This window comes from Helobdella robusta (genome assembly GCF_000326865.2).
Source record: "Helobdella robusta unplaced genomic scaffold HELROscaffold_39, whole genome shotgun sequence".
Lineage (NCBI taxonomy): Eukaryota > Metazoa > Annelida > Clitellata > Rhynchobdellida > Glossiphoniidae > Helobdella > Helobdella robusta.
In genome coordinates, this window is record NW_008704865.1 from 1,396,860 (window position 1) to 1,499,359 (window position 102,500).

At 33.5% G+C, this 102,500-nt stretch overlaps 10 protein-coding genes across 10 annotated transcripts; 7 read left to right on the plus strand and 3 right to left on the minus strand.

Annotated features, from left to right (window-relative positions):
• Positions 1-5,803: 5,803 nt before the first annotated feature.
• On the plus strand, positions 5,804-7,306 carry HELRODRAFT_123209 (hypothetical protein; the record flags this gene model as incomplete). The annotated part of the gene is made up of 2 exons (XM_009024129.1): positions 5,804-6,122; positions 7,062-7,306. Coding segments are annotated over 2 exons (564 nt in total), but the record flags the coding sequence as incomplete, so codon positions are not given.
• Positions 7,307-11,932: 4,626 nt separating this feature from the next.
• Positions 11,933-20,192, minus strand: HELRODRAFT_176791 (hypothetical protein; the record flags this gene model as incomplete). Its single annotated transcript, XM_009024130.1, has 12 exons — positions 11,933-12,045; positions 13,866-14,121; positions 14,450-14,531; positions 15,067-15,200; positions 15,470-15,622; positions 15,978-16,052; positions 16,293-16,688; positions 17,414-17,491; positions 17,821-17,982; positions 18,409-18,913; positions 19,569-19,920; positions 20,003-20,192. The coding sequence occupies 12 exons, from the start codon at positions 20,190-20,192 to the stop codon at positions 11,933-11,935; spliced, it is 2,496 nt and encodes an 831-aa protein (XP_009022378.1).
• A 151-nt stretch (positions 20,193-20,343) lies between these two features.
• On the minus strand, positions 20,344-24,001 carry HELRODRAFT_176792 (hypothetical protein; the record flags this gene model as incomplete). Its single annotated transcript, XM_009024131.1, has 10 exons — positions 20,344-21,194; positions 21,604-21,822; positions 21,905-22,033; positions 22,186-22,230; positions 22,414-22,614; positions 22,868-22,999; positions 23,115-23,159; positions 23,355-23,516; positions 23,703-23,825; positions 23,977-24,001. 10 exons carry the CDS (start codon positions 23,999-24,001, stop codon positions 20,344-20,346), a joined length of 1,932 nt encoding a protein of 643 aa, XP_009022379.1.
• A 2,553-nt stretch (positions 24,002-26,554) lies between these two features.
• HELRODRAFT_192879 (hypothetical protein) lies at positions 26,555-38,129 on the plus strand (the record flags this gene model as incomplete). The annotated part of the gene is made up of 14 exons (XM_009024132.1): positions 26,555-27,477; positions 27,697-27,817; positions 27,996-28,198; positions 28,547-28,755; positions 29,563-29,827; positions 29,995-30,149; positions 30,262-30,407; positions 30,669-32,145; positions 32,386-32,503; positions 32,741-33,384; positions 33,584-36,257; positions 36,509-36,703; positions 36,995-37,098; positions 37,936-38,129. The coding sequence occupies 14 exons, from the start codon at positions 26,555-26,557 to the stop codon at positions 38,127-38,129; spliced, it is 7,428 nt and encodes a 2,475-aa protein (XP_009022380.1).
• A 1,022-nt stretch (positions 38,130-39,151) lies between these two features.
• On the minus strand, positions 39,152-43,567 carry HELRODRAFT_185820 (hypothetical protein). Its single transcript, XM_009024133.1, has 9 exons — positions 43,423-43,567; positions 42,603-42,796; positions 41,685-41,788; positions 41,407-41,528; positions 40,826-41,031; positions 40,238-40,510; positions 39,839-40,053; positions 39,305-39,789; positions 39,152-39,282 (listed from the first exon to the last, which is right to left on the minus strand). The coding sequence occupies exons 2-8, from the start codon at positions 42,773-42,775 to the stop codon at positions 39,758-39,760; spliced, it is 1,125 nt and encodes a 374-aa protein (XP_009022381.1). The 5' UTR covers positions 42,776-42,796; positions 43,423-43,567; the 3' UTR covers positions 39,152-39,282; positions 39,305-39,757.
• Positions 43,568-44,010: 443 nt separating this feature from the next.
• HELRODRAFT_113705 (hypothetical protein) lies at positions 44,011-48,685 on the plus strand (the record flags this gene model as incomplete). The annotated part of the gene is made up of 10 exons (XM_009024134.1): positions 44,011-44,139; positions 44,276-44,474; positions 44,844-45,052; positions 45,192-45,275; positions 45,493-45,611; positions 45,772-45,948; positions 46,298-46,370; positions 46,685-46,847; positions 47,208-47,947; positions 48,124-48,685. 9 exons carry the CDS (start codon positions 44,011-44,013, stop codon positions 47,309-47,311), a joined length of 1,257 nt encoding a protein of 418 aa, XP_009022382.1. The 3' UTR covers positions 47,312-47,947; positions 48,124-48,685.
• A 4,728-nt stretch (positions 48,686-53,413) lies between these two features.
• On the plus strand, positions 53,414-60,175 carry HELRODRAFT_84308 (hypothetical protein; the record flags this gene model as incomplete). The annotated part of the gene is made up of 13 exons (XM_009024026.1): positions 53,414-53,523; positions 54,458-54,532; positions 54,823-55,059; positions 55,348-55,418; positions 55,686-55,792; positions 56,047-56,208; positions 56,583-56,699; positions 57,009-57,067; positions 57,308-57,443; positions 57,709-57,936; positions 58,190-58,315; positions 59,458-59,711; positions 60,001-60,175. Coding segments are annotated over 13 exons (1,857 nt in total), but the record flags the coding sequence as incomplete, so codon positions are not given.
• Positions 60,176-69,275: 9,100 nt separating this feature from the next.
• Positions 69,276-70,650, plus strand: HELRODRAFT_176798 (hypothetical protein; the record flags this gene model as incomplete). Its single annotated transcript, XM_009024135.1, has 3 exons — positions 69,276-69,508; positions 69,723-70,551; positions 70,606-70,650. The coding sequence occupies 3 exons, from the start codon at positions 69,276-69,278 to the stop codon at positions 70,648-70,650; spliced, it is 1,107 nt and encodes a 368-aa protein (XP_009022383.1).
• A 395-nt stretch (positions 70,651-71,045) lies between these two features.
• HELRODRAFT_176799 (hypothetical protein) lies at positions 71,046-81,910 on the plus strand (the record flags this gene model as incomplete). The annotated part of the gene is made up of 23 exons (XM_009024136.1): positions 71,046-71,156; positions 71,457-71,948; positions 72,335-73,144; positions 74,476-74,612; positions 74,752-74,845; positions 75,318-75,432; positions 75,514-75,572; positions 75,912-76,057; positions 76,318-76,343; positions 76,658-76,695; positions 77,004-77,076; positions 77,588-77,825; positions 78,024-78,223; positions 78,544-78,638; positions 78,962-79,039; positions 79,352-79,448; positions 79,791-80,026; positions 80,201-80,265; positions 80,404-80,543; positions 80,827-80,876; positions 81,215-81,298; positions 81,513-81,647; positions 81,770-81,910. The coding sequence occupies 23 exons, from the start codon at positions 71,046-71,048 to the stop codon at positions 81,908-81,910; spliced, it is 3,660 nt and encodes a 1,219-aa protein (XP_009022384.1).
• A 3,153-nt stretch (positions 81,911-85,063) lies between these two features.
• On the plus strand, positions 85,064-96,962 carry HELRODRAFT_113708 (hypothetical protein; the record flags this gene model as incomplete). Its single annotated transcript, XM_009024137.1, has 19 exons — positions 85,064-85,210; positions 85,420-85,489; positions 86,082-86,212; positions 86,353-86,547; positions 86,728-86,862; positions 86,966-87,082; positions 87,414-87,492; positions 87,874-88,019; positions 88,355-88,450; positions 88,724-88,855; positions 88,966-89,163; positions 89,459-89,614; positions 89,933-90,096; positions 90,494-90,587; positions 90,791-90,861; positions 91,300-91,348; positions 91,758-91,843; positions 92,004-92,126; positions 96,830-96,962. The coding sequence occupies 19 exons, from the start codon at positions 85,064-85,066 to the stop codon at positions 96,960-96,962; spliced, it is 2,322 nt and encodes a 773-aa protein (XP_009022385.1).
• Between the last annotated feature and the right edge of the window lie 5,538 nt (positions 96,963-102,500).

A 102,500-nucleotide genomic window follows, 5' to 3' on the forward strand; every position in this document is an offset into this window, starting at 1 on the left:
TACATACATAAATACCAACAAAAAACAAACCAGCAAAGAGACATACAAACAACCCAGATAACAATGTACCATCTAAAAACTCAACTAAACACAAGTTGCTCAACTAGTGAATACAATGCATCTATCACCACTCTGATAAATTATCGGTTGCTAAAAATATTCATTTTTTCATTTCATTCATTTGCTTTTTTGTTCAATCAATCAATCACTTATTCATCAATTATATTGCTTCAATTCGTTCGTTCTTTCATTATTTTATTAGTTTGATAAATCTTTAATTCTTTTGTTGTAGGTTTGTTTGTTAATTTATGTGTTGATTTATTTCTCAAGAACTCCTTCATTTTGTTTTTATTCAATTAATTATTTATTCAATCATTCATTTATTTCTTTATTTAACAACTAATTAACTCTTTCAATCAGTTTTTCATCCATTCCTAACCCTTCCTTCATAATTCTTCACATACATACACAATACGTTCATTCATTTATTAATTTGTTCATCCATTCATTCATTTGTTTATCCATCTGTCAATTCATTCGGTCATTCATTAATTTTTTTGATTCATTTATTTATCCATCCATCAATCTTTTCATTTATCAATTCATTTATTTATTCATCCATCAATCTTTCCATTCATCAATTTATTCATTTATTCCTTCATTCATTCATTTATTCATTTATTCATCCATTCATTCTTTCATCCTTTGTTCCTGCCTTTCTTTGTTCTCATGCATCAGTTTATTTTTATTTATGGCGACTGTTAAGTTATGATGATCGTTCCGGAGGTGATGATAGTGATCCAGATGGTGATGATTGTAGTTGGGGTAGTGATAATAATTGCGAGGATGATGATGGTGGCGGTGATGAAGATGGTGATAATGATAAGTATGGTTGTGATGATGAAGATGATAGTGATGATGATGAGTATGGTGGTGATGATGAAGATGATAGTGATGATGATGAGTATGGTGGTGATGATGAAGATGATAGTGATGATGATGAGTATGGTGGTGATGATGAAGATGATGACGGTGATGATGATGATTATGAAGAAGATGGTGGCAATTACTTATTGGAAAGTCTTTTATTATTTCAACTACTTTAACTCTCACCGAGAGCACGACAGTTATTGAAATCGGAAACAGTTAACGAGTTTTTTATTGTCCTTAAAATCCAAAAATCCAAAAATTACTTCACACTTCGAATGCTGGTCCAACCAATGTGGGCGGACCTTTCTGTATAAACACCAGGACAGTACCTTCACCCCCTAACCTGCCTTAAATCCCACCCTGTAAAAAACAATTTAAAAAGATAATATTATAATAATATTATAATAATAATATTAATAATAAATAATAATAATAAATGATAATAATATAAACAAGTTGGCACGTAGAACAAAATTGAGGAAGAATCTGGTGCAGACGTGTTCCTAATAAACTCCCAACTTTAAAATTATTACCCGAACGACTTGCATTATTATATTTTTCTCTCTCTCTTCTCTTCCAGTTATTGGAAATTTTGGACAAATTTATTTTGAAAAATTTCGCTACAGCTATCTATCGTTCGTATAATTTAGTTTATTATTAATAAAATATGGTCAAACGTTGTTTATATTTAAATAATTTTCAATTAAGTTGAAATGGTACAAGCACTTTATCAGATATATTTATGAATGTATCACGAATCTATTTGATTACTATCTTCTTGTGCCGTGCTTTAAAATTCAAGTTGCAGTAGAAACACTCTCGTTTAGATATATAAATTTTTTTTAGGTTTTATTAGGTTTTTTCCAGCCGATGTATTTTATTTCTATGTTTTGTGTATTGTCAGAAGTGTGTTTAGAAAATATTAATTGAAAAATTGATAGAAAATCGTGTGTGTGTGTGTGTGTGTGCGCGCGTGCGTGTGTGCGTGTGGGTGTGCGTGGGTGGGTGATGAATTGTATATGTGAGTATACAACGAAGAATTTTTAAAACTCTATTTTTGGGGTGACAAAAATGTATTACACAATAAATCTTTTGTAGTTTCTTCTCTAACAATAAAAAACTTTAACTATAAAATGTTAATTTTTTTCCTGGAAATTGTGGGTTGAGAAAATAAAAAGTTGCCACTTTGACAACTTCTTTTCAACATAAATCACTCGTTATTCAGAAGTGCATGAATGGACGAATGTTTCCATGATGTATGTGTTTAGTTTATGTAGGTACGTGAGCTAACTACTCAAATTTGCATATTATCATCATTTCAAAATGTAAACATACATCGGGTGAATTGTAGATAATGTAAATAATAATGCTGAATCGTTTGATGTCCTATGCATGTTTTGTCTTTGATGTTCTTGCTAGCATTTTCTTAATTCTTATTAAAAATTAATCTGAATTTGTAAAAATTGATCAGTCTTGTTTTTATTGACTTTTTTGTACATTTTGTTGTTGTATATAGTGCGAAAACGCAAATTTTGATGCGACGACAAACATCTAGAAATATTTTAAAACGCCAACTGAACAAGTTTCACTCTGTTTGTGGATTTTATTTAATATCACATTGACTGCCTGCGACTACAAAGAAATTTTCTTGGTATGTTTGAAAGCTACTGCCTAAAAAATTTTACCTTTAATTATTATTTTATCAACTCTGACATGTGTAGTAGTGAACACTATTTAAAATGTTTGTAGTTTGAAAATAAACGAAATAAAATTGTTATAATTTTGTGAGAGATTCGAGGTTTAAAAATCTGAAATACAACCTTTATACAAATTTTTGACAAAATTATTAGCACATGAAGCATAACCATTTCTTCATAACCATGAAAAAGAAAAAATTGCGATTAATTTATTTGTAATATTTGGAAAGCAATTATCAAAAACAACAGAGTAATGGCCCATGCTTCTGAGTTGTTTGTAGATAATGAAATTGATTCTGTCCTTGCTAGAAATATTCGCAGTCACTAGTTGGAATTCTTAAAAAATGCTTAACAACTGACGCAAAAAATGTTAATGGAAGTTTTTTCAAATACTTTTTTAGTATATTTAAATACGTATATATAAATAAATAAATATATATATATAATATATTTATAATAAAATAAAATAAATTAAAATAAAAATAAAACTCCATCCAGAATAAATTATCTCCATAAAAACATAAAGCTCACAATGAAGCCCAGCAAAAAGTCATTCATTCATATGAAGTGTGCCATTTATAAAAATTGGAACTCTCTCTCTCTCTCTGTCTCTCTGTGTGTGTCTCTCTCTCTCGCATACACATACACACACGCACACATACACATACACACACACATACACGTACATATTGAGCAGGTTAATTAGGAGAATCAATACGAAGCGTGTCATAGATTTTCATATGTTTGACATCACTTTGATGTTGATTTTAATGCAAATAACAGTAACTCATACATCGCAATAACATCACATTACAATAGCATTACTCATCCTACATTACATTAAATGTACATTGTAAAGATTATTTAGTGAAACAAAACGGTACGAACGCATTAATAAATAAATACAACACCTGCACACACACACACACACACACACACACAAACACAAACAAACACATACCCACACACATGCATATATAAATATACAATAAAATATTATAACCATTACAAAAATATCATCAAAGTCCCCGTATAATTGGACCAAATTACGTAACTTATCTTCAGAGCAATATGCGTATAAAAAATGTATGAAACTAATTAATCAACCAATCAACCAACCAATTATCCATTCAATCAACCAACCAACCAATCAACGAAATAATGATTTAATTAACCCATCAACAAATTGATTAAATTAAAAATCAGACAATCAACAATCAATTAAACAATGATTATTAATAAACATACAAACAAATAAATATAAACGAGCATAAAGACACACACAACAAACAAACACACAATCAAACACACATTCACAAACAAACACACAATCAAACACACATACACCAGTAAAATAATTTATATATAGCACGACCAAATAACTAGGAATATAAATTGCACGAAAATTGATTTAGTATTCAATATAAATTAATTGAGCGAGGTATTACGTAACCTGGGGTATGCTACGGTATTGTACCAACACAAATGCCCGCTTGTATACACATATATGTACACATATATGTACACATATATGCACGCATACTTAGATACACGCACGCACATGCACACGCACAAATACACACGCATACTTAACACAATTGATAACAATTCACGTAGGTGTGTACTGTACGCATAAAATAGGTGTTTCACCACATCAAATGATACCATCATCATCGTCATTATCTTCATCATCATCGTAATCATCATCTCCATTGTGATTGTCATCTCTATAAAAAAAATGCAGCAACTAACTCAATCGGTAACCATGGGAACAAAAACACGCCAACCAATTAGAAAACAGCATTTGAAATGACGTAAGCTTTTTTAATTCTAAGAAACTTCCATAAAATCAAACATGCGATCATGCAAGCCTTACTAAACCATTATGAATGTATCTCAGCACCCTCTGACGTGTCTCAATATTTTTGTACTTTTCAGACTATCAGGGCGATAGTAGTGATGATAACACGTGTGTGTGTGTGTGTGCGTGCGCGCGTGTGTGACGTTGCATGGTGCATGCGTGTGTGGCGCAAGAGTGAGCGGGAATTGAAATGTGTTTCCAATTCCTTCCCATTTTTTCCCGATCCCGATTCCCTCCAGAATTCCCATTTACGACAACGTTCCCGAAAATTCTCAATCCCTATTTTTTTAACTAGAGAGAAAGAGAGAGAGAAAGAGAGAGAGAAAGAGAGAGAGAGAAAGAGAGAGAGAAAGAGAGAGAGGAGAGAAAAAGAAAAAAAGCAGATATCGGAAACTATAACGAAATGCTATTAAGAATATTTAAAAAACCGAAAGCACTTTGATTTATAGATGTATTTAAAAAAAATGGGTGAATGAAGAGAAAGTGAGAAAGAGAGTTAAAAAAACAAAGACAGGGAGAGACAGACAGACAAAGAGAAAAAGAGAGAGAGAGAGAGAGAGAGAGAGAGAGAGAGTGGAATATGAAGCACCGTCACATAATCCAAAGCTTTATGATAGCAACTTCAATTAAATCGTTCGCAACTATAAATGAATATCGACCATTGTATTAATGTGCCTTATCTGCAACAGGAAAAATAATAAAAATAATAATTATGACAGCAAAAAAATAATAAAAAATAATAATTATGACGACAGTAATTACCATTATAATAACAATTATAATAACAATAATAATAAAGGTGCAAGCAATAATAACGGCTTTTAAATAAATAATAATAATAAAAATAAAATTCGATTGAAGTATTAATAATATTGTCGTCTCATCAAAGTGTCATAGACTGTTGCCAAGAGCCAATAATAATAATAACATTAAAATAATAATAATAATAATAATAATAAGATGATGATAGTGAGGAGGGTGTTTGTGGTTTCGCATTCATAGTCACTGCAGATTGGTGTCTTCAGGTGCGTAGCTGCCCTGAACGATTGAATGCGTAATAAATTTATCATGGAATTCCGCATGACCATTCGACCTTTATTTTTATAACTTATAACTAAATTAATATTTTTCTTCCTCTCTCACCTCCTCTTTTCATTCTTTCTCTCTGCCTCTCTCTGTCTCTCTGTCTCTCTCTGTCTCTCTGTCTCTCTCTCTCTCTCTCTATTTGTCTGTCTCTCTCTTCTCTCGTCATTTCAGCCATTGTTTACACCATGCTTAATTGCACATAAAGTTTTATTTAAATAATAATCTTCCAGGTTACGGCTATAGCACTCCGAAGACAGCTGGCGGGAAGGTGTTTTGCATGTTCTACGCCATGGTCGGCATCCCGCTGAACCTCATCATGTTCCAAAGCATTGGTGAGAGACTGAACATTTTTGTAACCTTCCTACTTCGTCACTTCAAACGCTGCTTCAGATTCCGCTCCTCAGACGTTTCGCAGACCAACTTGATCTTCGTCTGCATGAACATGTCCAGTCTGGTGGTCGCTGGGGGGGCCTACGCCTTCTCCCGCATTGAGGGCTGGTCCTACCTGGACGCCTTCTACTACTGCATCATTACGCTGACGACCATCGGTTGGTTGTTGTTGTTTTGGTTGCTGTTGTTATGATTGTTGTTGTTTTGGTTGTTGTTGTTGTTTTGGTTGTTGTTGTTGTTTTGGTTGGTTTTTTTATGTCCTTAGTGTTGTTGTTGTCAGCTATCGTTGCATTTTAGCCACAAATCTACAGACACACCCTTCACTTTTGTATGCGCACGCAAGCACCGCAGCGTAAACCGAAAGCGTATGATGGTCTTGTGCAACCATTATTAAAACCAGATCGACGAAACATGACAGCGTATTTTTTCGCGTAACTATAAGTTGGTTTTGTAGGGTAAGTTAGTTTTATTGTTGTATTGCAGTTGGATTCGTTCATCATCTTGTTATAATGTTACTGGTGTGATAAACTGTAACGCCGACCTTTTTATAGTGTTTTTCTGATGTTGTTCCAATGCTAACAGTAGCGCTGATGTAATAATGATAATGGGACTATGACAAACGAGATGATGATGACGAAATGGTAAGACGCAATGGTTTATTCGATACTTTTACGCTTCTCACTCAAGAAGCATCGTTGTTGTTGTTGGGTGGCGTTAAAATCAGGAGATGTACATATTTGTTATTTTAAACCGGTTGCAATATTTATAGAAGAAGTTATGAAGGAGGAACGAAAATAGAATGATGTTTGAGGTGGAATGCAATGCAATCGACCCAAGATCCCACATTTGTACAAACAAACAACCGAGCAAAACGATTCTAAAAAAAAATCCATACATACTTTCTTGCATATATTCTGCTTGCGTGATAATATATTTTAATCCTTTTCTTGCTCTCTCACTCTCTCTATCTTTCTTTCTCTTTTTTCTTATTTTCTCTCTTTTTAAACTTTTGTCCGATGCGATATTATTTCCACACACACAAACACATACAAACACACACATATACACACTCAACATACACACATTCATTCATTCAGGATTCGGAGATTACGTGGTGTTACAGAGGAACGAGGAACTGCAAAAAAATTCTGGCTACTTCGTCTTCAGTCTCCTCTTTATCTTATTCGGTCTGGCGGTCCTCTCAGCCGCCATGAACCTCCTCGTTCTCAGGTTCCTAACTCTGAACACCGAGGACGAACGGAAAGATGAACTGGAAGCACTGGCCGCCATCAGATCCGCTGTGCGACTTGAAGGTGACGTCATAACGGCCAACAACAGCATTGGCGTCATCAGCGGCAGCAGTGCAAGCGGTGGCGGCTACGTTACGTCCAACAACCAGCAACCAACCTTCCAGCAACAAGTCGTTCCTCTCAACGGTCGATATTACACGGCAGTTGCCAGTGGTTATTATTCCCCTACCATTCAAGGTAATTACTACCACCAACATCAACCACACTGCAGTGGCCACAACTACCACCAACAACGAACACTCTTGTCCAACGTCGACGACGACAACGATCAGCAGCAGCAGCACAGTCAACATCTAGCTCAAACATCACCCGACCAGCCACACAACAGCACAGAATACTACGAAAGAGCCTCGGTCTGCAGTTGCACCTGCTACAACATCCGCAGCAACTTCTTCAAGAGGCGGTCCAGCAAGCAGCAAACGAGTTTCTTCAACGGCTCGAACAGGAGCAGGAGGAAGCGGGAAAGTTCCGGTGCGGCCAACAGCATCATTGCTCAGCTTCTGCAGCCGGTGAGAGTTCTCCAAGCCATGACGCAAGTGCACGCCAGCAAGAGGAATGATGACTGGCTTTTGCAGAATACTGTCTTCGGGCAGAGAAGAAATTCCGTTTGATTGTGATGATGACGATGCTGAATATAATGACGATTATGAAGTTAGTTACTGTGATGATGAAACAGTTACGATGATAATGATGATGATGAAGATGATGATAACATTGATGATGATGATGGTGATGATGATAACACTGATGATGATGATGATGATGATGGTGATAGTGATGAATCTGAAGAGTCGATACTGTTGGAAATAATGTGGAAACGAAACTCTTGCTCTCGTGATCAGCATCATCCTCTTCCTCATCATCTTCTCATCATTAATCATGTGAATTTAACAGCATTTGTAATGTTCATTATCCTTCTTGCTATAAATTTTTCTTATAAAAACATGTAAATATTCAACTCATTTTAACTTGAAACAGTTACAAACACAAATATTCCCATAAATTTTTGAAGCAACTTCCTCTCTCGCGATGTCCACCGTCTTTAACTTTTCCATGTAAATGTTCTACTTTTTTTGGCCAACACATGTGCATGCAAAAACACACACACACGCACACACACACACACACACACACACACACACACACACACACACACGCCCACATACATACTCATACTTATATATATATATAATTATACATATAATATTATTATGAATTTGTACACGCACCACACACTAACATAATTTATTAAATTATTTATAATATACAAACTGAATTTAACATACATTAACATGCTTTGAATAAAATTCATCCCGTTGTGTTTGCTTTGCAGTTCAGGTGTCGCCGTGACTTCATAACTCATAATTTATGACTACTTGACTGAGCACTATGGATGGAAAGACACGGACGAATGAGAGAGAGAGAGAGAGAGAGAGAGAGAGAGAGAAAAGAGAGAGAGAGAGAGAAAGAAAGAGAAAAATAAAGAGAGAGAGAGAGAGAGAGAGAAAATTTTCGCAGTTTGACAATAATTTTATTAATGATTTTAAGGATTTATAATGAAAACTATTAATCATAAATTTTAAAAACAATGAAGCAATTCGAAAGTGTAAGTGTGTATGTGTGTGTGCATGTGAGTGCGAGCGCGCGCGTGTGTGTTTTTTTTCCACTCATTTGTTTGTTCAAAATCTTTCCCTTGTATTTATGCAGTTGTCTGTTCATTTGTTTTGTTCATTTCGTTCTGACGTTGAAACGAACAAACTTCGTTGTTGTTGTACTTTCCTCTCCTCTTTCATTTCAAACTTTTTTTATTCATTCATTCATTCTTTTATTTATAACTTTAACTCATTTTATGTTCACTCGTTCATTAAGTCTATATTTTTTTTGTTGGTTCATTCATTTGTTTGTTCATTCTTTTGTAAAGTTATGTTCACTCTCATTTTATGTTCACTCGTTCATTAAGTCTTAATTTTTTTCGTTGGTTCATCCATTTGTTTGTTCATTCTTTTGTTAACAGCATCGACGATATCATCATCATCATCATCATCATCATCATCATCATCATCATCATCATCATCGTCATCGTATACACAGCACTATTATCAAACACATAATCAGCACCTCGTCGTCATGACAACGTTCCTCACAAAATACATATATCATCATTATCATCGTCATCCTCATCATTATCATCGTCATCATCATCGTCTTCATTATAGTCATCGAATGATATCAACCCACCATCAGATCCTGAACAAGCTTATTTCAAGCACATTATTGTTATTGTTGTTGTTAATATTTGTTATTGTTGTTGCTCAGTTTGTGCCTTTTAAATCTGTTTCATTATTAAACATTTAAATTTTTATTAGTATTTTATTGTTGTTATTCTTATTGTCATTATTACTGAAAGGTTGAAATGTTAAAGGTCATTTTACCACATTACACATCATATTGCATGTGATGGGCTTGAAAGTTTCCATACAATTGAGCCAGGACGCTTCAGAACAGAACCATCCTTTAACTACTATCAATGATGATGATGATGACGACGATGACGATGTCTATGACGATAATACTCAATTAAAATTGACAAGTTGTTACAGTCAAAATGCTAATAATAATCAATAAAATGTCTGAGCCAGTTTGATGGAGAGAACTCCAATTTTTTTGTCATTTTTCGAGATGCACTCAGCTGCTTCGATCGAATGCATAATTAATCCTACTAAAAATTTGTCTCACGCACACGCGTACACACGCACGCACAAGCACACATACACACGCACACATACATACAGAGAGGGAGATTGAAAGAAAGAGAGACGGACACACACACACACACACACATACAACAAACGTATGCACACAAACATAGAAAAATAATTTTGAACGTTAAAGATTAAATTCTTGTAGAAGCAATGAAATGAGATGGGGTCTATGGGAAAGTTGCAGCTCCAATGTTTAATTCTCTATTGAATTTTTTACTCATGGCTCGTTTCATAAATACAAAAAGTAAACATGAGATAAAAATTTACCTTAATAGCATTTATTTAACTCTGTTGTTATCCATGCTAGTTGTGTTTTTTTTCATTTCTATTCGTAGTACGCATGTCAAACATATTTGAAGTGGCGGGAACGTGACGTCACGCTGCTTAAAATAACTTCAAGCATGAATGACGAGAGGAAGGGATTCGTGCCGCTTTGTTGTTTTTTTTGCTGCTGCTGTTGTTGTTGATGCTGTTATTGTTGATGCCGTTGTTGTTTTTTTGTTGCTGTTGTTGCTGCTGCTGTTGTTATTCTAAAATGATGTGTGTACATCCACACCATGCGCACACTTTGTATGGCGGTCTTTGAGTTTCGAAAAGATAGTTATCGAACTCTGTCAAGTCGCAATAGCCACTCATTACATGGAGCTTCTATCGTTTCAGCTAACTCATCAATGCTGTTGTTTAAATTGCCGTGTGTGTTGCTTTGATAATTACGGTTAACTTCTGTCCCAAGTGTAGTTGTTATAGCGTTTAAGAGTTTGTTTATTCATTTGATTTTACCATTTTATTACTTATGTTTTGTTGCTTATATTTATTGTTGTGCGTGTGTGTGTCTTTCGCTGTTTTAGACAACTGAACGAAACGGAGCCAAAAGAAACAAAACGATTTCGCGTTTTTGTAAACTTTTCTGTAAATGTTGCTGCCGATGTAGTAGTAGTTGTTGTTCTTATTTTTATTGTTGTGGACGATGACGTCATTGTGAACGACCTTAGATAGGTATCACAGTACACGTGCTCCGACGCTGACGGGAAAATTGTTTTTATGGCAAGGGAGGATATTGTTTGGGACTTTATGTGGTTCCTTTCTTGTCGATAATGAAGATATGTCTGCCTTGCGATACTTTTTTTATTTTCTCTTTCTTTCTTTCTCTCTCTCTCTCTTTCTCTCTCTATCTCCTCTCTTTCTCTTTTTCTCTTGTTGTTTGCAAAGCCTTAGTTTATTTGTCTTCTAGGTTTGTTGATATTTTTTAAACTGTTTTCGTACCGATATTTATAAAAGTGATTTTGTTTGTGGAAGAAAGAAAAATCAATATGTGTGTGTTTGTTTGTGTGTGTGATCGCCTATTTTTAATGTTTGGTTGTATGTGTGTGTGTGTGTGGTGTGTGTGCGTGCGTGTTTGTGTGTGCATGCTGCGGTGTATGTGTGTTGTTCTATAAAAACATGTTGTTTTTATCGTTTATCGACGTTGTTTCTAATGTTTCTCGTGTTATTTAATCCAAGTATGTGCGTTAAATATGTTGGCATTTGTTGATTGTTTGGTATTGTTTACTTGTTTAAGAGTTTAAAATATTTTTTAGTGTTACATTGATGTTGTTGTTTGTATGTAAAATTTGTATCAGATAATGTTGTTGACGTTTTTATGTGTAATTTATATTAGATATTGTTGTTGTTGCTTGTATAAACTGTCTGTTGTTGTTGTTTAAATGTATAATTTGTTTCAGATATTGTTGTTGACGTTTGTATGTGTAATTTGTATTAGATATTGTTGTTGTTGCTTGTATAAACTGTCTGTTGTTGTCTTGTTTAAATGTTGTTGCTTATTATTCATTGTTGTCTGGTTCGACCGTACCAAATGTCATACAGTACAGCTCTTTATTCTGCACGTCGCATACATCATCATGGTTTGTGTATGCACCAACAGCCTAAGTGGGGTAAGCATTGAGATTTCCAATGTCCATTTTGAGTGTTTTTGTTGTTGTTGTAATTGGTATTGTAGTTGTAGTGGTATGCTGTTGTTGTTAGTAGTGGTGAATAAGATGAAATAAGATCTTAATCCTATCAAATGTATTTATAAAATTTTTGTTAAACTCTTGCAACGACAATTCTTTCACTAACTAACTAGCCAGCCAGACAACAATTCAACCAACCAATCAACCAACTAACCATTCAATCAATCAACCAACCAATCTGTCCTTCAATCAAACAATCAGCCTGCCAATCAAACATTTAACTCTGTCTACAACAGACAAAAAACGTTAGAACAAAATCATGAAGAGAGATTAAGTAGGCAGAAAAATAGTGAACGATGATGATGAATGTGATGATGAGAATGATGATACTGACGATGATAATGGCTTCGATGATTAAAAAATTATTATTTTTATGATTAAATAATGATGACAAATATAATTAAATGATAGTGATGATGAAGAAAAAGAAGAGAACATTCTAACATCTACTGTAATTATGATTAATACGTCAAATTTTGACTATGTCAGATGACGGATGTGTGCTAGTACGTGATGGCCGCTTAAAAATGGCAACATCATATGCGCTATTTTAGCTGTAGTTGATGTCATTATCATTATTATTGTTGTTGTTTTTACTGTTGTTGTTGTCATTAATGCTATTGTTGTTGCTACTAACGTTTTTAATGTAATCTTCATCATTTGAGATTTATTTTTCCTTGTAAAACACCTTCCCATACATTCTATCTTTCGGTTTTTTGTCTTTTGCAAGTGAAAGCTAAATTTTCATGCAATAAATAATTTATTTTCCAAAACTACACTTATAACATACAATTACTAACAGATTTTAAAACCGTAAATAAAATAACATATATTCATTAATCAGCTAGACGACCATTACCATCGTCATCATCTCGTATTCATTGCGATTATTATCATTCTCACATTAATAAAAGTCTCAATATCACATTCTCACATTTATATACTGCAACACACACATACATATACATACACACACACACACACACACACACACACACACACAAACACACACACACACACACACATACACAATAATATCTTCACGTATTAGTTCTCGAAAACCAATAAAAGGAAACGTCTGTAATATTTAACTACATATTTGGCACCGATGATAATAACAATAACAAAGATATTTAACATAATAACAAACATAGATTCGCAAAAATTCGCAAAAAATAATTAAAATAATTAATGTTACAATCGTTTACAAATTACACTAGTTACATATTACTAATTAGTTTCAATAAATGTAAGATATTGCAAATAGCGCAATGGTAAAATACTTTGGATCAGTATAAGACTGTAATTTACTAAAGTACTCTTAGCAGTATAGAACCTATAAAAATGTAACGTAATGTAACGTAATGTAATGTAATGTAAAGTAATGTAATGTAATGTGTGTAATGTTCTGTAATCATGGATTTCCTTTCAATAACAAATCGTTTAAAGCAGAGAGTTAAACTGAAATATTATGAACTGTAATTATTTGAAAATCATTCAAAAAGCTGTTTGATTAAATTCTAAGAACAAAGTTAAAAGTTGAATTTTATAAGCTAGTCAAACTGCAATTAATCAATCAAAGATCAGCCAATCACAAACCAACTTTGCACTTAACCAGCCAATTAATGAAAAAATTAACGAACGTATCAACTATCGATTAATCAAATCTACAATCCTACAACATTCAACCAACAGCCAACCAATCAACCAGCCAGCCAACCAAACAGCCAACCAAACAGCCGACCAATCAGCCGACCAATCGGCCAGCCAGCCAACCAATCAATCGTCGCAGGTTTTAATCATATATTTCTTTAAACAACATTCCCTATCGAGAACGTGTCGATTGGTGGTACGACACTTGCCACCGCAATCGAGAGTAGCGGCCACAGCGTCTGATGAGGAGACGCCGGCAGCTATTGAAGCCTTCGTCCGATGATGGTGTGTGTGGTAGTGACGTGGTTTTTCTTTATTCTCGCTCGAGTGGGCCCTCCTGCTGTTTCTCAGAAATTTTTCTTCCTGCTGATACATCTGGCATTCGACGTCCCGTCGTAACTCTTGCTTCATTTCTCGGAGTAGCTGGTTGGAGCGAGGAGACGAGAGAAAAAAATTAATTGACACAATTAATTAATTAAATTAATTAATACACAAACGTATGCAAGTACCCAAGCCAACACAAAAAACGAGTTATAGACATATAAACAAAAAATCTCAAATATGAACCAAACAAACATTTAAAAAAATTTTTCATAATACAGCTCTGTGTAAATTTATACTCATTTAAGTTTCGTACATAAACAAACATACACAAACAGGTACAAAAAATATCATATCAGCGTACATGCAAAAACAAACATTTGGACGCACGTACATGCAAAAACACACATTCGTTCGGACTTATCAGTACCTTGTCTTGTTGGATTTTGTTGGAAGGTGAGTTCTTCCTCTTGTCCATCTCCTCCAACAGTATGGCGTATTGATTTCTGTAGCTAGTTGGTGCATTGATTCACTCATGCATTCATTCATTCATTCATCAGTGTCTTCATTCATTTAACATCCATACGTCAGTCCATTCTTTGATCGGATACTTATTTAATTACTAATTGACCAATTCATTCATTATTGACTAATCAAGTTATTCATTCATTCATTCATTCATTCATTCATTCATTCATTCATTCATTCATTCATTCATTCATTCATTCATTCATTCATTTATTCATCATTCATTCATTCACTCATTCATTCACTCATTCATTGATTTACTGGTTGAATAGTAAATACCCTAAACTAAAACACACTTGAATAAATTCAGTAACCAACGAAATGAACAACACATGCATTAATTAGAATATCAACTCGGTAATTCAGTTTGTCGCTAGGTCAAGAATGTACGAACGAGCAACAAATGAAGGAATGAAAAAAAAGTGAAAAAGTGAACAAACGAATGAACGATCGAACGAACGAACAAATAAACAAATGATAGAATGAAAGAACGCAAAAAAGGAATGAATGAAGACCCACTAGTTCTCGATGCACTCAATCTGATCAGCTTGTTTCTTGGCTTGTGCCGTCTTCATCTCTTTCCTCTTCATTCGTTCATCTTTCTCTCTCTCTTTTCTATCCATCTCTGCACTTCTGCACAAATCCACCATGCGCTGATAATTGAAAAGATGATGACGAAGATGATGACGAAGATGATAACGAAGATGGTGATGCTAGTGACAAAGATGATTGGTTACAAATGATGATGACGACGATGAAACATGACAAAGACATATTAAGGAATGTCTTCATTATCATTACCATCTTCATAATGAAACCGTCTGCCAATCATTCCAACATCATTAACAGCATCTTTTTTTTCATCTGCCTAACAACCATCTTCATCACCACCACCATCATTCTTATCATCATTTTCCCTCACTCTCTCTTCTCTCGATCTCTCCTTAACAGCTGCTGCCAGCTGATGACGACGCAACTGATTCAGACGTCTGTCCTTCCGTATTTTGTTAATCTTCTCGTCTCGCTCCATCTCCCGCCAATGCAACTGATCTTGCTTGCTGGCGCGCATTGCTTTCTTTTATTGAGTGATTGAATGTGCATGAAAGAATGAATAAATGAATAAATGAATGAATGAATGAATGAATGAATGAATGAATGAATGAATGAATGAATGCATGAATGAATGAATGAATGAATGCATGCATGAATGAATGAATGAATGAATGAAATAATGCATGAATGAATGCATGAATGAATGCATGAATGAATGCATGAATGAATAAATAAAAAGGTGGATGGATGAATAGATAATAAGTGGATAAAATTATGAACGGATAGATGAACCGTTAAATCAATCTCGTTAGAAGGGCTACACACATTCATGAACAGAAATAAAAAAAACCTCACAAAGTTTAAAATTCTCAACTAACTATTTCGGTGTCCTTCTTGATGTCTTTCAACTTGATGTCAATCTTCTTTTGATGTTTGCAATAGTTGTCAAGGACCTGACATCAATATTGGTGACATTAAAAAATCCTACTATTTCACATTACATTATTATTCATGTCAGCAATCATATTAACGTCAGCTAATCAAAGCAACAGCACAGATGAATTTGTAACAAAATAACAACTAATGCATATGTGCATAACAACTATGATAAATAATGATAAATAACAACAACACAACAATAGTACAACGAGAACAAAGATAACCAAACAAAACAAAGAACAACAACGACAAACTTTTTTGTCTGGCAAACAAATTTTCGGGCGGTGATTTAAGCAATTAAATTTTTGCATCCGGCTTTGCTGTTTTCGTTGCTTTGGTCGTGGGTGCTGTAGTTGGCGAGGTTGTGGTTGTTTTGAGAATTGGGAAAGATACTGGAAAGGTTGTGGTTTGGTCAGCATTCGACACTTCCTTGAGACCTCATACATGGTTGGCTGTCGCCCCGCCGCGCCACAACATGTCGACGAATCATTTCTTATGAGAGGATCTGTCATGTTTCGTTCATCGCCGTCATCATCATCGTCGTCATCATCATTCACGATATCAGCATCTATAATGACACAGCGGCAAGCAAGCATGCCAACCGTGAAGTTAAACTTGAGAGAAACATCATACACGTATATGAGATATTTCTGGAAGGAATTGATATTTCAAAAATTTTTAATTAACCTCCAACCATCCTCCTCATCTTCTTCTTCTTCTTCATTCCTTTGCAAAACGATGAAGATAATGATGACGAACACGAAGGAAATGATGATGATGATGCCGACGACGATGATGATAATGATGTGGCGCAACAACTGCAGCGACGAGCAGCAAGCGTTTTTGACAATGATTTCTTAGAACAAAGCGATGATAAGGATGACGTTGCTGAAAAAAAGTTAAATTATTTTTAAAACATTTAACTGCTAAATCATGTACATTACTACAATAAAATAACAATATAAACACACACAGACACACACACATACACGCACGCACGTACACATGCACGGAATAGATATACAACAATGAAAACAAACTATGAAACAAAATGTCTACAACGAAATTTCTTTGTCTTTCTAGTGAGTCCGTGCTTCTTCAATATACATTTGCAGTACTCCATCTCCTGAAGATATTAATTTTGAAGGAAAAATTCGTTCTATAAATAACATAATAATATAATATACAAACGAATATAAAGTGCGGTAATAATTTTATATATAAATAACCAAAAAATTGATTCAGAAACAATATTAGCTAATGTAACAACAGTTAACAAATTATTGGTAGCAACAACACTAACAATAACGTACAAACAAAAACTAAAGAGAAACGCTCAGTAAGGAGTTGAAATAAACCATGGTAATCAAAAAACCTGCAATCTCTTCATTAACTCTGGTGTCGGTGCACCAACAGATGTTTCAACCGAGTTCGCCAGCAGATCATTCACTTTCTTAAATATTTTAAATAGTTAATTTTTCATTTAAATTTGAATATATCAGTTTCAAATATTTAAAAAAAAAATTTTGAAAAAATTCTCAAAGATACATCCTCAAAATCCAGCACTTGGAAACTCGAACATAAAATGAAATGGTTATCCGGCTTGTAAAATTCATTTAAGCACACTTGAAAAATGATCATGATGGCAGAATGATGATGAAACATGATCATGCTGAAGATGCCAAGTGAATTGTTTTTTCCAATTTAAAAATTTTTTAAAAATGTTAAAGAAATATTTCGTAGCATTACTACTACTCACTATCACCATAATTTAGAACTAACACCGGCATAATCATCGTTGAAGCATTCACTCATCTTCATCATCATCAACTTCTTCTTCTTCATCCTCATCTTCATCATCATCAACTTCTTCTTCTTCATCCTCATCTTCATCATCATCAACTTCTTCTTCTTCATCCTCATTTTCATCATCATCAACTTCTTCTTTATCATCATCATCATCATCTCATTAAATAAAAATTATACTTAAAGGTTATTCTCTCTCTCTCTCTCTCTCTCTCTCTCTCTCTCTCTCTCTCTCTTCCAAAGTGGATATTGTGTAGTGTATATATAATGCGTTCATTGTTGGTTTTGACTAATACATAATTATACACAACACATACACACACAGACACACACACACACACACACACACACACACACACACACACACACACACACACAGATACAAAAGCAAACAAAAATTTTACATGTGAGTATCATTCATAAAACATCACCTGCAATCGCATAGTCATCATTGCCATTTAACATCATCTCGTCATTACTACAAGTGTGAGTGTCGTCGTCGTCGTCAACATTACGATGACGTCATCATCTCATCGCCATCACGAACATCGTACGGTGACCTACTTTAATGTTTGACCTGGTTCTGCAGACTTGATCATCAACGACTCCATCGAGGTCATTATTTTTGGGTAAGGCCATCTCGTGTCTGCATGATTCATCTTGCAATAACTTTTTTAATTTTTCTTTCAGTAAAATTTCACAAATTTTTTTGTCGTCAAGTTTGTTTTGGTTGTGTTTATAAGGTTGTTGCTGATGTTGCTGATGACCATGATGTCGATGACGATGTTTCTGTGGAAGTGGTTGTGATTCTTTATTTTGTGGTTGTTGTGGCGGTTCAATTTCTTGCTGCTCCTGAGGTTGTTGTTGCGGTGTTTGCTGCAACTGATCTTGTGGTAGTTGCTGCTGCTGTTCCTGTATAAGTGGTGGTGGCTCTTGTTGCTGTTGCTGTCTGGCGTCGTTGTAGATGCAGCATTTTTGCGACTTTTTATGTTGTTGACGTTGTTGCGGCTGCAGTTGTTGTGTTTTAGTGTCGTTGAGGTTGGAGTTCTTTTGCGACATTTTGACAGCGCTGTTGAATTTAAAATGATCGAAAAAAACGTTTAGAGATAATAAAAGAGACATAAAAGAGGCAGTTTGGGATTTGGAAGGAGTGGAGCATCAACTGAACGAACACAATTCCTCGTAGACTACACCGACGAAACGAAATTAAATTAAAATTATTGCCACCGACAACAATGAATTGTAACAAAATATTTGCACCTGGTACTATCAAAAATAAGAAACAAAAACATTAGCAACAATCACAACAACAACAACTACTACTACTACTACTGCTACTACTACTACTATTACTACTTCTAAAACATAAAACCAATAATAATAATAATAATAATAATAAAAAGAAAATTTCCGCTAAAATTTTATGACATTAGTTTCGTTATGGGCGAAAAATGACCCGTCAGTTATGTAAGCTCAATTTCATTTTAAATTAATTCATCTGTGTTGAGTTTGACTTTTTTCTTCTTCCCTTCATTTTCATGTTTATTTTTGATCGCATTTTTCAACTAATTAAATGGAATAGATCGAATAAAGTTCAACAATTGATTTTATCATCAGCGTTTACCAGCAATATATACCTTATACGGTGAGATAAAAACAACAAGAACAACATCTGCAAACAAACCAGTGTCAACAACAGTAGCAACAACAACCACAAAACGAACTGTGGGCGACTCATCTGATCATCTTTAGAGTTGGAGTGAGAAGTCTTGCAAGGTGGAGCCATTACTCCAGATGCTTTCGGTAGTGGCAACGATGATGACGACGATGAAGATGACGTACAATTCCCCTTTCTATCACTTCCATCTGAGCTTTTGCAAGCGGCCACACAATCCACATCATCAGTGTCGGCAGCAGCAGCAGCCACACCAGCAGCATCATCGACATCAGCAGCAGCAGTAGTAGCAGCAGCGTAATAATAATTGTTGTCGCTTCGGTTGCTGTGATCGTTCTTGGCGTACTCGTTGAACATTTTCATGCATTCGCGCAACTTACACTTGGCCACTTTCGTGCTTACTGAAATGTGTCAAGTTTAGTTCGTGCCGGTTGTCATCATCGTTATATTAATAATCAATTTTTTACAACATTTAAAGCGTACCATCTTTCTCATCATTGGCAAGTTTGACAAGTATCATGAGACAATCTGGACACGTGGCACCATTTTTATTCGCTGTCGTTGCTGCCGCCACTACGTCTGCTGCTGTTGCTGCAACTGCAGTCTTTGTTGATGCTGAAGATGCCTTGGTTCTCGAAAGCCGGGCGTTTGATGATGTTACTTTCTGCTTCATTTTCGATGCTTCCTGCCGTACACGAAACAGTTTTCAATTTGTTTTTTGAAATGGCATGGCAAATAAACAAATTACACCAATTTTAATAATTATGGTAATCTGATTATTACAAACTTAGGAAGGAAATTTTATTTTATAAAAAAAAAATAAATTAGAAGCCAACTTTGAAATGTCGCTTGCAGATTCTACAAACGTCGTCGTTGCTACCACCACCATCGTCGCACAGTGCCTGGATGGCTGCCAGCTTCTTCTCACAGTTTGCAACGATATCATCATCACCATCATCATTTTCATCATCTTCATCATCGTCGTCTTTCTTATCATCGACCATCACCAGATTGTTTGGACCGCGCTTCTTGTGGCCACTCAACATTTCAACTTTTAACGAATCATGCCGTTGTGGTGATGACGCTGGATGGCCAACCTTTCTAGAACGATCATCTAACGTATCGTGTTTCATCTTCTCACTCTTTTGCGACTGAATAAATTTTTTTGAAGACTTCTCCCTGCCAACTGAGATGTTTTTAAATCGTTTGCTGTTGGGCGACAACTTTCCAGTTGGAACGTTCGAATAACGACACGGTGTTGACGCTTTTAATGATGCCTTAAGGTTTAGCAAGTCTTTTGCCACTGTTGATTTCTTCTCTGATTTCGCCTGATTGCAGCCAAAATAATTCTTCAGCATTGTAGCCATGGGAAATTTTTTTGACTGTTTGTTGACAATCATACTTTTAGAACTGTTTTCTTTGATGGGACCATTACCTCGCCTATCAAAATCATCTTCGTCTCTTGTCTCTATCTTCTCACCAAAGCTACAGCCATCATCATCTCCGTCATCTTCACATTCATCTTCATAAGTCTCGGCTGCTCGAAGATAAGCACCCCCATCATTTTGCTTGCCATCATAATCACCATCGCCATTAAAAACGCCTAGCTTGTCGATGTACTCATGTATGACGCTCTTATCATCGTCCGCCCCGTCACACTTCTCTCCATTCGCCACTGCAATAAATTTAACAAAAATTCAGAATTGGCGAGCGTTAAAAACTCGCCTGTCGGTCAAATTCGTAACTTTTTTTTATAAGTGGAAGCGTTTTTACCGCAAGATTTTAATGATTGTGTGTATATTTAATGTTTGCAAGAAATTTTTGTATGTTTGTCGTTTAAATATGTTGTTTCAATCTATAACTCAGCACCTGTTGCCTACAATGATACATCTACATATACAGAATATTCTACACACAAATTTCAAGTTTAAAATCACTTTGGTGTCTCATTACAATAAAGATTTTATCAAAATTGAATTCAATGTGTCAAATGGTTACGACACATCGCACATACTTATAAACGGATAAACACGCCAATTCATCACAAATGCACAAACACGCACAAAAACAAGGAATGAACCAACTACGTTCAATATTCTCCTCGACAATTTTATCATTGAAGCATGTTATCAATTCGTAAAATATCTCAAGAAGATTCCTGATAGACATCCGGTTTCCGTCAATGACGTCACAACCAGTGATGTGCGATAGCGACGTGCAGACGACGTCATTCGATAATACATCGATGACTATCTGAACGTTTCTAGATTTTTCCTCCGTTGTATCAGCATTCCTGTTAACATCTATAACGAGATAGAATTTAGTGATAGTGATTGAACTGAACGACAGGTAACGATAGTAATTAAAATAATCTCAAAAAGAGACCTTGTAAAACTTGTTTGGTGAAAATTTCAAAGATAGCCACAAATATTCTATCACTGATATGGGATACTTTCTTTACTCTATACGTTAGTCCGCATGTTTTTAATAAATAGTTCGTCGTGTCTACAAGCTCTGAGTATGTTTGTTTGTTCATTTTTTATTTTATTAATTCGTTCGCTTATTCATTCATTCGTTCGCTTATTCATTCATTCATTCATTCATTCATTCATTCATTCATTCATTCATTCATTCATTCATTCATTCACCAACATCCAAAAAGAAACCTTGATCTATTTTGGACAACTTATCATTATTGGCCAGGAAAATACCTGATATTTAAAGCATTAATAACATTATAATCATTATTATATAATATAAATCTCAGCATGGAACTATAACTAAAGTTTGGCCTAATTACTTAATAATAAATAAATTAATTAATTAATAATTAAATAAATTAATTAAATAATTAATAGATTAATAATTAAATAAATAAGTATGATAAACACCACCTTCCATCATACCCACAATAACTTCAATAAGTTTAGTGATAGAGTGGCAGTCATGTGATACCAGCATATCTGGTTTTATATGATCTAATGGTGTGTCAATTGCGTAGGATAGAGTTTTCAAAAGCTGCCTGTAGGCAATTAGCTCTTTTTCTTCTTCTTCATCATCGTCATCGTTATCTTCGATCGGTGCACCAGTTGGTACTGTTGTTTGTTTTAAAAAATATTATTTATTTTATTTGAAAAAAAAACGATTTCTCAAAAAAAAAAAATAGTTTTTATATCATGTATTTGTTACATCACGATTCCTTATTTGTTAATTTCACAATAAAATTCTCACAACTATTAACAGAATGAAGGTTATTAGTAGAAAAAAATTGATAAAGCAGATTTTATTATTATTATTGTTGTTGTTGTTGTTGCTGTTGTTATAATTATTACAAGAGGGCAAGTTAACCCTGATCGAAATAGGTAGGGCAGACAGAGTGGAATATTGTATAGAATAGTGAGGAGTTGATTTGTCTGATAGATTTTACAATTTTCTTCATTTTCAGAGTTGAGAGTAAGTGATTCAACAGGACCAGGGTTTCTGTCGGTGGAATCAATTAACTGATCAAAATTAATATTATATTTAATTAAAATTAAATTGAAGAAATTATGAGGTGTAATCATTGAACAATGATAACAGATATCGTCATAGTGACCTGAATCATTGCATTCATCTTCTTTCCCCTGTTCCTTTTTCTGTACTGAAAAATTATTAAAAAAAAAGATTAACCAAATATAATGAATAAACGTTTTTCAATTTCAAAACTAGTTAACCGATATTATAAGAATGACTAGACTGAATCTGTTACTTAATTCTATACAGTTTTTTTTATTTACTACCTAGTTAATTTGATAGTTTATTACTATTTCACTAATTAATAGAAAAGAATATTTACATAAAATAGTTTCGTGAAACAATTCGAATAAATTTTTAATAGCAAGTTTGTCGTGGTTCAACAGGGCGTCAGGGGTGATGTGGCAGAGGCTGAGGTCTAGGAAGCTGGAGAAGTTATCCAACACATGTTCCACTAGTGATTTTCCACTCTGCTTTTCTGAATCTGCCAAAAAATAAAAGTTATTGAATCTAAAAAAAATAATGAAACTATGTTTAAAATACTTTTGCATTTAACTTTAAATTACAATTTAATTCGAAATTTAAAAGGCAAATTAAGTAAAGTATTGACTTATTTATGAAAAGTATTAAAAATTAAAGTAAAAAAAAATTTAAAGATGAAGATTTCTACCTTTTTTTAAATCACAAAGTCTTGAGAAGCAAGTGTAAATTAATTTGGCATCAACTTCTTCTAATTCTGCTGGCTTTATATTCAACTTTAAATCCTCACAAACGGTTTTTACAAGCTGCAAAACTGTAAGTTGATGAAAAAATTATAAAATGCTATTATAGCATTATAAAATAAATAAGGATTTTATTTTTTATAAAAAATGAATTTTAAAAAAAGTTGTTTTTTTCTAATTTTTTAAAAATAAAAATGAATTCAGAAAATGTTTTGAAGTAACCTGTCTTGTCAGACAAGGCAGTCATTTTATTTTATTTTAAAAATTATTTAATATTAATCAAAATATAATAAATAATTTTTTATAAGTAAACATATGATGTTTTGTTTATAGTTTCATGGTTGATAAGCAAGCCGAAGATATTGAATAACGTTAAGATCTTTTGGAGAATGCTTTTTATTTTCAAACCAAACTCATACATTTAGAAAAACTAACTGTTAGAATTGAGAGTATTTTCAATATTCAATCATTTATCACATTCACTTCTTTCTCTCTAGATATCTTTCTATATATATATATATATATATATATATATATATATATATATATATATATATATATACACGGCTAGTACGAACTTAGCAAACTAGAAGAAACATTTGTACAATTCGTTTGTCAAAAGCATATATATATATATATATATATATATATATATATATATATATATATATGTATATATATATATATATATATATATACATTAGTTAATACAAGTTCATTAATTCATTAATCAAAAATATTCACACAGTATACGGAAAATGATATAGCAAAATAAAATTAAAATTAAACCAATCCTTTTATACAAAATAATAATCAGTCAATATGAAGTTGCCTAGGCCTTTGATTAACCAGATCAATGAAAGAGTTCAGTACAGCCACACCTCTGTTCGTGTTGAAGAGTTTTATTAAAGCCACCAGCAAGACAAATGTCCAACCAAGCCATTCATAATAATTTGCCCGAACTAGTACAGACGATACAGGTCCCAGCATGTCCCTAGCCTCCACTGTTACACTCATGTTTGGTTCTAATCCTTGAGTTTGAATTAGGTGAAAACAATTTTGAATTTCTAAAAGAATGAAATAGAATAATTGTAATGTTTGTTTTTAAAAGTTATGAAAATTAAGTTTTAAATAAGAAATATGAGAAAGGCAAACCAGTGTTATTAGATAAGTAAGCCATCAGGGATGCCAGTGACCTATTTGAGTCAGTGAATCTCGAAAAAGATTTTCCACTATGGTAGACCAAAACTGTGGGCACAGCATATATTCCAAATCTGGAGTTGAAACTTTTTAAAAAAAACAAGCAATCAATTTTATGAGCAAACATTAAGTAAAGAAATAGAAAAATAAAATACAGAGACTGATAAAAATGTTATGTCACTATGCAGAAAGATGAAAATGAGAAAAAGTGAGAAAGTGAAAGAGAAAGAAAATATTTAATTATACAAACTTGCTGAAACTGTAGGCCTCAATGGCAACTACATCAAGATCTGGAAAAGCTCTAGCTAAGGCATTGTAGTGAGGGGCAATCAAAGCACTGAAGAAACACCATCGAGCATAATAAAGGACAACAACACAATGGTGTGATTTGCCATGTTCGGAATTTATGTGAAACAACAATTGAGAAATGTTTAAAATCTGTACTTTTGGTTCAACTTCATTCTTTCGTCTGATTGGAACGCAAGTTACCTTTGCATTTTCTTTTGATTCATTTGAGGAACTGTTTTGTTCAAATGATGAAAGAAGTTTTCAAATTTAAATGATGAAATAAAAAAAGTTTGTAAACTTAATTTACCTTAAATGAAAACTTGAATAATCACATCTGTAATTATTTATTACATCAAAAAAATTCATAGGAGGGCAAATTGTGAATGAAGTGTGTCCTTCACAGAATGCAAAGCATTGACCTTGACTAGAAACTGTGGGATGGACATTATGAATCTGAGGTGTGGTGCTAGTCTGTGAAAATGGTTGAAATGTGAACATCCTATCAAAGATAGAACTTTCTGAAATGTTGCCATTTGTCTCTTCTCCTATGCTGTTGCCAAACACTAAATAAAAAAAGAATAAAAATTTTATATTATAAAATAAGTAAAATAAATGTAAATAATAAATAAATATTGTTATTGTTAGATATTTATTTTTTATATTCATATATTATATATATATTATTTTATTATGATAATAATATATCATTTGTCATCTTGTGGCCAGCAGTCGCGTTTCAAACTGGGCTACGGTTGGTTAGGGATAAAATAAGTGTGTTCAGGTCCACAGAACACAACAACCACACAACAACACAGATTAAAAAAAATTTAATTAAAAAATAAAATGAAGCTTTTACCTATAACTATAAGACTAAAGCAATACAAATTGAGCTTCAGGAGCATTGTCGGTAACGACACAATAACTAACAACCAAAATTTTAATCAAAATTCACGACATAATGAAACAAAATTAAATTAAAATTATTTTAAAAAACTTATTTAGCGATTATCAAAGGCTAACACCTAATTCTAAAAGTTAATTTTCAACAAATTTTATTAACATTAAGATATAATTGAATTATTTTAAAAATTTATTACAAATAAATATTAAATTTAAATTAAAGTTAAATGCATTTATAAAATTTGTTTAATTTTTTTAATTGCATAGAAGGTATAACCTTATCAAGACAATTCGATGTTTTGATTAATTAATTTGTCATTGTGTTTATTAATTATCGCTTCATTAAGGATTGTTGTGGTTTTGTAGACTCTTTGATTTTTATTTTTTGATTTAATCAAACTTTCTGCTGGAAATGAGAAAAAAGCCAAAATTGGAAGACTGCGCGTACGACAATCGATCCAGCGAAAAATCGCTCAACACGGACAGGCAACTAAGACCCAATAGGTCTTACTGCTACAACTACTACAAAACTAATAAAAGTAGCAGACACAAACAGGTAACTTTCAACAAAGTACCCGCTAGCAGCAAGCAGGCCACCAACCACAATTCAAACGAAGATGACACCGATGATTATTGTGACAATGATTATGAAAATTTTTGGCAGGAGTCGGATGATGAATCCATCAAGTCTGAATATTCTGAGAAACTTTCTTCTGTAGCAGAAGAGTATGACCACCAAAAGAGAAAAAGCAACCTGAGAAAAACTCACATCTATGTGTTCGAAGAACGATCAAATAATTCTAAGTTGAAACTGCCCCCAAGTTCCACTGATTTGGTTCTGGACAAGAGATACATAATGCAGGCATTAGGAATATATGAGGTGCTGAATCAGTATTCAGTTATATTACGTCTGACTATTTTCACCTTTGAAAATTTTTCTGCTGCTTTGCTTGAAAATGATAACTCAAAGTTGCTATGTGAATGCCACATAAATCTGCTAAAATGCATTTTGAGAGTAGATGAGGCAAACACATTATACTCCTATAAGGACAGCAAAGATAGTGTCTCGATATCATATTGTTGTATGGATGAACTAACGTGGTTTGAAGCAGTTGGTATGTATTTTCAAAGCATTGCTCGTAATTTATCATCAGAGGTTGTTAACAGATTGAATGGCATGTTTGCCAAACAGCTGTATACTAATCTAGTTGTAGAAGATCGCCTGTTTCTGTTGATTCAGTTAGTTGAATTATTTCTGATGACAAATGTGGCCAGGGATGTGCTGTTCAAGGAAGAGGAAGTCAAACATGAAGAACATTGTAGATATTGTCACAAGTTAGTCTCCTTTATTGACTGTTATCCCAAATTATATACATGTATTATGTTGTATCATCTTGGGTTGATGATTGCTAACTACATTGCATTCAACGATGCTGTTTTACTGAAACAACATTATCTTTTTGTCATTCACTATTGTTTTTCATCTTTGCATTTGCTGTCGTTTATTATTCAAAATTTTTTTTTGATAACTAGCTAATTTTTATAATGAATTAGGCGTGGAAATTTGTTGTGCTGTGAGTCGTGTCCGGCGATGTACCACCTGACCTGTATTGATCCACCACTGGATAACGCCCCATCTGGTGACTGGTTCTGTGTGGCATGCTCCAAAACCAAGGTGCATATTTGCAGTACTGTGCTTATTTGTCGTTCTGTGCCACTATGAATACATCTTACTCGGAATATTATGAATTATTCAATTTATTTGATTTATGGCATTGGCGAAGGAAATTGTTAAAATAGAGTACAACAGTATATATATAAATAATTTAATTTACTTTTCAAAAATACCAAAGATCATAGAAGCAGAAATGATGAATTCTTCTTCAGTTACAGCAGCAGCAACGACAACATTTTCATTACCTGCTACAACCTCCACAACGACGACACCATTTACTTCATCACCTGCTACTCCAACAAGCAGCAAGTCCAGCATCAATTGTTTGAGTTTGGGGAGGAGAGAGCCACTTGGGCATGATAGGCATGGCAGGATGTACTGGTTTCTGGCTAGGAGAATTTTTGTGTATGTCGTTGTGGCCTTGTTGTGTTTGTTGTTTCATTTTATGTTTTGCATTTTTTGTTTAGTTGTGGAGGTTTTTTGTTCTGGTTTTGTGTTGCATTCTCAAATACTTGCTTGTTTTCTATATAAACATGTGTTGTGCATATATATTTTTCAAATATTTTACTCTGTGTTTCATTAAATTCAATTTAAATGTTTTATATTTTAGTTTGTTTTTGTAACTTCTACTTTTATTCAATTCAGTTTTTTCTTTAAAAAAAGCATGTAAACAGCATTTAAAATATGAAATCCTACCAACCAACCAACCTACCTACCCACCACACACAGCTCAGATGAGACATCACTAGTGGCATACTACTCAACAGAGCCACAACTCGAGGAATTGTTGATGTGCCTGGATGGCAAAAGATGGGAATACAATCTTGTTAATGCAATCAAAGACATTAAAAGTGATATCATTAATGACATGAATATAATTCTTGCATTAACTTCCAAGTACAGGAGTGGACAGAAATCTTCCATATCGTATGATCGTGGTTAGATGGGTTATGTTTGTAAATTAAATTTGTGGCACATGTTTTTTTTTATTAAAACGAATTTGTACTTTTTTAATTTGTTAATTTTTTTAAGATCATCTGTTATCATTGAATATATATTTTTCTGGTTACTCTTTGCAGATATAATTTTCTGCTCATGTTTGTATATTAATTCATATTTATTTTCATCATCCAGAAAGGACAGAGCTGAGAATGAATGAACTTCAAATTCGTAAAAACCATAAGAAGTGTAGAAATAAAAACATCAACAGCACCAGTAACAACAACAGCAACGACAACGTTGTAGATAGCAATACTAACATTGTAAACCAACACATAACCTGTGAAAGCAGCATCAAGAATGATGATGATGATGATGACGACGACGATAGTGATGATAGTAGTGATGACATTAATGATAGTAGTGATGATGATGAGGAGGACGACGACGATGATAATTTTCATTGTTCTCAAGATTTTTTCAAATTAGGTTCCTTGTCTACTCACTTTTTTGATAACTTGTGCTAACTAACTTTCATAATCGTCGTTGTTATCATAATTGTTGCATATTGTATTGTATTGTGCTGTGTTGAAGATTTATAAATAATCATCATCTTCACCATCGTCTTCACCATTCTCTTCACCATTGTCTTTACCATCGTTTTCACCATTCTCTTCACCATCGTCTTCACCATCGTCTTCACCATCCTCTTCACCATCGTCTTCACCATCGTCTTCACCATTCTCTTCGCCATCCTCTTCACCATCCTCCTCACCATCGTCTTCACCATCGTCTTCACATGACAGGACAGGAAGGTAGCTACAAATCCTATGTAAATGTTTACACTGATGAAATCCTTGCTCTCAGCAAGCAGCAGCAAGTGGAAGAACGAGAGAAGAGACGACATCTCTCCTACAAATTCTCACTGACCACTGTAGCTGAGTTTACATGGGTGGATTCCAAACATTCATCATCTAGTGATGTCAAGCCAGGCAGAGTCTATGGAACTGTTTCAGACATAGTTGACATATTGAGGAGGACTATCATACATTTGGAAGACATCATACCAAAGTTTGTTCTGCCTGTGTTGTGTTGTGGTGAGTAGGCAGATGTGTTGCTATTTTGTGCTGTGATGAGTAGTATACGCTGTAGTGGCTCCTGTTGTGATGAGGAAGATGAAGATCAAAGTTTCAACTAATTTTCTGGTATATCTCATTAATATTTTTTACTGGACACAGATGTTTTCTACATAGCAACTGGTACTTACACAGAGATCGCTGGTTGAAGGCCATGAACATGTGTCAGACGACGAGGGAGTTCAGTCTGGCACTGATGATCCTGGAGGCATGCATCAAGCCAATGCTCTTTAACTCTGTGTGGAGCAAGGCTCAAGGTTTAGTCTCTTTTTGCATTTTAAATATAACTTTATTGGAACTTTGATTAAACTGTTTTTGAGTAAAAGTTGTTACCAGGTGAAAACATTTTGCAATCCTCTCATCAATCAGGTCACACGTGTCTCTTTAGGACGACGCAACAAGAGAGAGATGATGAGAAGAAGAGAGAGCTTGATGTGAGAGTGAGTTTGAAGGAGGAAATGAATTATTGTCTGGCCATGAAAGTTGTCAAGTATTCACTGGGACTTAACCATCAGGTCAATTCATTTGACATTCGATGTTATTGCTACCATTGTTGTTTCTTTGCCATTCTTGGGGTTATTGTCGTTACCATCAATGTCTTGTTGTTGTTGTTGCTAATGGATATTGCTTTTTGAATGGAGAATTGTTACTGACCATTAACAAGAACATCATCAACAATAACTGAACAACAGCATCAATCAACAATAAGACCAACATCATCGACAATGATATCAAACAATGATAAACATCTCTTGAAAAACAATTTAAACATTCAGGTCTGGAAGCAGAAGGGTGAAGAGTACAGGATAACAGGCAAACAAGCTTGGATGTGGGTTGCACCTACCAGACTGACAAAAAGACCCCTGCTGAAAAAACGATCAACATTGCTGACAGATGGCAGCACCCAAAAAATTAACGTTAATGATGTTGATATTACACAAACAGTTATAGTTCCAATGGAGACACCATCCTACTTCTCATCATCTCCAGCGACGACATCGTCTGATGATGGCGTTTTTGATGTTTCTCAATGGCTCAACACCAGGTCTTCATCATCGTTGTTGTCGTCAACATCGTCATCTTCGTCGTTATCGTCATCCTCTCGAAAGCCTCTATCTTTTTTACATAGCCTCCTAAATGAAAGAATAAAATTTGATGAACGACTGAATGAATTAAAGGAGAAAGTTGCATTAAAATTGAAAGAGCATCAGAGAGATGATGAGAATGATACTGCTGGTCATCTTGATGATGATAACGGAGGGAATGGTGGGAAGGAAAAAGTGAAACACGTGAATGAATTCTTCAAAAAATTTGAACAATTTATGAAGTTGTGTGACAAAGTTAATTGCAATCAATCAAAATCCACCTCACTTAACGTTCATCCAACAGCAGCCACGGCCACCACATCAACCACAACAGCAGCTACAACCACTACATCAACCACCACAACAGCAGCTGCAGTTATTTCCGCATTTGAATCTCAGAGAGAAGTGTGTAGAAAAATTTTGAAGCAGCTTAATACAACATCAGATTTCACTCCCCTTGTCATAAACCTTAAAAAATTATCAAACAGCATCTGCTTCACTCGACTGAAATCAAGTTTAAATGGTGGCCTGCCAAAAGCTCACAACTTTGAGATAGTCAGACGCAAAAATGCATTAAGTTTATATGTTATTGAACTTCCTAAGCTCAAAAAGTTGTCAAGAAAGGCAGGTTTCGTTGAAACCCCTGGCTACATTTACAACGGTTATGGAAATTTTTGCTCGTACACATCCCAGTTCTCCAACAATCAAAGTAATTCATATCAACTGAACAGCTGCCCTCGACCTTGTTTCCAGACTGCGTGGAGGTACAGAACTCGAACGGCCAAGAACCTTTCAACAATTTGCTTGCAGCTGAAAATATTGTGGGTTTGCATTAAGTGGGACGACCTCTACTCAACTTATCCAACTAACGGCCTACTCGTTTACGATGAGACCAACGAAAATGGCTTGAGTGACGTCACGGTGACGTGCGAAATGATCAAAAGAAGAATTTTAACCTCAAAATTTGATCCTGTAAATTATAAGATCGAGTATCTCGTGCAGAAGACGGTAACTCCGAAAGATTCACCTGTATCAGCCGCTCCTACGTTGCCTGCTTCAACACCAGGCAAGCTTTTGTTCCTTTTTGAATCATCATATCTATCCACTATATACCATATCATGCCATCTCATATTAAAATGTTATTTGTCACTTCTTTGTTGCCATGCAGTATAATGATTTTATAATTGCATTATTAATTTTAAGAAAACGCTACAACAATAGCACACCACCATCATCACACACGTTGCTCTAATAACTATGCAATAACTAGCTTCCAGAAAAACCTCGCTGATTTGAATAGCAGCATATTTAGAGATCTGCTGCCTTTGAAAATAACAGCAGCAACAATATCATAACAACACTAATGATGGCGTTACACAACAACACTTTTAACAAAACAATCAACAGAAAGATCAACTCAGAGGACAGGCCTGAGAGAGCGCAAGGTTCTGGAGGCAGTGACCAGTAAGAAGTGGGTGGAAGAGGATCAGCTGGAACTCTGGCAGATCAGATACTTCAATGAGATGTAAGTCTCTTTTTTTCTCTCTCTCTCTTCCTCTCCTCTCTTTCCTCTTTCTCTCTGTTCCCCCTAGATGTTTTTGTCCTATGCATCGTATAATGTGTTGTATGCTGTTGTATATCTAGTAAAATGTATAGTGCTTGTATATGATGAAAGCATTCAGTTACATTTCTAAGCAGATGTTGTCTTAATTTTCTTTTCGTGTTAATCATCGTCATCCACAAATATTAAAAATTTTTTCAGGTGGGACAGGCAGCTGAAGTCCCAGGCGGCTGGTGGTGGTGGTGATAAAAAGATGTCTAAAGTTCCACTTGCATCATCACCGTCGTCGTCGTCGTTTCCATCGCCATATCGCACGCCATCGTCTACTTTGAGAGTTCAAAAGGCTTTAAAATTGTTAACTTCCAGCGTTTCAACTGAAACAAAATCTCCCGCCATTTCTTCCACCACCTTCAACACCATCAACAACAAAAACGACAGCCGCAACCTCAACCGTCTCCCAACGACGTCAAAAGGAAACAGTATTAATGCCAGTAAGGACGACAAAGGTAAGAGGAACAATGGTCCTCTGTGTAGTAACATTGAAGATGAGTTACTGAGAAAGAGGGTGGAGATGCAACAACGACGGCTTAACACCAACGTTAACAAGGTCCAAAGCAGTTCATTAAACGAGGTAAACGCTAGCAGCAGCAGCAATAGCAGTAGCGACAACAGCAGCAGCACCAGCAACGACAACAGCAATACTAGCCACAACATCATAAAACCAAATTTAGTTATAAAGAATAACAACATCAACATTCCGGAATTTTCACTGAGTGATCTCATCAAAAACATTAACATCATAAAAAATCCTGATGGCAAGATTGATCTCGTTGGCTTGCAAGAGGGTCTCGTTTTGTTGTTGATGCTTTTTTTTTGTGTGTGTTGTCGTGTATTGCTGTCGTGTTGTTGTTTTTTGGTGGTTTAGATAGTGTTGTTGTTGTCGTTGTTATTATCTGGATAATTATTGCTGTATATGACTTCTGATTGAAGATACGTGTGTGTGTCTTCATAGCTTCTGATCGTACACTCACTTGCATTAAACAGGTCAGGAAATAATTCGCATGCCAGATGGGAAGATAAAGGTCAAGTTCACTCAATCCTTTCCCATCCTCACACATCACGCTGCGGGTAGTCACAACAACAACAACACTTGCAACACTAATGTAGATAGCAATAAAACAAATCCATTTAATGACGTTCACAATTCGAACTGCAGTACCAACGGTAAACTATGTGATCAGTCTGCTGTCAACACTAACACTAACAACACCATGAAAGATTTAGGTTCATTACAAAACGCTGAGAACATATCAACTGACAAACAACAATATCAGCAACAGTCTTGTGATTTAAAATCTTCTGATAAAACCAACACATCATTGAAATCATCACCATCAAAAGCATCATCACCCCTATGTGGCTCGCAATCGTCTGCTAACAACAACACAGCAAGAACTACTACTTCTTCGCTGGAAGTGACAACAGTAGCAGTAGTTGCTACAGCCTCTGTTGCTACTGTTGCTAGCAGCGGTGTGGTGGGTTGTGAAACTGCTGCCAATGAGTCTAAGCGATCTATCAAGAAAAGAAAATTTTTCAAGTCTAATTACAACCAGTCTGGTGATACTACTACTACTACTACCGTTGCTGTTACTACTATTACTACTACTACCAATAATAATAATATGGGCGTTAAAAATGCCCTTTACACAAATACTAACACTACTACAGCTGCGACTACTGATGCTACTACCTTTACTGCTATTACTACATCGGCTAGTTTTAGCGCTACTACTACTACTACTAATAATAATAACAACGTAAATTCCATGAATGATGGAAATAATAATAATAATAATAATAGCATTATTGCAGACAACACTATTTCTCGTTCGAAAGTTGGACCGAATAGCATGGATGAAATGGTGAAGTTCAAAAATCAGAAATCGTCCAAAAATAATAATAATAATAATAATAATTTAAATAATAATAATAATAATACTTTTAAAGGCAATGATAATGCTAATATCAATAATGATTATAGTAGCAACAGTAGAATTAGTGGTGATAATGATATTAATATTTGTAATTATTCATTTGATAGTGATGACAATAATAATAATAATAATAATAATAATAGTATTGATTGTAGAAATGATATTAATCATCATCATCATAATCGTCATGATCCTGATAATAATAACAACTTCAATAGTAGTAGTAGTAATAATAATAATAATAATAATAATAATAGAGATGATGATAATGATGATCAGAGGAGTAAACAGGCCTCGAAGATTCTGACGGGCTTGAAGAATATTTTTAAAAATAATAAAATACGAATCAACAGCAACAACAACAATAGTATTAATAATAATGATAATATTAATGTTAATAGTACTATGACTACTACTACTACTAATAATAATAATAATAATAATAATAATAATAATAGTGGTAGTAATGATGATGATGATGGTAATGATAATTCCGACCACCTACTAAATCATAGCAATGGTGAATATGAAAATATAATTAACGATAAAGATTATGATGGTGATGATAATAGTAATAATAATAATAATAATGAAGATATTAATAATAATAATGATAATAATGATTGTGAATTAGGTAACAGTCGAGAGGACGATTTTGTATGTAAGCCACTAAATCAAAATCTGTCGACGTCACCTTTTCATAATAATAATAATAATAATAATAATAATAATAATAATAATAATAATAATAATGATAACAATAATATTAATAATAACAATAATAACAATAATAACAGTAATAACAATAATAAGATAAATAACAATAATGCCTGTATTAGTAATGAAATCCTTTACAATGCGAACGGTGATCTTCAAAATGATTGCAACAATTGTCCTCCTAGCGGTGCGGCTTGTTGCTGCAATGTCAACAACGATGATAATGACGTCATTAATAATAGTAATAATAATGATGGTGGTTATAGCAATAATGGTAATAATAATAATAATAATGATCATTTGTCACCATTATCATCATCGCCAGCTACAAAGACAGCGGCAGCACAGCTTATTCCAGTGGGCGAGTTTTCTAATGAGAAAATAGTTGCCAAAGAACTGTTCAGAACTTATAATAATGAGGATGATGATGATGATGATGATGATGATGATGATGATGACGACGATAATGAGGATGATGATGATGATGGTAGTGATAAAAAAGGTGATAAAAAAGGTGATGGTGATGAAGAGGAGGAAGATGCACGAAAGTTGCTTTTTGATGGCAAGCACATTTCTGGACAGGCTGGCATCAATATCAACAACATCAGCAACGATAACAATCGCAACGATTTCATCAACAACAAAATCAATGATGACAACAATGAAGTTGATGACAACAATAAAGTTGATGACGTCAGTGTCTCTAAAGACGCCATTACCAAAGATCCTAAATGTAGAAAACGTAAGTCTTCGAGATTGCAGTTGATGGGAGAAAGTACTGATAAAAGAAGAAAGGCTAATGATAAAGTTGCTAATGATAATAATTCACCATCCAACAATGCTAGCCCTCGTGCTAGACATGGTATGAAAAATAGTAACAACAACAACAACAATAATAATAATAATAATGACGTCATAAATTTTGTTGATAATGTAAATGACATCGTTGCTGCTGATGGTGATGTAGAGCTGCATTGCGTTTGCAGGACACCGTATGATCCTACTCAGTAAGTTCGATTGCTATTTCGATTTCAATACTTGCTCTTTTTTTATTCTTTGCCTTGCTATGATTAACTTTCTTGTTGTGTTTTTATTGTTGCTTATAGAAAGCTTTTTTATTCATTTAAAGTGAAAAATTGAGATACGTATTTGAGATCGTGTGTAGAATTAAGAATTTATTTATCAGTAATAGTGAAGGCTTTTTTGTAATAGTTTCATCTGAGTTGGATTGAATCATAAAAATTTGATGTCACTGTAGATTCTACGTTGGATGCAACCATTGCGCCGGCTGGTTCCACGGGACTTGTGTGTCCCTGACAGTTGAGGATGCTTCGAGAATTGAATGCTTCATCTGCCAGAACTGCCAGTCATCAAGCAACAACAGCTGCAGTAGCAACCAGTCAGATAGTGAACAACTTCACTGTCTGTGTAGAACTCCTTATGATGAAACCAGGTCGGTAGGTTGGCTGGTTTGTTGGTTGGTTGGTTGTTTGTAGTCGTGTGATTTCAATATTTTATTATTTCAATATTGATTTTTTGACCAATTCTGAACATGGGTTTTAGTTAATTTACATTGATTTTTTGATTATACAACTAGTTAAATTGACCAGATAACTAGATGAATTTGCGAATATTTAACCGAAATTACTAATTTGATCCAATTGTCGCACATTAATTAAACACACTGTCAAATGTACAGCCTCCACTTGTTATTATTAACATACAATTATTGACATCAACATAGATTCTATATAGGTTGTGATGTTTGTCTTGGATGGTTCCATGTGGAGTGTGTGGGGCTGCCAGCATTAGAAGCTACCAAGTTAAATTCATTTAAATGTCCCTCCTGTAAGTTGTCCCCCCTCCAAAACAAACAAATGGTATCGACCTTATCTCCAGGGCAGAAGGCCAAGTTGTTTAATCTTATAAATGCCCTTAAGGTGCTTATCTATGCTTATCATATAGTTGTTTCTAATCTATTCACTAATACGTTGACCCTTAGTGATATGATTTTTTCACTGTAATCACCATAGTCTTCATAGCTTGTTGATTAGAGTAGCAAAATGATTGGAGTAAATATGTTTAGTGATAACATAATTTGTATGTAATAATTTGTAATAATTATTAATTTAATAAATTTTAATAATAATTATTTTAACAAAATATTTTATGAAATCGCTGTAGTCTTCACCGCTGTCTACGCTGTTCTTAGACGAGACATTGACAAAAAATAGAAGAGGTAGTCTGTGTTCTACTTTTTCAGATTCTGAAAATTCTCTCATTCATTTTTTCTTCTTAGATAACTAATAAATGTCAAGGGTATGGCTATTTTTAGTTTCATTACGTAATATAAAATATATATATACATATATGTGGATCCACTTTATAATGATGGCGATTTTATAATTCAGTGAAGTCAAAGGATAACTTATATTTTTGTAAAATTCCTTTGAACTTTTTTAATCTGTGAGCAGCTTTAGAACTTTACTTGAAGTGTTTTATTCTTGATCTTATCAACGAAGTATATTAGCCATTTCTAATTGCACTTAGAATTTTTTATCATCATTTTCATCTTCGTTATCGTTGTCATCATCATCATCGTTATAAATGCTACTATCGTTTTCACCATCCGTATAACCATCATCACTATCGCCATCATCGCGGCCACCATCGTCCTATCACAAGGTTTCAAGTACATAGAGAGCAAATTGCTGATTGATGGATACAGAAATGTTGAAGAGTTCGAAGATGACTTTAACCTCTTTTTCGGTGATTTGCGTTACCAGAGCCTGAGGCAGTCGCAAGAGTACAAAGATGCCAGCAGATTGGAGAGTCTCTTCCATTATAAGATGCAGAAGATCGTCAAGAAATGTTTCTGAAGGACTGTTAATCTTTCTTTTTTAGTTTTCATGTTTAGTTCTTTTGTTAATTTACTGTTTTATTCAATTTTTCTTTTATAATAATTTTAAGTTTTTATTATAATTCCACCAGTGTAACAGCGCTAATTTTATGCATATATTAATTTTTAAAACCAGAAAGTTGGTTTCGTTCATGTCCATTTTAATTCTCTTATTTTATATAACATTGATTTCTGAGTCATTGAAATGTTTAACGCGTTGAAATTTAATATTTATTTGCATGTTCAAATGGATCTCCGTTTTTTTTTTAATTTTTATAAACATTAAAACGTGAGTAGAGATAATAAAAGGTGATCAGGATTCAGTGCGCCAGTCAGGTCAGGCTGACGATTTCGGAACATTTGACATCATAACCACTTTTTTGTCTATTATCATCGTGCTGATCTTTCATATATCGTAATGTATGTACATAATTTATTGTATCATAATAATGACGTCATAATAATGACGTGTGCTGTTGTTCACTTCTATGTCTGAACGTTTCGCTAGTTAATTTTTTTTATTTAATTTGTAATTTTTTTTAAAGAGTATATTTAATTTTTTTTTTATGAATTTCTGTGTTTTGCTGGCTAATGAAGGACAGATGGGAATCAATGGCCTCGATAATGAAGACTTAGTGTTGAACCGCGTTGTAATGCCATTTAGACCACCGATCAAATGTTTATTATTAAATATTTATAAACAGTAATTTGTAGTAATTTTTTCATTTTATAAAAAATTAGTAAAATGTAACAGTAAATTAGGATATGCGTAACTTTAACAACAATAATTAGCGAGGAAACGTTTTACTTGAATGTTTGTGTAAAGAAAAACTTTCTCATAGGAAAATAATGTTTAGTTAAATCAGAAAATGTTCAGTGAAAACAGAATGCTAGTAGGGTTTATTTATTCATGGAGTACCTAACTTTGGTCATGAAATTTCAAGTTCTACCACACCCTTCTCTGTTTACTTCGTTTCTATTTAAAAATAAATAAACTCCAGATTTGAATTCGGTAATGTATATTATAAAATTAAAAAATATTTATATAAAATTAATATAGAGCGATCGACTGTATGTACGTATGTAACAATACAACTGTATGCATATGTATGTAACAATTTAACTGAATATATGTAACAATTTGACTGAATATATGTAACAATTTGACTGAATATATGTAACAATTGGATGTCTGTATTTAACAATTCGACTGTATGTATGTATCTAACAGTTCGAGATAATCGGATTTAGAACAAATATTATTTGAGGTTATAAATATCGTGTCTCTATCATTTTATAATAAGATTTATAAGGTTAAAACTACAAGTTATGCATGTGTATATATATATATATATATATATATTTGTATATACGCATGTGTCGAACAATACATAAATGTATGCATACGTCAATTATTGGTTAAAACAAAGTTAAAACAAGTTCCTTCAATAAAACGGAAGTAACAATAGCAAGCGGTCGTCAGTCAGTCTCATTGACTTGAATCACTAGCGTTCAAAATAGAAATATGATTGAGAAGATGTTCGAGAAATGACGATTTTTATATCTTATAAATAATAAAAATGTACGTAGATGTGTGTCTACGTCATCTTAATCAAATAAATTAACGATTGTAAAAAGAACGACACTAGCATACTGCAAAATTGTTAATAAACAGTGAAGGTCAAAAAATTTCGTTCCCTTCATCAATGCTAGTCTCGCTGCTGCAAGCTTTGTTGATTTTCTCGCTTTCAACAACTTTCTTCTCGTCATCTGGAAATTGCACCGAAAGAGGAACCAGGCCGAGCAGAACCATGTGACGCTGGTAGGCCTTTGAAGCTCTGAAGTACTTGTCTGTCCCGTGCAGACGATCCAACACACCCAACATCCCAAAATTATCTACGAACCTTGTTGACAGGTAAACAAATTTGAAATTAATGAAAAAGGGCTTTTGAGAGGCTATCAATTTATCTAATTTAAAATAAAAAACAGTAAGTTTTTTTATTTTTTTCATACATACTGTTCATAGGAGTGAACTGTTTAAATAGAATTGAAAAATAAACTGTAAAAAAAACAAAAAATGAGGCCGACTTGAGATGATGGAAGTCATGAGCCTCGGGTGAGAAGAGGAAGGGTAGGTGATAGCCGCAATGAGAAATGGAGGTTGAAGCCAGTCCAATCGTGCACCACATAATGGCCGTGGCTATGTGTGACTTCATAACGATGGGCCCCATGATGATTGGCAGCATGTTGGCGAAGATGTGCTCGATGGGATGTGCGTAGATGGAAGTCACGCCGACGGGGGAGACCCACTCGTGGTGGATTTTGTGGATCCGACGGTAGAAAAATGGAGCGTGGAAAAGTCTGAAAATGTCATTAAGCTGGCGTTAACTATGATTAAATATGGTTACTAATCGTTATTAATCATTTAACAAATATATAAGTTGAGTGGGTATAACTTGACATCTCCATTTCGGCAGATTTTAAATAAGGAAGCATACCTTAATTTAATAAAATTACCAAATTTATCACCATACCTGAAAAATTCCAAAGTGAATTGAACAAAATGCATTAAAGCCGCTTGTGTGCTCAGTCAAGAAGCTCAACAAGCAAGTAAGAACAATCAATGCAGATTCAAGATATACATAAACAAAACATGCACACACAGATATCTCCTACCTATGACTGTAATAGAACATGATCTCCTCGACAATAGTGAAGACAACTAGCTCGGCAGCCACCCAGTGAAACGTTGGCAGCTCCCTACCAAAACTGCACCCCCTACAAATCATCACCTTGAACATGACGTACATGAAGGGTCCGCCCACCACAACTTGATTGAAAGCCACCTGCTTCACTGCTTTCATCAACTTACCGACATCAACCTGCCACGAGGGATTCATTCAACGAGGAGGTCGAAAATTTCAATATGAACTGCATCCATAATGCTGTTAACATCAACGAGCCAAAACTTGATATCATGAGTTAAATTTGCATTTGAAAATTTGCCTATCGTTTAGTTAGCTACATTAGTTCTTAAACAACAAATACTACAAATAAAAAACTCATAAACAGCAGATGAAAAATTTGAGTGAGCAGCACAAACTGCGCTGACAAATCCTACAGAGAACAAAAAATTCCTGAAATAGCAGTGCATTGAAAAAATGGGCTGAGGAATAAATTGTGAGAAAAACAACTGCAAAGGGTAAATTAATGAAAGATTTTAAATAGATTGAAATTTTGCTCTCCATGCTCCTCACAGGTTTATTTTTATCCTGTTGAATTTTGTACTTGAGTAGGAAGGATGGGTGGCCAGTGATGTCCAGGTAGGCAAAGAAGGAGTTGATGATGCAAAACACCCCATTCGCTACAAGGAACAAACCTGTTGGTTTATATTTGCACTTTTATCATATTTTAATCAAGAATATTGACGAAAAGAAGTTTAGTTATGGCCATGAAAACATGATAAATTATTACACTTTCAATTTTTTTTGTTATTGCAAAAATAAACATTTTAGGTGTGAACACAGTTTGAAACCTGTAAATCCGAGGAGCATATCATTTCCACCAAAGAAGTCATGTATGACCTCCCACTTGCTCTGCCAGTAACTCCCTGAGGCACCCCAAAACTGCTGCAAATACCTTTAAAAATTATTACAAAAATTAAATTGGGCAAGTTTACAGCAATGATCCAAAAGATGTTCAGCTCAGTTCAATGAACAAAGTTGTGTACCTACCTACATATTAAACAAAAAAGTTCCATTTAAAATTCTAATCAGCAAAAATACGATTGGACATGCTACAATACATGATGCATGCTTTTATAGCTAAATAAAAGCTATAAAAATAATGGCAAGTAAAAGCAAAAGTAAATTTTTTTAACAGGGGTAAAACTTTCATCAGCAGCAGAAAAATTTAACTTCTAAATAGAAGAAATAAAATTTAAAAAAATCACGGACTAAGAAATATTATATTCCTATTTAAAATTTCATAAAATGAAAACAAACCATTCGAATATATTTACTGTTAAAAAAAATTGTTGCAGAATACTTTGTAGTAAAAAATTTAAATTGTAATAATAATAACATAAATGCGCATATTACATAATTTCAGAAAACAATGAAATACTTTCACAATAGCATATGAACAATGCAATGCAGACAAGACCTATGAAGTACAACCTATAAATAAATAAATTCAACCATAGTCCCACCAATAACTTTCTGACAGTCATATGTAAAGAACTAATCGACTAAAAGTTATTATTTATCAACATGACAGAGTTCTAAAAAATTTTCTAGCTCTAGCATTAACTGATTAACAAAAACAACACCAGAAAAACAATGTGAAATTTTGCGGTAAATTGCTTAAATAAATTGAAGAATGGTTCAAAATTGGTAAAGTTAGAAAATGTTGCATAAAAAAGGAAGTGATAAGAAGAGGCAAGTTCGCTGACCATGTAACTGAATTCCTAGCAGCAATAAATACGACTAGGGCCGTCCCTATGACAAAAACACTCAATCTGATCAACTCCCATAGCTGCTTGATTTTCTCAAAAAGCGTTTTTTTAATTTGGACTTTATCAAGTTTCTCATTTTTTGTAGGATTTGTCGTCTCCGCCATCATCATGCTACCCTCTACTGATCAAATCTGAAAAGAAAGATTTTGAAATTTTTAAACGATTGCATTGTGATTTGTAAAGTCAGTCTGGTGACAATAAAATGGAAACAAAAGTTAAAGTAAAATATTTATTTAATTTTACTACATTTTGTTTTGATTAATTTATTTTTATTGTTATTCAATTATCTATTATAATTATATTATTAACACTTATGATTATGAATATGACTAGTAAATTACTATGTGTAGCTGTGTTAATTTATATTTTAAAAATTTTTATTGATGAAAACTTTTAAAATTTTAACTATAAATTAAAAAAACAAACATTAAAATTTATTTTACATTTACATTTTTACAACAAACAACAAATGAACAAAACAACAACAAACAATAAAAGTTTGAAAAGTTATTTTTTTCGAAATTCAATAAATAATTGAATAAGAATTGATTGTCAAACTAGCAATTTTTAACACAATTTAATATTTTAATTTATATAAAAATAATAATTAAAATCAAGTTAAATAATTATTAAATTATATCAACCATCAAATAAACAAAGACTGGCCTGTCTTACTGGATGAACAAATGAAGTTTTTTAGAGTCTATTGCTAGTTTCGTTATTTATTGATACAAAACAAAGTAGTGAAAGTACAAACTACAAACAAGTGAAGAATCATAACAATTCATGGGCACAGTGGCGAATGTTTACCACAACTTATGACTAGAAAATTATAAATCTAGGTTATTTTTATGAAGGATTTACCCGAAAAAGTGATAAAAATATAGATAAGAGCGTAACAATTATTAACCTTAGTAAACAAAAAACGTAGAATGAATTTTAGGTTATGTATTAATAGTTAATAATAACAATAACAATAAAAACAATTAAAATGATGAAAACAATAAAAATAAAAACGACCTCTTCACTGCTGATCTACTAAAAGTTGGTTTACAGTTTAAAACGTCCATCAAATAATGTTAACGCCTCTATTCACTTACCGATTATTCGATTATTAAACTTACTAATCTAGTTTTACCGAATTTTTTTATTAATTAATAATGTTAAAATTGAACACAATTTAATTTATTTTTAATGATTAATTTTATTTCAGACTTTAATAATATGGGAAAATTTTTTGTAAAAGTACCGAAAAAATTGTTATCGGTTTATTGTCGGTTACAAATTTAAAGTAATCCATCTCCAGTTTAAAAATTTTTCAACAAGTTCCGTAAAAACAAAAAACATGGCAACCAAGTCTGTAGCGGTGGCCAAATCTGATTTTCCCCTCTACTGCATTCAGATGATTGGGGACAGCCATTTTGTGGTGGCTGGGGGAGGGGGGTCTGCCCGTACGGGCGTTCCTAATGCAATGGTTGGTCAACTTTTAATGTTTTTTTAACATTTTTCACTTTTCAAGTTTTCATCATCTCGTATTGTCCTAAGTAAAGTAAATTAAATAAAAATATTTATTTTTAGCCATTCTATTGCTATTTATTAATTTGCTTCAGGATATATACGAGATTAAGTTTGAGAACAAAACCCTGTGCGTCAACAAAGTGAATCATTTTGAGACAAAGTCAAGAGCAGTGATGAATTGTGCTGTTGCCAGGCAGGACAAACAGTTTTATCTGGCAGCTGGACTTGACAACAGTTGCCAACTTCACACACTCAGATACAAAACCATGGTCCCCAAGAATGAAAATGAAGGTTTAAATTGGTTATTGAATACAAAATTTTAATGAATGTCATTTATGCTAGTTTTTTAAAATGTATTTATTTGCGACTTGAAGCTGTGCTGCTCTGCTATTACCAGTTAATAGTGTATGAAATGAACTAACTACATTTAAACTTATATTCATCTTTGTAATTATTTATTTAGATTTTTAGTTTAGACTTTTGAAATACTGGATACAAATAGATTGAACTAAATAATTTGGCATTGACTGATTTATACTAGGTAGAATTATTATTAGGATTATTTGAATTTTTCACCATATATTATAAATTTAAAACATGAAGTAAAAATATCACTTTATAATGACTAATAGACTAATGTTATGATAAAATTTAAAACAGTTTTAGAAGGAGTACGCAAGAGGAAGAACAACCTAACAAATTCAGCCAACCACAACACTGCAGTCAAGGTCATAGGATTTGATTTAGAGCCGGGAGATGAGATAATCACCGATCGTTCTAAGGATGGCTTCCAGAAAGTCGTTCGATTCACCCACGATATCAAATATTTGCTAACAGCTGGTGCTGATGGGTATTTAAGATGCTGGGAAGTTAGTGTTGTTACTCCATGTGCATCTTTTTTTTTATTTTATTTTATTTTATTTAAATTATATTTTTATTTATTTTATTCTATTTTACTTTTAAATCTTTTATGGAAATAATTTTTTACCTACCTTCTGTCTGACACAGTTTCCATCTTTGAAGTTATTCAGAGAAGTTCATTGCCACACAAATGAGATTGACGATATGGACTGCAGTTTTGACAACAAGCACGTTAGTCTGCCTCTTCTCAATTTGTATTTTTAAATTTATTGATCTGTCTATCCATTAATTAATCGATATATTTTGTTTTTGGATTTATTTTTTTATTTTATTTTTTACCATCTACTTATTTAATTACCTGTTTAGTCAATTAATAATGAAGATATTAATAATAATAATGATAATAATGTCAATTAATCACATACATTTATTTGCTGATAAATAATAGGTCGTGACGGTGTCGAAAGACAATACAACATGCCTGTGGTCTCTGAAGAGTGGTTCCAAGGAGTCGACATTACAGTGGAAAAGTGAATTTAATTCCACGCATCGAGTCAGAAATTGCAGGTTTCACTTTTTTCTTGTCTTGTATTTATTATTAAGTTTAACAATTAATTACTTAATTTGTAATTAGAGTAGTTTTTTTCTGCAAATTTTTTTACCAGTTTATAATTATTTTTTTTAATTAAAAATAACCTTCCACTCTAATACTAACTAAATATTAAAGGTTCGGCTTTATAAAGGACAAGTCAAATGCCTACAACCTCTACACAACACACATCCCGATAACTAGAAACAAAGGAAAAAATTCGTCGTGCTTCATCGTCAAGTGGGAGACGAACAACTTCACCCACGTTAAGCAGACATGCACTGGGAATGAAATATTATCAGCCATTGCAATCAGGTTTGGTTCTGTTTGTTGTTTGTTATTGTTGTGTGGATGTTAAAATGTGTGTGCGGATGTTAAAATGTGTGTGTGTGTGTGTGTGTGTGTGTGTGTGTGTGTGTGTGTGTGTGTGGTTGTTTTTGTTGTGTGGTGGTTGTGTGTCGCTGTATAAGTATGTTGTCTTGTAATTTGTGGTAGCTCATTATCTGATAACATTACAGCTTCAAAGCTTTCTTGAATGATTCATATTAATAAGCGTATTAATTAGTTAGTTAAAAGTTAATTAGCAATCATTTAAAAATTGTTTTCACTCATTTACTTTCGCATAAATTTTCAATTATTTTATTTTTTTAATTAAACCGACCAGTGAAGATGGCATATTCCTAGGAGTGGGTACTATATCTGGTAGTGTATCCGTGTACATATCGTTCAGTCTTCAAGTTTGTACATCTTTTTAGTCCATCTTTTCGTTTTTTATCTAATTGAATAATTAGTTAATTAATTAATTAAGTAAGTAAGTAGTTTTAATGGTTAGTTGTTTAGAGATTTATTATTCTTGTTTAACTGTTGATAATGTAAATTGCTTAATATTGTATCAGAATTGAGTTTATTGAAAAGTTGCTAAGAATGATAATTTATATTATATTATACTATATTATGTTATATTAAATTAAATTATATTATGTTATGTTCAATTGTTCAATGCAATGCTTGCTGATTTAAAAAAACCAAAAACTTACTGATCCAATGGCAGCGTTTGTACCATGTGGCATCTGCCCACAACATATTCGTAACTGGTCTCGAGTTTGCACCCCATGCAACCAGCAACAGGTCTGGCAGTGGTGTGGAAAATGAATTTACATTGTTCAGCATATCTGCAGACAATCACATCAAGCTGCACCAGCAGGCTTATGAATGTTGGATTTGTTTTTCTGATCTGTCTTCTTCATATTTTCCATTGTTTTAAATTCTCATATACACTTTTTTGCTTTATGTTCGTCTAGTTATTTGTCGTAAACTCAGCAGTCGATCGTTAATTCATCTATTCATTATTACATTCGTTTATTCATTCTTTTTTTCATTCACATTCCATCACTCTACCATCTCATTTGTCTGTGCAGTCATCATTTCATTCATCTATCCGTTCATTTAATCAGCCTATTTATAGATAAACTAAAATCTATCTATCGTTTCATCCATCTTTCCATTCATCCATTTTTCCATTCATTCATACAATTCATCCATCAATTCATCCATTAATTCATCCAACTATCCAGCATCCTACAGTGCCTGCTGGGTCTTCGTTGGTTTCTGCATCATCGTCCTCTTCATCCTCTGGACACTACGCTACCTACACGATGCCGGCTGGCATGTGTTATAATATTCATCATAATTTATGATAATTTATGCTAATTTTGTTTCAATTTATTCCTATGTTATCTTAACTATTTCAAATTTTGAATGGTTGTCGGCTTTAAATGGTTAATGATGTTTATTTGTTATCATAAATAATTTTTGTTAGCTGCTAATTTGTTCGTCTGTCTATCAAGATTTAATTAATCAATATTTAATTGCTATGTTAGTAAATGCAATTTAATTAACTTAATTGGACACTCATCATTCTCGTCCTCCGTGTACAACCAGACTTTCACCATTACATATTTCTCATCTATATTACATTACCCACTGTTTCATTTAGTCAATAATTTTCAAGACCATATGCTTGCGTGCGTAAGTGCGTGTATTGTTTGTTACATTTGTATTGTACTATATTCTTGATTGTGTGTCTCACATGAGTATGTGTGTGCGTGTGTATGTGAGTGAGTAAATGAGAGAGAGGAGAGAGAGAGAGAGAGAGAGAAGAATGAATAAATATTTCTTTTTTTCATTTTTATGCTTGATTGTACATTATACATTCCTCCATAAGTTGTGTGGAGAGGATTGACAATGTTATAGATGAAACATGTATATCTGTATATATATATATATATATATATATATATATATATATATATATATATATATATATATATATTATGGTTTTCCAGCATGTATAAATATATATATATATACATGCTTGGGACTATATATATATATATATATATATATATATATATATATATATATATATGTATATATATATTCAAATGCTTGAATGGTTTTGCTTTTTCTGTTTTTCTTTTTTTTTCTTCTTTTTCTGACTTACTTTTTCTGGCCCCAAAAAATCTTGTTACATGTTCAAGAAATTTTTCAGTTGTTGGGCCATCTGTATGGAATAGCCTGCCTTTGGAACTGCGTGCTTCGGGGCATTCAATTTTATCCTTCAGGAGGGAACTAAAAACGTTTCTCTTTCTTTGGTTGTTGTTTCCTTGTGATTTGTTTTAGCGCCTTTGAGATTTAATGAAAGGGCGCTATATAAATCTACCTAATAATAATAATAATATATATATATCTTATCTTATATATAAACATATATCCTATATATGTAATTGTACATATCTTTGATAGTAAATTTTAATGGTCCATTTCATATAGCTTATTCCATTTCCGAATTTAGTTTTGTTGACTGTTTTTTCTTTATTCATTCTTCCTTATTTTCGTCTACTCATTCGTCCATTTATTTATTCATTCATTCGTTAATTTATCCATTCATTTATTCATTTGATTCATTTAGTTCCGGTTAATAATAACTACCATCATCCCGCCCTCATTAGCATAGCATTTCAGTCGGTAAATAATAAAAATGTGAAATTTATTTGTTTAACGTCTCAAATATTTTTAATTAGTTTGAAATGGCTCGGCAAATTTTGAAAAAGTATAAAATTTACAGTGATTTTCAGTTAGCGAGTTTGTTAGTTCTATCATTCCAATCAATGTTTAACGCGATATATTCGAATGAGTAACATTTGGTTGAACGATAGATTTTATTTAAAGAGACAACGCTCCAAGTCCTACCTCGGGGAACTGGGTCTCTTGACGCTAAACGAAGATAGATAGATATAGATAATAATATGTTTTTAATGTGTAAGGAGCAAACGTTCGTCAGCGAAGACGCCATATTTCAGACTAGCAATCAGAAAAAATTGCGAAAATCATAATAAGAAGTGGGGATGAATAATAAAAACTTGAAAAATACGAGCAAAACTAGGAAGTAGAAACAGTTGGCATCAGCGGGACGAATCAAAAAAGCAAGCAGAACGACATGAACCAGCGGTAGCTAACCGCATAAAACATGTAATGTAGCAAGAAACAAGACAACAGCCGTAACAATAGCTGATAGATAACAATGTGTTTCCTTATGACTCAGATCATATTTCTACCTGGCTAACTTTTTTTTAATCCGAACTCATTTATTTCAATTTTGTCATAAAAGTTACAGTTTAATTAAAAAATAATTTTTAAATTATCTTCTTAGAGATAATACGCATACCATTATCAAGTTTACGCATACCATTATCACTTTATACGAGTAGGAATAAAATGATAGCTTCTATAGCTCTTGTCTTTATCCAAAGGCTCGCACGTCTTTGTCAAAATAAATCCACATTTGCGTACGCTTATACCATTCCTTCGACTATTTCCTTAGGCAGATGCCGAATTTCTAATTGATTTTATTTCTTCCTTTGCTTCATACATCGACATCGGCTTGACTGGATTTTCCCATAAATATTTCTTTATTGTTTTTTTTTATTAATAATTATTTGTAATAATAGGAGCAATAATAAAATAATAATAATAATAAATGTTACATGATTTATCTTATATAATTCCAATTTAACATAGCTTATATTGAATTTGCATTTTTCTGGTTTATTTATCAAAAATTATCGAAAAACAGAGGGAAATTTTTGTCAATAAATAATAACTTCAATCGTGTCTATGTGTAACGATTGTCTTCGAAATTTGTCACGTCATTCGTCTTATTGTAAACGCTATTATTATTTTCATCATTATTGTTACAGTTATTATTATCGTCGTTGTTGTTTTTGTTAGTCTTATTGTTATTGCTGTAGTTGTTGTTGTTTTTTTTGTTGTCGTCGTCGTTGTTGTTATTAATGTAGTTGTTGGTGCTGTTAGGAATTTTATTGTTATGCTATACGTTTTTATAATTTTGTTATTATTTTCAAATCTATTTTTTTTCTTTGGTTTGTTGAATTTTTGTTACACATATATATAAATATATATATATATATATATATATATATATATATATATATCTGTGTGTGTGTGTGTGTGTGTGTGTGTGTGTGTGTGTGTGTGTGTGTGTGTGTGTGTGTGTGTGTGTGTGTGTGTGTGTGATCCTGCACTTCTCATTCTCCGTCGCTTACGAAACACGGCAGAGCTATCTATCGTAGTGGCTCTTCACTGGCTTGAAATACACATAATGTGCTTAGTTAGAATACTTGGAAACACATTTAAATTGTGAGCCTGGTATGACTTAACCGTTGATCGTTTTCTCCAATAGAGATATTTTTCACTCTTAAAACATGAACATTTGCTAATTATGATTTGTAATTTGATGAGATTTTCATCTCTGTTACCAATGAAACTTTACAATGTAGAAGATTTAACCGGTCAATCAAATTTTTATCATAATTATATAAACAAAAGCCCACAATATCCATATTTATTTTCATACAGTGTCATAGTTTCCATAATTGGCTTGTCCAGCTGTTTTATTCTTACGTAGAATCCCTCCAACGATCCGTATCCTATCCCACCCCTTCCTATCCCGTACTATTCCCGATTGCCATTCCCAATCTCTCCCTGGTACCTCCATCTTTTGGTCATTCCGCCATTTTAAAATTTATTTTACGCAAGGAGACGGATTAATAATTAAGGTAGAAAATCTGCCGTTAAACTTAGTGCTTTTGCTTCCGTTTATAATAATAATAATAATAATAATAATAATAATAATAATAATAATAATAATAATATCATAAATATAAAACTATAAATAGTAACAACAATAACATTATTAATAATAACAACAATAATAATCTAAATAATACTAATAAAAAAAGTAGGCGATTATGGTGATAGTGTCGAAAGAATACGCTGCTATTGTCGTTCCATTTAAATGCTGCTCTCAATACCTCTTCTCTTTATATATATATATATATATATATATATAGAGAGAGAGAGAGAGAGAGAGAGAGACATATGTGTGTGTGTATGTGTGTAAATATTTCGGTACATTTACAAATATTAGTAATATACTGTCGTTACATTATGAACGAATGGCTATGACAGTGAGTGTGATGTTATATTAGAATTGTCATGCTGTGTAAAGGAATTATAAGATTGATATTATCTTCAAGTCTATTTGATTTTTAAAGTAATTAAAAATACTTATACAGTTAATTAATTAATTAAATTTATTTATTTATTTATTTGTAATTAAGTTAACCTACGTTAGGTAGAATATATTACGCTTCATAGGCAGATGTTTCACGCATTGTAAAATTTAGTTAGAGTAGTAGATCATTAGGCCATTTATGAATTAAGACAAATGTTTTTCCACTAGTGAATAAATATTAAATAATAATAATAGTAACATAATTAGATATATTAAATAATAATTAAAATACAAATTTGAAATCTGCATTTTGATTGGTGGATATGAAAGTTGAACTGTCCAATGAGAGGCTGGGTGATGGGAACGAAGATATGATGATCAACTATGAGGATATGATACATATGCCGTAAGTCACGTGATGATGACGATGATAATGATGATGATAATGATGATGACCATGGTAAGGATGATAATAATAATGATTTTATTGATTCTGACACATTTATTATAATGATTTTTAATTTTTAGCGTTCTTGCAACAATCAATCAGTAAATTAGTTTATAAAGCGCTATTTCCGCGATGTTCAACAGCGCCCTTCAATGAATTTTGAAAACAGATGGGTCTTGAGATCTGCTCTGAACTTCGTAAGTGATGGAGAAGTAGTCAGAGAAGAAGGTAGAGAGTTCCAGAGAGAAGGGTCAAAAAAAGCAAATGCAGATTTAGCAAAAGAGTGTTTAACACGAGTTAAGAAGAAGTGGGAACAAGAAGACGATCGTAAACCGGGGCGTTTAGGTTCAATTAACATATCTGATAAGTAATTAGGAAATAATTTCGATTGAGACCTATACATAAATGTACAAATTTTAAAAATTATTCTATATTTTATAGGTAGCCAGTGCAAGAAAACAAGAAATGGAGATATATGAGAAAAGAAAGGGGCACGAGCAACTAGACGAGCAGTTGTGTTAAAAGCTATACTTAAAAGATAGAGTGTAGAATCAGGAAGACCATAGTGGAGCGAGTTACAATAATCCATCCTAGATAAGAGACCAACGAAGTTACAAGAAGGAGAAGAGTAGGATCGTCAAGAAAAGGCAAAAAGTTTACTATTCTACGTAGATGAAAGTAAAAACTTCTAGCAACACTATTAATCCGAGAAGAAAGAGACGTGCCAGAATCAAAGATAAAGCCTAGACTACGAAACTTATGAGAGACATCAAGAGTTTTAGAATCAGGTAAGATAATAGATGGAATAGTAATAGAGCGTTTTAATTTTTTAAAACAAATTAATTAAAATTTAGAAGGATTAAGTTTAAGACACCAAGAGTTAGACCAAGCAATAATTGAAGGACAAATTAGGAAATTTTTCCTCACATTTTAGTTAAAAATCGTTTTCTACAAAGCTTACCATCATCAACATATATTTTGCGAAATTTTCAATATTTAAACCAGAAACATCACTTTAAGACATTACTAATTAAACAAATAGATAAATATAAATAAAATAATAAAATTTTAAATAAATAAAAGACGTGGAAACGAAACTTTTTTTATTTTTGACAGTCGCCTGGATGAACAGTGCATGGTAGAAAACCTACGTGCTAGATATAAGGGTTACATGATCTATGTTAGTTCATTTTTTTTCCATAAATTATTTCATCATTTTTACAGAACCAATAAAGTTAACTAGATATTACAAAATATACGTAGTAAAATATTAAAGAAATATTATGAAATAACAAAAATATTAATAAAATACTATAGCATTTAATGTAGTATAAGGCAAGGTTCCACTGAATTTATAAATGGGTGATGGGTTAGATAAAAAATGAAAGGAAATTAAGATAGAAGTGTGTGTGTGTGTGTGCGTGTGCGTGTGTGTGTGTGTGTGTGTGTGTGTGTGTGTGTGGTGTGTACGTGTGATAATAAAAGCAGTCAGTCACTAAATTAATTTGTATGAATGTATGTGATTGTAATTTTACGAAATAGAATAACCATTAATAATATTAACAGGCAGCATAACAAATGAATGTAAAATATACATTACTAATATGAAATATTGAAAAATACATTGAGTTTTCTTATCTTTTACACGTATATATTCATTTTAAATCGGTAGAAATCTTTATTTTCCTATACGTAAATTCATAAAAAAAAGATGTTTCTTACACCCAAACAAACAGACATACATCGGAAACATATTGATAGCAGTCAACCCGTACAAGATGATAGACATCTACGGCTTGGACGTTGTGGAGAAATACGAAGGAGCATTGTTTGGATCGCAACCTCCGTTCGTTATTTATTTAATTAACTTATTTATTTTTAATTAATTAATTTATTTATTTATTTATTCATTCGTTCGTTCGTACGTTCGTTTATTTATTCATTCATTTACTCAGCACCTACTTCCGAGTGCTTGGCGTGTTTATACAAACGCCTCTCATAAATATTTGTCACTCTCTCATTTATTTACTTAATAGTTCATTCATTCATTCATTTAGGTATCTTTGTAGATAGGTATCGTTGTATCTAGGTATCCTTGTATATTGGTATCTTTGTTTATAGGTATCTTTGTATATAGATATCTTTGTTTATAGGTATCTTTGTTTATAGGTATCTTTGTTTATAGGTACCTTTGTATAATGATATCTTGGATAGAGGTATTTTTGTATGCCGGTACTAAATGTACGAGAAAGTATTTTTGAAATGGTGTTGCGTGCTATTGTGAAGATGTTCTTGTTGTAAGTTTTACACTCATCGCCTGCTCAGTTTTACACCCCATACAATTTACGGAAACTATGAATAGATTGTTTTTTCTTATTATGGCTGTTGTTGTAATTATTGTTGTTGTCGTTATTCTTATTATTATTGTTGTTGTTATCAGGTCCGTTATATATTAAGAATTATTTCGATTTATTAATGTCGTTATTGTTTCTTTCATTTTAATTCTCCTTATGATATTGTATTTTTTTCTTTTATTTCTTTTTTTATTGTTCTTATTATTCAAGAAAGTTCTCATCGTCACTTTTGTCGGTTTAATTTAACTTTAATTTCTCATAATCTGTTTAATAACTCAATCAAAAAATACTATAAATTGTTTTACAAAATTGTTTATCCAATCAAACAATTAATCAACCAACCAACCAATTATTCAACTGACCAGCCAAACAATCAATCAATCCAACAAACCAATCAATCAACCACATTCACACGGAACCTACCAGACACTTGTTTGCGATTGGCAATGCATCGTTCAACAGTTTAAAAGATACCAACGAAGACCAAGTTGTTATAATAAGGTTTGGTGTTAAATGTTTGCTTTGCTGCAACTGCTACTGTAGTCGCTACTGCTACTGCTACTGTTGTCTGCTGTTGTGTTGTTGTTGCTATTGGTTTTGATATTATTGTTATGACTATTTTTCGTAGTTTATTATTTCTTGTGACGTATTTCGAAACTTGTAAATTGTGTAAACATAAGAAACTCCGAGCCATAATTATGCAAAAATGTAAACACAAAATAACTCTGACGACAACAACAACAACGACAACAACAACAAATTACGACAACAACGACAACGACAAACCACAGTGGTGAAAGTGGAGCCGGAAAGACGGAGAGCACGAAGTTACTGATGCACTATCTGGCGATGACGTCAACGTCAGCAACAACTTCCCTATCTCCATCAACCAATCAGAATCGATCGAGTCACGTGACGGAGAAAATTATCGAAGCGTCGCCATTGTTGGAGTCGTTTGGGAACGCGAAAACCATAAGAAACGATAACTCCAGTCGGTTTGGGAAGTACGTCGAACTCTTCTTCCAAGGGTAGCCATTCTCATTTTTTCTTTTTATTATTATTATTACTCTTTTTTATTTATTTTTATTACAATTATTTTAGGAATAATTGTTGATTTTTAAAAATAGTTAATCGTTTTTTAAGCCAATCGTTAAATCATAAATCGTCATTTCATCACTGATCAAATTATTCACATTCCTTATAATTATTGTCATTTTTTTTGTAATTCATTGCTAAATTACTTTTTTTAAAATTACCTTTAAAATTAATTATTTCATAAATTATTTTACACTAACCACCAACCAACCGACTTTCAGAGGCGGGCTGGTTGGCGCACAGACGACAGAGTATTTGCTAGAAAGATCGAGAATCGTCAAGCAGGTCGGATGTTCATTTTTACTGATGAAAAATAATTCTAAAGTACCAAAATAACGTAAAATTTTTTAACTCCACACACACACACGCACGCACGCACGCACACACACACACACATGTACAACATACATTATTTAGTTGAATTATTCATCTTCCTTCTATAAAAATAAATACCATCCAGTATTTATATCTAATTAACTGCAGTACCAAGAAACAAACTTAAAAATGCAAAATCTGAAAAATAGTATAAAAATTCAAAAATAAATTCCTCAGTTGCCAGGCGAGCGTAACTACCACATATTCTACGAGATGATGAAGGGACTGGCGGACGACAGGAAGGCTTGTCTTCATCTTTCAAGTGTTGATGAGTTCTCTTACCTCAACAGGGTTAGTTTTTTGGAGTATGTTGGAGTATGTATGTGTATGTGTGTGCGTGTGTGCGTGTATGTGTGTTCGGGCGTGTGTGTGAGTGTGTGTTGTGTTGTTTTATGAGATCTAATATATTATTTTAATTTTGGCTTTGCGACAAAAGTTTTGAATGCAAATATTTACAGTAATTCATAAATCGTTATCACATCCACCATTATCATCATCATCGTTATCACGTTCACCGTTATCATTATTATCATTATCATAACAAGGGTGAGGCCAGTAATCTGGAGTCACGTGACGACGCTGAGAACTTCCGGTCAGTTGAGATGGCCTTCAGCATGCATCAGTTCGCCAAGGAGGAAAAAGATTCCATCTTCAAGATACTCGCCTCCATTCTTCACCTCGGAAACATCAACTTCAAAAAAGCGGAAGTCGGTTGTGATGACGTAGTATTAAACATTATTATATTGCGCTAAACTTTTTTCATAAATTGAATTCACAAAAATGTGAATACCAATCAAAATAAATTAGCAAGCAAACAAATAAAAACAAACGGACAAAAACAGCAGCAAAAGTAAACAAATCGACAACAACAACAAAACATACCAACAACAGCAAAACATACAAACAACAACAAAACATATCAACAACAGCAAAACATACAAACAACAACAACAACAAAACATACCAACAACAGCAAAACATACAAATAACAACAACAACAAAACATGCCAACAACAGCAAAACATACAAATAATAACAACAACAGCAAAACATACAAACAACAACAACCACCCACTCACAGAACGTTCATCGCATGGACGGCGTTAAAATGGAATCCGACGCATCTAGCAGGATCGTGTGTCTGTTGCTTCAACTGGATAGGGAGGGCCTGGATAAGGTCCTTACCACAAGAGTCACGGTGAGTTCTGTTTGTTGATGACTCAATTGTTAATGTCACTGATGTTATTTGACTCATTTTCTGCTGGCATCCTTGATTATATGGCCGCACGTAAAATTCTAAACTAACAGTCTATCTATCTTTTTTCATTATCGTCTTTGAATTTCATTTCTTTGTAAGTTTTTCGTTGATTCATCGGCATTTTATTATTTCGCTTTTTCAATTTTTGCGTTCGTTTTGAAGTGAATAATTTCGCTTTATTAAAATTTAAAAAAAAACATTTTTTCGTATAATTTTAAATTCATTAATTTTTAATTTAACCCACAAAAGCTGGCAAGAAATGAGAAACTAGTAACACCCCTAACTGAAGAACAAGCGTTAGACGTAAGGTGAGTCACGTGATGTGAAGTGGTGACGCGATGACGATGATGACGTCATATTTCGTTGCATGTAGCAAAAGTCATGTGATTGTTTGTGGCACTTACTTAATGTGCGGTTTAATATGTAATGTGATATGAGTAATGTATATACGTGCAACATAAACACAGGCCCACACACACACACACACACACACACACACACACAAACACACACAAACACACACCAAACAACCAAACAAACGTGCACAGAGATAGTATATCAAAAGCTTTGTACCATCACCTCTTCAAGTGGCTGGTTGAGAAGATCAACCGGAATATGAAATGCTGCCTCGAGAAGAGAGAGGCCATCAACTCTATCGCCATCCTCGACATTTTCGGTTTTGAAGTTTGTGATGATTGGCCGTTTTTGATGATGATGATAGTGGTGGTGGTGGTGGGGATGGTGACATCATAAGCAGTGGAAGTGATGATAACGATCGCTGTAGCTGTAACGGTGATTATAATTGCACTGGCGTACAAGAATGCATAAACACACATACACACAACAAACAAACACACACACACAACAAACAAACAAACACACACATACACACACACAACAAACAAACACACACATACACAAACAAACAAACACACAAACACGCACGCAGGATCTACGGCACAACAGCTTCGAGCAGCTATGCATCAACTACGCCAATGAAGCCCTGCAGCACCACTTCATCGCCCACATCTTCCGGATCGAGCAGGATGAGTACAGCAGGGAGGGCGTCCAGTGGTGCAACATCGAATTCCTCGATAACATCCAGGTCGTCGACCTCATCGGCAAGAAACCAAGTGGAATCTTTTGTCTACTAGATGAAGAGAGCAACTTTCCTAATGTGAGTTGTACGGCTGGCTGGCTGGCTGGTTGTTGGCCGGTTGGTCGGTCGGTTATTTGGTTGGTCGGTCTGGTGATTTCTAAGTGGTTTCGGTCTTGATTGTTGAACAAGTTGGTAGGTCAGAAAATTATGGAAGCCAGTTAATAACTTTGAATATTTTATTTTCACGATTATTAACATTTCTGACTCCGACGCTCTGGTTAACATTCACCAAACAAACTCAATGAACGCCACAACACACCACACCACACAGGGAACAGATCAATCGTTCCTGGAAAAGTGCCACCACCGCCACAACAGCCACATGTCGTACGTGAAGCCGAGAATGAGAGAGCCGTCCTTTTCCATCAATCATTATGCTGGCACCGTTACTTACAATGTAAGTTTTGACGTATTGTGATGTAATTAGTGTTACATCTTTACATGTAATGTAATATACATGTAGTCTACAGGTAATGATGTAATTGATGTAACGTCTTTATGTGTTAATGAAGCGTTGATAAATTGTGATGTAATCAATGTAACGTTACTACGTGTAATGAAATTAAATAATAAAATGATTAGGGCTAAAATAATGATGATGATGATGATGATGATGAATTTATTGACGATATTCTGAACATTCTGTGTGATGAAATTGGTAACAAATATAATAAAATCCTAGCTCCTGGTCTAACATAGTCCATTGTGATTTTGAAATATTTTTCTGCCTTTGTTTGAAAAAGTTATTCAAACTTAAACAATGATATACAGGACTTCTTCAGCTTATTACTTAGTTACTGAATAGTATTCTCATTCATATGACTCAATACGTCCGCTAGTAAACTACAGCTGCGTATATTACTAACTAAAATACTACCACAATACCAGCTATAAACTACAACACTAAATAACTACTGCATTACTAAATGCATTACTAACTTCTTGTACGTCAATCGTTTGGGCCCACAACAAAACAATGAACACTTATCTACATGTAAGATCCATAACACGAGCTGACAATAAGTTATAAAGATAGCAATGTAATGTTAGCAAGGTAATGTTAGCAATGTACGTTAGTAATGTAACGTTAACAATAACATTAAATTTAAAACGACAAATTCAAAATGATAGATTCAATATAATGTCCAATATTATTCTCTCTGATACACATACGTATGAATATTGAAATTGAATGTTAACCATAGATCATAAGTATCATACATTTATAAAAATCGACACTTAAAAAGAGAAGAACTTTGTTCTAAAGTAATCAATAGATATGATGTTTGTGTCTTTGTATGCGTGATTGTTGTGTCTTATTACGCGTGCGTGAGCGTATGTGTGTAGGTGTGTGTGTGCATGTTTGTGTGCGTGTGGGTATGTGTGTGTGTTCGTTCGGATTGTCCTAAACTGGCCACTGACCAAGAAAGAAGAAGACGGCATTTCGTTTTCAACGTTGACTTTTTTTTGTTTAACCTTAGAGAAGGCTTTTTAAGAAACTTATGTTTATAAAGAACGCTATATAAATCAACATCTCAGGTTGCCGAATTCCTCAACAAAAACCGCGACACCCTCAAATACGAAGTGTTGAACCTTGTCTCAAGGAGCAGCAACGCATTCGTCGCCAACATGTTTTTAGACGTTCTCAACATGGATGGTGGCGAGAAGAGAACGGCCACCACAACGATGATAAAGGCGGCCACTAACGTCAGCAGCAACAAGTCGACTAAGGCGGTCAGCGTGTCCGCAATGTTTAATGAGTCTCTCAGGTCTCTGGTTGAAACCATGACTAAGTAGGTGTCCGTGTGTTTGTGTGTCTCTACTTGCGACAATAAATGCAATGTTTGATATGTTGTCTCGGCTAGTCTAGTTTACATCTATCACGTTGATTTTTTTAGTTGAAAATATTTTGTTTTTGACACAATCATTTTATGATACCAACGTTACATAAAAACAAACGTAGAATGATAAATAAATAAACACATAACTGAACATGAATAAGAATAAAAAACTGAATATAACAAAAAGTAACATCCACCCACACACACACACACACACACACACACACACAAACACACACAGATGCAACCCATGGTTCATAAGATGCATCAAGCCCAACACCGACAAGACAGCCATGCAGTTTGTCGACGAAGTTGTCATGGATCAGTTGAAGGCAACTGGCATGCTGGAAACTGTTAAGATTCGCAAACTGGGATTCCCTGTCAGACAGAACTTTGCGTTGTTCTGTAAAAGGTAGGAGTGTCGTAAATGTAAACATATGGTGATGATATCCTAATTGCAATGATGATGACGCTGGTGATGAATGTTATAGGATTGTTATAGAATTGCGATGACGTTTTCAATGTAATCTAAACAAAATTATGGTAGTAATTATAATGATGATGTCCTTAATGATGGATTTTTTTAGGATTATTAATGGATATCGGTAAAGTTTTTCATATAATCTCATGCGAAAAAAACGAATCAATCCCAAAAAAAGTATTAGCCATAAGTTAATTAGTTTCCATTAGCCGAATCCTAACATAAAGTCATAAAATAAATTTTTAGCAACAACGCAAAAACAAAATATGACGTCATCTTCAGGTTCAAATGCCTACTGCCCCTAAAAAACACCGACCTTCTTAAAAACCTTGACCTCCACGGCAAACAGGCCTGCACGCTAATACTGCAGTCTCTCAACAACCAATGGGATCAGAGCTGGCAAGTTGGAAATTCCAAGGTGGCTATTTTTAGATTAGACGTATTTAAAAATAAATTAATTAATTAAAATAAAAATGACGTCTATTGACGCCATTGTAGATGTTGACGTCATCAGCATAGCGATTTTAAGATAGCATACATCGTTAGAATCACATCCGGCATAATCATCATTTAGAACGAACATCTTCCTCATCATTTTACAACAATCATAACCATCACTACCTTAATTTCCATCACCAAACAAAGGTCTTCATGAAGGAGAACCTGTTAGAACACCTCTCAATGGAAGTGAAAGGGAAACTTGGGGGTGCCGTACTGGCCCTGCAAAAATATTTCAAGGGTTTGTTGGCCCGCAAGAGGTACCAGAACAATTTGAAGGGGGTCCTTAAGTTTCAAGCTTTCTATAGAGCTTGGAATGCTAGGTCGGTTTGATTGATTGGTTGATTAGTTGATCGATCGATCGATCGATCGATCGATCGATCGATCGATCGACTGACTGACTGACTGACTGACTGACTGACTGACTGACTGACTGACTGACTGACTGACTGACTGACTGACTGACTGACTGACTGACTGACTGACTGACTGACTGACTGACTGACTGACTGACTGACTGACTGACTGACTGACTGACTGACTGATCGATCGATCGATCGATCGATCGATCGATCGATCGATCGATTGATTGATTAGGGTTCGAGCTAGTAAACGTTTCATTAAATGATTGAATGAATTGCTGGCTGGTTGACTGGCTGGTTGATTAGATTGAATGTTTAAAAAACGAGCTGAATGATTGATATGTTAAAAAAACATGATTAGCTCTGTGGATGAGTTAATTCATTTAAATTCATAAAAATTCTTAATTTAGAAATTATTTTTTGGCCGACCTCATAGAAAGCAGTACAAGGAATTATTGAAGAGATATACAACAGCCCAAGCCTATGTTAGAGGTTTCCTGGCTCGGAAAAGTTACAAGACGGTTGGTGAAATAATAGTTTGACGAAGGATTCTGCTCTTTTTAATAATAAATTAAAAATTATATATTTTATTATGAATATTATCAAATACTGATGATGATTGCTGGTTTTTTATACAGTCTTTCATACTTCTCATATTTCATTACTAAAACAACAGCACACACACACACACACACACACACACACACACACACACACACACACACATATATATATATATATATATATATATTTATGTATATACAAAGGGAATTTAACAAATTTTTTTAGCAGGTAATTACACTATTTGTCTGTAATGTGTATTGTCTAGGTATGGGTGCAGGTGTAAATTTGTATGAATGTGTGTGTGTTTGTGTGCGTGTCAGCGTGTGTGTGTGTGTGTGTGAGCATGTGTGTGTATCTACGTATTGTTTTCGTAAGTTTAGAGATTTACACCTAAGTGCATTTATTTGGCTGTCTGGTTTGTATGTCTTTTTTGTTTGCTAAGTGTTTGTATAATTTTTGTGTGACATTTTATACATGTTTATGTACGTTTACCTTTGTTTACATGCTTATTTTTTGTTTCATTGTTCGAAAATCAATGTTTGATACTGCTGCTTACCTTATTTATTCATGTTAAGTTGAAATAAATAATAATTTTAAAAGTCTAACTAATGTAGGATATACCGATCGGTGAATATTGTCTTTCGTTTATATCTGTTTGTCTGTTAATAGATCTGTTTGTATGTTTAAGTAATAGTATATTTTATGACTCAATCAATCAGCATTCAACCAAAAAACCAAGCAATTACCAATCAAGCAGCAACCAATCAACCAGACAACCAGCCAATCCACCAACCAGCCAAATAATCAATCATTCAGTCAAAAAACCAAAATGAAAGAAGCAAACGACAATACGAGGAAGAGCACCGGAAGAAGATGGAGCAAGAGAAGAAGGCGCGGAAGTCGAGGATTATCGAAGACATCAAAATCAATAAACGCCTGTCACCCGTTCCCTTTAAGGTCAACATGAAATCGTTTTATTTATTTATTTTTTTAATTTATAAAATTTATTTATTTCATAAAATTTATTTATTTTATAAAATGCTTTTATTCTTAAGCGTTTATAGCCATACGCATCTTATTTATTGTTATTTTAAAACATATATGTTAACGTTGTATATTTATTTTACGTTTACACGGCTGTTTCGCACATCCAAATTTCATTAGCTTTGAAGCATGGCCATTAAAATATAACTGCAGCATGAAACAGAAGGGAGCGATAAAAGGAGAACTACTTGAGAATAGAATTTAAACAATGGCCATGCAAACATCTTCGGAACGGAACTTTCTTAATCAAAAGGACAAATTTTACAAATTTTTTTCTCTTGCGTGCAACCGCCATACTATTACAAAAATGGGCTGAAGTTATTAGAGTGCAAACATAGATAGGTAGGCAGGTAGGTAGGTAGGTAGGTTGGTAGGTAGGTAGGTCCATAAAATTTGAAAAATCGGTTACTAATTCTTACATCGTATTATAGCATTTGTTTCAACATTAAGCAGTGACGAATCTTGAGGCGTTTAAAGTGAACGTCTAAGTGGATGTCAAATACTGTCTGTCTGAAACTTAAAAACCATCATACGCGTATGTGTATGTGCGTCATGTGGTGTGGATAGTACAGCCTTTGTGGCACGATGGTTCAATTATGATTACAGATACAGACTAACATGTAAGTAGCTCTGCGTTTCACAGAGCTGCATTATATAGAATTAAAAAATGTCAAACTACCAAACCGAAAACTAAAATGTTGATATAACGGAGTTTTAAACTAATATCAATTAATGAAAAAAGAACATGCAAGAGAACGTCGTCGTCGTCAATTTTCTGGAATCAACCCTTACTGAAAAATTCTGGATTCGCCACTGCATGTGTGTCTGTACAACACATAATATAATTAACACATGAGTTAAAACATGTGCACAATAAAACATATGTTTTGTATGATAAAAAGTTTCTTCTATCCATCCATCGATCGGTATATAATTTATTCGCAAACTGACATTTCGTATCTCGATCAATTTTTCCTAATCGATAACATCTTTATATGTTTGTATATATATATATATATATATAATATATGTGTATGTATATATATATATATATATATATATATATATATATATATAGAGAGAGAGAGAGAGAGAGAGAGAGAGGTCTTAGATGATGGGGGCGAGTGTATTCTCATCATCACAACACGTGTTTCAAAGCGGAATTGTATAGCATACGTGCGTTGTTAATGATTTATTGCTTTACTACATGTTTCATAGAATTATTTACAAAAATACTGTTAAATATTGTTTCGGTCTGTGTGATATGTATCATCATAGGATAAATGAAGCATTGATATGTATCATACATATCATATGCGTTCTATATATCATATAAGTATCATCTACACTACGCATAACATGTCCAATTGTAATTTAACGACTTAAGTTCACATTTAAACAAAAATTGTTTAGTAACCGTGACAACCAAACATGTAATGCAGTGCACACACATGTTCATGTTTTTTCGATGTATATTTTTTCTTTTAAAAACCATTTAAGATAATTAAAAAATATTTATTAAAATATATTTATTTATTTTATATATATTATATATAATATAGTAATTAATATCTGCTTGAACAACAACATATCGTCTTAAAATTCAATAAGGTGTAAAAAGTAAAAATAAAAAAAAGTAAAAAAACTGACTATTTTGTTTTCAGTTTTAGAACTTATCTAATCGAAGTTAAAATAAATAAAATTATTATACAAATGAAAAAAATTGTTTAAAAAGTTCATTAAAATCAAAATGGTCGTTTTTATTTTTGTTAAAAAAAGGATTAAACAAAACCTATTAAAATTTAAAGTTTAAAATTTTAAATTATGTATTCATTTAATAATAAATTCCTTTTATTGTTTATTTTTATTTAATTTAAATTAAAAAGATTGTATTATTAATAACAATGAATAAATTAAAAATACGCCAATCAATGATAATGTGGAAGATAATAAAATGAATGTAGGACCAAAACAGCAAAATAAAATATTTTCACTAAGAAGTATTCCTAACATAGGAAACAGAACTTCCGTTTTTCTCTTTTATAAAAACCAGGTAGAGGCTTGCTTGTTAAATATTTTTCAAGTTTTATTTATTATAACAATTTTTGCTATGTATGCTTAATTGCATTTAAATATTATTTATTGTATTTAACTATCATTATATATTAATCAATTAGCCTAAATTTAAAAGAAAAGCATTTAAAAGAGGTTGAATATGTGAGAAATTTGTTGATAATAACTACTTTTTAAACTTGTTTTTAATTTAACAAGCAAGATAATTATTATTAGCTTGTGAGTTTTATTATTGCAAGATTATGATTACTCTAATTGTTTTTTAGTATTATCATAATTTAATATATATATTAATCATTAAACATTACAATTATTATATATATAAATATATATATATAAGCATAATTTTGTTAAATTTTCAGGGAAAACACCAAAAAATCAATATAAATGGCATCGAAATTCCAGCCAAGTTAGCTCAAGCCATTTACAAGCCAGAAGGTACATACTAATAGATGCATATAATAGAAATAACTAAATAAATTTTTTTTTAAATAAATGAGATTACTCCATTATTATTATATTTTAATTCATTTATTTAGCAACTTTAACTAATTTGAATCAAATTTGGATTGCTATATTTTATATTAAAAATTGAAAAGTTTTAAATGAATGAAATGTTTTGAAATTATAATGACAAAAAAAAATTATTTTATAAACTCTGACGTTTCAGGCCTAACGCAATTCATATCAACCAATTACTTTAAAGACGTGGCAAACCTCCAACAACCACAACTCCAACTCTTGCAACAATCCGGTCAACAACAACAACAACCACAATTTAAGAAACAACTACAACTACCAGATGACATTGATTCATTTGTGCTTGCAAAATATGCGGACGTGTACTGCAAGGTTTCTTCAGCAATAATAACTTTTTCACATTATTTCCAATTTTTCAAAATATATACATGAAGGATGTTTATATTGCGTTTTGAATTTTTGATTTATTTTATTATTATCTAACAGTTTTTTTTGTTTTTATAGATATAAATCCGCCGATTAATTCTAATAAATATTTGTCCAATTAAGTATTTCAATATTTATTTGAGGATGAAATCGTTCACACATTCCTGTGGTTTGAAATAAATCATCAATCAGTCATCACCACCTTACAACAATAAGCTCTTATAGATTCTATGCAAATATTTTAATAAACTCCAGATTGACACGTATAAATTAATATATGCAAACATAGATTCCAATCATACAATCACACATATCACCAATTATTCAACCAGTCAAATGTACAACACGTACAATCAGCTTGTATACAAAAGTACACTCAAACATACTTTAATTTTGTACACAAACACGCATACAAAAATGTGAGTTTATGTTCACATATGTTTGCGAAGCGTCAGGTGTGAACTACGTTGTACAGTGCACTGCATAAACACATCGCTTACCATAGGCAGACGTAGAAACACATGTGCGTTCATGTGCTTACTTATATGTACTACACATACATGCACACTTATACATGCGCAAAAAACGAATACATAAAATCATACATATGAAAATAAGCATACACTTATTCACGCTCACTCATGTAAAAAAAAACTAATTTAATTCTTTATTCTATTTGTTTTAATCTAATCTAATGTAATAGAGATGATACACACACATACACACGCGCGCGTTCACGCACGCACACACTTGAAAATATCAATTTGAAAAATTTGTACGCTCACACACGCACACCTACGTAAAAACACGCACACGTTGTTAGCGTAACCCATCCTTCCCACCAGGAAACATTACCAATCGTGTTCAGATCCTTCCAGGAAACTCCCATCCTTGCAAAGAACACCGACAAAAAGATTACAGAATCAATCGACCTTTCAAAACTGGTATGTATGCGTATGTTTGTAAATTTGTATTATGCAATGTGTGTGTGTGAGCATGTATGTGAGTATGTATGTGTGTGTGAGTGAGTGAGTGAGTGAGTGAGTGAGTGAGTGAGTGAGTGAGTGAGTGAGTGAGTGAGTGAGTGAGTGAGTGAGTGAGTGAGTGTGTGTGGGATCATTTTAAAGTTTCGTTTGAGATCGTGCATGTATGTTGTTTATGACTAAATACTTTCACGGTATATGTTTTAGTTATTTGGTGTGCAATTGTGCATACACACGCGTATCGCCGGTATGTTATTTACACTGTTTCATGTATGTGTGTATGCATGTGCATGTGCTTCTTCGGAGCATTGTTTGTTTTTTTGTTAGTTCCATCGACTTGTATGCACCTGAACAGTTGTGCAATCATCGGCATCGACAAACATTGCCTATCTAATGTTTCCACAAACCCAGATAACGACAAATTTTAATTAAATGTAAACAGATCCTTAAAAACCCTTTGCACGCACACACACAAACAAACGCACACATCCACACAAACAAACACATTCACACAAACAAACAAACACATACATTCAAACAAACAAACACACATACAACTTCCACAGATTCTACGCTTTTTGCATAGCCACCGAGACCCAGAACTAAACGATCGACTGACCGTTCACTACATCGTATCCAGATGCCTCAGGAAGAACTATCTGAAAGACGAAGTACTCTTGCAGATTTGTAACAAAACATTTCTTGAGAAGGATGAGGTGGTTCTTGAAAGAGCCTGGCTGCTCATCACTTGCTGTCTGGCTTCATTCAAACCTTCCAATGTCCTCACTAATTATATTCTCAAGTGAGTAAATCTGGCGAAGCGATGGCGTAATGGTTGAGATGCCTGGCAGTGATGTTGCGGTCATTAGGTTTGAATGCGAGAGATCTCTTCGCCTATCACACGCCACATGTGTATGTGTGGTGCAATGATTCACGTGTGTGCCTTAGATGCTGACGCCTCTGAGAATACTAAATAAATTTTGTAAAAAAAATTATTTTCTCTTCTTTAAAACATGTCCTCGTTATGTTATCACGAGTCTTTGGGTGAAAGTTGTGAACTTCAATTGAATTTCTAAAAAATCACTTATCAATAAATAAACGAGCAGTTAACCAGTCGTGTTTCATACCGTATGCAATCCATTTTTAGATACGCTTCGGACTGGTGCATTCCAGGACTGGCACCCATTTGCCAGAAAAATATTTTAAGGGGCCAGATGGTAGACACTAACGTGGGCAGGGGCCATCCGCCCACGTACCTTGAGTTTCATGCTATCAAACAAAAATCACTGATGGCTCTTACTGGAGTCTTCCACGATGGTTGGTGGAATTTTTGTTTCGTTAGAATAAATTTTAAGGTGGCATATTAGATTTCCTTAACGCATTGAATAAGTTGTGGTGGAAATGTTGATCATACTCCAGCTGGCACTTCTATCAAATCAAGCGGAACATTTTGAAATTTTCACCAAAACGAAGATCAACTATATCGTCTCTTTTGTGCTTCTCAGGGAGACGTGTGTCAATCATTTCATTTATATAGCGCAATTTTCAATAAACAATTGTTTTTGTATATATTACCTTTTAAATTTCTCAAAATTATTAGAATTTTTTCGGGAATAATAGTTTTATTCGAAAATAAAAGTTCCTTAGTAAAATGTGTTAGCGTTAACAACTAACTTTTTTGAGAAGTAGTGTATATATGTTTAAGAAATTTGCACACAGCACATACACTCACTCTCTCTCTCTCTCTCTCTCTCTCTCTCATTATCTCACTCACTCTCACTCAGGCGTTAACAAACAGACGGAGGTGGATTCGTGGAGCACTGCAGAAGAATTCGCCTCTGATCTCTTATCATTAAGGTGATTATTACTATTAGTATTATTATTATTATTTTTATTTGTAGCAGTAGTAGTAGTATTAGTTGTTGTTGTTGTTGTAGTATTAGAAGTAGTAGTAGTAGCAGCAGCAGTAGTAGCTGTAGTCTTATTATCCTCATTATTTCTATCATTGATATTATTACTAGTAATAGTGATAACATTGATGATACTACTGATACTACTGCCAATAAAAAAAATAATAATAAATAATAATAATAACAACAATAATACTGATACTACTACTAATACAAATAATAATATTTATTGTTATTGTAAAAATAAAAATAACGCGCGCAGTAATAATAGTGTCATTGTAGCTAGATATTAATAGCAATACAAAGCCCAAAAGCAGCACGGCGCTATGTTATATTAATCATGTAATATACTACTGCCACTACTACTACTACTTCTCCTGCTACTACTACTGCTACCACCACTACTACCACTACTACTGCTGCTACTACTACTACCACTACTACCACTACTACTATTACTACTACTACTACTACTCCTACTACTACTACTCTACTACTGCTACTACTACTGCTACTACTACTGCTACTACTACTGCTACTACTAGTAGTAATATTACTACTACTACTACTTCTCTTGCCGCAAATACTACTATCACTACTACTTATATTACTGCTACTACGGCTACTCCTAATGCCGCTACGAATATGAGTAGTAATAAATAAATGATGACAATTGTTGTTAAAGTACGGCCACAATGTTAATAAATCTGAGCAGAGGAATCGCCGAGGAGTCGATATACGGTTGGTCGTTGGAGTTGGAAGAGAGCGACCACAGCGTCTACATGACTGGCTCCGACTTTCTCTTCGACGCCATCAACAAAGTTGAGAACGACGAGAAGTTGTTGCGGATCGGTAACGACGATGTGGCCGATCTACAGACTTCTTCCTGTAGTTTTGTCGTCTGCTGCAATAGCAACAATTTTAAAGGGTCGGTTTTTTTCATGTTTTTATAACAATTCGTTAAAATTGAGACTAATAAACTTTAAAAAAGTTAAAATTACTCTGATTGGCTGTGTTTTTTTTTATTTTCGAGACATTGATACAATTTCAATGTTATTAACTTAATTAATCTATTGCAAGAACACGAACTAGTGAACAAATAACATTAAAGTTATTTATAATGACCATAATGATTGCCCCAGACCGCCATCCAACGTATCCTCCCTGACCTGCCACCAACCAATCGGCATGGAGGACATCGAGGAGGTCAAGGACTTTGTACCTGCCACACCTAGGTCAGCATTCCTTCCATCTTCTTTCTTCAAATTTACCAAACGCAACGACTCCGTGTACGCGAAAGTCTACCACCAGCCACCATCGAACGGCAGTGTCGACAAGGACGCTCTCGGTCTCTCCCTCCTCTCCCCCTTGAACGCCCGCTACAACAACTTGAGGTTCATGAAGATGGGTGACGACGGTTACGCAGAACCTGTCGTACAGAAGCTAAGGCGGGTCCAGGCGACCATCGTCTGCAAAGATAAAAAGCAACAAGTCAAAGCTAACGAGTACTACGATCCTTACGGCGTAAAAAAAATGGAGCAGACCAACGACAACATATATGACGTCATCGCCACTAACAATAACATCAATACGATGAACAACCACAACAACAACAAGAACACAGCAGCTGAATATTCAGCAGTGCCCTTATATACCAACAAGAATGAACAACAACAACAAACATTACAACTACTACCATCATTACAACAACGCCAACCACAGCAGCAACAGCAGCTGTCCCAGCTACAAAAACTACAACAACGCACACAGCAGCATCAACAACAACAACAACGTCCACAACAGCTCGCACAACAACAACAACAATCACGAAAACACGACCAATCCGACACAGACCAGTTCTTAGACAACATATTCAGTGGCATTGGCGATGATGACTCGGGCAGGCAGCACAACGTCACCCCAAAAGACATCGCTAAGAAGATAAAGGGTGGCGATGATGACAAAAACTTGGTGAATGTTAGTATGATGTCATCATCTTTCTCATCATCACACACGTAATTGCAGCCATCGTCATTGTCATTAACATCTACAGGATGTTTAACATCGTGACGATGATAATGGCGATGACGATGATAGTTACGAATTAACAATGTGAATAATAAATATGAGGAACTGTGATAGAAATGATGGTTGTTGTAAAACGATGATGATGATGATGATGATGATGATAATGATTTCCATCTAAACTTTGCAGCCGACAGCTAAAGTAACTTTCCTAGGACAAAATTCAGGCAAGTTTCGTTTCGTATAAATGCGCCACAATGACATGGTGATGACGACGATGAAGATGACGAAGACGACCACGATGATATGATGATGACGACGTTGATGATGACGAAGATGATGATAATGATGATGATGATGATAATGAAGACGACGACGATGATGGCGATAACGATGATGACGATGATGATGACGTCAAAACAGGCCAGCCACGTAACCCGATGTACCCACCAGCGCCTTCGATACCGGCTCCGATTCCATTCCAGGCATCATCATCAACACTATCAACATCATTATCAGCACTTGAAACGCAGATGCAGCATGAAAGAAAGGTAAAAAAGATGATATTAAAGAGATTTAAGGAGACAATATCCTTAATTAATGATTAGTTGTTTAGTTTGATGATTGGTTGATTAATTGATTGATTGATTGTTTGATTGATTGATTGATTGGTTGGTTGGCTGGCTGGTTGGTTGGTTGGTTGATTGGTTGGTTGATTGGTTGGTTGGCTGGCTGGCTGGCTGGCTGGTTGGTTGGTTGGTTGGTTGGTTGATTGATTGATCGGTTGATTGACTGCTCTCAGTTGTTGAAAGATAAGCACAACATCAGTGTCATACAATACAAACAACAAGGGCAACCACGCTGTTGTTGTTGACGTCATAAACCCCAGCCTAAGTCGCCCCATTCAACCCCAACAACCACAAAATTATCTTGAGGATGACGGCAACACTGCTACAGTCATATCAGTAACCAGCAACCATCCAGCCAAACCCGTCAACAAGAATTTCAACCTGCAGCAAATTATCCAACAACGACCTATGCCAAAGAGACCAATTATAAATATAGCCCCAAAAAATCCCAACAATTCCAACAACAACACCAATGACAACAGTAAAACCAATGACAACAACAAAACTAATAACAACAACAACAGCGACAACATTAATAAATCTAATGACGCTAACAACAGCAAGGATTCTAGCACTAACAACAACCCAAAGACTGTCGTCTGGCCGCCACCTACAACCGCGAAAAAAGAGATTTACCGGACGAAGAAGGAGGTTTCAAAGATGGCAATTAAAGAGAACAACCCTGTCAAGCACCTCCATTTCGATAAAAACAAAGTATTATTATTATTATTGTAATTATTATTATATATTTTATTATAGTTATTATTTATTTTATAATTATTATTATTATATATTTTATTATAGTTATTATTTATTTTATAATTATTATTATATATTTTATTATAATTATTATTTATTTTATTATTATTATTTATTATTTCTTTATTATTTTTTGTTACTCGATTTTTTTGGTCGTTTGTTGCAACCTGGTTACTGAATTGTTATTTCTTCGTATTCGTCGCGAATGAATAAAACAGCGGTTGTCATCAATGTCTCTGTTCGACGAGTGAGTACCTTCCGTCACCTGAGCAATATTTAACAAAATATAATGTTACCTAAGATGGGAATGCTTAAAAACTACTTTCAAATTCATCTACTAGCCACTACTTGTCATGGGTAAGGAGGAGTTGAAGAAATTAATAAGCCCATCATCATCAGCAGCAGCAGCATCAGCAGCAACAACAACAACAACATCATCCTCCTCATCTTCATCATCAACATCATCCGACAACAAATCATTCACAACAATCACAACGCCGTCAGAATCTCCTCCTACATCAGCAATTAAGACACCACCAGCTGCTGCTGCTGCAGCAGCTTTAGCAGCTGCAACAACAGAAGCGACAACGGTGGCAACGACAGCAGCGACAACGGCAGCAGCTAGCGGCAAGAAACAAAATGTTAATAATGTTGAAGTACCTTTAGCTTACAAGGTGGCACCTCAAAATAGCAACATTCCGCGCAACGACGTCACAGGCAACAGCAACAATTCAAGAGCTAAAAAGAGACTAAAGCACATCTCAAACAAAAACTTCAACAACGATGCCAATAACAGCAACATCAACAACAACATCAACAACAGCAACATCAACAACAACAACACCAACATCAACAACAACAACAACAACCTCAACGGACAATCATCATTCTCATCGCCATCCTCGACCATATCGTCGTTATCGTCTGCAAACTCATCTAGCAAGACGTCACCAATTAATTTGGATAGGTTAACAGAAGATGATATCGAAGACGATAGGGAGTTTTTCGATCTGAAGACTTTAGAAACCAAACAAACTACCTTACATCTTTTTTCACCATCATCTTCATCATCACCACCATCATCATTGTCACCGAAAGCAAGGCATTTGAGTTACTCAGGCGAATGTTTTAAGCTGATTATTAGGAAGGAGGTGGTGATGTTGTTGTTGTTGATGTTGCTGTTGTTGTTTTTAATCAATCAATCAATCAATCAATTAATCGATCAACCAATCAGGCAATCATGTAACCACTTAACTAATTATTTAACCAATTAGACAACCAATCAACGAGCCAATCAACTAACCAGCAAATCAATCAACCAACCAATCAGTCAACTAATCAATCAACCAATCAGTCAGTCAACCAATCAATTAACCAACCATCCAATCAGCTATTCACACCGAATGAAACATTAACGAGACCGCTGGTGATCGAGCTGATATACAGACAGATCGTCAGCGATTTGAAAAAATCATTTTGCATCAGGGTATCAGACGATGATAAGCAGAAATTAAAATCAGAAATTGGTTAAAAATTAACTTAAATTAAAAATAATATTTCATTTTTCTAATTTAGCAGCTCATAATTCGATTAAATTTTTGATTTATTCGATTAAATTCAAGCGTTTTATCTTTTCGTATTATGTACAATTTATTTAAGAAAAGGCAATTCATATTAACATTGATTGTATCTAACGGTGATAACTGATTTTATATAATAATTTGGGGGTCATCATCATTATCATCATCACCATCATCTTTATAGCCATCATTATTATCATCCACTATGATCATCATCATCATCATCATGACTTAACTATCATCATCGTCGTCGTCGTCAGGATCACAATCATTATCAACATCATCATCATCATTACCATTATCATCATCGTCATTACCATCATCATTACCATCATCATCACCAGGATGTAAAGACTTGAGCAGCTTCATGTGCTCTAACTTGGATATCAAGCTGAAAGAAAAAATCATAGAGGCTGTCAAGAAATGGCCTTATTATTTCTCAAGAATATACCATGTTAACGTACGTATAATGATAATAATACATACGTACCTACATGTAAATATACCTATATGTATATAATATAATGTAATGTAATATAATATAATATAATATGATATAATTTGATATAATATAATATAATGTAATGTAATGTAATATCAATCAATCAATCTTCGTTTTGCGTCCAGAGACCCAATGTAATGTAATATAATATAATGTAATGTAATATAATATAATATAATATAATATAACAATAATAAATCATCGTTGTTGTCATCACATCATTTTGCCATCTTTGTCCTAAATTTTATTACTATTTGCATAATTTAATAATCATTTCAATATTTTTCTTTACTCTATCATCATTATTCCTCATCATCATCGTCATCATTATCACCATCGTCATCATTATCACCATCGTCATCATTATCACCATCATTATCACCATCGTCATCATTATCAGGGAGGATCACGTTTAAAAAGTGTTACGTTCCTCGGAGTCAGTCATTCAGGTCTGAGGCTCATGAACCGGGTTCAACTACAGCAGCTGTCGGCACAACAAAATCAACAGTATCAGTTCAACACTCTTGAAATCATTTCGTAAGTCCGCAAGTCTGCTAATCTTTCAACTATAAATTTATTATTACTTTTTTTATTACGTAACGTATTTAAAATTGTAATAATAATAATAATTAATAATATTATTTATTATCATTTAAATATCAATCATGATATTCAGATACCAAGACATCATTGACGTCTGCTGTCCGCAGCCAAAGACGCTACAGATACACTACAACTCCATTAAGTACGTTGTCCTGTACTTCAAAGAGGTTACTCATATCATTCTCATTCTTCTCCTTCTTCTTCTTTTTCTTATTATTATTGTTGTTGTTGCTGCTGCTGTTGTTGTTGCTGTTGTTGTTGTTTTTGTTGTTGTTTGTTGTTGTTGCTGCTGTTGTTGTTTGTTGTTGTTGTTGTTAAAGAGTTTATATTTTGATTGTTATATAGAAAGATACCGTGTCACTTTTCTGTCAGTAGTCGTTTGTTATAAAGTTTGTGAGAGCATCTCATTGATATACTATCCAATAACTGTTGATACCACTAAGGTTGTTATCATCTTCTTAGCCGACATGACATGCGATCATCGTCGTCATTATTACCATTTAATTCTTTCTGTTGCAGGCAAACATTGTGAAGAATTTAATTGATGCCTTCTGCATAGAATGCGAACAGGTAATTATGCATGCACACACACACACACACGCACGCACACACACATACGTACATTCACATCCACAACAGAACACAGTGTACGTGAAAGCCATCGCCAGCTACCAGACCTCTGAAAGTCTGCTACTAAGCTTCAAAAGGGGAGACATCATCAAACTGACCAATAAGGATCAAGCTGTTCAAGAAGGTAGGCGGAGTTTGCATATCATTGCACACGCTTTTTAAACATTTGTACATAAATACTCATTGAATACATGAACACATGCAGGCTGGTTGTATGGTACGTTGAATGGTCGTGTGGGTATGTTCCCAGCTGAATACGTCCAGGTTTTACCAGCTCATCAAGTGTCGAACTTCCAAGGTTTATCAAATGAGTACGCCAGTAGCCAGAGCTTAAATTTGGTGGGTTGGTTGGTTGGCTGGTTGGTTGGCTGGTTGGCAGGCTGGTTGTTTAATTGAACTTGTTAATCAGTTTGAATTCCACAATCACTACCGATTTTATTTTCAGTGTTCTTCGATAGCACCATTCTCATCATGATCGTTATCATTAACTTTACCAACATCATCATCATCATCATCATCATCATTATTAATCAATAACTATTATTATTGTTATTATTATTATTATCATCGTCATCATAATTGTTATAATTATTTATATTTAAGATTGATAGTTTTGAGACCATGACGAATCAGACGATGTTTGCGGAGGCAACGAAGAAATATCGCATGCTGGAGTTCGCTATCAAGCACTTTCGCAAGCCCATCAACATGTCCGTAAGCGTAGATACCGTGACGTCGTACGTGGTACGGTGACGTCACGTTATTTTGGTTATGTCTTCATATGGCTAGGACGACGATATGGTGAAATGACGATTGTAGAGCTATGATGTGGTATCTAGTGTCGTTAATGTGGCTACCAAAGTGTGGTGACTGTGATGTTAATGATGACGATAATGATAGCAGTGATACATTTTGGTCTTTTGTTTTAAATAGTTATTTCTTTTACATAATAACTTAATTTAATTATTTTATTTAATTATTAATAATTTAATTACTTTTTTCATAACAGATATGATAAAGGATTTAAGAACAAAGGTTTTTATCGGATTTTTTCAATTCAAAATTCGATGATCATTCAATTTTTTATCGTATTAAAATATATTTAATTTCTAATTATTAATGATGTCATCATCATCACTACCATCATCGTAATGACGTCACCATCATCATCATCATATAATTGTCATAGCCATCATCCTCTTCTTATAATCGATCATCATCATCACCATCATCGTAATGACGTCACCATCATCATCATCATATAATTGTCATAGCCACCATCCTCTTCTTATAATCGATGTTTATGATCGCCGCAATGCTTACGTCATTTTCAAACCAACCAATCACAGAGAAGCAGGACTTCACGTGGCATAGCTTCATCGAGCTGGTTAGCTGGACAAAGGTATACAGCGTTCTATACAATAGTAATACAATAGCTTGCTGCCCATAGCATTACATTACGTCGCCTTACATTACTTTTCTTCACATTACATTACATTTTTATTACATATTACATTTCTTTACATTAAATTACAGCGACATTACATTTTTATTACATTTCTTTACATTACATTACAGCGACATTATATTTTTATTACATTTCTTTACATTACATTACAGTGACATTACATTTCTTTACATTACAGCGACATTACATTAAATTAAAATGACGTGTATTTCTTAATTTGTTGGCAGTCTCCTATTGAATACTCACTGACAAAGATAGGATCGGATAAGTTGAACAAGATTGCTGTGGACAAATTTATAAGTGGGTTGTGTTGCTGTTATTTGGATGTAATGTCTCAAATTAGTTACTGTTATTGTTGTTGTTTGAATTTAATGTCTCTAATTAGTTACTGTTATTGTTGTTATCTGGATTTATTGTCTCTAATCAGTTACTGTTATTGTTGTTATCTGGATTTATTGTCTCTAATCAGTTACTGTTATTGTTGTTATTGTTGTTATTATTATTGTTATTATTATAATATGTATTTTTTTAAAATACTTTACTGAATAAAAAAGTTTATTTGAATTGAATTATTACATTATTATGGTTGTTGTGTTGAGGCGTTTTTTTTTGTTATATTTCAATTCTTGAATCAATGCCTCCAACATTTCTACGCGAGTGGAGGAATGACGTGAGAAATGATTTAACTGCTGGCATTGTCATGATCATTCATCTTCACTGTTATCATCATCAACATCGTCGTCATCATCAACATCGTCATCATCATCATCAGCATCTTCGTCATCATCGTCGTCGTCATCGTCACCACCAGATATAATGCAGTACATGAACGACTACCCGATGCCAAAAGTAGCAGCAGCAACTGAGGCTCCACCCTTACCACCATCGGCGACAACATCGTCACTACTATCATCGCCGCCGATATCGTCATCATCAATTTGTGATTTAGTCACGCAGATATTGTCGTCGTGTTTGGAGTACCCGGAGCTTCGTGATGAGATCTACTGCCAACTCGTTAAGCAGACCACAGTCAACAAAAGTTCTAAACCGTTAGCCCCGATGATGACGATGACGACAACGACGATGGTGATGATGATGATGATAATGATGGTGCTGGTAGTAGTGATACTGGTAATGACGATGATAGTTATGATGTTTAAAGAACAGGTCGTTGGTGTTTAATTAAATGATTATGGAAATGTAATAATAATGACAATGATTTCTTTGATAACATCATGGCAACATAGCATCATGACATTAAATTTCTATGGCATCAATAACATCGCAATAGCTAACAATGGCATCAATTTTACTAGTGAGAGTTGCCAGCTTGGTTGGAGGTTGCTGTCACTGTATGCCTCCTTCTTCAACTGCTCGGATGCCTTACATCCCTATCTCATCAGATATCTCGAAGAGACTGCATTTGACGATAGGAGCACTCATTATTGTTCGTTTTTGTTTTTTTTTGTTTGTTCGTTCGTTCGTTTGTTTGTTTGTTTGTTTGCTCATTCCTTCGTTTGTGTCGTTGTTTGTTGTTGTTAGTATTTGTTGTTCTTCGTCTTTGGTTTATTTTGTTTTTATTTTACATTTATTTTGAAATCTGTTGGTGATAAGTAATCATGTAAATATTACGTCACGCACATCATCGTTACGTCACGCACATCATCGTTACGTCACGCACATCATCGTTACGTCACGCACATCATCGTTACGTCACGCACATCATCGTTACGTCACGCACATCATCGTTTACGTCACGGGATACAGTGCTGGCGGAAACATGTTTGTTGAACGTCAGACAGACAATGGCGTACGGCGGGAGGAAAGTTTTACCAGCCAGGAATGAAATATCGTCTGTGACTGTTAGTTTCACTGCTGCTCTTTATTCCTACACATACATCTTTCTCTCATCTATTTAACTATTTGATTGAATTGTCATGTTTTATTCAATCATCAACTTGATCGTTCGTTTGTTTATGTAATTTTTCTCTTCTCATTCGTTCAATCCATTCACTCACTCACTCACTCACTCACTCACTCACTCACTCACTCACTCACTCACTCACACACTTACTAACTCACTCACCACTTACTAACTCACTCACTCACTCATTCATTCATTCATTCATTCACTCATTTATTCATTCATTCACTCATTCACTCATTCATTCATTCCCTATTACAGGTTGGTCGTAGTACCCGTATAATGCCATTTTTCATAACGGACACATGTTCGCCTAGCCTCTCGATACAAACTTGCACTGTTAGTTTCTTGCTTATTTGTCTGCTTGCTTGCTTGCTTGTTTGTTGATGTCATTTTTTTGATGGCACTTGTTGCTGTTGTGGTCTTCGCTGTTGTTGCTGTTATTAATGTTACAACGATTGGGCTATATAAATAATGTTAATTCTAACCGATTTAATGTCATTTTAGAATTTTTATTTTTATTGAGAAATTTTAACTATAGTCAAATGAATCTTATTAAAAGTGAATTAGTATGGTATGTGAACACTTTAACAAGCAATTTTTCCATTTCCGATTTTTTTTCCATTTCCCATTTTTAACCTGGCGACATAGGTTGCTCGTGACGTCATCGATCAGTTATGTCGTAACATCGGAATATCTAGTGCACTGGAAAGCATGGAGTATGTTCTCTACGTCACTGTCGTGTCAGGTTGGTGTGGGGGTGTTTTTGTGGCCGATGGTGGCGTGTGGTGGTTGTTTTTGTGGTTGCTGGCGGTGCGGCTCTTGAAGGGGAGTGGTGTAATGTTTCATTCATATCTTTGGTGTGTCTTCAATGCCATTGTTTCTCAGTTGTAATGTTCATGTCGAGATTTTAAACGTTCAACAACTGTTTTTATTATTTATCGTTTATTTGTTCGTTTGTTTGTTCATCAGATCTGTTTTCGTGTTGCTCTGTCTGTTTACAATATTTATTCAATAAATTTGTCCATTCAAAATGTTCGACCAATGAAAATCAGACAAACAATCAAAATTCGACTAACCGACCAATCAGATTGCTCCTTCCATCCTCTACAAGACTTCAGCTATCTCATGGACACTATAACAGACTTCTCCTTGCGAAACGAACCATTCCAGCTGGCACTACGAAGGTTCACTTGGTTGCACGGTTTGACTCTTGACCCGCACCGATCCACTTACATTCAGTTAATGTACGATCAGGTCAGACCTGATTACCTCGATGGCTTCATGCTAAACATTCAATCGAAGAATCTCATGCCACATATTAAGGTTTGTCCGTATGTGTGTGTTTGTGTGTGTGTGTGTTGTGTGTGTGTGTGTGTGTGTGTGTGTGTGTGTGTGTGTGTGTGTGTGTGTGTGTGTAGTGTGTGTGTGTTCGTTTGACGTGGTTGAAGTATCTTCAATCGTACGTTGGTTAATTAAATATAATTAAATACTACACAGGAAGAAATAGCGAGGTTGTGTGCTCTGCAGATGAAGATTAATGACGTTAAGAACTTCGCCGACAAGTAAGAACGTTTTAATTAAATTAATTAATTAATTTATCAATCATTCAATTATCTGACAATTAATTATTCATAATTAATTATTTAAAATTATTTGATGAAAAACAGTTAAAACGAACTTAATTTATAAAAAATAAATAGGAAAGAAGTAGAAGCAAACATTCCAAAGAACGTCTGGAAGACGTCCAGCAGCAACATCAACCATTGGGTGGACAAGGTCAAGGTCATCTGTGGCACTCTGGAAGGATTCACCACACTTCAATGCTACTGCCAGTTTCTAGGTCAGAATGATGATGATGATGATAATGGTGACGACGATGGTGGTGATGATGATAATGGTGGTGATGATGGTGATGATGAGGTAAATGATTTTGATAGTGATGGAGACGTGGTGATGACAAATATGATAGTTGTATAAAAAGATTTTGCGTTCTTTAGTGTTCCCTTGTATTAGAATTTCATAAAAATACCTAATTTTGCATTTCACACGTACACACACGCACGCATACACACACACGTACATACACACACACACTCGCATACACTTACACACAATTATTGCAGATATTTTATCAAGATGGCCGTTATTTGGTTCCATGTTCTTCTTCATCAATGTTAGATGAGTGTGTGTGTGTGTGTGTGTGAGTGTGTGTGTGTGTGTGTGCGTGCGTGTGCGTGTGCATTAATATCTATTTAATAATTACAATATCTAAATCTTATTTTAATTAATCAAAGCGTGGTTCATCTATTATGATTTTATTTTATATTATTATTTATACTATTTAAATGAATGTATTCAAATGTTTTGCTTTGTCTAAAATTCAGATAAAATCTTTAATACTGATTGCACTTTTTACTTTTTAGATTAAATATTATAGATAGCTGAACATCCTCAATAGATCAATTAATTAACTAATTAATTAACATGCAATTTTCTATTTGAAACGTGCAGTCCGTATCAAACAACAAAGTGCCCAACAAGTGCATACTGGCCATCAACAAATCAGGACTATATTTCTTGGCCATAAAAACAAACGTTAGTGTATCAATAGTTTCAAGTAATTACTTGAGCTGTATGATTTTTGTAAGGATTTAAACAAATGCTGAATATTTATTTAACGGTGCCAATGACGAATTATTCTCTTCAATGAAGATACAAGTATTTAAATTATCTTTAATGCTGAATATAAAAAAATCGTTGTTGAAATTAATCTGATATTATTTTTACAAAAATAATTTCGGTTTGACAGCAAATTTTGTGGCAAATACCGATCCATGAAGTGTTGAGTGCCCGCTTGAGAGTTGACCCTGCTGACAAGATGTTCATCGACATCAAGCATGGAAATCTACTCGTCCAATCAACTCTACAAATTCAAACTAACAACGTACGTGCCTCTTTCTTTGTTTCGTTTGTCCGTTCGTTTTATCTTCTGTTTGTTCGTTCATTTGTTTGTTTGTTAACCATCATTTAAAAGATCAAACATCGACCCATTTTCCATCACATCAGGCTGACGCCATTGGTCTGCTCGTTGACAAATACATCCAAATACTGCAAGCCAACAAAGGTTCCTTTAAGAACCCCGGCAGCACGAGAAGTATCGACAAAATTGCTACCGTAGACTCTGCAACAACTGATGTTTCAAAATAAACCATCAAAAAACCTAGAGAGTTTTGTTGAAATATAAAATTTTTATAATTACTATAAACTTTCTTTTTTTATATGTGTTTCACGATTTATTTTCACACTTGTATGCTGAAATATTTTTTAACATTGTGATGTTTTTTACGTGAAGCTATTTTTTCACTGCCTGTATGTGTGTGTTTTGTACATCTGTGTTTTTTAGTAGTAGTACTACATATTTTTATAACTAGTTGTCGCCTATCTGTTAATCAAATTTTTGAAAAACTATCGGAAAAAGAGATGTATCTATCTACAATCTATATTAAATCACTTCTAATTTATTCACTACATTATTATAAATGGTGTTATTATTATTTCTTATTTGTTTTTTCAATGTTACAGAACGTATGATGATGCAATTAACTATGAACCAACGCTAAATCTCGCAAAGATGTGCATCTAACGTTGTTTTTCATGTCAAATCCATTCGTTGAATTAATTTTTTTGGAAATTATTTGAATGACACGAATGATGGACATGATGCTATAGACATGAAAGAATCTATCAGGTTGTTATTTTAGTTGAAAGTTAAAAAATATGTTGCCTCATAGTTTTTGTTTTTATTGTTTTTAAACGGGTCTGCGTTGGTACGTCAAATTATAATAATTTAGTATTTCTAAGAATTCTAGGTGTACCTATGAGTGTTTAAGATTTAAATCAAGAAGTTTTTTTTATGGCGTTGCTCACGCAGCGTTCAGTAGCGTTTTTTGTAGGTAGGATCTTGTGAACGCGTGTCTTAAAATCAACACGACAAGTAATGTAATGAAGAAAAGATCAGTGAATAATTAAAAAATGTAAGTAAAAAGTCCTGACAGAAAAGGACGGATTTGGCACGAAATCCATCAACAAAAACGAAAAAGAGAAGACCGCGTAGCTCTTGGTAAATAGCGAAGGAAGATGCTTGAGATAGAAACCAAAATTCAATTTAGATGATCAAACTTTTCGGATTCTCCTCTCCAGCTTAAACCTAAATTTAGCAATTTTAAAACTATTCAAAAACTTTAAAAAAAATAAAGGAATTGAAGTAACTAGTTGAAGCAACTAGTCAAATAGAGAGAGCAGCTGACTTGAAAGTTAGAGGTTATGAGAAAATAATTAGAGTAGAAAAAAATGTTTCGATAAATCAATTCGAGATGAAGCCCGAAAAGTAACAAAATGCAAAAACTTAGATCTAATAAGCATAAATTCGATATGTTTAAATAGAAAAAGCGTGTTTTACAATACACAGTAAATGAAAATAAGGCAATCAGTAAGTGATTGATTATAACCATACAATCATACCATACACACATAACATACCAAATGTTTTCCAGTCAACTTGTTTATGTGTTATAGTTCGATTTCTGCACTTCAGGCACATCAATTACAAATGACAAACATCAAACTAATTCCAGCTAATCTTTTTGTTTTTATTTACAATATGGAAAGTTGAAGAATTAAGAAACTCATTAATTTGTTTCTCCCAAATCAGCATGGAGTTTGCCAAATCAATTTTAGGCATAGGCAATCCGGCAGGGTACAGTTCGAAACGCGTTAAAGGTTGTTTGTTAATACATATTATGTGTCGTCTCATCAAATTTTTTGTTTTTTAATTTAAACTCCTGTAATAAATTTTTTAATTTAATTTATTTTTAGTTATTAAAGATAAAAATTATTAAATATTTAATCAAAATACTAATCACTACTGACGTTTTAATATTATTAATCATTTTTCTTATAAAATAAATTTGTAATTTGTTTAAATTTTATAATTAACTACTCTTTAAAATTTAAAAATCTAATGCTAATCTTATCTTTTAAAAATAAAGTTTTCTAATTTTTTACTTCAATCATTGTCTGAATTGTGTTGGATGTCATTGTAATTGTAGATGTCATTCATTATTGACATTCCTCAAAGAATTGTACAGTTAGATATTTGTATGTAAATTAGCAATGCATGTTGCTAGAATATCTAATTAATTTACCCATTTATTTTATTAGGCTTATTAATATGGCATAAAATACAAATATTAATAAATTAATATTAAATACACAGCAATGTACCCAATGTAATGCATGCATGCTTGCTAAATAAACCAGACTTTGTTCACTTAAGTTAGATGTCTGTATAAATCTCTCTCACTCTTTCTTTCTTCTCTCTCTAGTTTTTTATATTTATCATTTACACACACACACACACACACACACACACATATATATATATATATATATATATATATATATATATATCATTCATTCATTCATCCATTAAATGTTGTTTAATCAGTTTGTCCTTTTTCAATTGATTGATCGATCGATTGAATGTTATAAAAGAAGATGTGTGTATGTAGATTTGGATTGTATTGTATTGTATTGTATAGTTATTTATGCCTGGCTGTTATTGATTTTTCTCAGTAATCATTTAATTGTTTCCCAATATCCTTTCACTGTGAGTTGAGTTAACAAATGTTGTTGTTGTCATTGTTGTTGCTGTTGTCATTATTGCTGTTGTGGTTGTTGTTTGTGTACTTTAAGGTTTTTGAAATTTCTTCTGCTGTTCCTTGTCAAATTTTGTGGATTTCATCAGCTAGCTGTTATATTCTCTTAACTAATTAGAATATTTGTTGCTATCGTTAATTTTTATTATTTTTTGTTATTTATTTTTTTCATTTATCTTTTATCTGTCATCGGATGTCGATAAGTTGTTTTATATAGAAGTCTTTTCGTACAGCAATCAATTTTAGTTGGGCTAGTTTATTAAGAACTGCACAATGAATATATAATCATAATTGATAATTTTACTGTTTATGAAGATTCTCTTGTTTTTATTTATGTCTATATTTGTTTAATTGCCGGTTTATTTAAATTTTTTTAGGTTATAATGATTTTAGCACACAAAAAGTGTCAAATATTCATAAATTTGAGTTTGTTCAGATGTGAGTTTGTGAATTTTGAATTGTTGTTTTAATAATAATTTCTTTATTTAGAATAATAAAATTAGAAAGCTCCAGTTTTTTTTCAACTTCTTTCAAACTTTCTCCAGCTGAAACCTTATTTGATGACGACGACGACTTCAATCCAAACATCAACAACATCGACAACAACAACAACAACAATGGCAATGACACACAACAACAACACATGAACAGCCACAACAACAACAATGGCGCATCCGATGACAGGTTGACACTTTCGACGGCTATCCCATCCCTCAACCCATCCCCTGGGGGACCATTCTCAGCTCTAACCCCATCCATGTGGCCGCAAGATATTTTACTAAGATTACAAGTTAGTGAATGATTAGGCAATTAATTTATTCATGCATATTTTACTTAACATAGATTTTATGCTAAGATTACATCAGGTTAGTGAATGATTAGGCATTTAAAATGCTTATTGCTAATGATGGTAATATTAATATTTTTATTTTTGCATATTTTTCGTTTATTTTTATTGTTGTTAATATAATATTGATGATTATAAATTGAACATAACAGAACGATGAAGATGATGATGACTGCATTGATTATTGGTATGATGAATTTGGCTTCAAAGTTGAAGAAGAAGGTTAGTTGAATGATTGATTGATTGATTGACTGCTTGGCTGATTGAATAAGTTTGAGATTCATTGATGAGTTGGTTGATTTGTTATCAATCTTAAAAGCCTTTTTAGTTTTTCTTCTTAATTTATTTGTGAAAATTTTATTGTTTCAATTATTCTTGGCCAACTTCTCAATTAGCTGTGTGCTCCATTTGATGTTATATTACTTCTTTCTGTTCTGCCATTTTTTTAGATTTGTTATCTTTGACATTGCAATAATTTACGTTGCCTCATTCTTTCTCCTCATGAATTTATTCAAACGTGACAAAAATATAACTAAAAATTTAATTCCTCTCTGAGGTTATTTTCATAAAATCAATAGAAGGACTATTGATTTGATCATGTGCATCTGATTAGTCAAATGTTTTCATATTTTTCAACTCTACTTTCATATTATTATTTCTATTGCTTGCTATACATTTAATATTCTTCAATGGCTGATAAATTTAAATGTGGCCATTATTATTATTCATAAATTATGTTAACGTATGTTGAATTATGTTGAATTATGTTAAATTGTATTAAATTATGTTGAATTATGTTGAATTTAATGCACAGACGGCCCAGAGGAGAATTCAAACAAGTTATTGAGTCAGAGATTCGTAGAGGACCCGCAGCATCGACTCAAATGGATCGCCTACCTCGAGTTCTCTCACAGTACCAGTCTAGGTGATCTTACATGGGACAGTGTACGTTTTGGTTGTGATTATATTAATTATTTTTAATTAATTAGCGTGTTGACCACGATAAATTTACATTGCTTACATAACAAAATATCCCAATGCCTTTCGTGACTATTAATTATCTTATATTTCCTCGAAATGATCAGATCGACATTCGACTGCCTACCTCTGAGAAGTTGAAGTTGATGGTGCGCCAGGGCATCCCTCACTCTCTGAGACCCTACATCTGGATGAGGACGTCGGGGTCACTAGAGAAAAAAACCAAGATGGACACCAACTACAAAATGGTTGTTAAAGCCAGTTCAAATGACCACCTTATGACCTCAAAACAAATCGAAAAGGTTTATCCTTTGCATAATCTTCAATCATTTTTTCACAATTTTTTGATTTGCTCCATTTGGATGCATGCAATATTATCAATCACTTTATTTTATTTTCGCCATTCTTATCACTTCTAACACCTACATCATTATTACTAACTTCCATCATTATCACTAACTTCCATCATTATCATAACGTAGGACCTCTTAAGGACAATGCCAAGCAACGCCTGTTTTTGTAATATAAATAGCACGGGAATTCCCAGGCTGAGAAGGGTCTTGAGGGCGATAGCCTGGCTTTTCCCTGATGTGGGCTACTGCCAGGGTACTGGCATGGTAAGCCACCGTGATTACTAATTAACATAACATGCATAATTATTTTCTGTTCGGTCTGTCGGTTTAGCCATTATATAATATAATAATATAATTTTTTGGGCAGATAGCAGCATCCCTATTGCTTTTTATGGAGGAGGAAGATGCTTTCTGGATGATGAGCACCATCATCGAAGACATCCTCCCTGCTTCATACTTCTCCAACACGCTGCTCGGTGTACAGGTTCGTTGCCGGTGATAATTATTATTACAAAAATAATTATTAACATATAATAATAAAATAATAACAGTAATAATATTGATATTAATTGTATTTTTTTTTCTTGGTTTCACATTTTAATGCAACTAGATAGGATGTTGATTTTTTAGTTTGTCTCTGATAAATGAAACACACATGCATGCACATTTACATACAAGTGCAAGCAATGCGGTCGTTGGCTTTTGACTTAGGCAGCATTTGAACCCTGTCAATGTGCAATAACGGATGTACAGCGCACCTATACCATCTGACCTAGCTCTCTTATCGTCATTTAATGGATTTACCTTAATCATAGGCTGATCAAAGAGTGTTGAGACAGTTGGTAGTTACATGCCTGCCCAGCATAGATGCTAAATTGAAGGAACATGATATAGGTTGGTTACATTAAATTACATTACGTTACGTTACATTACATTGAAATACATCACATCATACGTACATGAATATGCTACGATTATGTGAATGTTTTTTGTCATGTTACAAATTTTATTTAATTTTGTGTTGTTGTTATTATTAATTGTTGTTGATGAAATGATGACATTATGTTGTTTAGTTGTTGTTGTTGTCGTTGTTATTATATGAATGTTAGTTTGGCTTTGTTACGAATGTTTTTCTTTAGTAATATGTTATGCAATTAATTTGAAATGTCGCGACTGTTTTACAATTGACATGCTAATCTATATTAACAAACGCATAGATACGCAGACGTACAGCCACACTGACAAACACACACACACAAAACGTCATCCCGACAGAACTTTCCCTGATAACATTACACTGGTTTCTGACGTTGTTCTCTAGTGTCGTGCACATGAGGGTGCTTCTGAAGATATGGGATGTCTTGTTCTACGAGGGCTCCATCGTCCTCTTCCAGATGACCCTGGCTATGCTCAAGTTGAAGGTCAGTTTGAAGGTCATGATGCGCTGTGCTGTGTGTTGCGACGGGTGTTTTGTGTTGTTGGAATGGCCTTTTTAGAAATTGACTTTTCCAGGAGGTAAATAATTGATGATAGCTGGCGTGAAATAACTTTAAATTAAGGCTATTGTCATTTTTTATTGTTTTTTTATAAATGCTTTATCGTTTGTTTGTTGTTGTTGTTGTTGCTGTTGTTGTTGTTGCTGCTGTTGCTGCTGCTGTTGTTGTTGTTGTTGTTGTCACTGCCTTCAATGTTGATGTTATATTTCCACTGACATAGTGTGATTTCATTTAATTTCTTAACGACTGACATACACAAGGAGAGAGAGATACTAGCATTGGAGAACTCGGCACAGATCTTCAACGTCCTCTCTGATATACCTGGGGAGGTGCAGGATGTTGACGAACTCATTGAGGTTGTTCAACTTCTTTCAGTTACACTTTGCATTTTCTACAACTTTGTCAGATAAATTTTCTAATTTATTCTATGGAGTTGTATTTTTCGCTATTTTTTTTTCATTGAGTATTCAAGTACACCAATGAAATGAAACTTTTTTCTAATATCTCGTCATATAATTGTTAGAACTGCAGAACATACGCACGAACGAGTGCACGAACGAGTGCACAATCGCACACACTCACGCACACTCAATCACACACATTCACGCACATACACACACAACATGCAGATTGCGTTCAAGCAGTTTGGTTCGTTGACGGATGTATGCATAGACACACAGAGGCGCAAACACCTGGCCTACCTCATGGCCGATCAAGGATGCCTCATTAATCCGGAATCCGTCAAAAATCTTCCCAAGCAGGTAGCAACCAACCTTCCTGACTTTTGCTTGTTTTAGGGATCGATACATTGAATTTTAAAAACCATATAGTGAAGATGTATAATGGTCAATCAAATGCAATTTTTTCCTAGCAACTGACCAGACGCCACTTGAAGCACTCAAAATCTTTAATGTCTTTGGTATTCTGGGGCAACCATGACGACGACAGTGACGTCAACTCTGAGAAGACGAAGAACATCCGGCAGACGGAGATCCTGGTAGATCTGAGGGAGGCCATCTTGCAAGTGGCCAGACATTTTCAGTCTCTCGATCCCGCCAATACAAAAATTGTTCGTTCGTCTTTCCGTTGTTTTCTTGTGTCAGATGCTGTTGTTTTGATCCTGCTATGTTGCTTGATTTTTAAAGTTTGATGGTTTTTATCCGCTGCTTTTATCCAGGCTATATCAATCAATGATTGTATTTGTAACTTTTATAGATTTTCATCGCCCATTACTTTAACCTAATTACTGTTTCAATTAACTAACTACATTTAACTATTTGAGTTTAATTAAATGATTTTTAATTAATCAATTACCTTGAATATGAGTTATAGCCGCCTGAAAATGAACACCACCAAAACAACAGAACCTACAAGCGGACTACCTGATGGAATCACACGCAAGGGACCTGGAGAACTTTGTGAACGTATCAAGGGATCGGAGAAAGAGGGCCAAGGCTTTGCTTGATTTTGAGAAGCACGGCGATGACGAGCTGGGCTTTAAGAAAAAAGATATTATTACGGTTTGTTTATTATTATTATTATTATTATTTTTATGTTTTTTAAAGATTGGATAATTTTATCCCTGCTTGGTCCGCGTTGTGTTGCGTAAGGCAGGCCTACGCTGCTTATTTTGTTATTTTATTATGTTTCTTCACGCTTGTATGCTGTCATCCTTTCATTCATTCGTTCGTTCATTCATTCGTTCATTTATTCATTCATTTATTCGTTCATTCATTCATTCATTTGTTCGCTCATTCGTTCATTCATTTTTTACTAATTCATCCCGTTTTTAGTTTTTTTGATTAATTCATCAATTAACCCATTCTATCTCACTGCAGATAATATCACAAAGGGACGACCACTGCTGGATTGGTGAGTTAAATGGTATGAGGGGATGGTTTCCCGCCAAATTTGTTGAACTCCTGGACGAGCGTAGCAAAAGTTACACGTCTGCCGGCGACGATGCGGTCACTGAAACCATCACTGACATCGTCAGAGGAGTGTTAGTAGGGTTCCTGGTTATGTAGTCGTCAGAGGAGTGTTAGTATGGTTCCTGGTTATGTAGTCGTCAGAGGAGTGTTAGTATGGTTCCTGGTTATGTAGTCGTCAGAGGAGTTTTAGTATGGTTCCTGGTTATGTAGTCGTCAGAGGAGTGTCAGTATGGTTCCTGGTTATGTAGTCGTCAGAGGAGTGTTAGTATGGTTCCTGGTTATGTAGTCGTCAGAGGAGTGTTAGTATGGTTCCTGGTTGTGTAGTAGCTTCTTCAGCTGTTTAGTATTTAAGCCACGCGTCATCATCACGTCATTCTTATTATGATATCAACATCATTTTAGTCTGTTTTGTCATCATATAATGACGACCATCCACAATCATCATCGTCGTCATCATCATCATTGTAGTTTATGCCCAGCTCTGAAGGCAGTTTTCGAACATGGGTTGAGAAAGCCCTCTATATTGGGTAGGCCCTGTCATCCGTGGCTCTTTATTGACGAGGTGAATGCTGATGTAGCTGCTGCAACAGCTGCTGATGCTACTGATGCTGATGATGGTGTTGATAGTTATAGAGTGAATTTTGATAACGAACCAATGATTACGATGAAGATTACTCTGTTAGATAATGATGATGCGACGATGGCTCTGCTGATGGTGTGCCAATGGTGCCTGTCTTCAATTATTCTTCCTTTTAAACTTCACAGGCCACCACGAAGGAGGTTGAGAAGGATTTCGAGTCCGTATATTCCAGATTGGTGCTTTGCAAAACTTTCAGGTGATACTGTTGATGCTGATGGTTGTGATAATAATGATATACGATACGATAATAATGATATATGATATGATACGATACGATACGATATATGATATTAACTTTTGCGGTCAAATAAAATACTTCTTATTCTTGTTCTCATATGATAAGATATTATGCGATATATGTTTATGATATGATATGATATGATATGATATGATATGATATGATATGATATGATATGATATGATATATGATATGATATGATAGTTACTTTCTTCGTCACATTTAATGTCTATCATTAAAATGTGCTCTTAATAAATGCTTCATGTAATGGCGATTATGGTATAGTTGTTGAACTCCAGCAAACAATGTTGAACGTTTAGGCTTCGATTCCTGCTTTAATCTTATAACATTTTATTGTGAATCGTTATTTATATGCTATGCTACTCGTCACTCCAGACTGGATGAAGATGGAAAAGTGCTGACTCCAGAAGAGATTTTGTACAGGGTTAGTGCATATATTGTAGAGAGCATACGTAATCTACATGGGTACATGTATGTAGGAATGTAATTTGTGTACCATTCGTTTGGGTTTTGTGATTAAATTTGTTGTAGTTTGCGCATGAGTCTATCTTTTTTTTCGTACATCCTGTGTTTTACAGCTGTCGCTGCAGTGCTCTGTGTGTATGTTATGTATTTATTTGCTCTCTTGTTTGGTTTAGTCTGGTAATTTCGTTGAGCCAGTTTGTTCGTTGATTTATTTTTTACTTTCTGCTCTCATTCATTTATTTATTCATTCATTCGCCTATTTGTTTACTCATTTCTTCTTTAATTGTTTGTTAAATCGTATATAAAGTTCACTAATTGATCCATGCATAAGTGAAATGTTACAAACGTACATGCATGTATGCACGCAGGCTGTCCATTCAGTGAACATGACGCACGACTCGGTGCACGCTCAGATGGATGTCAAGTTCAGATCTCTCATGTGCTGCGGACTCAAGTTGGTGCTGCTGCTGTTGCTGCTGCTGCTGATGGTGGTGGTGGTGATGATGATGATCATGATGATGGTGGTGATCGTGATGATGATCATGATGATGATGATGGTGATGGTGATAACCTCTACTTCACAATGATGACGATGATGATGACGATGAAAACAGCGAGCAAGTATTGCACTTGTGGCTAGAGACGTTGTGTTCGTGTGTGGATGTGGTCGAGAAGTGGTACCACCCGTGGTCATTCCTCAGGAGTCCTGGCTGGGTGCAGATCAAGTGCGAGCTCAGGTTTAGATAGCGATGTTGCTACCGCTGTTGTGTTTGTTGTGGCTATTGTGGTTGTTGTAGTAGCTGCTGCGGCTGTTGTGGTGTGATATGCTAAAATAGATATAGATGGTTTTGGTCTAATTATTGCCATCAGATTCGGCAATAATAACTAACGCTAATTCGTTACTACGGTTTCATGTGGGTTTGTTTTGTTGATAGTATGTGCCATAGGACCACTTAGTAATAATAATATTATTATAATTATTATTTCTATTTGTTACAAAATAATTTTAGTTGGTGCCAGTTTTTCTTTAATTTCATTTCATAGGCGTTTTTTAATTTATCGTCTCATTATTTTTAATTTAATTCATTTAAATATAATTTTCAGTCATCATGTTATAAATATTTTATAATTTCTTAGTAGCTAACATTAAACCTGACGTAGATTTTTGAGACGCCTACATTTAGTTTAGTTTTTCTAATGTGATTCAGTTCTTTGTGCATAATTTGGTCCATTTTAGTCATTTTACAATTTAAATATTTCCATAATTTTTTCACAAATTATTTTTTTCCATTTTTTGGAAATTTTTTCTTTACAGAGTTTTATCTCAGTTCTCTTTTAGTTTATCAGCAGATTGGGAGCTTCCGACCCACGATGAGAAAGTGATGAACCGACTGAAGTATAGCGTATCTGACATGCTGCTTCAGCACCATCTCTTTAGTTGGGAGTTATGAGGGATTATAACTTTCGTTCATTTTATTGTTTATTTTATTTGGTTTTATTTTTAATTTCATTTTATTATTAATTTTATTTTATTATTTAGCTGTGCAATTTTTCTGTTTAGTACATAAATACCTATATATTCGGACATCATGTATATGTCTTTTTCTTTATGTCTGTCTGTCTGTCTGTCTGTCTGTCTGTCTGTCTGTCTGTCTGTCTGTCTGTCTGTCTGTCTGTCTGTCTGTCTGTCTTCTGATCGTCTATCTTCTTTTTCATTTTTTTTTATCCATCTTTACACATGTTTGTAGGGTTATATATTTATCGTGTATATATTTATGTAAGCATGTGTTGTGTGTGTGTGTGCGCGCGTGTCTGTATTTGCATGTGCGTGTCAAATTAGTGATGTGATCTTTATCATAATCTGCCTTTGCAAAACATTCCTTGCAATAATAGTAGCTGATTTAACTGCAGTATCTAACAAAATACTTACCCTGTATTATGTATGTATCTGTATACAATTATACAATTTCCATATGTATGTATCTGTATATATTCCATATACAATTTTCTTTTTAATTTTTTTTATAAATAAGCACTTGTTGTATAATTGTTATGAAATCGATGAATGTCGTTGTAATTTTATTCCACGCCTTATTTTCTGGCACTTTTCTCAATTTTTTGATACTTCAAGTTTTGTATTTTCATTTTTGAGTTTGTGATTTTTCTGATGAGAATTCCATGTTGAATTTTGTCACCCTACACGTGCATTCCACTCAATAGCCAGTTAGATTATTAGTTTTGTGATTTAATTATTAAATTTATTTAATTATTTATTTTTATTTATTCATTCATTTGGATTGATATTATATTTTTAACAATTAAATTCATTATAAGCTTACATTACATCACAACACATCTGAATTCACAAATTTTTTTTACATTTACATTTATTTTTCTTCACGTTTTTGTTTTAAGAGTTTTATTTAAAATATTATATGATATGAAATGATATATAGATATGATGCATGATATACGATACAATTAATAACTATGCCATATACTAGCTATCTCTTATAAAGTCTTTGTGAGACTTAAACTTATGTATGTATAACCTCACACATATGCCATTGCTTTTGTATGTATGTCCAGTAGATGAAGATAATCAATAGATTGATGTGTAGTACGTCTATATATATATAAACGCATGTCTTTTTGGATTTGCATTTTTGAGATACTGAATAACACACTTTTTAATTAGATATATAACAATAACAACGAATAATATTATATAATAATAATTACTACTTTTGGCAGTAAAAGTAGTAGTAACGGAAGAAGTAGTAGTAGTAGTACTAGAGTAGTAGTAGTAGTAGTAGTAGTAGTAGTAGTAAGAAATAATAATGTTGCTCTAGTCTATTTCAATACTATATGTTTATACACACACACACACACACACACGTTTAGACGGCATTTTCCCCGAGATCGGGGGTTGCCGCTTGGCTACCTATAATGAAACCGAAATACCCCTCGACTCCATCCACATCTGTCACTCGCCTCAGTATCACGCAACCCCGCTTTCACCCTGTCCTTCTCCACCTGCTCTCTCCATCCCAATCGCGGACGACCCCTTCCTACCACTCCTTCAACCTCGAACTCCAACGCTCGCCTAATCCCGACCCTTTCATCCCTTCTCAACACATGTCCATACCACCGCAATCTCGATCTCCTTATCAATGTCACAATGTCCTCATTCAGTCCCATCATTGACATCAGCTCTGTACTACTCCTCCTATCCTTCACTTTAACCCCACACATCATCCTCACCATAGCTCTTTCAGCCCTCTGCAGTACACTTTCCTCCTCTCTCCTCAACACCCAAGTTTCACCACCATATATCATCGCTGCTCTCACACATGCTTTATATACCCTCCCTTTCATCTTCACTGACCATTTCTTTCCACACAATACCCCACCCAGTTCCCTAAATTTCATCCATCCCACACGAACTCTAGCCGTAACTGCGCTCAAACATCCTCCATCCGCATTCAGCTTATCCCCTAAGTAAACAAAGCTTTCCACTCTTTCAATACCATCACTCAACCCCGTCCTTGCGTCCGTCCTATTAATCACACCATGAACACATTTCTTACATTTGAACGTGCCTTCCACCTTTTTCAGTGCCCCCCTCACACCACTACATCTCTTATGCACCCATTTCTGACATCCTATACACAATACCGAGTTAGCCTTCACTCTCCTATCACATACCCCACAGGGGTCTATTTTACTTATCACTCGTTCCCCACCGTCCCAACTCACCATTACCTTCGTCTTACCAATATTAACTTTTAACCCTTTTAACAATACTATATGTTTATAATAAAAAATAATAATATTGTTATTATATTATTTTATTATTATCACTAAGCTGTTGAGTTTTTATATTATTTTGAGACTTGATTAATGAATAGCTTACATTAGATGATATACGAATCTTCAGAAATGGATTGCAAAAATTAATTATACAATATATATATTTGTAATATTTTACTTTAGAAATTTTATTATATAATAAATAAACTATAATTAGATTCTGCATAATTTTTTTGTTAGTGAAATCAGTATCGCGGCCAGAAACGTCTTGTAGGAAGGCTCGGATTTTTTAGAAAAAAAAATTGATTACCTTTAACTTTTTATTATTCGATGATTTTTTCATGATTTCTATACCCAAATTTGTATGTTTTAATCAAATTTTGCAAGACATTGCAGTTTTTTAAGGACCAGACACAATTTTAAACCAAAACGAAACGAAAGTTCGTTAAATTTAGGTTGATATTTTGTTAAATTTAACGTTAACTGTCACACAAATGTCTGGGTGTGATTTACTTTTTTGTATGTTAAACTTAAAATCTGCATTTATGTTTTTAAGTGAGATTATTTTATAAATTTCCATAATTTTTTTTATTATTTTTTCAAAACATTTCCAACGATAATTATTTTTAGAGGTAATTTGATATGATATTTGATTAAATCGTTCGGATTTTCATGATTATTTTTTTTTTGGTTCATCAAATAGTTATTGAATTATAGTACGTTTTTGTTCGTGCATTTTGCGTCTGCGTTGAACCTGATTTTTGTTGACTTTATAATTATTTTATTGATTTTTTGTTTAGTTAGTTTTTTAATTTATTCATTGATGGTGCTTCTTTGTAAAATATGTAAATTTCTAATTTGAATAGAAAATTTGTCCGCCATTATAAGATTTTTGGATTCTCAAATAAATTTATTTAAAAGATTTTTTCCTATGTAATACGAATCAAATCGCTTTAATAAGTAATGTTACTTTCGTTTTTATTTGTCTTAAAAGGTTTCTCCTTATTTAAAAGGCTGTGGGTACGTGTTATTCTTTTTTTTAATTAAATTCATTTTATTTTTGGTGACAATTCAGTTAAATCACTCACTATTCTTATCACAGATCACTTATTTAACGTTTCATTCTTGAAAAATGAACGTTGTCATTTGTGTTTTCGTTTATTTGTTCTATAGACGTGTCTGTTACAATTGTTGTTACAGTTGTTGTTGTTGGAATTGTTGTTGTGTGCAACGGTGCGTTGTTGTTTTTGTTGTTCGTACTGCTATTATATTTGGTATATTAATTACTAATCAGTGGTTTAATTAAAAATTCGCATGTATGTTGTAAAGAAGTTAGAACTTTTTCATATAGGCCCGTACTCTTTTTTAGGTGTTTTCATGTTAAAAAAAACAATTCCTGTCTTTAAAAGGCTATATTTGTTAATATAACAAATTTGTAGAAATGTTCCAAAAAAATTTTGTGGTGGGAAACTCCAGTTCCTTAGCTCCTTTTTGTCTAGCTTTTATTTATACTATTAACGTAAATAATCGATATCATTACCTTTGTCATTCTCATCGTCATTGCCATGGTTACTATCGTCATTCTCGTCGTCATCTTCATCTCCAAGATCATTATCATCATGTACAGGATCCTGGCACAGTTCGCATTCAACCTTTCTCAGGATTGGGAACTTCCCGTGAAGAGGGACGCCAGCAAGCCTCTGAAGGATGGCATCAGTGACATGATCATCAAGCATCACCTCTTCAGCTGGGATATCTGAGTGAATGAATGAATTGTTGAATATAATGCTAGATGAGTGAATGAATGACTGTGGAATTGAATGCTTGATGAGTGAATGAAGGAATGCATGAATGAATGTATGAATGAATTGATGGATGAATAAAAATATAGATTAGATAGATGGATGAATCAATAACCAAATGAAAACGTCACTCAAAAAATTTTTTAATCTAGAAATCTGTCTCTATATAAATTGAAATGCTGTTTAGTAGTTGTATCAAGTAGATCGGGTCTTTACAACGACAACGGATTGAAATTAGTGATTAGTGGATTGAAATGTTGGAGCATTTTTGTTGATGGGCCGTTGTGAGAGTTTAGTAATTTATTGGAAACTTTTTGGATATTGGCATATTTGATAGCTTGATCTTCGAGAATGAATCTTTTCTTGTGAAATATTTCTTAATAAACTAATTTCATCGATTGTGTAGTGATTGGATGTAATGATTTCTGATGCAAATCATCATTCCAAAAGGTACATCTTTATTTTAAACAGGAAAAGTTCTCAAAAAAAAGTCCCATAATCGTTGAGTTTAAGTTTAAATGTTTATTTAACATTATATTGTTAGTAATATTCCGTATAATGTATGTATTTCTTGTCAAAATATCTTAAGATTGTATTGTATATCTCACGCATTAACATCAAATATCAACTCATCATCGTCATTGTAATCATTGTTTTTCTATAAGATTTACGTGTATGCATATATTATGATAAAATCGTATTTATATAATTTTATCATTTTTAATGATAGAATATATTGTTTGTCAAATGAACATGTCCAGTACAACTTGTAACGATTTAAATGCACGTAACGATTGTTTCTGATGTTGTTTCTCCTATTAGTGTCCTGGTAAACTGCACGAATTTCTATATTTAAATAGGAGTAATTTTGTGTGTGGCGTGTTTGTGTGTGTGTGTGTGTGGCTTGTGTGTGTGTGTGTGACCGTTTTATAAATGTTTGAGTTATCAAATTGATCAGTAATGTACACAATATCAATGTTTTTGAATTCGAGTCTAGTTCTATTGATATCTTACGTTTCGTAAACATTGTAACTACCAAAGTTTATCATTATTATTATTATTAATACTATTATTATTATTTATTTATTTAATAGGATTTTTGTTGGTTTTATTTATTTCGCTTCTTTTGATCTGAAATTTACTGTTTATTCCATGGCAAATATTGTTATAAATACAATAAATACGTTACTGTTATGAATAATTACACTTATTCACATATTCGTGTATAAAATAAATAAACCTATATTTGCCCTTTTGTTAGTTTAATTAATTAGTTAGTTCATTAATTAATTAACTAATTGATTAATTAATTTCTGTCTGACCAAAGACAATTATGGCATATGGTGCTGCAAAATTTGACACTTGAGCTATAACATTTTATCCAGTGTGGAGATGTTTAATACACGCACAAGTACACACATACACAGATATATATATATACATATATATATATATATATATATATATATATATATATATATATATATATATATATATAATAACGTACTGTATATACATCTGTATAACATTGTTATAACTTCTCTGAGTTATATTGCTGTCTGTTTGTCATTTATCATTGCCAGCATTCATTTTTTCTATAATAAATCGCACACATACATACATACACACACATATATGTATATATACACATATATATATATTTATATTTATATTACATGTCTGTGTACATATATTTGTATGTAATTGTGTATATTTGATGTATTGTATATATTGCTCATTGCTTGTTTTTTTCTCGTTTTGTTTTATTGTACTATAATTTCATATCTGATACTTCTTTCATTATTAACTCTCTCTCAATCTCTCTCTCTCTCTCTCTCTCTCTCTATATATATATATATATATATATATACCTATATATTTTTACAATATTCTATAAATTCTACCGAATATTTCGCCAAACATTCGGTAGAATTTATAGAATATTGTAAAAATTATGGTCTATTACCTACATATATATATATATATATATATATATATATATATATATATATATATATATATATAGAGAGAGAGAGAGAGAGAGAGAGAGAGAGAGAGAAAGAGAGAGAGAGAAAGATTTATTTTAACATGTTTGATTGGTTGATTAACGTATCTTTGATTATTCTGTAAGCACTGTTCAGTCAATCAATTAATTAATCAATTAATTAATCAATCGGCCAGTTAATTAATGTTGCTTAAATATTTTAAAAAGATTCGCCTATCATCGTCATCTGTTGTTGTCCTGATCTTCTGAAATGTGCACACAAACACGTATGCATGTTTGTGTGCACATGCCCATATGCCCAGTCTGCTTTTAATAGCTTTTTAATAAGAATCTCAACACTGTGTAGTTTTTTTGTACTCATGTTTATTTAAAGTTTCCATAAGTTTGTCGACTGACAGCGCAGTTTCGGCTAACAAACAAACAAACACAAACAAACAATATAACAAACACGTCTATTTATACATATTTAAAATCGTAATTTTTTTTCCTTGTTATCATTGCTGTCTAAACTGTCGATTATATAGAAATATGGTTCCTGCGACCAAACGCATCCAACTATCTCAACTATAACACTATCTGACCAGCAAATTTCGGTGATCATTTTACTTGGCATGAACTGATATGAACAAATTTAGAAACAAAAAATTGAGAAGTTGAAGAAACGTTTCAATAATTATATTAAATTTTCATTGCTGTTGTTTACGGGTATGAAAAATTGTTCAAAGATGAGGAGGATGACGACGATAATCAGTTAATAAGAAGTTAATAAGTTATCATGTTTTATTCTTTTAAGACCAAAGGACGCTTGGCTTCTTATGATGTTTCAATTAAACATGACTCTGAAGATGAAAGTAATAAGAACATCAGGAAATTCGATAAACTCTGCCGTGTAAACTAACATTCGGCTTGAAATTACTATTGCCCTTTCTTTATTACTATCTTAGTTTTGTTACAGCTATTAGTAAATTTGTGTAATTTAATACTTATTGTTAAATTTTCTTGTTGCGTTTGGTTCGCCCTGCCCATCCACAACGTGGTTTTCCCTACCCAACCAATGTGGTTTCCATGTCGTTTGGCTCTGTCCTTTGAGATTTTTTTCAATATTTTAAAATAATCATCACTGTACAACTATAGAATAAACCATTCAAAGTATAAATTGTGTGTCTTTTCGGAATAAAAATTTTTTAAATAAAAATGGTTTGCTGCTTTTATTGAGTTACAATAGTTTTTAATACCAAAATAGTCCAAATTATGAACGGTTGGCTCTACTAACTGGTGCGAGAATACGAAAACTCGATCGGACATATTCAAAAATTACTTTATTGCTAAAGTTGAAAAAACTCCAACATTAACAGACTACTACATTAGCATAATATATTTATAAGATTCATTAACATAATTTATTAATAAGATACATTAATTTGATATACGCGTAAGATACGTTAACGTAACATACCATTATGATGTCCAGGATATCAGTAATTTACAACACGGCTGGTTGTTTTGAGGCGTGTTTATCGCGAGGTTTATCGTTGCAGACGAACAATTCATCTGTGTTGTCAGAAGATTAGGAATAGATAAAAGATGCAAATATAGCGCCTCATAAATTTCGAAAATATGATGTTTTTCCCTATCGTGTTTTCTATTTGTTCGTTTTTTTAACCATTTCATTGTCTATGAATTTGTTCTTAGTGTTTTGCTCATGTTGTTACGTAATAAACAATTGTATCTATAAAAATTTGTTGCTATATCATTATGCAACTGCACGACTCGAACGATAATATGTTGTTGCCAATGTATCTTTAGGTATTTTTTAGAAGTTGAAATGTTTTTTCAATGATAACAAGTATTTGTATGAGAGCGTTAATTTCATTTGGTCAGATATTTATCATTACCAAAATTAATGAAAGATTAAATAGAGGCACACACACAAACAAACACACACACACACATACAAACACACACACGCACACATACAAACACGCAGACCAATATACATACACGGATATATACACATTCTAACAGTTACACGTACATAAACATCGTAAACACGGCAGCTCGAATACCACAATAACGAGTTTTGCTGCAAAAATTATATTATGTTATATGGAATTATGATAGTCTACACGAATTAATAATAAAAACAAAAACATTTTTTTATTATTATTCTTTTTATTATATTTAGTTATATGGTTAATATTATTGTATACATTTACCTTTTGTAAGTTAAGACTTTGTAGAAGGGCGGCTTTTGAAAGCAACAAAAATCATTCACATCATCATCGTCGTCGTCATCATTATCATTATCGTTATCATTATTCTTATCATCGTGATTTTTATCACCATTAGTTTAAGTATTAATATTTTTATAGCGCTTTTTAAGATTAAATCTCACAAGTGTTCATGACTGAATTTAAATTGTCAAAAAAGGCAATACAACAACAACAAAGATTCTATTTAAAAAATAAATATGTCTTTAACAATCATTATCATTATTCGTTTTATCATTACAGTTCCTATCATCGCTCTCATCCCTTATTATCTAATAATTTTTGTATCTATGTCGTTACTATCGTTGCTTTCGTCATAGTGATAACAAACTTCATTGTCTATGTTATCATATTATTCGGAATTGAATCATCATCATCACCATCATCATCTCCATCATCATCACCACAATCATCACCACCAACATCATCATCATCAACAACATCATCATCACCATCATCATCACCACAATCATCATCATCGTCGTCGTCATCTTTTTTTTATTATCATCTACTACGGTTTATATTTCTAATATTTTTTTATTCTCTTCTTTTGTTTCTATCATTCCTCTACTTTGTAACGTTTCACTGACAACTACAATTTCTTCAGCGCTTTTTAAAAATTCCTCTCTCCGTATCATTCTCTCTCTTTCTCTCTCTCTCTCTCTCTCTCTCTCCTTGTATACTTTTTTGTGGTGAAGAGAACAAGGATAAAAAAAAGAGATAAAACGAAAGAAAGAAAATAAAAAAGATAGATAGAAAGAGAGGGAGAGAAAGATAGAGAGAAAGAAAGAGAGATCCTAATTACCAAATTTTAAAAATACAATTGTTATTGAGTCACAAAACGACAACGCTTGGCACGCAACTCCAAAACTGGCGAATCAGCAGCAGTAATAAATAGTAGAATCATCTAATAAATTAAGCCCCATTACACATCAATCATCATTCCTCACTGCAGTAACAAATTTTATTATTTTTCATGATGTGTGATTTAAAAAACCGTCCTCTATATTTTCATAATTGTATTTACGATACAATTTATAGTAATCAAAGTAGTAGCAGTAGTAATAGTAGTAGTTGTAGTAACAGTAGTAGTAGTAGTTGTTGTAGTAGAAGAAGAAGTAGTAGTAGTAGTTTAGTAGTAGTTGTTGTTGTAGTGGTAGCAACAGCAGCAGTAGTAGTAGTAATAGCAGCAGAAGTAGTAGTAGAATTAATAAAAAATAT

Excerpts from the sequence above, each read along its gene's own strand:
- HELRODRAFT_185820 (XM_009024133.1), bottom strand. The coding sequence starts at position 42,775 with ATGATGATGGCGGAGACGACAAATCCTACAAAAAATGAGAAACTTGAT. Across the intron at positions 40,511-40,825 it reads ATGTTCTATTACAGTCATAG|ACTTTTCCACGCTCCATTTT; the intron begins GTAGGAGATATC and ends TGACATTTTCAG. Across the intron at positions 40,054-40,237 it reads CATGACTTCCATCATCTCAA|GTTCGTAGATAATTTTGGGA; the intron begins GTCGGCCTCATT and ends CCTGTCAACAAG.